The 144,179-nt window shown below is 37.1% G+C and overlaps 1 protein-coding gene and 1 pseudogene across 8 annotated transcripts; both read right to left on the bottom strand.

Moving 5' to 3' along the window:
- Positions 1-42,667: 42,667 nt before the first annotated feature.
- LOC114403231 lies at positions 42,668-43,652 on the bottom strand (annotated as a pseudogene).
- Positions 43,653-46,430: 2,778 nt separating this feature from the next.
- On the bottom strand, positions 46,431-119,115 carry LOC114403029 (ubiquitin carboxyl-terminal hydrolase 13-like). Of its 8 annotated transcripts, none has more exons than XM_028365737.1 (32): positions 118,902-119,114; positions 118,654-118,732; positions 117,324-117,483; positions 117,040-117,197; positions 98,899-99,161; positions 98,598-98,816; positions 98,373-98,481; positions 98,177-98,292; positions 97,916-98,014; positions 96,998-97,107; positions 95,909-95,983; positions 94,019-94,097; positions 93,739-93,885; positions 93,218-93,298; positions 92,973-93,092; positions 81,349-81,471; positions 79,790-79,867; positions 79,565-79,653; positions 79,379-79,487; positions 79,218-79,286; positions 75,162-75,272; positions 72,079-72,134; positions 71,809-71,986; positions 71,559-71,660; positions 71,402-71,473; positions 61,593-61,658; positions 60,216-60,281; positions 48,357-48,440; positions 48,117-48,236; positions 47,540-47,614; positions 47,315-47,401; positions 46,431-46,958 (listed from the first exon to the last, which is right to left on the bottom strand). In XM_028365737.1, the coding sequence occupies exons 1-32, from the start codon at positions 118,929-118,931 to the stop codon at positions 46,923-46,925; spliced, it is 3,366 nt and encodes a 1,121-aa protein (XP_028221538.1). In that variant the 5' UTR covers positions 118,932-119,114; the 3' UTR covers positions 46,431-46,922. The 8 variants fall into 8 exon arrangements, 7 of the variants coding, with proteins under 7 accessions (XP_028221538.1, XP_028221541.1, XP_028221540.1 ...); XM_028365740.1 differs by having other exon boundaries at positions 48,117-48,233; XM_028365739.1 differs by having other exon boundaries at positions 118,654-118,729.
- Between the last annotated feature and the right edge of the window lie 25,064 nt (positions 119,116-144,179).

Genomic DNA, 144,179 nt, shown 5'->3' with positions numbered 1-144,179 from the left:
TTAAAGCCTGTGATCTATTACACAAGTCTTGTAATCGATTACCAGAGGAGATTTTCAGAAAATAATTTCCAAGAGTCACATCTATTCAAATGGTTTATGAATGGCCATCAAAGGTGACTTGGAAACACGAATTTAAAGAGAGTTTTCATTGCCCACAAAGTTTATCCTCTCAAAAGATTAAGAGTTTTTCTGAACTGAACTGTCTTATCCTCTCAAAAAGATTCCTTGGTCAACCACTTGCATATTCAATAAGGAATTTTGATTGGTCTTCATTGTACAATCTATCCCTTTTAAGAGAGATTTCTTCTTCTCTTCTTCTTACTTCTGAAAAGGGATTAAGAGACTGAGAGTCTCTTATTGTAGAGGATTGTTGAACACAAGGGAATGGTTGTCCCTGTGTGCATTGTTAATCCGAAAAGAGAGAGTGAAAGTTTAATTGGGGAATAATCTTCGTATCTTAATTCAACCCCCCCTTTTCTTAAGGTAACTAAGGCCATTTATCCAACATCCTATTCTTGATAAACTCACTTCAAACTTTAAAAAGACAAACTTTCCGGAATGATATAATGAGGTCACATGAATGTCTTGAAAACACAGTCAATCAAATGATGATTTTTTTTCTTTTTGAACTCCCTTTTTTTATTTTTATTTTGAAACTTATTTGTTTTGAGCTTTATTTGTTGTTTTACGGCAGCCCCGCCAACGTGCAAGACGAGTAACCTCTGATTGAATGGTCACAGGTCGCTTGAGCAAATAGACCAATGGCTTGCACCCAATTCCGATGAAAGTTGAAAATCCTGGTGAGTTATTAGAGACATCTAACAACAGCTTTCAAAATTGCCCCATGTGTGGCATCTCTTGTCAATGTCAGGATTTACACGCAATTCTCCTCAAATTTCAGCCAGCCCGCATCAATTAGACCTTGCACCTTACGCTTCAGAGCCCTACAATGCTCAATGGAACGCCCCGGGGCTTCTCCGTGACAAGCACACGTTGCGTTCAAGTCGTATTCTCGGAGAAATGGAGGTTGATGAACCTTGGCTAGGGTTATGGCTACCATTGAATTATCAAGTAGATATGGGAGCAAGTCAGCATAGGACACTGGAATTGGGGTGAATTCTACAGGCTTTCTCGCTGCAAAATTCACTTCTTGGTTGGTGTTTTTGGTTTGTGCTAAAGGTGGTGTTCGTCATTGGAAGTGCGGTAGACAGACTTTGTGGTAGATTTAGGGATGGCCTTTGTGGATAACTGGGTGGTGGGTAAGGAGAAAGTTTGTTATTGGTTGAGTAAAGATATTGTTGGGTTGGTGGGAAACTTGGCCGTATAGGAATGGCAGTCACAGCATGGGTTTCTCCCTCTTTCTCACCCTCTTTATTTGCCCCAGTTTTCTCAGTCGTCCTAGTAGGATGATCAAATTTGCCTTTTTTCAGATCCACTTCGATCCTTTCACTGGCGAAGACCAAATCCGCAAAGCTTTGAGGGTGCGTAGCCCACCATCTTTTCATAGTAGAGTATCGATAATGTGTCTACCATCACGATTATCGTCTCCCTTTCCATCATTGGGGGTACCACTTGGGCCGCCAGATCCCTCCACCTTTTGGGCGTGTTCTTTGAAAGATCCGTCCCCCTTTTTGCAAATGTTCTGTAGTTGCATCCTATCCAGAACCATATCAAAATTGTACTAATACTGCCTAACAAAGGCAACCATTAGGTCCTTCCAAGAATGGACTCGGGAAGGTTCCAAGTTAGTGTACCAGGTAACAGCTACCCCAGTAAGACTTTCATGGAAGGAATGTATCAACAATTCCTCATCTTTTGCGTATTCCCCCATCTTCTGACAATACATCTTTAGATGGTTCTTGGGACAAGTAGTCCCCTTGTACTTGTCAAAGTCCAGCACCTTGAACTTGGGAGGGGTGATGATATTGGGTACTAGGAACAACTCTTTTAGGTTAGCAAAGGCATAATCTTCACCTCCTTCAATGGCCCTGAGCCTTTCCTCTAGATGATCCAACTTTCCCATTCCTGCCATAGTCATGAGGGTTTTTAACCGCTGTGGAACGTGAGGGTTGTGGTTGTGGATGATATTGAGGGCCCTCCAAAGTGTTTTGCAGGGGTATACCACCAACTGCTTGCCCTTCAGCAGCATATCCGAGGCAAGGCTCGAAGTTGGCTAGATCGTGGTGGGGAATTTCATGTGTCTCCTCCATGGGTCGAGAGACATGTGCATGATCAGATTGAGGTTGTTGGCTCTTAATGAGTATGGGAGTGGAGTTATTGACATCCTCATTGGGAATGTACACCACATTGGGTGGTGTATAGTTTGGGAGGCAAACCATATGGCGGGAAGGCGTGCTTGTTTTGAATTTGCACATCATGGGGTCATCCGTACTTCCCAAATCTTTGCCTACCATATTTGAGGTTGGATGATTCATTTGCTTGAGGCCAGATGGGAGCATCGGGTTCACCTTAGCGACAGCGCTAGTAGCGGCAACTATAACCGCATTGGCTTCCATTATCTTCTTCATGCTCATCATGGCCTCCATCATTGTGGCCATTTGCTCTTTCATGGCCTCCATGTCGGCCTTCATCTTCTCTTGCACCTCCTCTGCTTCACCCATTACTCTAGCTCTAGCACGAGTTCGGTAAGGGTGCCGTAAAGCGTGTCCTTTTCTTTTTGATAACAATGATTAAGTTCATTTTATTTTATTTTTCAACGAAAGAATGCAATGAGCAATGCAACCAATGAAAAGCATGGATGTATGCGAATGATGTACAGTTGAAGTATTGCGAATTTTTACGCAGGATATGGGGTTGAATCAATTTAGATTTTCAACATGGTCCATGACATCTTTGTCAAGGTGAAACTGGAAGTAACAAGGACATAAACAATCCTAAATATGTTTGGCAGTAGACGAAGCAGTGATGTGACTCGATTCATCTTTTGCCCCAATTTTGCAAGACGGTTACTTCCATATTTCAACTTGACTTGATGAACCTTTTTGTAAAAGCATGAGCTTGGTTCAACCCCGTAATCCAAGGAATGGCAATTCTGATCGCCAATACTTCAACAACATCTCATAGGGATGAATGACTCGGGCATACTTTAAGCTATGCATGGAAAATGTAATTATGAAATTGAGATGCCCGAAGAAACATCCTTTCTTAGTTAAACATGCATTAGGTACCATGTTCAATCATTTTGTTTTTAAGTGAAATGGGTTTATGATCCCAACATGGTTGGCTCATGGTACCGAATATATGCAACTAAGAATGCAGCGTGAATTTTCGTACTTCCCTTTTTTTTTGTTTTTGTTTTGTAGAGGAAAATACAAGGATCATGTATGAGCAAACAAAAAGTATGTTGAACACATATGATGATGCAATGACTCATGCAAAATGTGAGGCTGGAATATGATAACGGACAAATGCAGGAACGATATGTTCATTATGATATTATGAAGAGATGCTTATGCGATACATGATATGAATGCATTTTACGGACACGAGAGCCCGGAAAATTATCTCTTCTTACTTGCGCATTTGGGGGCGCAGTGCCCCATGTGTACAATTAAGAAGGTGATATGGACCTTCCGGCTTCCCGTGACAAAGGACGAGACCAACATACAATGCATGCTAGAGATAAAATGTGGGAGTGACTTGATTCGCACTGATTTTTGGAGTAAAAACGTGGGATAAACTCATTTTTTTCAAAAAGTTATAACTAGTCAAGATCTGAGCGACAATACAAACTTCCTAGCGGTTTCTAATCATATGGTCCATTAAGTCTATCATATGCTGACAATAGCTGAGAAGTCCGTGGATCTCCTCGGGGGCGGAGTAGGTGTCCGCCACTGCTTTGGCCTTGGCTAGCAATCGGGGAAGTTCTTGACTCCTGTTCAAAGTAAGAGCAAATCAGTCCGTCCACATTGTTGCCTCTTGGTGCAATGAATCAATTACCCTTTCCCTTTTCGACGCACGAGCGGTGACCTTGTAGCGGATAGACGGGCCTACCTTCTTGGAGAAAAAAGGTGTGAAACCAGCCACACATAGAGAGCCAGTGCACAACAAACAATTCTTGCGCTGCTCTTTTCACATCCCCGGTCGAACGTGTCATACATGGCCAAAATGGCGACGATCGGGCTTTCCTTGCCATGATGAAAGGCAAGGAAAGCGTCAATCGCTGCTAGGTCCACTAACCCTTCCATATTCGGAAAGAGGACAACTCCAAAGATAAAAAACGCCAAGATGTCAATAAAAGAAAGCCCATTCGCCTTGATTTTCCAAGGCCTTTGCCCTTTCCTCCAAACACTTCCTTGGTACTCCGACTACTCCATTTCTGTTTTGCTTTAGACGTTCCAACTCTTGTGCTGAGATTTTCACTACCTTGGCAACTCTTGTCGTGGAGGGATAGAACCCAAAGAAAAGATATGGCTTCCTTCCTCCCAGTTGGCATCCCAGGATTTCTTCCAACTCTTTCACAGTCGGCACTAGCTGGAAGTCCTCAAATGTGAAGCACCTTAGGGGCTGGTCATAATACTGGGAAAGGGATGCAATCGGTTCCATGGAGACTTCTACCCTAGCTAGGTCCCAAATCTTACCATAGGCTTTGCGGAAGGCTTACCGTTGAAGTTGACCCATTAATTGCCCCAACTCTCCTAAACTAGTGACCTCTAAGCTCTTGATTTTGACTTGATAGAACCTCTTTTTAAGCGAAGGCTTTTGACTTGATCCCATGTTTTACTAAAGTGAAATAAAATCTAGTGCGAATCAAAACTCTGACATCTATCATGGGTGGAATGGATGAATGCATGAAGAAATGCATATGACACAGATGCAATTTACGAATACGGGAGCCCGAGAAACTGTCTCCTTCTTAGATACAACGTCTAGGGGTAGCAAAGTGCCCCAACGTATGTATTTAAAACGGTGACACGGACCCTTCGTTGGTTTGTTTACAGAGGGGATCAAGACAGAACCCATGTGCGATGCATATGCGAAAGGCGCAACACGGGAATGTACATAGTATGACAATACTCACTGAATATAAGTAAAAGGGTATATGACACTTATGCATGGCAGTGTGAAAAATGGCACGCAGCGTGTTTGCTCCGTGCCCCTATTTAAGGGACCTATAAGGGAGAGAGCTAACTAGGCTTTTAGTAATAACCCCCAAGGTAGTCATATCTCTTTTGATAGTTTCTAGAGGTATCATTCTCTTCGAAAAACATATTGCAGCAGTAGGGACTACTAGCAACAATAACTTTTCAAAGAAAAAAGCTCTAGATGAGGGTTCACTGTAATCAAGCAAGTCGGAGACCTAGCATGACCACAGATTCACCTCCGCTCCTTATGTTCCCATGAACCCGGGTATAGGGCCCTTTTTCACTCACAGTGTGTGCAAATAGTGTTGGTGTTTGTGTGCATCAAATGAATAAATATTTACCCCATGCATACATTTTAAAACGCACTAAAAGCAACAAAGAGTTTATATACATAAGAACATAATGAAGGAAAACCAACAAAGGGATAAGTCACGGTAAAACATTGCACAAGATTAAATGGCCTAACTCTCTAAAAATAGTCCCCAGTGGAGTCGCCAACTGTCGCAACCTACCCTTCGGCGGGAGGGCGACGCGTGACTCGCGGGATGCGTGTTCCACGAAAGGAATACGCGCGGAGTCGCCACCAACGTTTATTTGAGGAAAACGTCGGAAAAACCGGAAAAGACGCGATCTACGAACTTTTAAGTGAAAGGTTCGGGAGTTGTATTTACGCACGGGGAAGGTATTAGCACCCCACACGTCCGTCCCAAGGGACGGCAGCCTTTAATCGAATGTGCAAACATGACTTTGATTTTTACGTTCCCTTTTATGTCCTTATATCCTTTATACCCTTTTTATATTTTTTCTTTTTTGTGGTCGACAAGGGTGTTTCCCTTTGCTCCTACGTATTCCTCAATTTGGGATGAGAAAATCAGACCTACGTAGTTCTTTCGGAACAAAGTGTTTGGTTTAAGTTTGTTTTTTGTCTTTTTTGCAAAATATGTTTTTTATTTGAACAAAAGGTCATTTAAGGTGTTGGACCATTAAACGGTCTTTTGATTTTGAAAGGAGAGAAACGTTAAGGCATTGGACCATTAACGATCTCTTGTTTTTGAAAGGAGAGAAACGTTAAGGCATTTGGACCATTAACGATCTCTTGGGGTGGTCGACAAAAGCGGGGCTTTTGCTCCTACGTATCCTCAATTGCGATGAGGAAATCAGACCTACGTAGTTCTTGCAAAAGCGGTAAAGTCACATGTTGATTTTATGCTTTTGAACGGTCCATGTTAACCGATAAAAGCAAAGAGGACCGTTTAAGGCGTTGGACCTTAAAACGGTTTTTAGTGATTTTCGGACAAAACTTGATTTGTGAGTCTATTTTAGTCTTAGTTTCACTTTGGTTATTAATCAATTCATTCAAGGAAACTTCCAAAGAAAAACGTCCGATTGATTTTCTTTATTATTTTATTCAAAGATATTTTGATTATTTTATTATTATTTTTCAAGATATTTTGATTATTTTATTATTATTTTACTTTTTTTTGGTTTAACCGAGGTTATAGCGTGAACGATCGGTTAGATTTCGTTTTAACAGTGATTAAACGAGATTACAACACAAATGATCGGTTGAAATTCATTTTATCATTTATTAGACGAGAAAACGGCTTAAATAAATGGTTAAAGCACGTTAAAAACGGAAGAAAAGAAAACTGAAAGTAAACGAAATTAAAGTGAAAGTACACAAAACAAGAAATGAATTGAAAGTCTCGGATTCGAAAACTTACCCGTTGAAGAACGAAGAACGAACGAAGAACGGATGAAGAACGGTGAAGAACGACGAAGAACGATGAAGAATTTCCACAGAATCGCTTACGGAAGCGTTACGGAAGTACTTCGACTTGATTTTTCTTCACGAAAACGTGTTTTTTGCCCAAAATAGCCGAAATGCATAGCCAAAGGGATCTTGAACATTTTGAAACAGCTCCCCCCTCCCCTATTTATAGAAAAAAAAGGAGGTGCTTGCCGTCCAAAGACTTAATGAAGAAGATTTCTAAGCGCACCCGAATTACTAAGTTCACCCCCCTTTTCGTATTTTACGGAAAAGTTACGGAAGCCTTACGGAACTGTTTTCGAATTTGATTTTCATCTTTTTTCTTTTCCCTTTTACCAATGTTAAGTGGAATATGCTTACCCAAGGTTTTCAGAAATTTTACGGAAGTATTACGGAAGCCGCGGAAGCCCCGAAAACCATTTTTCAAAAACGTGGAGGAGCTTGCCGCCCAGTTGCTTCCTCCTTAAGCAACCCAACTTCCAAAATGTTCTAGAAGGGCCTAGATTTGAATTGCTATTTACACCCCTATCTTGATAAGTTCACCCCTTACCTTTTTTTGGTGATTCTTTTTTCGTAAAGTTACGGAAACTTACGAATCTCGTAACGATACTTGTTTTCTTTCCGTAATGTTACGGAACCTTGCGGATTACATAATCATCCCCCTTTTGACTTACGGAATGTTACGGAACCTCACTTAATTATGCAACGATGCTTCCATTTGATTTCCGGTGTGGCACGGAAACTTACGGATTGTGCATCAATATATTTTTGGTTTTTCGGCATGTCCTGGAATTTCATAAATTGCCTAATGATGGGTGCCAAGCACCTCACGAGGACCAAAGAATGGTCGCATGTCATCAAGCAAAGGTCCCCGGACGAAATTAGGGTATGACACATGATGAACGTTGACATCGGTTTTGTAGTAAAACTAATGTTAATCTTATATATTGACATCGATTTTCTAGCAAAATCGATGTTAATGTAATATATTAACATTGGTTTCCTACCAAAACCGATGTTAATATATTACATTAACATCGGTTTCAGTAGAAAACCGATGTCAACGTTGATGATGCATACACTTATTTTGGTGTAGTTCTTTGTATATAACATCGATTATATATAGATAACTGATGTTAATTTATTTATAAATAACCGATGTTAATATACAAACGTTAACATCGGTTATTTACAATTAACGGATGTTAATATACAAACGTTAACATCGGTTATGTATAAATAACTGATGTTAATATGTAAATGTTGACATCGGTTTTCTAGTATAACCGATGTTAAGGTGCATGTTGACATCGGTTTTTGTAAATAACTGATGTTGTTTACTATATTAACATCGGTTTTTGTTAATAACCGATGTTGTTTTCAAGTTTTTTTTTATATAAACTTTCTGTTTTTACAATAAACCCAAAATTGTACCTGTAAAATGCAATTTCAGACCTAATTCACAGCAAATAAACATTTTATTCTGCTTTCAAGCAGTTTTAATCATAATAAACATTGAATAATTGATTTATCATAAAGAACAATCAACAAATGAATTCAATGTTCAAATTACATAGGAAATGTCAAAAATGTTAAACCAAAGTAAACTAAGCTAAAGTTAATGTCCCTAAATCCTAGGTCTGATCTCTAACTCGGAGATAATATTGTGCCCACTGGATTCGCTTTTAATCTCTCTGGCTCCAATGGTCTAGGATCATTAAAATACTGCATGATGAAATAAATCATAATAAGTTAATAATGTAATACAAATTATAAAAAAATCGAATTTGTTTGAAATAAACGTACCGCTTCCCAGTTATTCCTAAAAGTTCCTAAAATGATGGTAGACATCCAGTGCATGACATAGTAGCCGCACTCAGTACTTCCTTTTTGTCTATTACACTAAATACATAATGAAATTTGGATATTAATTAAACAACTAGTGTACAAACACATAAGAAATATATATATAAGTGGAAGTTTTATGTAAATGACGTACCTTGACGACAATCCACCTAGCAAGAGCCTTTGATTTAGGCTTTGGAGCATCATCAAGACCTTTTAAAGCACTGTTCCAGATGAGTAACAATTAAAAACTGGTGTTGTACGTTGAGGTATTTCAATGCAAATGTATTGAAAAGAACACTAACCTGTTAATAATCCCTTTAAGGTAGTTGTCTGGCCTGCTATGCAATGACTAAAACCAGACAACTAGGTGTTCCTTGGGCAGGATGACCACCATCTGTCAGTGTCCGCTGCAGTGGAGACTAATATGGGTTAGTATATCAGTAAACATTAATTAAATTCAGTTATTTTGTGTGACTTACCCATTTAGGTAGGCTCCAAGATAGACATCGCATTTTGAACTCTGCATCCAAGTCTTTATGTAACTTTCAGACTCAAACTGTGATTGCCCAGACCTTTGAATGGACTGTGGCTCGAGGAATCCATAGATATCATAATTCCCCGCTTGCATACTTATTTCAGTGAGATGTCTGTTTATGTTAAGTCAAAGTTAAATATTTATGAATTGAAAGCAATAACTTAGGTAATTAAAAGTAATATAAAATGACTTACAGAATCCACAACTGTAACACTGATATGCTGAGACATTGACCATCGTGTGCAATTTCGGAGAGGTCTTCATGCTTTATGTAGAGCAGGAAATCTAGATTAAAGACCCCGAACACGGTGGCATCCCATGTAACCTGATAAGGCCTCAAGAAAAGCTCTGGGATGGTCAATGTCATCAGATAAAGCGGATCATCGACCTGAAGATCGGGCTTTGGAGGTGGTTTTGCCGGAGACACAGCTACCTGTTCATCAAACAAAGTTAAATGGCCTAATTTGAGGCACGCTGAATGAATTAATTTAAAAAGAAGAAACATATAGTAAGAGTAAAGTACCTGCTGTGAAAAAGACTTGACCAGATGTGTCGGCCAAGCAAGGAAGGTGTGAAGTGCCTGCCCCACTAAGGAAACCTCATCAGTGGGTACAGGAACTGGAGCATCTGCATCTGTAACCTCCTCCACACCCACCATTACTTGGCCAGGCAACAAAGGAGTGTTATGAACAATAGTGGATCCCTCATAAACTCTCCCCAGGGCAACCAGGCTGGCAGGATCTGCTTCGATGTACAAGCCGCACCTATCTGAGTCACCTGTCTTAGGATCGTTTCCTGAGGGATCAAGACAACTCCCCTTTGTGCTTACTTGAGGACCGGAGGGACCAACCAAAGGCTCGAGAGGCAGTGCAAGTCCCTGAGATTGCATCTAGGACTGAATCTGGGATTGCATCTGGCTGAAGGATGCCATGAGCTGTCGCGTCACTTTTTCTGTGATGGACTCCTCTAGCTGGTCCCTGATTTGCTGGGTCAACTGCTGCAATTCTTCAGGAGGCAGGGAGGAAGAGCTGCGGGACATCCGTGGAGCCAATCCAAAGTATTGCTTGATGGTGACACCGACTCCAGCAGCACGGACACGTCCAGGGTGCTCTGGACATCCAATAGTAGCTGTGAGAACATCCTAACGTCCATGGGGGACGAAGGATCCTTATGTCGCCTGCTCCTCAAAGGAATCCTGCATAGAAAACACACAGTTGTACATGGAATTCACAAAATATTGAAATATAATTCTAATGGTTAGTTGAAAATGACTTACAATCTTCACAGCGATTTCCTTCGCGGCCTTAGTCGTCATCTCCCCTGTTTTCTTCGTGCGGGCCATCTTCCACTTCACGTGGTGTCTAACTAGGGATGGAGGGTCGATGACGCCATCAAGGCTTCCTGACTGTGCAGCTTCCTCCAGCTTCTTCTTCGTCTTCTCAGCTAGGAGCTTCTGCTCCAAATAGTCATAACCCCTACGAGACAAAACGTGGGGGGCAGTGTTCTGCTTCTAGATGGCCTGTGCCTTTTTGCGCACATCCTGCAAAAATAAAACAATAATCTTTCAAATTGCTAGAATGAAGTATAACAAGTTAATGCTTTTTGAAAAACAACTTAAATGGCAAGGAACATACCTCCCAAGAAGGGTCTCTGCGAGTCTAGCAAAACTGGGCCCATTTTTCCTTGCTTATGCCGTATTTCTCACAGACAGTGTCGTCCACACCGTCCTGATCGGTTGCAAGAGCCCATTTCCTCAAGAGGTCTGATTTAAACTGCCTTCATCTCTCACCCACAGTCTGAAGTAACTTCCTTTTCGTCCTACTGTCAGAAGCCTCTGGGATTTCAAATTCTGCCTGACAACATCAAATAAGGTTTATTTGTTACAATAATGTATTTTTTGGCTATTAATTAAACAACATCAAATAAGAAAATAAAAATACCTGAATATCCTCCCAAATCAAGTCCTTCTGAGCAGTAGGGACCTCCTTCTAGGTCTCGTAAGTGACGTCCACCTTATCACGCGCCACAATCCCCAAATATGTTCTTAATTTCTTCATGTGGGGACTGTCGACCTTGCCGGTAGCAGGATCAACATGGACCACTGGTCTCTTAGCACCAGGTGATCTAGTAGACAACGATCATAAACGTGAGGCTTTGCGTGTCCGCTTCACAGCAGACGGCGAAGCCGATGTGTCGGAAGGAGCAGGAGGAGGAGGGGAGGCAGGTGGAGAAGCCATAATCCTTTATACAATAACATACAACAACATACAAAATGTAAATTTCGATTACAGAATAATATCAACATCAAGAGTTCTTTATGTAAGTAATTTGGAATAGTGGGGTTTGGGGGTGCTCATGCTTTATTATTGTAGGTGTGTGTGTGTGTGTCTCTCTCTGTATTTGTGTGTCTCTTTCTCTCTCCGTGTGTGTGTGTGTGTGTGTGTGTGTGTGTGTGTGTGTGCACTTTCAAAAAAGGATCAATCAAAAGAGGATAAGTCATAAGTGATTTACTTGTGCTTTTTAATTGTGATTCAAAACAGGATAAGATGTAATAATAGTGAAAAAGTATGATAAATCAAAAGTCTGATAAATTGAGGTTGATGATGTCTTGTGATACTTGTGCTTTAAATTTGTTTCAAGACATGAAAGAAAATTATTGTGTAGCACAAATAACAATAATCGTAGAGAGGTGAAGATTACATAGTGTGCACTCAAAGCTACATTTCCATGGGATTTAAAGGATGTCAAAGTGGGATCAATCATTGTTTGCTAGTTTTTTTTGCCTTTCTTTCTAGAAGTACTCCAAAATGATAATGACATAATGAATTATTGTTAGTATTAATTAAAAAAAATCTTAATGTAAACATCACCAGATGCGCACAATCTCATATCTAAGAAAGTTGAAATTAATAAGCAATTAAGTATGATCGTTAGTTCTGGAAAGTTAATGAAAAATGATAAGTTGTATGCATGAAAACAATTTCACTTTTAACATTAGCAATCACATTAAAAGATGAGAACACAAGAGAAATCAAAGACGAAAACTTGAGTAATTATGCTATTTCGTAGTCTCAAACTCGATATAATAACCATTAAATTAATATCTATGGATGTGTTAGTTTCCACTCTACATCGATCTCATATTGGCTACTTTTAAGAAAGTGCCACAGCGTGGCTACAAAACCTCTCTAACATAGTTGTGGGACCAGCATTTTACTTGTAGAGCTTAAACTCTACTGCATCTGTAATCTAATTTTCCTTATTTGAAGCTTAGTCTAGACCTTCCATCTATAGACTACATATCTATGGTTTGTTTCTTATGGTATTTTAAAACATTACTGACATTTTGTTTTCATAGAAACAATTTTATAGAAGATAAAATCCAGAAATAACGTCTGAGGGACACGCCGCACAAACTACTATGTGCTGAGTTTTACTTTCTTGAGCTTTTCAGCTCGTTCAAAGAACATATCTACCCGCAAATATGGTTTGTGAAGAATTAGGGAACAGGAATTCTAATAACTCAATATGCCTCCTTTACCTCACTAGAAACAAGAAGATAATCATTATCAATATTTGTAACCTTAATTTAGTTTTGTGATGAACCAACTCTCAACCCAACCTAAATGTCTATTCAAGAGGAACAGAGTCTTGAAGTTGTTAATGCCCAACCCAAAATGTAGTCCGTACACTCTTCCTTCCCTGTTCATTACCACGATAGTCACACCAAAGCAACAGCCCCACAACTGGAATTTTTTTGACAAGCCACAGATGCCAGTAACAATCGTGCAACCTCTCCCATCCATAACCGCTATATCAATTGATAAATGAAAATTTTGGTTGTTTTTCTCCTCACCTAGGTTCCACATACAATAAGTTCAAACAGAGACAATAATAACCAATTCACAACAATTCAAACTAGAAAGAATAATAACCAATTCCATATCCAAACAGTTATCAATTCAAACTAGGAACAATAATAATCAAATTTCAGATTCAAAAGGTAATTACCAGAACACAGTCCATGAGATTTTCAGCATCAATATCCATAACCAAGCAAGAACAAGGAGCCAAATTTCCCGGCAAATTCCCAAACTTCAAACAACATTTAAATGCACAAAAGCTTCAATTGGGTGGTTTTTGGTTTGAAAAAGTGAAGAAAGATTTGAGAGAAAAGAAGACTATGGTTTCGGTGAACAAAGCGTGCAAAGAGAGCATGAATGTGAAGCAAGTGGGCAAAATATAGGTGCTCTCCACTTATCCTAGAAATTTCTAGGTAATGTGAGTCACAACAGGATCTTTCATAACAGCACTTACATGTCTTGAGTGAATGAATTTCCAGCCTGAGAGAGGTAGGCACCCAAAGTCTATATTTAATTTGTTAAAAATTCCTAAACCAAAATGAACCTTCTGTTTTAGAAAAGAGCGGCAGCAGAGCGAGCAACAACAGGGTTTGTTGATGTTGCTGAGCTAGTTGTTTTTTCAACTATGATTAACCAATTGAGGATGTTGCATGTATAAGAGCTAGAGGTACCAAACAAGTTACTGATATCATTTATCGACATTTTGTATACACAGGGGATGGTACTCTTCATTATGAATACCTGGAACTTCAAGACAATGAAGATGTAGCTTATATGTTTCATGTCTTCACCCAACAAAGCTAGAGACCAACTCTAGATGGCATCATTTTGTACATAGCAAATTTTACTATATCTTGAAACATACACATCTAGATGGCATCCTTAGGACTTCATACAACTCATGTTTGTCTCCAGTTTCATCATCCACCACCCTTACCTTCTTTGGCTTCTCACATTTATTGTTGTTAAACCCATATTTATGCTCTCCTCCCTTCATGTCTTGTTTTATCATAACTTTAGCCGAATCTCCTATCTTCTCTTGGCTTCGTGGCAAAAAAGAAACACTCCTCGCATTTGTTCCTTTGCCACAACAATGCTCTTCTCCTTCATGGTCTTCAAGAATCATGCAGTTGTCGACATCAGCATTATTATTTTTCTGACTCATCTTGACCATAGTTGAATCTCCTGTCTTATTCTCCAATGACACACTTTGATGGCCTCTATCTCTTTTCTTCATATGTTCTAGTGCTTCAGCTTCAGAATGCATAGAGCAATCTGAACTTTCTCGGTGATCACCAAAGGCTTCTGCATCAGCATTGACACTCTCCACCCTTTTTGCTTTATGCTTCTGTGCTGCTGCAACCTCTAATAAATCTGAGATTTATGCAGCACAGAAGCATAAAGCATGATGACGGTGAAGAGTGTCAATGTTGATGCAGAAGCCTTTGGTGATCACTGGGAAAGTTCAAATTGCTCTATGTCCAAGGTTAAGGAATTCTTGCACCCCGTATACAAAGGCTTCACCCATACCTAGCCTTCACATTAACCAGACTTAACACCGCAGACAACAGGGTTAAGGAATTCTTACACCCCGTATACAAAGGCTTCTTTGAATCACTCTGTAATCCTTCATACACAGGGGCGTGTGCTTGCTGGAAAGACTCTTGTCCAAGGTCACAAATCATGTCCTCCAAGCGATCTCCTATTTCTACATCAAATGGTTTAGATTGGGACCCACTTTGCATGTCTGTCACTTCACCATGCCATATCCATGTCGTGTAATTCTTCTTAATCCCATCACACAATAGATGGTCCCGTATGTCGTCCAGTAGTTGTCATCTTCCATTCAAACAGTTGATGCAAGGACAATAATATTTTCTTTCTTCATTTGGTCGACCTCTTTCTGAAGCAAATTGCAAGAACTGCTCGACGCCATCCTCATATTCTGGGCTCATGCGACTTTCATTCATCCAACTTCGATCCATCTAAGCAATTCCATGCATGAAAATATCACTTTTTTATTTATAGGTGTGGCCCTATCCCATTTAGGAAGACTGTCTTTTATGTTAGCTTCAAATGTCAGGGTTAGCATTATTTTGAAAATTTTGACTAAATTTCGGCAGAATTTCGCATTGGTCTCCAAGTACATGATATGACATCGGTGAAATTAATTTCCCGATAATCAAGTATGTACTCAGAGAACAACGTGTAATGCATTGTACCGAAATTTGATCAAATTAATCAAAATAATAATAACCTTAACAAATGAATCTAACATAAAAATACTAGTCTCCCTAAACTGTCCAAACGGACAATTCAAGACTAAATACAATGACTAATGCAAACTGTCCGCAAAAATCATTGCATTCAGTCTCAAACGGGAATCTAAGGTTCACTCAGCATGAACAACAGTTGTTAATATAGCAAATTACATTGATGACGTACAATAACATACTAATATCGACATCAACAGTTGTGAGACTAGTCATAAAAATACAAGCAAAAGCAAGATGCTAACCAACATGTAAATATCGTTATAAAGTTATAATAATACAAGCAAAAGCAACATGCTAACCAAGATCCAATGTTAGGATCCAACAGGGTATGACACTAGTCCTACATTAGAAGTATGGGATTCTAGTGTGGGTAGTAAAAGAGAAATCCTTCCCACTGGTAGTGAGAAGGTGGTCTCTGTATTCCCTTAAACCACAATGATAGTAATTAATCAAGGTTATACATGCTTTAGGGGTTACAACCTGTGATGCTAGTCAACTATCTTGTTCAACCACTATTTTTTCTCTGACACTTTTGAAGCCATATCAACAACAAACTAAAACAAAACACCAAAGTTGGACAACTTGTCGTTACTCACTCAAATGAGTTTCTCTATGCATGAACAGACTGTAATCATTTTTAACTTGGGCAACTAGCCCTCACCCCCATGATCAACAAACTCTATCAATTTAACAAACACTAAAATCATTACTGTGTTGCGCCACTTGCCCTCACTTCCTTGAACAAGCTCTGTGATTAAATCAAAGCCACAGCCAAGGGAATACTATGTGACATGATGATACAATCCTTTTCTTGTAATGATTTGAGGTGGATTATAGGCTTGTAGCATCATATTTTTAATTTCTGGTTTTTACTTCTATTTTATCTTTTAGTAGTTTATTCTTCTAACATTGATTAAAGGGATGATTGTGATTACTCATTTCTCAGCTTTTTTTTAATCTTTGTCTAGTGTCATCACTTCTTCCACACCTTGCATCTCTATGCATTTTCATATTATTCTAGTTTATATTGAATGAAAATTGCAAAATTATATTCTTGAAAATTTGCAGGAGCATGAGAAGAAGCAGGCTATTAGCAAAGTTATTCCACAATACGATATTGCTATTGTTGGAGGAGGCATGGTTGGCATGGCTTTATCTTGTTTCTTGGGTAGGTAATAATTATTTATGTCTGTACTTTGTATTCTGTAATTTGTCATGAAGCGGGCTAAGCATGATGTCTGGGAACACTTTTATCTGGAAAATCATTTTTTTCCTTTCCTTTTTTCAAAACAACTCCCTAGAAGCTGTCAACAAAAGTGATTATTTCCTTATAATAAGCTTTTATCCGAACATGCATTAAGACAAACATACAATGAACACAAATAATAACCTAATTTATGATGCTGCTGTTGTAGAGTAATGTTATAACCTCTTAATCTGGCTAATATTTTTTTATTCCAGCAAGTAATCCAATGACAAAGCAGTTGAGTGTTGCAATTATTGATAGCAATCCAGCTCTTGGTAGTAGCTTGCACATCAAGAAGGAAGATCCCCCTAATCCAAGAGTTAGTACAATAACTCCTGCTTCTATTTCTTTTCTCCAAGGTATCAAGTCCTTAAGGTTTGTTAGTCATTAATTACTATCATTGTGGTTTCAATTTCAAATTCTCTTTTTTTGGGTTGTATCTTTAGTAGAAAAGGCAAACTTTTACAAGAGAAAAGGAGGAAAGTCCTACTATGAAGGATGAGTTATTATCCAAAATAGAGTAAACAAGGTACAACAAGAATATATGTAAAATAAAGACCAAGAATATAACATGGCTGCTAAGTTCTTCTACATAGTAGAAATGGAAACTCCCCTAAAACAACAATAAACAGAATGGCAACGATAAGCCACAATCATTATCCTTTCCAATTAAAGTTTACAGGAATGGGGACATCCTCAAATGTGAGGGTGTTCCACTAGCCAAATATAAATACACAAAAGAGCTGTATAAACTGCACATTTCTAGAAGCAATTGGAAGGAATCAGAAGACTCTATAGTGTTACAAACTATAACAGAAGAATTGGAGGCAGCTAGGAAAGAATTAGCTTTGGTTAGAGAACAAGGTTTCCAGTTTATGGCCTCTTTGGATGTCATAAGAAATGAGTTGAAACATGTCATTGCTGAGACATATAGGTTGAAGAAGAAGAAAGGGAAAGTAGACTCAACAGTTCAAAATCTTAATTTCAAGATTTTGAGAGCAAAGTCTAAATTAGAACCTGTGTCTGCTGCTGAGGAAAAGGCCAGATCCATAGTCATGAGCAAAAACCGCATGAGAATCTTTTCTACATTCTTATTAGTTCTTGCAATGCTAAGAAATTCGATTTCAGCTTTCCATAATTTAGCATTATGAATAGAAATCATAACAGGTTTCATGTTCACTTGCAATTTCTTTTCCTTGAAGGGTGGTGGGCACCATCTTAGGTACATGGAAGGAATGTTCAGAGCCAATGGTGGTTGTGGTTATGTTAAGAAACCAGACATACTATTGAATGTTGGTCCCACCAACGAGGTTTTTGATCCAAGAAAAATTCGACCAGTCCAGAAAATTCTTCAGGTGATGCGAATGTGCATCTTAATTCACATTTAAGGAGAAAAAAAAGAACAAAAAAAAATCTTCAATCCTCATCTAATTTAAATATGAATAAAGCGGGTTTTGGTATACATGGGTGAGGGGTGGCATTCAGATTTTGGCCCAACACATTTCGATTTTTATTCTCCTCCTGACTTAGAGAAGCTGAAAACTCTTACTAAGAGTACCATGAGAGAAAGAGCTTTAACAGCACAACATAGTTCCATGATCACTATCTCAAAATTTGAGTATGAGTATCTAACAAATCATGCAGCCTCAGTAGAAGAAATTGCTGATAAAAAAGTAGCAGTAGCTGAGGCATGGATTGAAGCTCTCAAGGCCAGCGAGAAGGAAATACAGATGGAAACAAAAATAGCTCAAAGAGAACTCAAAGAATCAAAATTGGAGCAAGAGCTGGAGGTTAACACCAAAGAGAAAATGCTTTCAAGAAGAGTTAGTAGTAGTGAGCAGCTTGACAATTGGCCAAGAAAACGCGAGAAGAGATCATCCAAAAACTTCCATAGAGCCATGTCTAGAAAGAGCATAAAACTTAATGGCACTATAACTCCTACAAGGGGAGCAAAGTTTCAGAAGACTGCTTCACCTGCAGCTCGGCATATCAGTCCTTTTACTATTAAGAAGAGAAAGAAGGTAATACCAAATTTGACAAAGCTTTTTTGGGGTTGAACTAGACCCAAATCCAAATATCTAAGGACTAACACTGCAAAATTCTAGTGCAGATCCTGTGGCAACAACAGAACGAAAGTAATTGAAGTTTGTTTAACTTTTGAAGGGAAGAATTTGGAAAAGGAAGCAAGAGTTTTCAGAATTGCTTGGAGCAAAGTTTGCTTAAAGGGAAGAACTGGTTGAAACCTAAGTGCTAAGCATAATAATAAAGCTCCAAAAAGAGCTATTCTGAGGTGGAAATTGTAGTTGAGAAGGAGAAGGACAAAAATAGCCACATAGGGACAACAAAATAGGTGATTTGACAAATGGAACCACTTCATGTCCTGAAATCTTCTTCTTTTTTGGCATTTCATGTCCAATAACCAATTCTTTATTTGGAAAGGGCCAAAATCCTTAATGTAACATAATCAAACACACTTCAAAAACTATAACATGCCTAATTCAATCCACAACATTTATGGATAACAGCCCAGAAACAACAGCTAATGTAAATAACCAGTTACAACTTGCATTTGAAATTACCTAGATGACTGTCTTTGATACAACAAATGCTTCAATCTTTTTCCAGTCACTGTCAAATCTGATACAGAATGAAGAAACAAAAAAAAAACCAATATGAGATAATGCAAAAAGGATGGTACTAAGGCAATAAAAGGGAAAAACAAACAAATGACTTACATATCATAAAATATCAATTACATATCCTAAAGCTTCTTAGATATGGGCAAACATGGAATAAGCTTTACTTCTTGGATATGTTTTATGTTATTGTGAGATGTTCAAGCAGCTTAAATACAGCACATCCACAAAGTTGTTAATCTTGTGACCTGTTAAAGAGCCTGTACTTTGAGGATCATTATAGTTGTAGTTTATTTAGTTTGATAGCAACTATAAGATACTTGGGAATTGTTTAGTTGTGCTCATTTAGGTTGGGGGTGGTTCTTTTTAATTTATGGGATTTAAGTGTTTTTGATTTGCTTAACTTCGAGGTTGAAGCTATAGGATGTCCTTTTTGATTTTCTTAACCTCTCAAAGATGGAAAATTTGGTGGCTGGCTGCTACAAAGTCAACCTGGAAGCTTAGAAATTACCTGGTCTTTCATAATCAGCCTTTTGATATCTCTAAGCTGATAGACAGTACAATTTTCCTCACGTGGTCTTGGCTGAAAGGGTGGGAAAGGGATTTCAATGTTCCTTTTCACCAATGGTCCTCAGCAATGTCTATAGCTTTTATATAGAGTTTGCTTTGTAGGGTTGGGTTTGTGGTGGTTTTGTTGGGCTACTGTTCTTTTGTTATTTTACAGGAGAGCTACTATCATGTGTTGTTATATAGTACCCCTGGTACTCTTTATCTATCAATATAATATATCTTTCCAGTTCAAAAAAAATATAGGAGAATAAAATAAGAAGGAAAAAAGTTTCTTCAGAAAACTAAAGTTGCTTGAAGGGTTGTTCCTGGAGTAAAGGAGCTCTGTCCAAAATGGGTGACCTGATATTGAACTTGATTTGTTGCCTTGAACGAAATCTACGATCTATAAATTGTAAATAAACTATGTTTGTCATACAAATTTGGGCATAAAATGTTGGCCATAACAAGATAAGGAAGAAAATGTAGAGATTTTTTGACAAACATCTAGAGCTAATATTGATAACGTATGCAACACTAAAAATGTTAACACTACAATGAGAACTGACTGATGTTTGCACTTTCAGTTGTCCAGCCTTATAACAGAACTGGCATCAGCAGCAACAAGTGAAAAGGGGTTAACATTTGAATAAGCCATGGAAGAGCGCTTATGTGCATATTCTCGAGTTGTAGCCCACTTTCCCACGGCAGTTAAGGAGGTAAATGATAAGGTTAGTGGAATAAATATTGGATTCACTAGATATATAAGTTCTTATCTTGGTTATACTTGAACTTGCAGTTCAAATGGAGAAATGGTTGGTTTTGTTCTCTCTCTGAGAAGGCTACTGCCCAAGGCAAGCCAGACCCATGCCCTTTACATTCCCAATGGCTAAAAGAGTCGAGAATTGTATGGAGCTTGAACTCTAGTGTGTGTGTGTGTGTGATGTGTGCAGTAGGTTAACAGCTTCTAATAGTTATGTAGACTTAGGGGCAGGAGGTTAACATCTATAAAGGACAAGCCCTTCGTCCTCTCCTCTCCCCAATTTCATTCACTACTCTACCATTTGGGTGTTCCTACTACTACTGCTACTACCTTGATGATGGATACATAGACTTCTCTCTCTCTCTCTCTAATTGATTATGCTAGAGTGGACAACAAGTAAGAAAATAATGATCAAATTAGTTATTTTGGGAGCCTCGAGCAAATGCTTTACTTCCTTCATGCTTGGGTGGATATAAACATGATCAGAAGAACCAAAAATTACTGTGTCATATCTAGTCTTAAAAGTAAAAAATAAAAAAAAATATTGTTACACTACTTTACTGATAATTTATTCTATAAAATTATGAAAACAAAACAAATAAATATTATCGTCTCAAGCTACAAATCTTATCCATTTTCATTTAAAAGTTTTAGATTCTTTCAATTTGAACAAGAAAAAATAATGATACACAAATCAATTTTTATGTTAAACACTTCAATAAACACCCAAGATAAAGAGAAATGAAAAATATTTGTAGGATGTTTGAAATAAAAAAAAATTGTATATTATTACTCTTGAAAGAATTTCAAACATCAAAACAAAGAAAAGAAAACTTACCATTTAGGTCTGTTTGATTTTGTTAAACTATTTTTGTTAAACAAGTTTAAAGAATAATATAAACAAAATAATTTTTTTTTGGTAATACTAATTTCAAAATAGTTTTAAAAATGAGAAAAGAGTCTGAATCTAACAAATCATACACCACCCCCACCTACTAGTTCAGCAGACCCATGGACCTCGTCACTTCCAGCAAGAGACACTCAGAACCTTAAGACTAAAGAAAGAAGCCAAAACGAGACACTACACGAAAAGTCGAAGGATATATATTTCAAGTACATATGCATTCAAGTCATCACTTATCATACCTATATTTCAAGTAATTTTTTACTTGCTATATAAGACTAGATATGACACAGTACTTTGCTACCACTTACTTAATAAAGAAAATGACAGTGATATATCTTTGGGTACAATAGTTTATTAAACAATAATTAGTTATCAACATTTGTGGTTCTAAATAATAAGGAGTTAAACAGGTTTAAATTCAACATAAATAACACAAATATTGAGAAAATTTTAGGTCCATTATTTATTCAAGTTTTAGGTTAGTTAGAAGAAGTTGAGCAAAATAAAATTAATAAGGAGTTCAACATAGCCTTATATTATTAGGTTAGTTAGAAGAAGTTGAGCAAAATAAAATTAACAAGGAGTTCAACATAGCCTTATATTATTAGGTTAGTTAGAAGAAGTTGAGAAAAATAAAAATTAGGTTAATAAGAATATTAGCTGGGTTAATTTAATGACTCAATAATTACTTATTAATTTATTATCTTTTCCTAGTATGTAAGTCACTTATATACCTACCTTCTCTAGTCTTTGGCTTGTTTGCCAAATTTTATAAAGTTACACTTTTAATTAGTTTTTATAAAATGTAAATTTTATCAATTTAGTGATTAAAATAAATCAAGGTTTTTACCTCTTATGCACCAACGCTTGTTATGGACCAATTCTTAAGGTCTCACCTAGCCTATTTCAAAGCCCAGGCTGGTCTGATAAGCCAGAAATTAACTTTGTCACCTCATTCTCAGTCTCGCCAACGAACAAATAACAATCCCAAATTTTCCATCAATCTAATTCTATTTTAATTTATTTTTTATATTTCTAGCCATGATTGTTTCTGTTTGTTTGGATTCAACTCTAGTCTTTGGTGTTGGAAACAGTTTCTTGTTCCGATTCAGCTCTAGTTTTGTGTTTGACAGTAAATTAAAGAGACCAAAGAAATCACTTAGTGCATACAATGGGGGAACACATGAATGCATCATATAAAAAGTCATCAATGACATAAGAAGAAAAAGGGCTTTAGGCTAAGAAAGAGTAGAGTTGTTCCTTCTTTATCACATTGGACATTGGTGAAGGGTATGTTAGCTATTTTATAGTGTCATTTAAAGGACAGTGTTAAGTTTCTTTCTGGGGTTTGAGAATTGAATCTGGATTTAGACCATATAGTTCAATAAGCCAATGTTTTCCAACTTTCTTTGGCAATGGTATTAGTGTTATTGTGACTGGAGAACCTAATGTTGGACGATTAGTTTTGTTTGGTTTCGTTTTATTCTGGGTCTTTGCTACTTCTTTAATAACTTGTTTCTTTTTCTTCTTTATTTATCACCCTATCTCCGGGCTTAATTTGCTCACTGTAAGGCACTTCTATTTTACGAACATGCATGAGCAAGATGCTAGGAGCAATTAGCTCTTTACCACGCCGTTCGTAGGTACAACTAAAGGCTACTTCGTGGTTGAGCGATAAACACGAAGTTACCCTTCCTAAAGGGTGTTACTACTCTTTGCTATTCATCAATGGATTGGAACTTGAAACATGGAACATGCTTAAAATATGATGGGGTGAGTTACATGGTTAATAAAAAAAGAAGTTAACTGATGTATTTACAAAGGACAACCAAAAGAGTATCAACTAAAATCTCAAAGCTTTTAAGGAAAGGTGGAGATGGAGATGGAGGAGGAGAAACGTTAAACATCAATCAAAACAATGAATGTGGTGAATTTTTAAATTCTCATGCAATGGTGAAAGTAGCAGATTTTGAAAAAGATAATAATAAATGAGCGAGTTTGATATGGAACTCTTGAAAGGGATAGCAAGTTTCATGTAGCATGGGCCAGGCTCTGAAGCTAGCAATGTTGTTTCTGAGTACAAATGGCAGCCTAGTGGAAAGACTAGCCGATCTTCATGAAGCAAGGTTTGATCCTTCAGAGGAGTTGTTGTTAAGGATCCATCTGCTCCCCATGGAGTTCGACTTTTGATCGAGGACTATCCTTATGCTTCTGATGGGCTAGGGATATGGGATGCTATCAAGTCTAAAGGATATTGAACCTACAAACTAGTTAGTCAGCATGATGAGAAAGAGTCAAGCATTTTCTCTGCATTTCTTTAGTATTCATCAATTGCCTACAACTCTAATATACACAATTGACCAAAAGACTCAAGCAATTGACCAGAGGAACAAAAGCAGCAAAGTAGGTAGCCTTACCGGAGTTATTGCTATCCTAGCAATTACATCAAAACATTCAAACATTGTAGCAACACCAACAATCAATGCATTGCAATTCACACACGTAAACTAGTATCAAAGATTCAAAAATTGAAGAAATGGGATACCTGAAAATTGCCGAAGAAACTAGAAAAAGCAACGCAGACAATAGATGGACCAGCTTTCTGCTCAGACCCTGCCCAATCAATTTTCACTAACCCAATTAGTCACTTCATATCTAACCACTATTTACAACATTGAACAAAAAAGTACAGGACAAATTAGTAAACTATATTACTTTTACACATAGTGACAATGGCAGTGAAAAAGAGTAAACTATACTACAAATGAAAAAGAGACCAAGCTTACCTCGAACCCAAACAGTGACAATGGCAGTGAGATCTAACAAAATGGCACAAAACTTGAAGCTTTCCTCGTACCTTAATCAACAATACTGCAACTGAAGATGTATTATTATTATTATCATCAATAAAACATGAACACCCATGGAAACTTAGCATACACGAAGTTGACCTACGTACCTCGCGGAGAAAGCTTTGAGCTTTGAGCACCCACGAGTGTTTCAGCACCCTAGTACCAAGAGTGTATGTAGGGTTCTCTTCGAGCCACACTTCCAAGAGCAGTGTAGGGGGTTCTGTGGGTTCGAGCGAGGGGTTTCCGATAGTATTGAAAACAATGTGGGACAATGTGGGTGTCGAGGGAGCGATTTTTGGTAAATTTCAGGCGGGAGGAGAAAGAGAAGAGCGATTTCAGGAAGGAGGACAAAGAGAAGAAGGAGGGCAAGGTTTTCGAGCGCGCGGGTTGTGAAATGTCAAGTTTTAACTTATAAACATAACAACATCGGTTTTTTAAGGATAACCGATGTTAACTAAATATAGTTAACATCGGTTTTGGAAAAACCGATGTTAACATCAAATAGATTACATCGGTTTTTCAGAAAATCGATGTTAAGATCAACTCCTTAACATCGACTTTCTCCAAACCGATGTTAACTCTATGAAGTTAACATCAGTTTTGCCAAAACTGATGTTACCATATTCATCTTAACATCATGTTAACATCGGTTTTTTAAATAACCAATGTTAACATGAAGTAGTTAACATCGGTTTTGCTAAAACCGATGTTAAGTAACTCCATTTAATTACAAAAATGCCACCGTGCTTTCGTTAACATCAGTTTTTGAAATAACCGATGTTAATGGAGCGATGTAGAAAGCCTTTTTTTTTAGTAGTGACAGGTTAGTGTGCATGGCATAATGAAATGTAAGGACCACCATTCTAATCTCAAATTCTCAGCTCCAGCAAATGTTTTCTAAAACAAAATGGAAATATACACGTTTACAGGGTTTTTCTATGAGAAAAGTTTACTAAGCAATATATTCAGTTTCTTCTAGCACAATGGTAGACATTGAATTGAAGATATAGAGGAAGGAAAAATACAAACCTGTAAGGTTCTCCTAAAGCCATTTTGAATTCTTTGGGCTAATGTGGCTGTCCCACCACCAAGAGTATAAGCGCCTTGACTCCGAATGTAACAAGGTTGCCATAGCTCCAGCAAAGAACAATAGTAAAGCTGGATTGGATTTGCAAAATCTTGTTCTCAGGTTGGGGATTTTTTAAAGAATTCATGGCATGAAAGCATCAATACCTTGCTCAGCTTGGGGACCAAAGACAACATCAAACTTGAAAGTCCTCTTAGGAGCTCCATTTGACATTACAGTTAAATCACCATCTTTCACAGATTCAAAATCTAAGGCCACTATTGCTCCTGCAGATCTCAGCTTAAAAAATTTTGTTTCTATTTAGTTCAGTAACAGGCATTACCAATAAGTTTAACTATTTGCACAACCAAAAAAATTTATTATTATAGCCCAGCTGGTTAAAAATCGTCGTGAATAATAGAGATACCTTGTTTAGAAGCTTATGCACTTTCAAGCCTGGAAACATGCAAGCCAATACCTCGAATCTCCTTCACATCTATGTGAAATCAACAAAAGGAGAAGATGAAGATGTTATGATATCCAATTAAATCTGTACTAAACATATATGGATACCCTGCTACAAGTCAAGGATGAAACACTAAATAACGTGTTAAGGAAGAAAATACCATCATAAAATTAAAATATGAAGTCCCAAGGCATAAGCACTAAGCAGACTCTCTACCAGTACAGTATTAGTCATGTTGTAATCTGCATAATTACCTAGGTTGATAATCTTCTAATTTCTTGGTTCAGTATTATAGTGAACAAATGCAAATCTTCTTAACCACACCACAAGCCACAGACACAAAAGGGGAAGTGGTCAGAACCAAAAAAAAGCTCTCTCATAAACTCTGGCAAAGAATCAGAGAGAGAGACAGAGAGAAGGAAAAGAAGAATGGGATGGGAAACTTAAATTAGAGAGGCAGCACAACAAAGAAGGTCATGGTGGCGTTTGCAATGCTTTTGTGATTGAGGATTTTATTAATGCACATTGCCTTGGTGCCGCTAGCCGAGAGAGAATAAGGTGAAGGCTGCTTCCCCCGATACTGGTTCTCCTCTGTCCTCAACCACAACCCTTCTAATCAATTCCACTCTTTAACCAACCACCACACAACATCTTAAGCATACAAGGAGAGAGAACAAAAACAACACAACACACGCGCACACACAAAAACCAAAGAATTTAAGAGCAAAAAAGAAAAAAGAAACTATCCCTAGTTGTTGTGTGGTTCTCTCTCCCAAATTCCTCCTTCAGATACCTTATTCTGGTATAACAACAAAAATGACGATGTTTCCTCTGACCATCGAGGTGGTGGGTTTGAGTTATGGAACCAGCAACAACTCATAGGCCAGGGCCCTCCTCCTCAACCGCAACCTCTCTTTCACCAAGATCTCTACTCCGCACTGGGCGTTGGGCCCAGCAAGACCATCTCGGACGATCAGTCGTGGTCGAGATCCAGGTTCATGCTTGGTAGCGTAGCAGGAGGAGGGATTAGCTGTCAGGACTGCGGGAACCAAGCCAAGAAAGATTGCCCTCACATGCGGTGCAGGACGTGCTGCAAGAGCCGCGGCTTCGATTGCCAAACCCACATCAAGAGCACTTGGGTCCCCGCTTCACGCCGCCACGAACGACTACAATAACTCTTCGCTTTGCAACAAACCCTCAAACCACCTTCTTCTGGAGGAGGTGACCTTCCCAAAAGGCACAGAGAGAGACACCATCATTATCATTCTCCTCTCGCTTACACTCGTTTCCCATTCAATATTATAGTTATTAAATTAAATAATAAAAAAAGAGGCAAAATCCTAACCCGAAGAGGAAGGAGGGAAAAGGGATTACTAACATCTCTAAGGGCTAGGGCCACCATCGGTGGTTAGAGAGTCGAAGTCGGTGCCGGAGAGGCGAGTGTTGCAGTTGGCGTCAGTGTCCTGCCCGAACCCGCGGCCCTTGGTCTTCTTCAGTCACCGCAGTTTCATCGCTGCTTCTGCTCATTTTTCGAGGTTGAGGGGTTGTGCGTGTGGATAAGAAGACCGTGAATGCCAAGGGACACCACAGCATGTGGATAAGACCCCCTAAGATAACGATTGTTTTGATAAAACTCGTCGTAATTTTTATGACCAACACACATACTAAGGCAGTTTTCAATAATCGTCTTAGAATGTGTGTCGTACAAGCTTTTTTTAGTTCGATAATTACAAAAATGCCACCAGTTCATTTTTTAAGAAGTGCATCGTAAAAGAGTGTTTTTTTAGTAGTGTATCCTACGTTCAATTGCTACTACAAAATTCTGAGGGAGGAGGCAGATGTTCATCGAACAATTAATTGGCCTTACAAGATTCCACAAGAAAAATGGACTCTCACATTGGATGGTGGCCGAAAATACGTGCACATGACCACCAATTTTGTTGAGTTGATTAACTCGATACTCAAGAAATCAAGAAATCTGTTAATAAGTGTGCTTGTAAAATCAAAATTTCTAAAGTGTAATGCATGGTTCAACAATAGAGGGAGAGAAGCCATAGCAATGTTTGCATCTGGCCAAGTTTATACGCAAGTACTTAACAAAGCCATCGAAGTCGTACGAAGAAAGGCAAAGGCTCACATTGCTCTTGAGTTCCATTGACATGACACATAGTTCTTGGTCCAGTAGACAATAAACCCTAGAGAGGTTCAACCTATTGGAGATTTCACGATAAAGTTGGAAGAAACGTGGTGTGACTAGCAAATTCTAGAAATTATGCATGCCTTATTCTCATGTTGTTGATGGTTGTGAGCATGCTCACCATGAGTACAGGAACTACATACATCTTTGTATATACATTGGAAAGTGTCTCCAACATATACAAATGATTGTTTCTAGAATTGTGCAATTAAGTGTATTGACCATCAATGATTTGCCCCAATCCAAACAAGAAAAGAAATTTTAAGGGTCATTATGTGTCCTCTCTTATACACACCTAAATCGGTATTCGAGAATCAGGTCAACCAAAGCAATGTTCCGTGTGTCACGTCCCAGGTCATTCAAACAAAATATTCCTTCACCGTGTAGGCTCAAGCCAACAACATTAAATTTATGTCGTATTCTTTGTATTTTCAAATTTTTGTTTATTGTTTCAAATTTAAATATTTTATTCTATTGTTGGTGATTTTATATATATTTTATAATTTAAATATTTTAGTTCAATTCAACTTGTTGCTATATTTTTTTATCTTCTTTTGCTCATTTTTTAGATTCTTTTTTTCTTTTTATTACCATTTCTATTTTTTTACTTATTTTTAATAAGCTAAATGTTTATATTTAATTTAAAAATATAATAAATAAATATTTTTAATAAGTCATAATAAACAAACATATATTTAAATAAATAAATTATATTTTGATTTTATAATGAATAATTAAAATTTTTATATAAGTTTATTTTTAACTATAAAAATATTAAAATTTAATTTAAAGATGAAAATAAAAATAAACAAGTGATTTAAAAGAGATAGACACACAATAAAATTATGAATATGAAAGAAATTACTTTAAAAAGTTGTATTATATGCTATAGATTTTATTTTTAAGTTTCATTTAAGTTTAATTTAGTCTATTAACTTATTTATAGATCTATTTTATATTAAAGTTTTTATATAAGTTTATTTTTTTTGTATTGGACAATAGACTCATAAATCATTGAGAAAAATCTATGTAAAACATATTATAATCTACAAAAATAAAAAATATCATTACTCAAAACATTATGAATATGAAAATACATAGGAATAAGCAATGAAATAATTTAGTAGAAGTATTATCTTAAAATTATTTTTTAACAACACTTTCTTTTAAATCATTTTTATTTCATTTTAAACTATAAATAAAATTAAAAGAAATAACAAAAATAATACAAATTCTTCTCAAACTAAAAATTATTTTCAGTTTCAACAATTTAAAAGAAATAACTCATAATATATATATTTTTTAAAATCACGTTATGAAAAATATAAAAAAAAAATAGAAGTTATGAAATCGATTCCACATGAACCGATGTTAAAGAGATTGTCAGTTTGTAGAGGATCCCTGCTAAAGATGGTGGTGTCGCATGATGGATGACAAAGGTTAATATCTTTCTCCCTTTCACGTCTTTTTCCTCTTTGTCTTAATCTTCAACTTTCTCACCTCCCCTTCTTTTTGTAATTGTCTTCTTAATTCATCTCATTTTTTATTTTTGACAATCCCGATCGCTATTTAATGACTATCGCCAACCTATCCTACGCTGAGCAATTCCTCAGCAGTCAACCAAGTGATTGCTCCTTCTGAAATTTTCCTTGCCTCATTGACCCTGGTGTGTGGAAAGTGATCCTTCTTTAGCACTCTATATGGTTCCTGACAAAGCAACAATGAATTTTATTTTTTTGCTTAATGTGTTTTATTCGATAATGTTAATGTTATTCACTCTTCAAGGCTACACCGAATTTCATTTCCTGTTTCTGAAGTTTTTTTTTATTGTAGCTTATTTTCCACTTTTCTAAACATTGGAATATTTTATCTTGATATGGTTGATGGGATATGGAGATTGTGCTAACATATGATTTGTGTCTAATTTTCATTCTGCCATGTGAGTAATGGTTCCCAGGGGAACCAAATTTGCGATTTACCAATGTTGTTTGATCAAATGCGCCATTGAAATTATATTTTTGAATGGTTGGACCTTGACTTCGATAACCTTATCCCCTATCTATTCTTTTTTATTTCCTTTTATTTTCAAGGTAAGAATTATTTTCTATTGGTACAAACTTTAGTTCTTTCCTGATTCTAGCACAAAGCTCTCAACTTCTCCCATTCTCTGCTCTGGCGTTGATGTTTTTTCAACATCTTAAGGCAGCAAATAGGAAACCAAACCAATCAAAATGTGGTCTTTGCTTTATGCACCAGACAAATTTCTTCTATACTCAGTCTTTTTCATTAATTCCCAATTTACCTTTTCTTTCTTCTTATTGGTTCATTCCTGTTTCGTTTTGTTATTACACCATTCACGGGTTTGTTGGAGGTTGAGGTCATCGTTCCATTATGATCCATATAGATTGTCAATCCGTATTGTGCATACAGAGTCCAAAAAATAAAAACTCACCATCGACGATGCAACACTACTCACGGCAATAAAGGAGGGAGACTCGCGGAGGAGAAACTACGTATGCGGAGGAGCCACTGATTCAAAACACATCACGAGAGAACGAGAGCTTCGCAGAGGAGAAGGAGGAGAGGAACAAACGCGTGAAAAATGCACTTGGATGGTGTATTTAAGCTTTTAAGTAAAGGGCAAAAGAAGAATATCCTTCCTTTCCATCCCTTCTATTTTTTCCCTAAAGAAATTTTTGAAAAAATCCCACCCTGATCAAACCACTTCAATATTTTCTTTCCCCTCAACTTGCGCATCAAAACCATCATTTTCGGCCCTATACGTTGACAATACTATTTCATTTCCAAGTCAACTATATTTCTCAATTACTATATACTTTTAACATGATTATCTTAGTTTTAATTCAATATATAATATTCTTTATCTTAAACTTCCATTCTTAAATTTCCATCTTACACCCAGATGTTATATACTAAAAAAATCGTAAAAAAGTATAGCAAACCTAATATTTTGTAGTCGGGATATGGAAACATTATCATTAATTTTGTTTGATTTCCATCCTAAGTTCAAAAGAATACTAATTTTTTTCAAGATGAGTCATGTTGAATGCTTCCCTCTATCCTTTGTGCCACCAGTGTGATGAATCAAGATACACGACCACTTCTAATGGGTCGTCAATTATTAGGATGGTTCAACATAGAGCTTATGAAGCTGCGAATGTTGGAGTGCTGCTAGGTGCACCCAGCACTTGTAGTGAAAAGGCCATAATACCCCTCACTTATTTTTTTAAAAATTAACCCGAGACTCTCTCTCTCTCCCGCCCTGCCTGCGTTTCCTTTTCTTCTTCCTACGGTTTTCTTCTGTTCTTCCTCACAGGCTTTTTGCTTCTTCTTCCTGCATTAACGCGAGACTCTCTCACGTCACCGACCGTTTCCGTTTTCTTCTTCTTCATTGCCGTTAAGAGGAGGTTGCGGGAAGAGGTTCTTCTTCTTCTTCGTTGAGGATCTTGCCACCATTGTTGCCGTGAATAGGAGGTTGTCGTGGTGCATTGAGGAGGCTTCCGCGAAGAGCAACGCCGCTTTCCACTGTCGAGGGAGCTTCGTCATTGTCCACCGTCGAGGTATGCGTCGTGACCCTATCATTTCCACCATTGTTGCCAGCGATAGTGTAGAATGCTGATCTGAAAGTGGAGATGTGAGTGTTACGGATCAAGTTGATCCGTAAGCATGTTACGGATCAAGTTGATCCGAAAGATGCTTACGGATCAACTTAATCCGTAAACTACTCAAAGATAGTTTATGGATCAACTTGATCCGTAAGACTCACATCTTCATTTTAAAAATTTTCAAATATTTGATACATTGTGAGTTTTGTTTTTTAAATTAGGAATTTTGGTTATTAGGATCACCTCTGAATGTATGCTAAATATTTGATAAATAGTGTCATTTTGGAGAATATCAATTGTTTCAATTTGATTTAATGCAAATATGTAATTGCCTTTTTTGTAATTGCCACTTAGAACTGAATGTTGTATCGAAAAACTGATTCAAACACCCAGACAACCTCAGCAAATTAAGTTCAAAAGTAACATGATTAGGACAAACATGTCTGCATAAAACATTTTTAGTGAAATGTGGATAAATAGATATTTTTTTATATATAAAAAAAGCAAACAAAATATATATTATCATGGTACCATGGGTACCCAAAATCTGTTACAAATCCTTATCCATGTGAAATGCATTCCTGGTTAGATTTATTCATACCTGAAAACAGTATAAAGAAGCTAACCAAAGCTATAGTCACATGTAAGTATGCCTTCATATTTATCTGATTGCCCTCAATTATAGGTAAATAATATTAGAGGAAAAAAATTAGTTAAGAATATCGAAATATTTATTTAATCTAGGATAAAAAATCAGTCATTGTCCATGCTAAAAAAATACATTTTAAATCTGTAAAAAAAAAACCATATTTTAAAGAGTTTTAAATTTAGAGAGAAACTTAAAAAACCTTAACTTAAAAAACCTTGGTCAGTTTGGAAGCTACAAAAAGAAAGAAAGAAAACATGGGTTCTGCTTCAAAAGTTGAAAGTAGCAACTACGATTACTACTTTAAGGTTTTGTTGATTGGTGATTTTGGTGTTGGCAAGAGTAGTCTTCTTCTCAGCTTCATCTCCAACTCTAACTCCATCAATGACCTCTCCCCCACCATTGGTACTTTCTTTCTTTCTTGCTTAGGAAAATGGAACTAGGTGGCATAGGACCATATATACCACGTACTTGCAAACTCAAGAATTGTTCCTCTCAAAGGAAACCCTAGGAACTGAGCCACTACCAATTGTAAGAGGAATGGCATATATTCTGCTTGGTGAATATGGTGCATACCTCTAATACATGTAGTATTATAAATGTACGAGGAATGGCATATATTCTGGTTGGTTTGATAGATTTTTAATTGTCTAAAATTTCTAAAAAATACACATTTAAACTAAACTTTTCAAATACATAAATGTAATGCCGACAACTTTGCAAATAAATAATAGACTGAATGACAGCCCTACAGCCAATGAAATCCTGATAACTTGCATGTCTTTGAGTCGATGAAATTTGCGTTAGACCAATGAAATTTGAGTGAATGAAATCAGTGATGGAATTTGCAGTACTGATTTGCAGATCATGGTTAGGACCAGAGGATTAGGTTGTGCCTTAGGTCACATTACTGCTAGAGGATTAGATCGTGATGATTCTGATAAGGCTCCGCAGCGTCGACGGCCTACAACATCCGCACGGAGGCAGCGAGTACCTGTGACTGTGGCGCATGATGAGCCAGTGGTCCCTGCACCAGATGTAGAGGATGACTTATTTTCGGATGACCCGATGGCACCAGCTGATGTAGAGGACACTGGGGCAGACATTCCTGCAGACACAGGTGCAAGCTGATGAGGATGAGCATGAGGGATTTCCGGGTGGTCCGAGCAACCCATCCGTGCTGATCCAGTATGCGGATCACGTTGCTTGCAACATATGGACGGGAGAGGTATTTATAATATTTATTTTTAGTTACTTGTTAATTATACTTTATGATTGAAATTAGTTTTCCTTTAAATGATGATTTTAACGAATTTTGTGTTCCTTTATACTTCAATTCAGGAGCATCCTGAGTTGAAGTTGTAGAAGCAAAGCTTCATGGTGAATCAAGAGTGATTCAAAGATGTTTTGATGATAACAAAGATGACAACAAAAGATGATGACAAAGGTGATGACAAAAAGCTCAAAGGTCAATCAAAGAATAAGTTCAAGATGTTCAAGATAGAATCAAGAACACTTCAAGATTCAAGAGGAAAGTTGAATTCAAGAATCAAGAATCAAGAACACTTCAAGATTCAAGACTCAAGATTCAAGAATCAAGAGAAGGCTTAATCAAGATAAGTATGAAAAGGTTTTCTCAAAAATTGAGTAGCACATGGTTTTTCTCAAAACATGTTTACCAAAGAGTTTTTACTCTCTGGTAATTGATTACCAGATTGTTGTAATCGATTACCAGTAGCAAAATGGATTTGAAAAAGTTTTCAAACTGAATTTACAATGTTCCAATTAATTTCAAAAGGCTGTAATCGATTACAATTTTTTGGTAATCGATTACCAGTGCCTTTGAACGCTGAAATTCAAATTCAAATGTGAAGAGTCACATTCTTTCACATAAAAGAACGAAGGACTAACCGCCTGAATTCTTTTGTGTCTCCCTTCTCCCTTGTCAAAGAATTCAAAACGACACAGTCTGAGAATTCTTTTGATTCTTCCCTTTCCCTTATACAAAAGATTTCAAAGGACTAACCGCCTGAGAATTCTTTTGTATCCCCATTCACAAAGTTTCAAAGGTTTAACCGCCTGAGAACTTTGTCTTAACACATTGGAGGGTACATCCTTTGTGCTACAAGTAGAGGGTACATCTACTTGGGTTGTTGACTGAGAACAAGAGAGGGTACATCTCTTGTGGATCAGTTCTAGTGGAGGGTACATCCACTAGGTTCAAAGAGAACAAGGGAGGGTACATCCCTTGTGGATCTTTGCTTGTAAAAGGATTTTTACAAGGTTGAAAGAAATCTCAAGGACCGCAAGTCGCTTGGGGACTGGATGTAGACACGGGTTATTGGCGAACTAGTATAAAAACTCTTGTGTGTTTGTCTCTTTCTTCCCTACTCTTTTACTTTCCACTGTGCATTTAATTTCCGCTTTTACTTTCTGTTAAGCTTCTCTTCTACTCCTTATTCTCTTAACAACTTAGTAAAAGCCTTAGAAGAGTAATTTTTTAATTAGTAAAGGTTTAGGAATAATTAATTCAACCCCCCATTCTTAATTATTCTGAGGCTCATTGACACATGAGGATATCGAAGAATGCCTCAGGATGGCCAGGAGTATCACACAGGATCAGCTAGTATATGTTAGGTCTCGACGCAGGCGGCGCACGGATCAGACGTAATTTATTTACATATTTTATATTGATATTCGATGTATATACAGATATTGTACTTGAACCCATTTCATTAGTAATGTTTGTTTTATTTATTTCCATTAGTAATGTTAGTTTTATTTATTTCCATTGATTGTGTATTCCCTTTGCCTAATCTAGCTTATAAAATTTTATAATTTTATTCTATCAAATAAAAAACCTAGAATGTTATCTCATATTTTACATTTGTGTCTATATACACGCGTGTTATTAAAATGGTCTAGTTAACTTAGTTTACCAACTAATAAAAAGTAATTTTTAATATAACTTTAAATATAATTATTATAAAAATTAATAAATTTATTATATATATATATATATATATGAAGTTTCTGAATAAAATAACAATATAGGATATCTTTTACACTACATGTATTATTTTATTAGTAGTGTGTTGAAATAAAATTATTTTCTTTTTTGTGAAAGGGAGAGGCCTAAAATCCGTATTTATATTTTATAATTTTATAATTATGCGTAAGAGTAATTTGTTAAGAGTGGTAATTTGTTCAAGTTGTTAAGAGTAAAAATAATGATGGGTTGTAGTGAGATTTATTTAAGATGTTTAAAGAGTAAAAAGTAGATATTTCTAGTTAGAAAATGTTATAACACAACTTTTTCATTGGATTAAATTTATTAAGAACCACAAAATCTTGAGTCTTACAACTAATTTAATGAATCTAATTTTGAATTATTTGTGGAAAGGGTGTAGAAAAGAATAAATTAAACAAAAAATGGAAATTGAAATAAAGAAGTTGAAAACATGGACACACATGCTTAAAAAAATTCTAATTAAATTTTTTTTTATAATTTTATTCTGTCAAATTAAAAAAAATATTTTTTTTTTAATTTCTCTCCTCAGATAAAAATCCGTATTTATATTTTATAATTTTATAGTTAGGCGTAACATTTATATTTTATTTTAGGAGACTAAAAAATAAAGCCTTCTAATTTGAGAGACTAAAAAATAAAACCTTCTCATTTGAAGCATTATAAAGCATATTAAATTAATAATTGACTCATATAATTTAGTTATTTTCTTCATTTCCATATTTTGCATCACAGTTAAATGTACTTTGTTAAATATTTTTAATTAGTTCAATATTAAATTATTTTTAATTGATGACAAAATGTATTTTAATTAAATTTTAATTTTATAGTAGTTTCTGTAAAAAAAAATGAACTACTCGAGTTTAAATAATTAATTGTTATTTTTTCGGTTGTTGTAGTTATTTTTTTTATATTTAAAATAAAATCAAATTTAACAGAGAACGACAACTCATCTTCCATTTCCAAAAAAAAAAAAAAACAATTATGCGATACATGAATTCAAACAGTACATTAACTTCAACATAGTCGAACGAAATTAAATTTGCATCAAATACTACAACTAACTCATGCTAATTTTGCGACAAGGACAACTTGTCTTCCATTTCCGGTACAAGTTTACTGAAAATAGCTAAAATTTTTATTGGCCCAATCTTTTTCCAGTAGTTAGACTTAATCAACACCTTCATCACGTCATCATTGGTTTTGAGTTCAATTATTTCAAATTTTATAACTTTTTTCTGAATACTCATGGTGACTTGGTTTCCAAAAAAACAATCGTCTTACCATTTGTGTTTCATCAATACCATAAGGGGGAATCCCAGTAAGCGCAACTTGCTTGATCAAATCCTTCAGTTCATCCATGGTACATCCGATGGGAATGTCAAACTTTTTGGGATTTTTTCCTGTGAACGAGTAACCAACAAACTCATTTTGGTGTGACATGTTTCACCTCCCATTGTAATATAGCAGGGGAACAAAGAGCAATTCGGGGATACTTCTAAGAAATACATGAAGATTCAAGAAGATTTAAATAAGTTGGAAGAAGCCACAGAGGACAGGCAATTATCCCACTCGGAGTTGATGATAAGGAAGCAGCTTCAGGAGGATCTATGGGTGGCGGCTCAATCACATGAGTCGTTACTAAGGCAGAAGGCGAGGTCCAGATGGATGAAAGAAGGTGACTGTAACTCTAGATATTTCCACCTACTGATAAATGCCAGTCGAAGAAATAATTGCCTGAATGGGCTGATGATTGATGGGGTGTGGTCGGAGGAACTAGTGGTAGTCAAAGAGGTAGTCAGGTTGTTCTTTGAACGGCGGTTTCAAGAAACTGACATTAAAAGACCTACATTGGATGGGTTGCGCTTCCAGACTATTGTAGTCAGCAAAATGATACTCTGGTGGGGTGTTTTCTAGAGGAGGAGGTAAAAAGAGCTGTATGGGAGTGTGGGAGTGACAAGAGCCCGGGGCCGGATGGATTAAATTTCAAATTCATCAAGCAATTTTGGAATAGCATCAAGCCTGACATCCTTCGATTCTTGGATGAATTCCATGTCAACAGAATTTTTCCAAAAGGGTTGAATGCATCTTTCATAGCCCTGATCCCCAAGGTGCCGGACCCTCAAATGTTGAGTGATTACAGACCTATATCATTGATAGGATGCACATACAAGATAGTTGCGAAGATACTTGCAAACAGATTGAAGAAGGTTATGCCTTTTATCATACATGAAAGGCAATCAACATTCATAGAAGGCAGGCACATGCTACATAATGTGATGATTGCAAATGAAGTGGTTGACGAAGCCAAAAGATGCCAAAAACCATGTCTGGTGTTCAAAGTGGACTATGAGAAGGCATATGACTCATTGTGTTGGGGATTCCTAATTTATATGTTGAAAAGAATGGGCTTCTGTTCGAAATGGATCCAATGGATGGAGGGTTGTTTGACATCAACATCCATTTCAGTTTTGGTGAATGGTAGCCCTTCGGCACAGTTCTTACCTCAGAAAGGGCTTAGACAAGGAGATTCATTATCTCTTCTCCTCTTCAATATGGTGGCAGAGGCACTTAGTGGAATGATGTCCCAAGCTATTAAGAAGGGGCTGTTTAGGGGATTTCTATGTGGTAAAAACAAGGTGAAAATTAGCCTGCTTCAGTATGCGAATGACATAATCTTTTTTGGGGAGGCATCGATGGAAAATGTTAGAGCAATCAAAGCAATGTTGAGGGCTTTTGAACTTGTATCAGGCCTCAAAATCAACTTTGCTAAAAGTGGGTTTGGTGCTTTTGGAGTGTCAGATGGGTGGGAAAATGTTGCCGCTGAATACCTCAATTGTAGTTCATTGACATTCCCTTTCACATACCTTGGTGTTCCTATTGGAGCAAATCCGAGATCATCTCAGACATGGGACCCTATCATATCTAAGTGTGAGAGAAAGTTAGCAAAATGGAAGCAGAGACACTTGTCTTTTGGGGGGAGAGTGACTCTCATAAAGTCAATGCTAACGTCCATTCCTATTTACTTTTTATCTTTTTTCAGGGTGCCTAAGAAGGTGGTGGACAAGCTAGGGAGAATACAGAGAAGGCTCCTATGGGGTGGGGATCATGAGCAAAGTAAAATAGCTTGGGTAAAATGGGAAACAATGTGCTTGCCAAAAGAAGCTGAGGGGCTGGGAGTCAAAGACATTAATTCTTTTAACGTGTCACTATTGGGCAAATGGAGATGGAGTTTATTTCAGAGCCAGGAGGAGCTATGGGCTAATGTATTGGTCTCAAAATATGAGGGTTGAAGGGGTTTAAGTGAAGTAACTTCAGGAAGGGGTGAATCAGCATGGTGGAGGGATTTAAAGCTTATGTTTAATCACCCACAATACGAACACATAATGAATTCTACAACATCATGGAGGGTTGGAAGTGGGGACAAGTTTAAATTTTGGGAGGATAGATGGATGGGTGAAGAGGACACGTTACTTGCAAGATACCCTAGGCTGTTTAGTATCTCTACACAGCAAAACCAGAGTATTCAACACATGGGGGCCTTCAAAGACGTGGGGTGGGAATAGGATTTTAGGTGGAGAAGACCATTGTTTGATAATGAAATAGAGATGGCGGTTTCATTCCTATCGGAGGTTGCACATCACCCAATTCAGCCGCACATAGGTGATAAGTGGGAGTGGAAGGCAGAACCGAGTGGGCAATACACGGCAAAATCTGCTAATTATGTGTTAAGGGGGGAAATAGTTGAACACCAACAGGATGGAGCATTTAAGGAGCTATGGAAGCTTAAGCTGCCGCCTAAGATTGTTATATTTGTGTGGAGGTTAATTAGAGATAGACTACCAACTAGAGCAAACTTGCGAACGCGATAGATTCAGGTTGAAGATGCAACATGCCCATTCTGCAGCGAGGTGGAGGAAAGCGCAGGTCATCTATTTTTTCACTGTCACAAGATAATTCCAGTATGGTGGGAATCCTTGTCTTGGGTAGATCTGTCTAGTGCCTTCCCAAATCACCCAAGACAACATTTCCTCCAACACATACACGGAGTGACAGAGGGAATGAGGTCTACCAGATGGAAATGGTGGTGGTTGGCACTGACATGGACCATTTGGAAGCAAAGAAATGGCATTATCTTCTCCAATGGTTCACTCAATGCTAACAGAATCCTAGATGATGCAATTTTCTTATTATGGACATGGCTTACAAACTTGGAAAAGGATTTCAACACCCACTATAACTACTGGTCTTCCAATGTTAGAGCAGGGTTTCTCAATAGAGTAGGATAGAATATTACAGCATTTTTCTAGTACTAAGGATTTCTGTAATACTCTATATATAGTTCATATTCTTGGTCTAATGAATATGCCAATTGTCATGGGACCAAATTTGGACTGCAATATGTATTCCTAGTACCTCTGGTACTCAATTAATATACTTTATTATTTTTGCTGAGCAAAAAAAAAAATATAGCAGGGCATCATGAGTAGGGGTCATAGTAGCTTGAAGTAAGTTTAAAATACCATCTGGGGTTCTAGCAATGCTACATAATAACTCAAACGGACCAACAAACAAAAATTCATGATTACACATTAACATTATGTTAACATCAGCATCATCTTTTAGTTACATACATTGAAACCGAAATTGATTACCTGCATATGTGAAAGGCTACCGGTAGTAAATTTCATCCAAAAATTGCTTGTCGGTTAGCTTAAGGGTATTGTGTATTGTAGTTTTTAACGTTTCAAAATCACACCTGTTAGGTACTCGAATGGAAACTGGAGTGGAAGCTTGAAAGGAAACACCACTGTCGTTGTGAACAATAGATTCATTTGGAAAAATAAAACCTAATGTGGAGTTCACAACTGTCTGACTGATTGTCTCTCCCAAGAATGCCATAGTTTTTTTGTAAGAGTTGGGTTACGATTGAAACTTGTGGTTTTTTACAGTGTTAGGTTGTTTCATATATATAGATGAGTTTTAATATCAGTGTTGCATTTTATAAAGATTAAAAATACGCATGCACATGCTTTCTGTATGTGTTGTCAACTACACCAATGACGTGACATGCTTTAGCTTGCATCAGATCTGCATGGGTAGTCATGCTGTGCAAGGTCCTTTCACGCGCTTTATGTTAATGCAGACAAAAATTTATCATACACGTTGTTTCACAATGTGTTGTCAACTCAGACAACGATATATCATACATGTTTTTTTAGAATTAAGTAATAATTTTGTTGTGGACATAACAAATATACAAAGACACATAAATGTGAATATCCAATTCAAAACGATTAGTCATTATAAATTACATGTTCAATCATCATTTATGTCAACATAGTCTCTCTTGAACATCACGAAGCTCTTGTAATGCTGCATTCTGCAAATATATGGATTTGGCCACGACTTCGCCTGCGGATGACAATTGCTAGACCATAACAATGCTACAGACGGTAAGGGACAATGTTCTTTTAAATAAACCTGTTGTACATGCAAAAAAAGTGTTAACTCAATCCTACAAAACTTATTGCATAATTATAAAAAAAAACACTTAATATCTACAATGTACCTCAACAAAATGATTGTCATACACATGACCGATACAAATTATATGATGCAATAAAGAATTTACCAGCGGTTGACTTCTAAGAGGAAAGAATGTCGTGCTTTGTTTCTTAGACAAGGATACAACGATTACGTTATACCTTGATGCAATGACATGTCCCATGTTTGTTATATCCATCCACTTATCCATAGTCACCTGAATGAAACAAATATACACGTCAAACTTAATTTCAAAGTAAAGTCTTAAAAATCAAATACATAAATTACATACCTTGGTTAACCCATCAACAAGTAGTGACATCCTTAATTCCTCAAATCTCTCTGTGCCACCAAAGAGCTTGATATAGTCTAATGAGAATTTGGAAAGTTCTTTAAGGAGATGGTTGCGGACCACCGACCAAGAGTCTTGACCCATACCTAATAAACAGGCAACAGACCGATATCCACAGTTACCATCAGCTTTGACATCAACAATCTTATCAATGAAGTTGTGCATAAATGGCTGAAACTGGTCCAACATGGGCATCATCTTTCTTCGATTCGGTTGCTCAAAGGATGATGCAGTACGCCTCACCGATGAATTGCTATTTTGCATAGATTCAAAGGCATCTACATACTCCCAGTAAGATGGATCGCACTTTGTTGACCTTGGGTTCCTGCTCATAGCTTACTTTGGTGCTCCCTTTGTGTTAACCTTTGCTGGAGGAGGACACATCGAATTCTGATTAGGGTATGCAATTTCCCAAAGTTTAATCTTCAGAGTAAACTTGCCACAAACATCAAGTTCTTTGAATCTTTTGGATATTGTTTCCATTACTTCCTTGATGCTCACCTCGGGCTCAGATAACCCTTGGTCAGAAAAACTGAGTCTCCTCCAGAACATATGGATTGAATCTAGTGGGATGCAACCACTAACATATTTGGATAACTCACAAGCACAAGGAAGACCAAGCGTGGTTCTCACCACGCAACCACAACTTGAGGGATTCTTGCCAGCATAGTCAACATGCTCTAATTCAGCAGTAATATGATTTAAAGCATACCTTGAAACCATTCCAAGAAGCCTCCTGTATAAGGTTTTTTTGAACACATGTCCAACGACATGCGTACTTGTTTCAAATGATGTTTTAATCTCCGTGTGCTGCAACGTAATCATGTTGTTCATGGCATCCCTCACACTGCATAAGTCTCCAATGCTATTTTTGTAACAGTCTTTTTAAAGACGAGTGAGCATATTCAACCCTACATTTCAGATACACAAATAAAAATAAACATATACAATAATACAATTCCATAAATTTGTCAATATTAATAGAAATAATTGAACAGTTTCATACCTGTTTGTTGTTGTGTTTCCTAAGTGCATCACCTTATTAGTCCAGGCAAAAACAAATTTTTCCTTGTGTGGTATTATCCATGTTTCCTTGACATAGTCAACAAACATTGACCAAGGTGTGCAAGCCATTTCGAACTTCTTCAGGCATTCATCAAACTGTTGTTCTGAAGGACAATCAGTCAGACATCCCTAGCAATCATGACATAATCCCAAGCATTTTTTTGCGCAATTAGTGATTTACATTTGGCCTTCACATTCTTGTTTATGTGAAAGCTGCACAATAAATTTGTGCATTCAAGGAATACATCCTTCACTGCATTCATCAATGCTTGGTCTCTGTCAGTGACAATAACTCCAGGGAGGGCATCACGCTTTAAAAAAAAGCCTCAGAAGCGTTGTAAAGCCCATACCAAATTATTAATGCGTTCACCCTCCACATATGCAAAATCGGCAGAGAATGTCATCCCAGTCGGTGTGACCCCAACAAAATCGAGCAGTGGGAGTCTGTACCGGTTTGTTTTGTAGGTGTTGTCTATCAAAAACACCAAATTACATGTGTTGACAAACTTCACTGCATCAGGGTGACACCAAAAGATATCATGAACCACGTCTTCATCCTTTATTCTATGCCAATGAATATAATGATCATGTTCAAGAAGCTTCATCAGATGTTGCATTTCAAGATCACTTCCTCTTATGGAAGAACGGAATGCACTTTTTGCATTGTATATTTGTTTAATGGTCGTACAACTATTGGCATTGTGATCCTTCAGAGTTAGCAGAATGTTTATTGGCTTCACCATGGACTTCGTCATATCAGTAATAAGTGTTTTTTCAACTTTAGTCAATCGCCCTGCATATGGATGTCCAACTAATGACTTGGCCAATTCATGATTATGCACTCCATAAGTCAACTTCACCATCCAGCCTTCTCCTCCAACCACTGGCTTGCAACGAAGCTTGAAGGGACACCCACATTTCCTAGTCCGAGTGTCTCTTTTGATAAATTCTTTTTTCCTACACCTATACTCGCCACTCCTTTCACAGCCAATTAACACAAACGTAGTCCTTCCTCTACTACCTATGTTTATGTCCGACCTTAAAATCACCGCCACAAATCCGTTTTTCATGAGCAACGGATCGAGCCCAACGCAAAACATCTTCTCGGCACTCAAACACCTACAAAGCAATCCACATAATTTAAGTTTTCTACCAGTATTCATTTTATTAAATTTGTGACAAACATTAACATTATTGATGCAATCCTACCCCCCTAAGGGCATTGGATAGAAGACTCCAAGAAGATTCGGCCAGAGATTCAAGAGAAGGCCCTAAGGTTCTCATGAGCCTTAGGATGGATTTTGGGCCCATGGGCTAAGTATGAGCCCACTTATCTTTGTACATATTAGATTAGGATTTCATTATTTTTGGGCCTTGTATTTAGGGCTCCATAATGTAGGTAGGGTACCCTAGAAATATAGCATTTTTCAGCCTTTGTATTTTAGGGCACCTAAACTAGTTTTTGTATTAAGGGTAGTTTTGTAATTTCACATGCACTAAGTGAATATTTGATGTGTGTGTTGGGAAATAAATTTAATTGAATTGGTAGAAGCCCAATCCAATTAAATTTTAGAGGAGGGTGAGCATTTGCTTACTACACCCCATTGCCACATCATATAGTCACACTTTGTGCATGTCTTTCATGCTTTACACGCCTCATGACACCTAAGCACACTTAGTGGAGAATCTTGGAATTGACTTTGGATTAGTGGGTTGAACCATAACTGAAATTCACTAATCATAATTAGTGAAATTTTGGCTCCAAAATTTGGCTCCACAAATTCAATTTCAAATTCAAGTGAAATTTGAATTGAAATTCAAATTTTCCTCCAATTTTGTGTGACACTTAGGCTATAAATAGAGGTCATGTGTGTGCATTTTTTCAACTTTGATCATTTGAATATTAAACTTCAGATTTCAGAGCTCTTTTAGAGCACAAAATTTCGTGCTCTTCTCTTCGTCTCCCTTCATTCATCTCCTTCTTCCTCCAAGCTCCTAACCATGGCCTCCTATGGTGGTGAGCTTCTTCTAGACTCATCTTCTCCTTGAAGTGGCGTCTCCTCTCTCTCTTCCTTCTCCATTCCGCTACCATTCATCTTCCAAGAAGCAAAGGAATCCATTGATGAAGAAGATCCTAGGCCTACAAGCTCCAATGGAGCTTACATCAATTATAACCTGAGAAGTATTGAACGCATCCGAACAATCAACATGTGGTTCATTCACACCACATGCTTCTTCATTTTCATAATCCATATCCGTTTGTTCAAACATTATCTCATACATCCACTCATCATCGTCCATCTAACCAACGCAAACAAAAAATGGACACACAAACAAATTAATAATTTTTTTTTAAAAATGGAAACTGAATTCAAAAAACATCACACTTTAAAAATAGTTACTCTTCTTACGAATCAAGTTGATCCGTAAGTCACTGTTACGGATCAAGTTGATCCGTAAGTAATTCGTACATCCGCGACATAGCCACCACCTTCTGCATACCTCGTTTGCCGTCGTCGACCACCGCAACGCACCTTCACCTTCACCGCACCTAACCGTTCACAACGAACCAACGAACCCGAGACAATGCCACACGAGAACCACAAAAACAGAGAAAAATAACGAACAAAAATGGCAGCTGTGAAGCGCAGGAAAAAAAGAAGAAGCTTTTATAAGGAAAAAAAACCCAGGGGCATTTTTGGCATTTAAAAATTTTGCTGGGTGCACCAGCAAAAATGCTAGGTGCACCTAGCAGCACTCGAATGTTGCTAGTATGTGATTCCCTGTATTGGGCAATTACGCACAGTGCCATGCGCATCACCTAATAGGTAATGGGTGAAAGGAAACACTGATGGTTCAATGTTGTGTGGGTCAAAAGGAATTTGTGTAACATTCACAGCTTTTTTTTTAACAGTTGGATTCGTGCAACATTCCTTCATACTACTATGTAGCAACATTCCTTCATACTACTATGTAGCACCATTCTTTATACTGATTGAAAATGTAAAGTTGCCTACAATGTTTCTCGTCTTTCTAATATACAATCAATGACTTTAGTCCTAACCTCCTTTTCCAATTGGAAGAAGCTAACCTTCTTTCCTGATAGGAAGGGACAAGGTTAAAACTCATCATAATTATTGAATTCACTTATACTATCAGTGTTAGACAAGGATCGTCCTAGCCTCCTTTCATGATTGGAAGAAGCTAGGTTAGGACTGACCAAAAGTCAAAATTATGAATTCACTTCTATTAGTTAGTGTTAGGCTAGGACTGTCCTAACCTCCTTTCTTGATTGGAAGACATTAGGTTAGGACCAAAGTGAAAATTATTAGATTCTACTACTATTGGTTAGTGTTAGGGTAGGATCAAAGTAAAAATTATTAGGCTAGGTGAAAACCAAAGTCAAAATTATTTTATTCACTTCTACTAATTAGTTTGAAGAGCCTCCTTTCATGATTGATCTTCCTTCGTACTAAAGAAAAAAATATTTTATCTATTCAATTTAAAATATTTTTTTTTGTTTATGTTTATTATTGATTTATATTTATAAGTTATATAATAAAAATAGTCCGTGTGATAGTCCGTGTGGAGCTAAAGAAATAAGTTATATAATAAAAATAGTCCGTGTGATAGTCCGTGTGGAGCTAAAGAAATATTGTATGGATCAAATCCTAGTTTTACTCTTAACAAATCTATTAACATCCCCTTTCATAGATGAGTTACAAGATAACGTTTCTATATATATAAAAAAAGTTAAATAAATAAATAAGCACCCTACTCGCAAGTTGCCATTCATGAGAATAAAAATCAAGCGGAAAACATGAAAATATCACATTCGAGAATCAACAATGTTCATAAATATTTTTTAAAACTTGTGCCAAATTCGACAATGTCATTCTTTAGTTAATTTCTGAATAATAACTTCAAACCTTAAAACACTCCAACCAGACGTTTATTTCAAGCATATAACACAGGTGAGGTTGTTTGCAGCACAAGAGCAAATCAGCATGATCAAAGGTAATTGACGATACATACGGTAACAAAAATAAGGAAAGGTAATTGAGATAAGCTATTCTACGATGAGAAACATTAGGAAAAAATAATGTTTTCCTTTAACACCAATAAGTACGGTAAACAAAACCAAGGTTAAGAAAGGCACAAGGGAAATTTACATGTTAGCTCCTGTAGAAACATTACACATTTCCCCATCCTCGCGGAGCTTCACCAACTGAAGCAAATAAAGATCCCACTATGGTGAAATGGGCCATAGAAAAGAGTTTAACTATACCTACATTCCTATACCTTCTATACAAAACCCAACCCCAAAATGTTATGTACCAAATGACAAGGGAATTTCAAATTCAACCTCCTAACAACCAAAGATTTGTTTGCTCAAAAGACGAGTTTTAATCACTATTGAAGGCTATACACCACCCCCCACCATCTCAGCTAAGAAAATTATGGTTTTCAACAGACTACCCTTTAGAAGATTGGTAGCTTCTCCATTCTCTCCTTCAGAACGCTTCAAGTGCAGCTGGCATATGGTGCCATTAAAATGACTGGTCAAGATGAAACGTTTCTCTAATCATAGATTTTTACTGCCTTCTCGTGACGATTCTGCAAAATTAAGAAATAATCATTGTAGGCTTCTGAAACCCGCAATAAAATTAATTACAGTGACATTACAATCATCTACCTATTTTTGCCATTGCCATTTGGGGGGAGGGTAGTTAGGAGCAAAGATCTATCATGAAATAGGATTCACGTCAAGATCATGATTTCAGATGAGCTCTTCCTTTTCTATTAAGTACATATTTTTATTTTAAATTTTAAAATTTAAAGATTCTGTGATAAATTTCCTCCTCACTGACATCATCCACCATGTGAATATACCCATTTCATGATAGGGCAAACAAACCCACCCACCACCCATTCCTCAGAAATGAGGAGCTAGTTTCATGATAATATTATACCTGATTGGCAGCATTCGACCTTTTTGAAGCATTGTCAGTGTGTTCCAGTCCGAGATATTGCTCCCATGCACCGTAGATATCCCTCCTCTAAAAGATAAAACAATATAACTTAATTTCGCAAAAATGGTACTTTTTTTTTAAGTTACATTGACAGCCTCAAACTCAAACAATCAACCAATCACAACCAAAAGGTAAAATCACAGAGAAGACAGAAGATTGACAGACCTGAAACCGAGCTGAAACAATATCTGAATCTTGAAGGTACTCAGGACGACCAAATGACAAAAATGCAAACTTCCACTGATGAACCAAGCAAGAGAATATATTTTAGAAAAGCCATAAGATGTTTCCACCCAAAAGATTTGGTGAAATGCAGAAACACAATATCGGAACATTTACGAAGTATTTTAAAATTCAATAAGTAGAAAATATTTGTAATTATACAAACCTATGTATGTCTTACTTTGATTTGATGCACTATGAAGTATGTTCTAAAGTTATACACAATAATTTTTCAAAATACCACTATGTATTTATATTGCAATAACAATTTAATTATATTTATACCTATTTGGAAAGGCCACAATAATGTTTCAAAATATCACTATGTAACATGCTTCAATATCACAGAAAAATGACTATCTGCACTTAAAATTATATTGTTAAGTCAGAAGTGTTTCAAAAGTCAACTAGACAGAACTTCAAGAAATTATTAGTCTATTTGATATGACTAAAATGGGCATAACAGGAACAAAATGCCTAAAGCAGGAGCACATAATTCAATCACGTTAGTAATATTTACCTTTGAAAACTCCTCATTTGGAACTTGCAACTTTTTCTGTATTCGCAATTTGACTTCAGTTAATGTCTCACCCTCATGGATAACCAATAAAAAAGGATGTCCAAAGTTCTGAACTTGCTGCTGTTTTCAAAAAACACCAACACAAAAGAAAAGAAAGTACAAATGTTAGAAAAAATTTTAAGGTAGTAATTTTAGAAAGAAAAAAATATTAATATATTAGACAGATTTAGAGGAAAACACCTGATTTTGAGTTGTGTCTTTCAAGAAATGATAAACATGGATCAACCGATCATGCGGGCCAAGGTTTTTCTCTTCTTCAAGAACCTGCAGCAATAGGAAATTCAAAAATGAAGAATAATGTGCTAGGAAAAAGAGTCATAACACCATATTAAGACCGAAAATGACACTGAAGACAAAAATGGTTTGGAAATTTTGGAACTGCCAAAATTGAAATAGCTATATATAGCAGATTTCAATTCCTTAAATTCTATCTGGAAAAAAAACTGTCCTTTTTCACAAATCTATCATGGGAGTGGCAATTTTGCCATATTCCCTAACAAATATTCTGTACTAATGGTGGAGCCTAACCCTTCCATATGGCAAGCCCCAAATAGGGATGTTTGTAGTTGAAAGAAAAGGAATTTTGATACATTCGATACATTTTAATACAAGCACTAGGGTTAACATTGAGGCCATGAAGAGAAGTAAGGAAACAATATAAAAAAAGATAAATATCACGAAACAAAAGGATAATTTTTCATATCCTAAAATATCTACAATATTTAAAACACTCCCTCTCAAGTTGGTAAATGAATATCAATCATTCCAACTTTCCAATAAATAGATAAAATCTTGTTGTAGGGAGCTCCTTAGTAAATACATCTACTAATTGGAATCCTGTAGGAACATGTGTTGTGACTTATGACTATAAGACCACTTTTCTTTGATGAAGTGTTTGTCACTATACTTATTCATGTTATGTTGGACCGGATTATGAACAATTCTAATAGCTGAATTGTTATCGCAAATCAACCTTGCATGTCTTCATATTTTACTTCAAGGTTATCAAGAATAATCTTTATCCATAACCTCTCACGCATACCATGTGTCATAGCTCGAAATTCTGCTACTACTAGACTGAGCAGCCATTCAGTATTCAGAGTTGGATCTTTATCTACAACTGACCCAGCATAATTTGCATCTACATATACCTTCAAGGGTAATGTACCCTCACTCTTGAACAACAATCCTTTTCCTAGGCTTGTCTTCAAATATTGGAAGATTCTATCAACAGCCTGCAGGTACCTTTCACGAGAACCGTGCATAAATTGACTGACCACACTAACGGCATAAGCTATGTTTGGTCTAGTGTTGGACAAATAAATTAGCCTCCCCACTGATATTTGGTATTGGGACTATTCTCCTGGTGGACTTTCTTCACTTCCAATTTTGTGGTTCTATTCAATCGGTACTCTAGATGGCATACATCCCAATTTCCCTATTTCTTTAAGATTGAGTACATACTCCTCCATGAAGGAAAGACATAGAACCTATGGGATTCCATATAAACTTTTGTATTATTGTTATTATACTCCCTCCGGTCCTACAATTCTTCATTTTGTATCGCTGTAAACCAATAGACTGATCATGGAACAACCCTCATTAAATATAGTGGTGCGTCACCAGTAGTGAGAGAATGAGTAGAGAGAGAAACAGTGGGTGGGTTAGAGTTAGGAACAGAGGAAAGTTTATAGAGAGTGATACAGTGAGGTCGAGAGAGGATCCCCGACGGAACTATGCCGGGAACAGGGATGGACAACAACAATGCTCTAATAGGGCAAACTGAAGGGATCAGAATGACATCTCATCCTTCTACTTCACGCGATTCCCAGAAGATGCAACTGAGAAGGACCTGTGGTACAAGTTCAAAAAGTGGGGGGATGTAAAGGGGTGAATGATGTGCACAGTTTAGAATGGCAGCTAGACAATATCGTCATTGGTGGTTTAGAGTTGTACATCAACATCCCAAAATATGGGAGAGAGATGGCGAGAAAAGTAGCACCAGAAGACAAAGCAAAGGGGTTTGACGAGAGACACAATAATGAAGCAAATCGACGAAGACAACCTCAGCAAACAATGAATCCAGTCTCGTATGCAGCGGTGGTGGAGAGGAACAACAGGAACTTAGGGCAAAGGTGGACACCACACAACCAGCATTACAGTCGCGAAGGTTCACACTCATCGGTACACCTCGACATCCCAATGGATGAGAAGAAGTGGTTCAGCAATGCTTGGGTGGGGCGATTGAAAAACCTCACGCTGTTTGACAGAGTTGAAGATGACCTACTATGGGATATCGGTGCAGAAATAACACCGAAGTACATAGGGGATGATTTGGTTCTGCTACTTGACCTCACTAATGCCAGAGCAGAACAAATGATCCAGGAAGAAATCACGAGTGGAGCTTCCTTGTTTCATTCGCTAGAGAAATGGAGCCCGAGGTTGCGTACAAGATACAGGCTCACTTGGGTCCAGTGCTGGGGTATTCCGCTGCTAGCTTGGGATACGACGCAAATTCAGAAGATTGTGACTGCCATTGGGGATATGGTGGAGGTGGACGACGACGTTGAAGAAGTTCGGAGAATGGACAGGACAAGGGTACTCATCAAAACGCCGTGGAGGCCCGCAATCCAACACACGGTAAATGTACAAATAGGTGGGGAGGTTTACGGAGTACATGTAGTGGAGGAAAATGGGTATAGCACCGGAACATGTAACTTCCGACGAAGGAGTGTTTGGGGATCATCGGAGGAAATCGAGTCCGACGAAAGTGATAACGAAACTCCGGTACCGGAGATGCTATGCGCGTTGGAGAAAGAAGATGAGCTGCAAGACAAAGAGGTGTCGATAAATCACGCGCTACAAAGGACCACCTCCAATCTCAACGTCGGGTATGCAATCTAAGGGAACACGACATTACCCAGTGGTCTAAACGGAAACGAAAGACCACATGGTAAAAACAGTGGCTCGTGGGTACAACGTTTCAGTCAGAAAGGGAGCAGAGCAGATACCACAATGGGTAGCAATGAAGAACAGGTGGAGCGTAGGTGGATGGTGACAGCTGACAGCTTCCGAGATGAGGGAACACGCAACAATGGTGAGGCACAGCACGTTGGGAACATCAACTCGACAGAATGGGAGAAGGTTATACACGAAAACGGAAACCATGACTTGGGAAGGTGCTATGACGTGTCGGGGGCACATATTTTGAATGGGAAACAGCCACGTGACCCACGGGTGGCTGAGGGGGGTTTTAAAAATTGTTTGGGCTTTTCTATCCACACCCCCGAAGAAGCAACACAACAGTCCGGTCTCAGCCCACAAAATAATAAAAAGGAACCCATTCGTGCCTGGCAGGTATACTTGCGAAATAGGAGATGCCAAAAGCAAATGAAGATGGGTTCTGCAAATGATGAATATCCCGCCATACTTACAAAACCACCTATTAAGGGCTCACAGCAGCAGCACAACGTGGACAAAGACCAAGACAGAAGTGGTAACAGTGATACCAATGTTCACATGGAAGGACCATCAACACATAATGAAGCTGAGAATGCAAATTCAGGCAAAGACCAGTGGGAAGAGGCAACATCTCTATGGAATATGGCAAAAGAATTGGGGGCAACATGTGGGTCAGAGCAGGGAAAAATTATTGACAAGATAAGGGCAATGGGGGAAAGAGATAGGAAAGAGGCAGAGAGATCAGAAAATAGGAATACTACCCCATGAATGTTATAACATACAATGTTAGAGGGCTAGGAAGGGGGTGAAATAGGTAGCAATTAGGAGAATGGTCAAGAAAGAGTATATAGATATGATATGTATTCAGGAGACAAAAAAGAAGATAATTGAGAAGACGATGTGTCAAGCACTGTGGGGGGAACCTGAAGTAAGTTGGAAAGTGCAACCTGCATCTAATACAACAGGAGGGATTCTATGTATATGGAGTGAGAAAACTTTCAAATTGGAGAGGAAGGTCATTGGCAGTGGTTTCATACTGTTGGTAGGACAGTGGCTTAAGGAGGCACAACAAGTTCATATTGTCAGCATCTATTCACCATGTGATATTCAAAACAAGAGAACCTTATGGGATAGTGTCAAGCAGCTGAAAAACTTAAACTCCGATGGTCTATGGTGCATACTGGGAGATTTCAATAACATTAGAAATCCATTTGAAAGATTGGGTGCTTGTCAGAAGGGGGTGGAGGAAAGCAACATCAAGGAGTTCAACGAGTGGATTGAAGATTTGGAGGTAGAAGAGGTGCCATGGGTGGAGAGAAAATTTACATGGTTCAGACCGAATGGATCTGCCAAGAGCAAGCTGGACAGATTTCTGGTATCTCCTGAATGGTTTGCTAAATGACCTTGAAGTACAAAATAAACCTTGGATAGGGGATCATTGCCCAATTCTGCTCAGGTCTAAATATATAGACTGGGGTCCCAAACCTTTCAAGATCCTTGACTGTTGGTTCCATGACAGGTCATTCAAGACAATTGTTCAGGATTGTTGGGCCTCCAATCAGCAATGGGGATGGGGTGGTTTTGTGCTTAAAGAAAAAATAAAAGAAGTTAAAGAAGATTGAGGTTGATTTAAACAAGCTGGAAGCAGATACAATCGATAGACAATTATCTCCCCAAGAATTGCTGACTAGGAAGACACTACAAGAAGCAATATGGTTAGCTGTCCAATCACATGAGCCTCTACTGAGGCAGAAGGCGAGATCAAGATGGATTAAAGAAGGCGATTGCAACTCACGTTACTTCCATTTGATGATGAATGCGAATCGCAGGAATAACTCTTTGAAAGGACTAATGATTGATGGATCCTGGATTGATGAATCGGGAAGAGTGAAAGAGGCAGTAAAATTGTTCTTCTTGCAATGATTTCATGAATCTGAGCAAGGTAGACCTCGGCTGGATGGAACCCACTTTCAGACCATCGGACAACAACACAATGATATGTTGATGGGGCGTTTCCAAGAGGATGAAATAAAACAGGCTATATGGGATTGCGGGAGTGAGAAAATTCCAGGCCTAGATGGACTAAACTTCAAGTTTATTAAGAAGTTTTGGCAAGTAATCAAACCTGATGTTCTCTGGTTTCTGGATGAATTCTATGTTAAAGGAATTTTTCCAAAGGGATGCAATGCATCTTTTATAGCCCTAATTCCTAAAGTGGCTGATCCACAACTCCTGAATGATTACAGACCTATTTCACTATAGGCTACATGTACAAGATTGTGGCTAAGTTGTTAGCTAAAAGATTGAAGAAGGTACTATCACTCATAATAGATGAAAGACAATCTGCATTCATAGGAAGCAGACATTTGCTGCATAGCGTGATCATAGCAAATGAGGTGGTTGAAAAAGCTAAAAGAAGTCAAAAATCACGCCTGGTGTTCAAAGTAGACTACGAAAAGGCACATGATTCATTCTCATGAGAATTCTTGATACACATGTTGAGGAGGATGGACTTTTGTTCCAAATGGATTGAGGGATGCCTAAGATCTGCCCTTATTTCAGTATTGGTGAATGGAAGCCCCTCGGTTGAATTCATTCCACAAAGAGGACTTAGGCAGGGGGATTCATTAGCGCCTCTTTTGTTTAATATTGTTGTTGAAGCTCTAAATGGATTGATGAGAGAAGCAGTGGAGAAGAATCTATTCAGAGGATTCTCAATGGGCTCAAATAATGTGGAAATCAGCATCCTACAATATGCTGATGACACAACATTTTTCGATGAGGCATCAATGGAGAATGCTAAGGTAATCAAAGCCATTTTGAGGACCTTTGAACTTGTATCAGGCCTCAAACTTAATTTTACAAAAAACTGTTTTGAAGCAATTGGAATGCCAGATCAGTGGAAGCATGATGCTGCAAAACACATGAACTGCAGCTTGTTGTCCATACCATTCATTTACTTGGGCATACCTGTTGGGACAAACCCAAGGCGATGTCAGTTGTGGGATCCTATCATTAACAAGTGTGAGAGAAAATTAGCAAAGTGGAAGCAAAGACACATTTCCTTTGGGGGAGAGTGACCCTTACACAGTCGGTCTTAACATCTATTCATATCTATTTCTTTTCATTTTTCAAGGTTCCTAATAGAGTGATGAACAAGCTGGTGAGTATACAACACAAATTCCTATGGTGTGGCGGAATTGAGGAAAAGAAGATTGTGTGGATTAAGTGGGAGACCGTGTGCCTCCCAAAAGAAAAAGGGGAATTGGGCCTCAAGGACATTAACACCTTCAATCTTGCATTGCTTGGCAAATGAAAATGGAGTCTATTTCAGCACCAAGAAGAATTATGGACTAGGGTATTGGAGTCGAAATATGGTGGTTAGAGGAGCATGGATGAAGCAACAAGAGACACCAACGAATCCATATGGTGGAGGGACCTAAAAATGGCTCTCCATCAACCGCGGTAGGGTAATACTTTTCAAAGTGGAATAGTGTGGAGGGTTGGGTGTGGTGATAGGATCAAGTTTTGGGAGGATAGCTGAATTGCTGTTGAGGTATCACTAATAGCAAAATATCCCAGGCTATATCTTATATCTTGTCAGCAAAATCAGCTCATCCAACAAATGGGAGCTCACACGAATACAAGGTGGGAGAGGGATTTTATATGGAGGAGATCATTGTTTGATAATGAGATCGACATGGCTGATAGTTTCTTAAGAGATGTTGAAGGCAATCCAATCCAGTCACTTAGAAGAGATGATTGGATTTGGAAAGCAGACCCAAGTGGCCAATACCCGACACAAAGTGCTTACAATCTATTGATGGGGGAAACAATAGGGGAGACTCATGATGGAGCTTCTAAGGAATTATGGAAGCTAAAGATCCCAAGCAAAACTTCAATATTCGCATGGAGGTTAATTAGAGATCGATTGCCAACAAAATCAAATCTGCGAAGGAGACATGTAGAGATTAATTATATGTTATGCCTGTTCTGCAGGAACAAGGAGGAGGATGCAACTCATTTATTTTTCCACTGCAGCAAAATCCTTCCAATATGGTGGGAATCTTTGTCTTGGGTGAACATCTTAGGTGCTTTCCCACAAAAACCAAGGCAACACTTCCTTCAACATGTAAATGGTTTGAATGATGGCATAAGGATTAACAGGTGGAAGTGTTGGTGGATGGCTCTGACATGCACCATATGACAGCAGAGGAACAACATAGTGTTCTCCAACGACACCTTCAATGGCAGCAAACTGTTGGATGATGCAATATTCTTACTTTGGACATGGCTTAGAAATATCAAGAAAGATTTTGTAATCCATTTTAATCAATGGTCAAGTAACCTTAGAGAAGGTTTTGCTATCAGCGAAGGTAGTCTATAGATTCATTTATGTAGCCAGCTTTTGGTTCCTATCGAGATTGTATTAAGTCTGATATTTGGAACCAAAGGAATAGACTATCAAAACTATGTATCTTTTGTACCTCTGGTACCTCTTATATATATATATATATATATATATATATATATATTATCTTTGTTGATCAAAAAAAAAAAATTACTCCCTCCAGTCCTTTATATAAGAAACAAAAGGGTATTCTTTGTTTGTCCTCATTATAAGAAACATAGACCCACTTTAAGATGTATTAATTGTTAGTTTTCTTTTTTACCCTTCATGTTGTGAAATCCATTAATGAGGTAACTACTCATTTCTCATGCATTTATTGGTCTATTAAAAATATAAATTACACTGTTTCTCATGTCATTAAATGCAACTACTTCTCAAACAAAATACCTTAAAGGGTATGTTTTGAATAAAATTTAAATTTGACATTATTAATTAAAACTAACTAACTAAACTATTTTTATTGGTCTTGACGAACGAGTAACTTGTTTCTATATATAGGACAGCAGGGAGTATTAAATTTGTCATGATGTATTTAAATATACGATTTATTTTTCTTTTTAAATGTTAAGCCTCTTGACCTACATAAAGAGTCAAGTTGATAAAAGCTTATTGAAGGATAAATTTAGATCCTATAGAAGCTTTCCTGCAAAATTGGCTTTTAAGTTGTAATGAATGTCAAATTAGATCTCAATAGGCCAATTGACTAATTGGATATTTGTTATGAAGTTTTCAACTCTGCTAAAGACCAAAGTTTCAGTGATATAATTTACCATAAATTAAACCATACCATAAGATCCCTCTTGACAAATTCCTCCAATGTCCTTAACCTCCTTCTATTCCCAAAAATTAAACCTTGCAAACTACTCTTCTTGGTACATATGCTAACTACCTTAATTGTTTTTTGTCATCTTTTCCTCAATCGGTATTACACCAATCTCTCCTCATAAACAACCATTCTATATCTTGTCTTGTATGGCCACTCTTAGAATGTGAGTTTGGGCCTAACTCAACCCCAAAAGCCACACATACATATTACAGTATAATACAGACACACACACAATATGAAATAAGCTTTTAACTAGGCTAATAGGTCAAGACAGGCTTTTGAAAAGACATGGTTAGGCCTAAAAGAAAAAGTCTATGACAGGTAACAGACTAGGCTTAAGCCTTGAATTTTTAAATAAGATAGGCTTTCTAAGAAAAGCCTTGCTCACCTTAGCCTATTCCAACCTCTTCATGTTGCCTTAGTAGAGTCTTCACTCTTTTTTTCGTTCTCTACCTCTTCAACCTTTCCACAATCACCTTCAACGCCATGCTTTATAAAAACAGCATGTGGAACAGTTTGTTTTTTTACATATTTGGTGTTGGAAAGTCACCGTAATTGTTGTCACCCCTAGCCCTCCTTAATTGCAGTTTATCAAAGTAGGTCATCAACGTCTCGAAAAGGGCTATCAACAAAGAGGTTGATCAGAAAGGTTGAATGAAGAGTCGTGGGTCATCTCGAAAAGGCTACCAATTTTGTAGGGTTGAGTTAGGCCCAAAACCCATATTCTAAGATAGTATCAGAGTCTTAATTGTCACACTCCAAGATCATTGCCCTGGGCATAAAGGGGTGTGTTGGGAAATCGTCTTAATTGTGGTCACCTCTACCCTGCCTTAATTGCGGCCTATCAAAGTTGGTTTTGAATGTCTCGAAAAAGACTACCTATGAAGGGACTGACTAGAAAGGTGGAGTGAAGCATCGTAGTGTGCAACCATCAAAATGTGAACTCTTAAGAAGTTAAGATCCCACATCAACTAAAGATAAGGCTTAAGTAGTACATGTAAAGCTCAAGCAATCCCGACCATTCATGTCAATTTTGTGGGATTAGGTTAGACTCTATGCCCAAATTCTAAAATGTGGTATAGATTAAACTTCTCATTACAACAAAAACACATTCCTTTCTTGTACTTCTCCTACCACTCCTCATTGGTCAATCTTTTTGAACCCCTCATTTTGGTTCAAGTTTCCCATGCTATTGCCAATTCAGCCACTAGTGATTTTTCCCATTAGTTTCTCATTTTCCCTTGGCCTCCTCAATGAAGTTGCATCTACTATCACAATTCTAATGATGGATGTGCTTCTATAAGAACAACCTGATCTTGTTGGTTGATACACTTCTCAACCATTTGCACCATCCTAATCATTTCCAATAATGAGTTACGTTCGTAAAGGCTTGACTTCAGCCAAAATACCTTCACTATGAATTCATCACTCAAAGCACCATCCTAATCCATTTAAGAACATGCTTATCAAATTTTGTTCCACGCCACTCAAAGCTCTCGCATATCTCTCTATTAGAGATAAGTATGCAGTTTGTTCAACTGCTTCTTTTCTGTTAATTAGTTAGAGTTAGTTGAGATGTTAACATCTGTGTAACTGTCTATATAGAAACATGTGTACTATCTTGTTATGTAAGCTTATCATAATCAGATTACACTCAACCTATTGTTTCTTATCTTTTCTCTCAAACTATAATACTCTCAAACTTCACTATGAATTTATCAATTGAGTGAATTTGCTCCAATATTGATGGGTTCTGTATCATTGAAAGTTGAAATCTCCAAATTACAGTGCTCTTGGACCCTTGCCAAGATGGATTAGGATTTAGGATTCCCACTAGTATAACCAACCAACCGAGCATTTGTACTTCAAAAGCCACCACGATAACTATTGTCTGTCGAGGGATCCTCTCTTCATCAGTAATGCCTTTAACATGAAAGTATTTATCTAACTTGTTTATCCAGCCCAACTGTAAGCGTCTTCTCTATTAAAAATGGGTATCTTCAAATTCTGCCATTTCTCTCCAATGGTATTGCCGGGTACTTCGTCGTATCCAAATCAATTTTCCTCATTGGTAAGATTCCATAATTCTTCGTTTTGCACCAACCAGTCAACCATTTTTCCCATAATTTCCACTAATTTTTTATGATGGGTGTTTTGCAGGTTGAACCAAATCTCATGCGTGTCTTTGTCCACAGTCCAACCCTCCAACACTCTCCATTAGAGAAAGCACTTATACTAGTTTGATACAAACTGAATCAGAAAAGGAGAATAGAAGAAACTTACATAAATAGGAGTATCCTAACCAATTATGGAACCATTAAAGTGACCATAAATAAATATTTTAAATATTAACTAAAAAATAATGATAATATATGCAATTTTTCAAACTTATAAACCAAGAACCAACAAGGATGTCAATGCATACTACAAGTATCTTCTCCAATTTGGCAAAACACAGTTAACCGGTAATGAGTAGTATCATTGGTCCCCAACAAAAACAGAATGGTTGTCTGAAAAATGTCGCATCACTTTCCTGCTCTTCATTTTCCTTTATCTTTATAATATATTTGTCAAAAAACTTTATTATTTTTTTCCCTCGCTCCATGTCCTTATGTTTTTTTACCATGTAACTCCAGGTCCTAATCTCAAATATAACAAGTATATCAGATGGAGGATGGTCTTTCAAAAAATGCTTGTTGTTTGACAAGCCCAATGACGCCAATTGATCTAGTTTTTCATCTCCAGATTTGTAATTTTTGTCTGAAAATTCCCTCCCTTATACTACGTCCCTGATTTTCCTCCACCTTTATGCTTCCAGCTCCTTCTCTCAAGTAAGAAAAGTAGATCAAATGGAATATAGTCTATAAAAATGATAGCTTTGAACAGGCTCCATGAGCGGGCTATGTCATTTCAACATCTGTATTCAAATACGTCGTTAACCAAGCAAACTGATGTCTTACTGAAATTATTATAATATAGCAAAATCCCCTTCCTGCGACTAATATTTGGTGAACAATGGAAGAACTAGACCATACAAGGAATTGATAATGGAATAAAAAAGAAACGAAAATACAGGATAAGCAGCATTTCAAGGGACTGCAACCCCCTTTCCAACTAAAATACCTCTTTATCCCCCTTCCCTTAGCCTTCCCCTCTACATTTAACTAACTACCCAATAACAAACTCCCTTATCTTCTCAAACTATATTTTGTTTCGACTTGCCATACAGTATTTTAGTTTTTTTCATTAAGTATTTTTTATTATATTGTTGCCCCCACCCTATCCATTCCATTTAAATTTCTGCTTTCACTCTATTATTAATAGAAATGGAATTAAATTAATAATTTAATTCCATTGAAGCTTGGAGTAGATCCCTAGTTTCACTGCAAATTTTAATGAGGCCAAATTAACCCTTATTCTTTCCCTTTCCTAACTTGTTCTATTACAATTGTAAAAAAAGAAAAAGCAATAAACGAAGAAATAAATAAGAGGAGATTAATTTCATATATTTAATACTTAATTGGATCTATAAACTTTTTATCCCCACTCCCACTCATTCAGACTAATTCTGTTATAAAAGAACATAACCCTATCTTATTCTTGCATTCTGTTATACAACTGACAACAAACTATGATCCTATCTATTCTTGCTCATCATTATTTCTCATTATTCTGTTGTAACAATAATCCCCATTCCCACTCATTCAGACTTAAACCCATGCTTCTTCTTTCTAGCATATATGTGGATAGCTAGAGGTCCAACAAAATACTAATAGATAACAACTTATCCAAACTATTAAACATTATTTTAATATAAAACAGCATATATACAAATATTTACCTCCTCTGCTCGTAGAGCACAATATTGATCATTAATGTTCTCAATCTTTTCGCTGACACGGAAAATCTGCAAAAGATAGATCACAAGAGTATGAACAAAACTACCCAAAATTTGGAACATTTTCTCATAGTTAGAAAGAAAGCAAACAGCCGGACATAACTTGCTGGAAGTAGGTTAAGCAGGTTGAAATGCCTAAATTAAAAGGCTACCATTAGCAATGTAATATTTTGTCAATGCATTGAGATAAGAAAGATAAACTTTGAAAAATTCAATATTAAATTAGACAATTAGATCAAGCTAAGGATTATATTTGATGTACTCATTCAGAATTTCAGACAGCTCAAGCATATGGTCTACAAGGTTTCATAAGTCGAGGGTTTCATTATTTTCCCCAGGAGCAGATATGAGATAAAGAAAACAATATTATACTAATTACTCGGAACATTTCAATACATAACACTCAAAACTCCATTTATACTAGGACTCTAGACGAAGTACAAGTTGAATTCTAATTCAAGCCTCGCCCACTAATACATTCAGCATTTCGATGCAAGATTACACTCAAGCATATTACTTTGAAAAGACTATTCATATAAAATGACTTGTAAATTAACTACCAAAACTCGCAGACAAGGCACAGCTGTTTCATTGTGCCAGATGCGTTATCAACCAATAAGAGGGAAAGATATAAAAAATTCAACAGACAAATCAAGTAAGTATAAGCCAATCAATGTTGCTTCATTCTTTGTTCATGTGTTTGGGTAAAGTTTTAGAATAAAAGAGAAGTCATTTGTATACTTCTCTTGGGACTTTGCTTAATTTTGTTATTTTATGCATTAGAACTTTGTTTCTCATGACACCAAAATTCAATTTGCATTTTATTAACTGCACTTACTATAGAGAGAAAAACAGAGAAGAATGAGATTGATTAATGAGTTATTACAAAATGGAAGAGCTTCTGTTGACAACATCCATATATACTACAGAAGCTTGACTGATGTGACAGTTACAACTGTCTGAAAGTGACAGTTACAACTGAGTGAAAAGTACAACTAACAACCCAGTGGATACAGTTATTAAGAGTTATTCACTCACATATTTAATCATTATGTATGCTCTCTTTCAATCATTTTTAAAATATTGGCACTACTTTTAAAACCATGTTTGTGTTATTTGAATTATGTTTGCAATTTTCTTTTACGGACTAGCTGTATGGCTTCAATGATAAGCCTGAAACACCTGGGCACCTGATCACATTTTCAAGAATACCATATGAATTCACTTTTCACCTCATGAAGAGCAAGAGAAATCATTTTCACTACTAATACGATAATACTGGTATCTGAAAGTGAAATTAAAAAACTAAATTCTCCGCACCTTATAGATCTTGTGATAGAAAATTTCAAGCAATCTAAGTTCTGCATCAGGATGTGATAAATCTACCTGTCTCACAAAACAAAAAATGTTAGTTAAATTTAGCATAAAGCAGAAATCACAACTGTATGCATACATTACCCCACCAAAATGTGACCCAAAACCATATCATTTTTTACAAAGTCAAATTAGAATTTGAAAGAAAAGGTAGAGGTTAATGATTAAGGAATTCACAGACCAGAAAAAACCACAACAAATACAATAACAACAGCAGTGCTATAAAAGTAATCTGTAATCAGAGTAAAAGAACTCTCCAATCTCTTTGCACGTCCAAAATACTGATCCCCTGCGTTAGAGTATAAGTTGTAATAATAATAGCTTGTGTTTGTAATAGCTGCAAGTTATAGTCTCTGTCATGCTGAACGGGCATGAAAGATATTGATTTGTTTATGTTAGTTATGATTCCAACTAACTGTACACACACACGCATACACATGTATCAAAGTTTAAGAACAGGGAAAAGAATAAAAATACAGAATAGAAAACTGATCTTACTGATTCAGAAAAGTTAGTCTTAAATGCAGTTACAAAGGAGGTATCCTCTAGACCTTGAAGCTAATCACAAACTAACTAACAGAATTCTGTTAAACTAACTAACAACTAACAGAATTCTGTTATTGAAAGAAAAGTAGTTAGCTTATACTAAGTGTCCTGCAATAACTGTTTGTAACAGTTATTGTTATACATTCATTCTAATACCCCCCCCCCCCCCCCCAAACTCAAGGGGAAGGTTTTTCTAAAGAAAAATGCTTCACATTGAGTTTGTCCCGTAGTACTTCAAATCTTGTTGAGGAAAGTGGCTTGGTTAAGACATCTGCCCATTGATCTAAGGCAGGAAGATGCACAACAGAGAGTTGTTTGGCCAGAACTTGTTCTCTTACAAAAAAGACATCAATTTCCATATGCTTTGTTCTACTATGGAACACTGGATTGTGAGCTATGGACACTGCACTTTGATTATCACAGTAAATCACAGGAGTTTGAAAAGAAACATGTAATTTTGTGAGAAGGGTTCGAATCCAGGTTAATTCAGTAGATGTTTGGGCCAAGCTTCGATATTCAGCTTCAGTGCTCAACCTTGCCATGACTTTCTGCTTCCTGAACCACTAGGATATCAAGTTTGAGCCAAGAAAGATAGTTGTTCCTGATGTGGAATGTCTGTCATCAATATCTGATGCCCAATCAGCATCACAAAAAGCATAGAGTGCCATAGGTTTTGAAACAGAAGCAGGTTGAAGGAATAAACCATGAAATATAGTACCCTTGAGATATCTTAATATCATTTTGACCACAGCCCAATGAGAATCCAATTGATTAGCCATATACTGACAAACCTTATTAACAACATAACTAATCTCAGGTCTAATAAGGGTAGCATACTGCAGGACACCCACTACTGACCTATAGAGAGTTGGATCATGAAATAGATCAGCCCCATGTTTGGACAGTTTGCAGTTTGTAACCATAGGAGTAGAGATAGAGTGTGCCTGAGCCATTTGAGTTTTATGAAGTAGATCTCAGACATACTTGCTTTGAGACATCAAAATAGACCTGTTAGGGAGATACTTAATCTCTAGACCCAAGAAATAGTCTAAGTGACCTAGCTGTTTGAGAGAAAAGGTTGTATTCAATTTTGAAGTTAACTGTTGAATGAGAGAGTTAGAACTTCCTTTGATGATGATATCATGTACATAAACTAAAATGTAGACAGTGTGTTGTTGATGTGTATAAATGAACAAAGAGGGATCACACTTGCTTCCTACAAACCCAATCTGTATTAGTGTCGACCTTAACCTATCAAACCACTGCCTTGGAGCTTGCTTTAACCCATAGAGAGCCTTGTTAAGTTTACAAACCAAGGATTTTCCTTCAACTTCTAAACCTGCAGGTTGAGACATATAGACAGTCTCCTCAAGTAATCCATTTAGAAATGCATTGTTGACATCAAGCTGAAATAAGTCCCAGCCTTGTGAGAGAGCATGAGTTAAAACTACTCTAATTGTAACTGGTTTTACCACAGGAGAAAATGTTTCATGAAATTCAAAGCCATGAACTTGAAGAAATCCCTTAGCAACTAGTCTAGCTTTGTACCGATTGATTGAACCATCAGCATTTTCTTTTATTCTAAAGACCTACTTGCATCGAATAGCTTGTCTACCAGCTGATAATGGAACTAAATCCCAAGTTCTGTTTCTCATTAGAGCATTATACTCCTTTTGCATAGCTGCAAACCATTCTGAACTTTCCAGGGCCTGCTTTATACTTTTAGGTTCAGAATGAGTAAGAAATAATGAAGGATGCAGCCTAGGATTGTGTATTCCAGATTTAGACCTAGTTTGCATAGGATGAGTGTTAATGGGAATTAGAGTTGATGCAGACACAGATTCACTATGAGACATAGTATTTGATGATTGAGGATGAGTAGGAGAGGGTGCAGTTGATATAGATTCACTAGATGACACTGTATTGGATGATTGAGGGTGAGCGGAGGTGGATTCAGATGAGGTTTGATTTAAGGCAGTAGCAGAGAAACCAGGAGGAACAAAGGGAACTAAAAGGGAATTGGAGGAAGGTATTTGGGAAAGTGAAGGTGTAAAGGCTGAAACAGGAGATAGGTCAGGATTGAGGCTAAAATAGGAAGTAATATTTTGTGTTGAACTAGAGGGAGAGGAAAACAGATCTAAATATGGAAACTTAAACTCATTAAACAAAACATCCTTAGAAATATAAATTCTATCAGTTGAAGACTTTTCGATAAACTTAGTGAGAGTGGAAGAGAAAATGAAAAAGATAAAGCTGATATTATTGCTCAGAAAGAAAAACTCAATGAGTTCGATACAACAGAGGTATTTAAAGAATTCTGACTTGAGAAACTAACCACTACTAACTCTAACTACCTCTGACTAAATTCCAACTGAATGTAAACTAACTCTAACTACCTCTAACTAACTTCTAACAGAATGTAAGTACTCGGGTGCAATTTAGAGAAAACTAATAGCCTTTACAACATATGCACTGCTGTCACATTACTAATTGCATCACCTTACGAGAATGAGAGATGGAGAGAAAGAGTAGAGAGAGAAACAGTGGGTGGGAGAGAGTTAGGATTAGGAAAGAGAGGAGAGTTAGTGCCAGGTTACGAACGAGAGAGGGTTCCCGTCTGACTACTGAAAGGATAACAACAGGACAGCGTCAATCATACAGGCGAGCGAATTGGAGAGACCATAAGGACGTCATTTCTTTCTACTTTACGAGGATCCCTGAAGATGCAACAGCAGAAGAGTTGTGGAGCCATTTCAAACAGAAAGGAGATGTGAGAGAGGTCTTCATACCCCGGAAAAGAAACAACCAAGGAAGGAGATATGATTTCGTGAGGTATAAGGGGGTGAGAGACATGCACCAGCTTCAACAGCAATTGGACAATATGGTGTTTGGAGGATTGAAGATGAATGTTAACGTCCCCAAATATGGGAGAACAAAGAAGGGAGAACAACAAACAGTAGAGAGGGGAAGAGCAGAGACCAGACAAACTCAAAAAGGGAGCAGAGAAATGTACCTGGGCAGGATATCAGGAAGGAAGATGGGAGTCCAGCGACGGTCGTATGCGGAGGTACTCAATTGGAATATCCGAACACCAGCACAGACGAGAATACCAGACACACTCGAATACACAAGCTCCAAGTCCACTTCTGAAGTGAGTCTTGACATACCGATCACGGGCAAACAGTGGCTCAACGAGGCCTGGGTGGGTAGGTTGAAAAACCTAGCAGTTTTCGATAGTATAGAAGAAGACATATGGTGGGATAATGGACAGAACATATCACCAAAATACGTTGGTGATGATATGGTCTTATTACTGGGGCTCACAGAAGAGAAAGCAGAGAGAATGCTCAACGAAGAAGATGAAGGATGGGGAAACTTGTTCTACTCAATAGAGAAGTGGAATCCAAATCGTCGCCCTGGCTTTAGACTAACTTGGCTCCAATGTTGGGGAATACCTTTGGTGGCATGGGATATGAACCATATTAAGCAGATTGTCGCGGGTATAGGTGAGCTGGTGGATGTTGAAGAGAGTATAGAGGAACAAAGGAGGTTCGATGTTACGCGGTTACTAATCAAAACGACATGGAAATCGTTGATCCAACACACGGTAAATGTCCAGATACAGGGGGAGAAATTTTCGGTGCACATAGCGGAGGAGAGTGGGCCTATAGGAGCCAGGAGGCAGATAAGGAGAGAGTATGATCTCAACTCATCAGAGGAGATCAATTCCGATGAAGGCGATGACAAAGCAGGGTCTGCAGGCGAAATGCAAGGGTGGCGGCACAAATTTCAAGCAATGAACGTGATGGAGGACACAAGAGCACCAACGGGGGGAGTGACCTTGGAGGCAAAAGCTATGGAGGACACGGCGGTGGAAGGGATGTCGGGGTGTGACGACAAGACCCACAGAGGGAGAGGCGATAGTGCGCTGTCACAGACCCAAGGGAGAGCTCGAGTCCAAATGGATACTGTTGATGGTGCAGTTGACAGGGGTGGCAACGAGAAGAGGTTGCGATGCGCGGAGGACGGACGGCAACTCAATCAGCTGGCTCGGACAGAAGAACCGTCGCCGGGATCAGGCGGCGCGGGCAAAAACAGAGAGGAGACTTCGCAGAGTAGAGGACACGACCCACAGGATAAAGCTATTGTCCAATGGGTCGTCAAACAACAAAACAAAACGTTGACAGGTGCTCAGTGCATGCAGAGCAAGGAGGAAGAGGCACCAGTGTCGCAGGGAGAAAGGAGGAGCAACTTAGAGGATGAAGTTTACCTAGGGCGGAGTGTCAGCTCTATCGACAAGGACAGTTTGAACGAAAATGGAAATATAGGGGGGAGACAAGAAACGTTGGAGGAGACGCGTACGAGGAAGATAAAGGAAGTTTTGAATTACCCTCACCCAAGTCACGTGGAAAGGAGATGACGGGGCTGGTGGAGCTGGGCCATGCCATTGACACCCCCCTTAAAACATGCTCTAATCAAAACATAGGCCCAGTTTTAAAGACTGCACCGTTTTTAACCCCTATGTTAGTATATTCCCGTAAAGGGAACATCAAAAAAGCAAAAGCCCACATTGTTGATGTTGCTTCGAATCAAGATGACTCAAGCCCAGAGCGTATTCAAAATGGGCCATTTCAGCAGAATAATAACGGACATGGATCAGCTAACTACCAAATGCAAACAGCAATACCATCATCAGATAAAAAGCACGAAAATCAGCTCCAGGAGGAAAAATCTGATCCTCACGTAGAAAGTGTGTGGAGAATGATCAATGAACTGGGACTGACAACAGGTTCATCTCAAAGAGATTATATTCAACAGCTGTCAGACATGGAGGTTAGAGATGGTGTAGAGGTAGCTAGGTTGGGAGACAGGGGAATGATCTCATGAATATCATCTCTTATAATGTAAGAGGGCTTGGGAGGGGGGTTAAATGGCCAACAATCAAAAGAATGGTTAAAGAGCATCGTATTGACCTTTTATGTTTACAAGAAACAAAAAAGGAAAGTATTAATAAGATCATGTGCCAGGCGTTATGGGGGAATTCTGATTTCTCTTGGGAGGATGCTCCATCAGTAAATTCAGCTGGTGGCATTTTCTGCATATGGAATCAAAATTCTTTTAAGGTGGAGAGTAAAATAGTTGGAGCAGGATTCATTTTGCTGTCAGGGAAATGGGGCCAAGAATCGCAATCAGTGCATGTCATAAATATCTACTCCCCTTGTAATCTGCAAGATAAAAGGGTGCTGTGGGATAAAGTTTCTCAGCTGAAAAACCAGAATCCGAGTGGATATTGGTGTATCCTAGGGGACTTTAACAACATCAGGACTCGTGGAGAAAGATTGGGGTCCTCACAGAGGGGGCTGCTGGATGGGAGCATTGGGGAATTTAACAATTGGATAGAGGAGTTGGAGTTAGAAGAGGCGCCTTGGGTGGGAAAGAGATTTACTTGGTTTAGACCAAACGATATAGCTAAAAGCAAGCTGGACAGAGCCTTCGTTTCCCAAGAGAGGCTTTCAAAATGGCCTGGGTCAGTCCAAACACCGCTGGCCAGGAATTTCTCGGATCACTGCCCCGTATTGCTTAGATCCAAAAGTATTGATTGGGGCCCAAAACCCTTCAGACTATTGGACTGCTGGTTAGCTGATAACTCTTTCAAGAAGTTGGTGTCCGAAAGTTGGTCGTCCAACCCTCAGAGTGGATGGGGGGTCATGTATTAAAAAACAAAATCAAAGCTCTAAAACAAAAGATAAAAACTTGGAATAAAGATAAGTTCGGAGACACTTTCAGCCGTTTCAAGAAGATAGAGGAAGATCTAAATAAACTAGAAGAGGAATCAGCAGATAGGCAGTTGGACGATAACGAGCGGATACCTCGAAAGAAGCTTCAGCAAGAGTTATGGGAGGCAGTCCAAACTCATGAGTCGTTGTTACAACAGAAGGCAAGATCTAGGTGGATTCAGGAAGGAGATTGCATTTCGAGATACTTCCATTTGCTGATAAATTCCAGGAGGCAGTCCAATTGTTTAAATGGAGTGATGGTTGATGGAATATGGAAGGATGAGCCAACAGAAGTCAAAGAGGAAGTTAGGAGATTCTTTTCTCAGAGGTTCCAGGAAACAGATTTTGACAGACCAACATTGGATGGGATCAGTTTCAATACCATTGATTTTCAGCAGAATGCCATGCTAGTGGAGCACTTTCAGGAGGAGGAGATAAGAAGGGCGGTGTGGAGCTGTGGAAGTGATAAAAGCCCGGGCTCGAACAGGCTTAATTTCAAATTCATTAAGCAGTTTTGGGAAGTCATCAAACCAGATTTCCTTAGATTCTTTGACGAGTTCTATGTCAATGGAGTCTTCCCGAAGGGCTTGAATGCATCGTTCATAGCCTTAATCCCGAAGGTGGCGGACCCTCAAGGGTTTAATGAATACAGGCCTATCTCCCTCATAGGGTGTACATATAAGATTCTTGCTAAAGTGTTGGCTAATAGACTGAAGAGAGTTATGTCAGGCATCATTAGTGATTGTCAGTCAGCATTCATACAAGGTAGACATATGCTCCATAGTGTGCTGATTGCAAATGAGGCAGTTGAAGAGGCTAAAAGATGTCAAAAACCATGCATGGTTTTTAAGGTGGACTATGAGAAGGCGTATGATTCTGTGTCTTGGAAATTCTTGGCTTATATGATGAGGCGTTTGGGTTTCGGTCCGAAGTGGATTCAGTGGATTCAGGGATGTCTAAAATCAGCTTCCATCTCGGTCCTCGTTAATGGGAGCCCTTCCAAGGAGTTCTACCCGCAGAAAGGGCTCAGACAGGGAGATCCGCTATCACCCCTTTTATTTAATATTGCTGCAGAAGGTTTGAGTGGCCTAATGTCAAAGGCGATTGATGGAGGACTATATAAGGGATTCCTAGTGGGTTCAAAGAAGGTGGAGGTTAGCTTGCTTCAGTATGCAGATGATACTATATTTTTGGGAGAGGCGACTATGGAGAATGTAAGAGCCATCAAAGCAATACTTCGTGCTTTTGAGATGGCATCGGGGCTAAAGATAAATTTTGCCAAAAGTAGCTGTGGGGCTTTTGGGGTACCTCATCAGTGGACTTATGGTGCATCCAGTTATCTCAATTGTAGAGTGATGTCTTTTCCTGTTACTTACCTTGGCATCCCTATCGGTGCTAATCCTAGAAGATGTCAGACTTGGGAACCCGTAATCACTAAATGCGAGAGAAAAATGGCGAGATGGAAACAAAAGCATTTGTCCTTTGGGGGGAGAGTGACTCAAATTCCGTGCTAACATCTATTCCAATTTATTTTCTATCTTTTTTCAGGGTCCCTAGGCAGGTGGTAGGCAAGATAATTAGATTACAAAGGAACTTTCTATGGGGGGGTGCGTCTGATCAGCACAAAATTCCGTGGATCAGGTGGGAACCGGTGCATAATCCTAAGGTAAACCTTCAAAAATAGCATCAACATGCTCCTCATGGCGAACCGGAACTCCAACATCGACGAGCTCGTTTACATAGTTTTTGATTTTGTGAAGGTACTTGTCCATCATTTTCCCTTTGAGTGAGACAGCACGCATTGCCATTCACAATTGACGTGCCCTAGACTTGTTGTGAAGACTGAAATGCTCGTGAATCTTCTCCCATACTTGATAGGAGTGGTTCGTGCCTAGCATGCGAGAAAGGACAGACTTCGAGAGTGTTGACTGAAGCCAAACAAGCAACATTTGGTCCTGCACTTCCCAGGCTTCATATTCAGGATTAACGCGATCCATGATCCGATCATCCTCTGTGTGAAATTGAGGTGGAACAATCGAATTAACCACGAACCACTGCAGTTTATGCAATTTGATGACTGGCTCAACATATTGTCGCCAGTGTAGATAATTGGAATCATCCAATTTTTCTGCTATTGTTGTCGGAAATGAATGTGAATTAAAACTGAGATGCAGAAGCCATGATCGTGAAGATGAAGCTCAGTAAATTGAGGAAAGTGAATTTTATGTGAAAACGAGCTCTGATACCATATCATAGTTTAAGAGCAGGGAAAAAACAAAAACAGAGAATAGAAAACTGATCTTATTGATTCAGAAAAGTTAGCCATTAATGCAGTCACAAAGGAGGTATTTATAAACCTCTAGACCTTGAAGCTAATCACAAACTAACTAACAGAATTCTGTTAAACTAACTAACAACTAACTAACAGAATTCTGTTAGTGAAAGAAAAGTAGTTAGCTTATACTAACTGTCCTAACTGTTCTGCAATAACTGTTTGTAACAGTTATTTTTATACATTCATTCTAATAACATGCTTCATTCTAAGAAAATTTCAGTTTCATCATTAGATTTTCTCTTATCTTTGGACTTCTACACCCTGAAAGAAACTATGGGACATGTCGCAGCAGATGGCAATACTCTGTTATCAATGTTGCAGTTATGTGATTTTAGGTATGGGGAGGTAGAGGGATTAAAGAAAATGAAACACTAATTGATATTAATTGATATATAAAGACATAATGTTCATAAAACCTAAAACACGAAGCCTTATTATACTAATCATAATTCTAACTAATTAGCAGAACCCTTTGTAAAAACATTTAGATAAGATAAGGAGATATGATGACAATAACAATTAGAATAAATACGGATTAGTGCTCTACGTTTTATACACACATTAACAGATTGTAATACATTTGATTATATAATAGAATATTATACAGCGCCTTTCTCTGTTCTCTATCCGCTAATGCCTATAACTCCACAAATTCAACAATTTCCAATGCGCCTTTTCCTGTTCTTCCATTATTCCATATGGGATGGAGAAACAGAAAATCCTATAAATTTAGTGAGTTTCTGTATACAAAATTTAAGTGATGTGTTATGTGTGTTGCAGATGGGGAGGAGTCTTGGGCATTGACCCATCCCAAAACCATTCACATAGTAAAAGCTTTATAGCATTAGGCTTCCAGTTTTTGGTGTGTTGCATTAAAGTCACACTATAAGCATATGAAAAGTTCTAAAATTGAATTGCTTTCACACAAATTATTAATGGTAACTATCCGTCTTAAAACCTCTCTAGTACATAATAATAAAAAATAAATAGGCAGGCAAGCCAAAAGGTATGTTTCAATGTGTCTACAGTATGTGTCTATAAATCCATGTGCCTCAACAAAATTTATCAACTTTGATTATGTGGGTTTACCATCATACCTTTGATTTAAGATCATTAATTACATCAGACACAGTACTATGTCTCGGTAATCTAATAGTATGAATCACAACCTGAAAAAGGATAACTCGGTTAGAAGTATAAGACTGGTGGAAAATTATTGAGTAAAAATTGAAAGTGACGACTAACAGAGCTTACTTCATCGTTGGTATCATGATGGAAAGCAATTTTAAGAGTTTTTAGGCATTGCAATTCTGGCAGAGGGATATCCAATACTTCATAGTATAGAATATCAGAAGTCTAGAAACAAAACCAAAAGGCAACAATTTAGCATATTGGAAGCTTATGCATAAAAACCCAAACAACTTGAAGTCCGTGCAACATTATGCAAATATTTTAGAATGTAAAAAAATCAATTGCAAAAATTTTGCACTGTAAAACAACAGACCTGATTAGAGTGAATCAGCATGTCTGACAAATGTTCCATTCCTCGGTACTTGATAGACTGTGGTTTAGGTTGCTGGGAGTAGCAGTTATGAGATGTGAGTCTAATTTTAGAAGGATCACTCAAACCAATATGTTGAGCAACTTCTTCTACAACATTGTCATAAGTGTCAAGCTTTGTCCTAGATGATCAAAGAGCAAAATTGAACTATCAGATATACTTTAATCATAAGATTATAGTAGAAAGAGAATAATAGATTTAAAAGAAACTAACAGCTCCAGACTAAATTCATCCTCCTTTGGTTTCTCCAAAGTCCTAAAGCGAACAACCTGCATATCAAAGCAAGGTAAATAATTGAATAGATCAAAATAGTTTTTTTTTTTTTCAAGGCCAAAAAGGATAATATATTAACATAATAAAAGGGCAATAATTGAATCACAAGAATAGGTCAAATTACTTGACAATACAGAAATAATGTCCACAAAGCAGGACTCTTTAGTCGCAACTGAGACCGTGACACTATGTTGAATATTTTAATTTTTACACGTGGAAGTCTAATGAAATCAATTAAAGAATTTGTTTGCTTTTTATGTCTTTCATAATTGGAAAAAAAATGAGGAAAGATCAAAACAACTCATTTATTAGGAATTCAACACAACATCCAATGTGCACAGAAACAATCATCAGTGGCTTCCCCAAAATAAACCACAAGCTGAATATCAACAAAACATGTGATTTTATTAGGAAAACACAAACTTTAACTTGAACACCAAAAAGGCTTTTCCAGTATGGAGTCTAGACACCATCTTATCAGCGAGTGTTTAAGATATAAAACTACCATTAGCCTTCACCTTATAGCTTAATCTTTAAAGAGAATTCCTACACATGGTTCTAAAGTATTAAAGTTAGTTGTATAACATGTACCTTCTCTATTTTGTACTGAATACTGTTTGTTCTAGTAACAACTGTTTGAGCCTTGGGCCTAGTTAGTTAGCTGTCCTACATCATCTATATATGGATGATTCAACCTCCTGTAATGGTTCAATCAATTCATAATTAATTCAGTTAATATTCTGTTAGTTTAAGTTACAATTCTCTCTCTATACCTCTGAAATTCAACATGGTATCAGACCAGGGTACGAACCTTAATGCCCAGAAATTTTTCTCCATACTTTATTTAACATGTGGTACCTTGTTCCCTTACTTCCTGGCAGACAGCCCATTGGCAATAAATGGATATTTCAAATAAAAGAAAACCCTGATGGTACAGTAAATAGATACAAGGCCTAACTTTTGGCAAAAGGATTTCATCAACAGTTCGGCTATCACTACACCAAGACCTTTTCTCCAGCCATTAAACCAGTTACTGTTCACATCATTTTGACCCTAGCTCTCACTTATAAGTGATCACTCCATCTTGATGTCAACAATGCTTTCCTCAATTGGCTTCTTGAGGAAGAGGTTTACCCATCCATATATAAGTGATGACTCGACCTCTAATTAAAGAAGGTTTTCTTGGACACCTGTCAGCTACTCGGGAATATTACCCATCCATCTACAGTAACATTTTTTTCATGTTTCTTTTATTTTCATTACAATTCTTTTACTCTTGTAGCTATTTACATAAATTACAATTCTTTTTTTTTTTTTTGCTATTTACATAAACTAACATGATTATATACACAAATAAATATATCTAATCAAAATTAAAATAAACTTTAATGAATATAATTTATTGGGTTTATTGGGTTCTCTTGAATATAATTTAATGAATACGGCGGGTGATGGAGCAATATCGCATGGACCAACAAGACTTACACTTGATTTTTATTGACTTGGAGAAAGCGTATGATAGAGTGCCTAGAGAGATTTTGTGGAAAGCTCTAGAGAAGAAAGGGGTTAGGGTTGCATATATTCGAGCTATCCAAGATATGTATGATAGGGTATCGACTAGTGTTTGGACACAGGGTGGAGAGTCAGACGATTTTCCCATCACAATTGGTTTGCATCAAGGGTCAACCCTTAGCCCCTACCTTTTTACCTTAATTCTGGATGTCCTCACGGAACAAATCCAAGAGATAGCGCTGAGATGCATGCTTTTTGCAGATGACATAGTCCTCCTTGGAGAGTCGAGGGAGGAGTTGAATGAGAGGTTGGAAACTTGGAGACGAGCTCTAGAAACACATGATTTTCGCCTAAGCAGAAGCAAATCGGAGTATATGGAATGTAAGTTCAACAAAAGAAGGAGGGTTTCTAACTCAGAGGTGAAAAAAGGAGACCATATTATCCCTCAAGTCACACGGTTTAAATATCTTGGGTCTGTAATACAGGATGATGGAGAAATTGAAGGGGATGTGAATCATCGCATTCAAGCAGGATGGATGAAATGGAGAAAAGCATCGGGGGTGTTATGTGATGCAAAGGTACCGATCAAGCTAAAGGGAAAGTTTTATCGGACTGCGGTAAGACCGGCGATTTTGTACGGAACAGAATGTTGGGCGGTCAAGAGCCAACATGAGAATAAAGTAGGTGTAGCGGAGATGAGGATGTTGCGGTGGATGTGTGGTAAGACTCGACAGGATAAAATTAGAAACGAAACTATTAGAGAGAGGGTTGGAGTAGCGCCTATTGTAGAGAAGATGGTGGAAAATAGACTTAGGTAGTTTGGGCATGTAGAGAGAAGACCGGTAGACTCTGTAGTGAGGAGAGTAGACCAGATGGAGAGAAGGCAAACAATTCGAGGCAGAGGAAGACCCAAAAAGACTATAAGAGAGGTTATCAAAAAGGATCTCGAACTTAATGATTTGGATAGAAGTATGGTACTTGATAGAACATTATGACGGAAGTTGATCCATGTAGTCGACCCCACCTAGTGGGATAAGGCGTTGTTGTTGTTGTTGTTGAATATAATTTACAATTACATATTAACTTATCTAATAAATATAATTTTTTCAAAAAATTTATTTAATTAAAAGGGTGTCTTTACAAATTTTAAAACTTAATATCAATTTATCTTACCTGATAAAATATGCAGTCTCATAATTTATTAATTAATACAATTATATTTTATTGTTAGCATATTACTTATATTTTTATATTACATATTATAGTTACAGATGATTAAATTATATATGCAAAGGGGACTAATAACTTTATAACCACTTGGATGAGAAACTAACTTTTCAAGGAAAGTTAACACATCAAGAGAACCCAAGGATAAGAACTCATATTTCATAATTGATGCAGTATGATTCCTTCTTATAGCAGGAGATATTGAAATTAAGGACACAACAGTTCAAATTTACATAGAATTCAACACCCAACAAGAAATTATAAGCAATTTAAACAGTTCATACCAAACGGTTGTGCACATATTCCAAGAAAGAAGGAACATCTGGATAGCGATATCGCTCTCCACTTCCAGTTTGGACGGACTTTTGGAAGCAAATAATATCACCATCCTCAAGCTGCTCAAATTATAACGGTACAAGCAAAAGTCACAACCATAGGTGGGAATATTTATTAGTTATTATAAACTTAAAACAATGTAATATGTGCCTGAAGTCGGAATAAGAAATATAAAGTAAACATACTCGAAAGCAATGGAAACCCAATATAATGATAGTCACTATTATCTCTGGCCAACAAGATTGATGTTCTATGCATTCAAGAAACTAAGAAAGACTCCATTGATAAGAAGCTATGTCAATACCTGTGGGGGGATAGTAATGCTACTTGGGAATGTCTTCCTTCTACTAATTCTGCTGGTGGCCTGTTATGCATTTGGAACAATGATTCCTTTGTGGTGAATAGGAAGTCAGTGGGGAGTGGTTTTATTTTGCTGGAAGGATTGTGGGTAAAGGAAAACAAGAAAGTCATCATTATTAATGTTTATGCGCCTTGTGATATACAAGGGAAGAGAAATCAATGGGAAGAGATTCTGCTTCTGAAGTCCTCCTATCAAAATGAATTGTGGTGTATCTTAGGAGACTTCAATTCGATAAGAAATCATAATGAGAGATTGAGTTCATCTCAGAATCTGGCTAATGCATCCAGTATTGAGGAATTCAATTCCTGGATTTCTCTTATGGCTGTAGAAGAGGTTAGATCTATAGGTAGAAAATATACCTGGATCAGACCTAATGGAAGTGTTATGAGTAAGTTGGATAGGTTCTTCATTTCTGATAATTGGTTGACTCTTTGGCCTGATACAACACAGTTTGTACTAGACAGAGATTTTTCAGATCATTGCCCTATCCTTCTAAGATCCAAAAGTGTTGATTGGGGTCCTAAGCCTTTCAAGGTCATGGATTGGTGGCTGCAAGACAAGGGATTTCAGGAAATGGTGACCCTTAAATGGAGCAATTATCACCCTAATGGATGGGGAGGATACGCCCTCAAACAAAAATTGAAGTTCATTAAAGCCTGCATTAGACAGTGGAGTTCATCCAATGGAGTTATTAATGCTAAGAAAATTCAGGTTTTAAAGAAGGAGTTGAATACTTTGGAGGCTGGTATATCTGACAGAATTATGAATCAATCTGAAAGGGAGCTCAAGAAGTCTCTTCAGGAGCAATTATGGCAAGCTGCTAATGCCTATGAATCTATGCTGAGGCAAAAGGCTAGAGTGAAATGGTTAAAGGAAGGGGACAGAAATTCAGCTTACTTCCACAAGCTGATAAATCATAGAAGAAGACATAATGCTATTCAAGGATTGATCATTGATGGGGAATGGGTTCAGGACCCTAGTAGGGTTAAATCTGAGGCTTTCAATCATTTTAAAGAAAGATTTTCTGAGCAGAATTTTAATAGACCAACCATGGATGGTGTGCAGCTACCTTCCATTGGTCAAAGTGAGAATGAAGCCCTTGTGTCTAGATTTTCTGATGCTGAAATAACCTCAGCTGTGTGGGACTGTGATGGTGATAAAAGTCCGGGCCCGGACGGGCTTAATTTCAATTTTATCAAGAAGTTTTGGAAGACTTTGAAGCCTGACTTTATGCGTTTCATGGATGAGTTTTATTATAATGCTTCTTTCCCAAAAGGAAGCAATGCCTCATTCATAGCTCTTATTCCCAAGATCAAGGATCCCCAAGCTTTTAACGATTATAGGCCAATTTCTCTTATAGGCTGTGTCTACAAAGTTGTATCCAAGGTCTTGGCTAATAGATTAGCCCTTATTCTACCTCAGCTGATTGATGAAAGGCAAACAGCCTTTATGAAAGGAAGGCATATTTTGCATGGAGTGTTGATAGCTAATGAGGTTATAGCTGAAGCTAAATCAAAAAATAAACCTTGCATGTTCTTCAAGGTTGATTTTGAAAAAGCTTACGACTCGGTCTCTTGGGGCTTTCTTAATTACATGATGTTAAGGATGGGTTTTTGTGAAAGGTGGAGAAAGTGGATCCATGGTTGCCTTGCTACTGCATCAGTTTCCATTTTAATTAATGGAAGTCCCACCTCGGAGTTTGCACCCAAGAGAGGTTTAAGGCAGGGTGACCCCCTTGCCCCCCTCCTTTTTAATTTGGTGGCAGAAGGGCTTACAGGTTTAATGAGGACAGCTATATCCAAAAATCTGTACAGCAGTTATCAAGTTGGAAGTCTGAAGGAAGATATAAATATTCTGCAATATGCAGATGACACTCTATTCTTTGGTAATGCTCTTTCAGCCAATGTCAGAGTTCTAAAGTCTATCCTATCATGTTTTGAGTTGGCTTCTGGACTCAAGATTAATTATTCAAAAAGTCAGTTTGGATGCTTTGGAAAATCTGAGGAGTGGTGTAGAGATGCGGCTCTTTTTCTCAACTGCAGGCAGATGGATATTCCTTTCTTGTATCTAGGAATTCCAGTGGGGTCTAGTCCAAAAAGTGGGAGTGTTTGGCAGCCTATCATCAACAAATTTCAGACCAAGCTGGCATCTTGGAAGCACAGATGCCTTTCTATGGGGGGCAGAATTACCATTATCAACTCTGTTTTGACAGCAATGCCTATTTATTTGTTGTCTTTCTACAGAATTCCCAAAAAAGTTGCTCAAAAAATAGTAGCTATCCAAAGAAACTTCCTTTGGGGCGGCGACAATGACACTTCTAAGATCCCTTGGGTTAAATGGGATACAGTCTGTTTATCAAAAGCCAGAGGCGGATTGGGTATTAAAGATTTGAACAAGTTCAATGAAGCCTTACTAGGCAAATGGGGATGGCAGCTGGCAAATAATCCCCATCAGCTTTGGGCAAGAACTTTAGTGTCTATATATGGGGGATGGCAGGCCTTATTACATGGTAGAGGTAGTGTTGACAATTCTCCTTGGTGGAAGGATTTAAAATCGATCTTCCAGCAGCAACATCAGAATAGTTTGGCCACTAACTTGAGGTGGAAGGTGGGTAATGGGACCAGAATCCAGTTTTGGAAAGACAAATGGAGGGAAGATGATATAACCCTTAAAGACAAATACCCTGTTTTATATCAGGTGAGTCAGCAACAGGATCTCACTATCAATTTAATGGGTCAGAATATTGACAATGGGTGGGATTGGAAGTTTCAATGGAGGAGAAATTTCTTCGATCATGAAATTGATACGGTGGCAGCTTTCATGGATGAGATTGATGGGGCTCAGATTCACTCCTCTAGAATGGATTATCTCACTTGGAGGGCTGAACCTAGTGGATCCTATTCCACAAAGTCAGCATACAATTTCCTCATGGAAGACGGCGGATCAGATTATGAAGATAATGCTTCCAGGTTTATGTGGAATTTGAAAATTCCTCCAAGAGCAGCCGCTTTCTCTTGGAGAATCTTTAAAGATAGATTGCCTACTAAGGCTAATTTAAGAAGGAGGCAGGTGTGCCTTCCATCATATTCCTGTCCTTTATGTGATGGAGAGGAGGAAACTATTGGTCATGTCATGTTTGATTGCACAAGAACTAGATGCCTTTGGTGGGAGATTTTGAGATGGGCTGACAGAGTGGGTCCCTTCACCATTGATCCTAAAGATCACTTCACCCAATTCTCAAGATGGAGTAGCAAAAGATGTATAGACAATAGATGGGCAGTGATTTGGATAGCTCTATCCATGACTATTTGGAAACATAGAAATTCAATGGTTTTTAATAACCAGAATTTCAACTCCGAAAAAGTCATGGATGAAGCTTTATTCCATTCATGGGCCTGGTTAAAATGTATGGACAAAGATTTTCATATTCATTTTAATCAATGGTCCACTAGTTTGAGGGACGAGCTGTCTTAGGGATTGATTTTTTGTTTCAGATAACGTTATCTTGTTTTTTCAGATGGGTTAGGCAATTTTGCCTTGTACTCTTTTTCCTGTATGCAGTACATCTAGTACTACATTATTTATAAAATTATATATAGATTTTTGCTGTGCAAAAAAAATGATAGTCACTCATAATGTATACCTGACTCCCAAAGAATGTGGATTTCTTGTCAACCCGTTCACACATGACATTAGGCACAAATTTTATCTCCTGAGCATGCATAACAGAATGAAAGCATTATTGCACTTTATTGATACTGCAACAATGGAACATAATTGTACATGAGATGCAGATTGACTAACCTCGAACATGTCTATATCTTGATCAGGAGCATATCCAGCCATTTCATTTAGTTTTACCAATATATCTTCTGGCTTCCCACTACTCTTCACAAAAAGCCGCCCAACATACCTGATGAAACAGAGGAAAATACATTTTGTTAGTAAAATGCAGATTCACCTCTGATAAGTAATAGGCAGAGCAAGTACCGAAGCTTCTCATTTGAAGGTTCATAAAGTTTAAAGAAAAGCAAGAGATTCTCTTTTGACTTCTCAGGAGGAGGAATAGGGCGCAAATCCTGATTCATTGAGCAAGTTATAAGTAACAAATCCATGTCAGTTGTAGCTCACTTAGAAGGGTAGGGAAGAATATATATGTTTTAATGGTCACAACCATACTATCCAGGAAGACCAAATTACTGAGTAAATTATTACCTGCCCCATTTCTAGTTCCAAAAATAACTTCAGCTCTGCATTATTTGCTTTAGTGGAAACTTCTCTTAGCAGTCCAACCTACAATTGCCACAGCACAAACATATCACACAAATCATTATTAGAAAAATAATCACAAAATATACAGGATATAGGAGAAAGCACTTTAAAAAATGAAACTTCCAATCTCACTATCTTTCGTTCATTTCTTTATTAGTAGTAGACGTCATTTTTATCATCTACTGTTATTGACCACAATTATTATGTCATATTCAAATGAAATTTGGAAAGAAAGAATACAACTGGTTGGAACTTCAAAAAGATAGAAAAGCATCTGGCTTATATGATAAGTAGTTTACATTCATAATACTACATCCCAAGAATCATAGTCCAAAGCTCCATCATATTTATTTAAAAAATAATAATAAACTACAGAATAGGTCAAAACATAATAACACTGAATAGTTTTTCACAGAGCACTCTGGAGTGGCTGATTACAAAAAAGCTATTTTGGGATAGTGGATAGCACAATGGCCATTATCCTGAAGATTGTAGATACGAGATAATCAATTTATACTATGCATATATAAATGCTCAAAACAAATGACATTATCATAATTAATAGAATAAGAACACAGGAATGAAATCGAAAAATGGAATTAACAGGTAAAAAAACATTAGATTTTGTTTTTTTGGATGAGTAGACCACATTACATATGTTAACACTTAACAAAGACCAAAGCAGAAACTGGGAAAAGTTTTTAAAAAGTGCATAAATTATGAACAGTAAAGCATGAAGGACACAATAAAAAATAAATAAAACAGAGACTTGCAAGCAATGGATACAAACAGTCAGAAACCAAACGACATGGGTTGTGATGCATGGACAGAGACTAAATTAAGTGTGCTTTGATGCATGAACAGAGACCAAATGGAAAACAGAGATCTGAATGCCAGAGAGGCAGAGAGCAGTAGGTGTGTTGGAAAATGCCAGGGTTGGCCCAACAATGATGCGGGAAGCTGGGTCAATAGCCAAAAACGAAATAGAGGTCACATCGCATGTTTTGCATCATAACAAAAACCCTAAAAGTTTCTGATGCAAAAACAAGGAAAATCAAAAAATCATCAAAAAGAAAAACAAACAGGTGGGTAAAGATGGGATTTTTCTGATTAAGGTAACAGCTGTGATATTCAAAATTTGTCAAGATAACAGTTGCTACTGCCACAGCTGAAAAACATGACACAACAGAAGTCCAGCAGCAGTGGAAGGTCACTCCACAACTTTAGCACACTATTTATTGATAATGAAACTATCCTATTCTATATTATAAGATATCAGAAAAAATATTTTTGTTTCATGTTTGCGAACACAAGGCATGTTGGGGACATAGGTTCATTAAAATATGCAACCACAACATCGAAGAACACAGACCCATTGGTCTTCAAAATCACAAAAAAATTAAGGTTAATGAAGTTATTATACTTAATATCAAGCTTATTAAGACATGTCAACCCTGCTATTTATGAAAGACAGTGCATTGGAAGTTCTTTCATGTACTTACTGATTGTGCTTCTTCCTGAGGTGTCAGTGCTCTATTTGGCCTATATGTGTTGTTTTGGCGCTTTGCCCACAACCAAAAACGTTGATACTGGATGGGTATACCGAACTCTTTGGCAATTTCTTCCTGATAAAAGTTTTTTTGTCAGAAAAATGAGAGGTAAATTTAAAATACGTTTATAGCATATCAGAAGCTAAAATAGGTCAATCAACAATATCACTTAGATGAGAAAGTACACAATGAACATAGAAGAGATATATTTAAGAATCAAGTGTGGAGCCAACAGTATAGAACACATTCAATTATTATATATGTCACTCCTAAACTTTTGTCAAATGGGTCACAGTCACATGGTTAGCTGAGGCAGAAAGGGAAACAAAAATGTTAGAAAAAACAAGAGACGTGATGAAATCCATGTGGAATTTACCCAGTGGAAGCTCTTATTTTTAATGAGTCATAAATGCAATAAATAACATTACCCTAAGTTACATAATTGCATACAACTCATAAAATCTTTAATTACAATATTTATGTAATTTCTAACAATCCCTGTCAAGTTGGAGCATATAGATCACATTCCTCGAGCTTTTTATATATATAACAAATTTGAGAACCTACTGTGAGGACATCCACCAGTTGATCATTTGAATTGACGAATTTAGTGCTAATGTCTCTATTAAGATATTGGGTTTGAGAGAATACGGAGGGCTTCCAAATTTTTAACAAATGAGTGTCATCTATGCAACTTCCCTAAACCTTAGTTCTTTGAGCATGAGCAACTATTTGAACCAAATTAGTTTACAAGTGGCTAGGGGCCATAACTCAATGTTCTATATAAGCACTTGCAACAACTTGTTTTGCTAGGAAATCAGATTATCAGCAATAAATGCAGTATCTAGTGGGTGAAGATTGTAGCTGTTTTCAATTTTAGAAAAAGGTTTCAGTTGAAGGTCGAGCAGAGGGATAGTCTCTCAGTCCATGGTCATATTTTCTTATTTTCTAATTTCCCAATATCTTAAGGAGTAGTGCTCCATTTCCCATCTTTATTTTTCAGTCTCAGTAGTGTTGGGTCTGTTTCTTGCTGAGGAAACCCTCCCGTTTCAGAGATCATTCAGAAATAAAAATTTGTTTTCAAGTCTCATTGTTCTATGCTAACAATAGTACAAGGATTGATAGCTTGCAATAATGACTATTCAATTTTCTCATATTCTGGTCCAGTTTTATTATACCATTACCTTAATGCAAAACAAGCGTGCCAAATGAAAAGAATTGAAACGCATATAGTCAAACAAATTAAAGATAGTATGCCAATACAGTCAATGTCATGCAGATAGGAAATCAGATTTTGTATTCAAGAGAGATGAGTGAGAGAGAGAAGGAGAGTGGGAGAGACCGAGAGAGCGAGAGAGAAGGTGAGAATGGGTGGGTGAGAGTTAAGCATAGGAATCAAACCAAAGAGCGCGACAGTGAGAAGGTGAGAGAGGATCCTCATCGTAGACAAGCCGAGAATAGGCATGGGCAAGGACAGAGCTACAGTAGAGCTAATTGGAGGAGCAGAAAAAACATAACATCATTTTACTTTACCCGATTCCCTGATGACGCGACGGAGAAAGAATTATGGCATCATTTCAAAGCGTTCGGTGCCGTAAGGGAAATCTTCATTTCTAAGAATAGGAACAAGCATGGTAGGAGGTTCGGGTTTGTCAAATTTGAAGGTGTGGAGAACGCACAGAAGCTGGAGTGGAAACTAGACAATATCATTTTTGGCGGGCTCAAGATGCATGTTAATACCCCAAAATTCGGAAGGAACAAAGTCGCTAAGCCAATCTCAGAAGCGAACAAAGTGAGGCATGACGTGCATAAGGAAGAAGCAGTCTCGTTATGCACAGCCTACCTCGATTACGCACCATGGGTCGTATGCGGAGGTAGTAGCGAGAACTAACCAATGAGTCGTAGGCACTGCCAGCGGCAATAGTGGAAGATCATGGTCATCAGTGTACCTAGATATCCCGGAACTGCTGATGAAGAGGGCAAATGAGGCGTGGGTGGGAAGACTGAAAAATCTCGCCATGTTAGCCAGGGTCGAAGATGACTTATATTGGTGATGCAATCCTACCCCCCAAGGGCATTGGATAGAAGACTCCAAGAAGATTGGGCTAGAGATGCAAGAGAAGACCCTAAGGTTCTCATGAGCCTTAGGGTAGATTTTGGGCCCATGGGCTAAGTATGAGCCTACTTATCTTTGTACATATTAGATTAGGATTTCATTATTTTTGGGTTTTGTATTTAGGACTCCATAATGTAGGTAAGATATCCTAGAAATGTAGGATTTTTCAACCTTTGTATTTTAGGGCACCTAGACTAGTTTTTGTATTAGAGGTAGTTTTGTAATTTCATATGCATTAAGTGAATATTTGATGTGAGTGTTGAGAAATAAATTTAATTGAATTGGGAGAAGTCCAATCCAATTAAATTTTAGAGGGGGAGGTGAGCATTTGCCTTCTACACCCCATTGCCACATCATATAGTCACACTTTGTGCATGTCCTTCATGTTTTACATGCTTCATGACACCTAAGTACACTTAGTGAAGAATCTTGGACTTGATCTTGGATTAGTGGGTTGAACCATAGCTAAAATTCACTAATCATAATTAGTGAAATTTTGGCTCCAAAATTTGGCTCCACAAATTCAATTTCAAATTCAAGTGAAATTTGAATAGAAATTCAAATTTCTCTTCAATTTTGTGTGACACTTAGGCTATAAATAGAGGTCATGTGTGTGCACTTTTTTGAACTTTGATCATTTGAAAATTAAACTTCAGATTTCAGAGCTCTTTTAGAGCACAAAATTCCGTGCTCTTCTCTTCCTCTCCCTTCATTCATCTCCTTCCTCCAAGCTCTTATCCATGGCCTCCTGTGGTGGTGAGCTTCTTCTAGACTCATCTTCTCCTTGAAGTGGCATCTTCTCTCCCTCTTTCTTCTCCATTCCGCTGCCATTCATCTTCCAAAAAGCAAAGGAATTCATTGATGAAGATCCTAGGCCTACAAGCTCCAATGGAGCTTACATCAATTGGGATATCAGCGCCGACATATCGCTGAAGTATATGGGTGCTGACATGGTCTTGCTACATGGCCTCTCCGACAAAGGTGCAAAGCAGATGATGGAGGAGGAAAAAGAGGGAGGGGCTACTCCATTTCATTCCTTGGAGAAATGGAATCCTAAGTTGCGCATAGGATACAGACTGACATGGGTTTACTGCTGGGGTTTACCACTCACGGCATGGGACACGCACCAGATTAGAAAGGTAGTGGCCGCGATCGAAGACATGGTGGATGTGGATGACGCCATTGAGTTGGTTAGAAGGATGGATAAGGTACGGGTTCTCATTAAAACCCCGTGGCAGCTGTACATACAACACACAATCAACGTGCACATACACGGGGAGGTGTATATTGTGCACGTTGTAGAAGAAAATGGCAGCAACTCGGACACCTGCTATGGCCGGAAGGGGAGCGCATATGATTCATCTGAAGAATTAGAATCTGAAGACAGTGACGCCAGAACGCCAAAGGGGGTCAACAGTAGCGCGTGGATGACCGATGAGGAGGCGGAGTTCACGACAACTTTGCCAAACGCCATGGTGCAAAGCCCAAATAGCACCGTCTCGCCGGCGGGATCGAAGTCTCACATGCAAGCGCAGGAGTTCGACGACGACAAGACGGTCAGCGCACCCACCGTGACCGCAACGACGGCCGGAGCACAAGCTCCCCCATCCGGAACCCAGAATCCCGTTGAAGCCACTTTATCCAGCGGGCAAAGGGATAATGCTAGCCCAAAGGGTAAAGCCATTATCCACCGTGCAAAAAGTCCAACGGATAATGGACAGTCATCGAACATCGGTACATGCCCATTGGACATTGGCACCACCTACCCCGCATGTGAGCGACAAGGGAACTTTCACGGAATTGGCGTTGCAGGCACAATCGGGATTCCAATCCCTGATTCAAAGGAGGATTTGGAGTCTGAAAGAGGAAAGCCTGAAGGGGAAGCGCAGCATGAGACTGTGGGGACTCATTTTTCAAATTTAAATGGGTCACGTGATCATGAGGGGGACTCAGCTGATGTTTTGGGCCTCTCTATCCGCACCTCCCATATCACACACCCACAACAGATTTTAAGCCCATCAACAAGTAAGTGGCAAGTATACTCGCGAAAAAGGAGCTCCAAAAGGAAATTTACTCCGGGCCTTGTACATGGACCAGATTTAATTGCTGAATTGGATCCAGAGCCAATCACCCCAACTTTATCCCAGCCAACGGATGGTGCTGAAGACAAATATGGTTCGGAACAACTTGCAAACACAGTAAAAATCGAAGATAGACCAACACAATTCCAATATGAAGAGGCAGATTTTATTCACTCTAAGAAGCAGGAGGCAGCAGACATGTGGGAGCTGGTAAAATCATTGGGGGTCACTAGTGGGTCTTCGCAAGGGGATTTCGCAGGAAAAATATTGGACATGGAGACTAGAGATCAAGAAGAAGCGCACAGATTGGAATGTAAGAGGGGTTCACAATGAATATAATCACATACAATGTTAGAGGGTTGGGGAGGGGGATCAAGTGGCCAGCAATTAGAAGATTGGTCAACAAACAAAGCATAGACATGATATGTATACAAGAGACAGAAAAGGAGGTTATAGACAAATCCATGGGCCAAGCATTGTGGGGGGATTTTGAAGTCAGTTGGGAAGCACAAGAAGCATCGAATTCAGCAGGCAGAATTCTATGTCTGTGGAGCAAAAACAGCTTCAAGTTAGAAAGGAAGGTCATAGGACAAGGATTCATAATGTTGGTAGGGAAATGGCAGCAGGAGACACAACCAATTCATATCATCACATTATACTCACTGTGTGATATCCAGAACAAAAGAGTCCTATGGAAAAATGTTAAACAGCTGAAAATTCAGAATCAAGGGGGGCTTTGGTGTATCCAGGGTGACTTTAATAACATCAGATTGGAGTCAGAAAGAGTGGGCATCTGTATTAGGGGGTGGGGAGAAAGCCACATAAATGAGTTTAATGAATGGATTGGAGACTTGGAGGTTGAGGAAGTGCCATGAGTGGGTAGTCAGTTTACTTGGTTCAGGCCGAATGGTACCGCTAGGAGTAAGTTGGACAGATTCCTGGTGTCTCCTGAATGGCTAGCCAAATGGCCTGCAAGTACCTAGCACACCTTGAATAGAAACTTCTCTGATCACTGTCCAATTATGCTCACATCCAAATGTGTTGATTGGGGTCCTAAACCTTTTAGGATTCTAGATTGTTGGCTCTCGAACATATCAATCAGGAAAGTGGTAGAAGAGTCATGGAACGGTACTCAGCAAAGTGGATGGGAGGGTATGTGTTGAAAGAAAAAAATAAAAGATTGAAGCAAAGGCTGAAGGTATGGAATAAGGAACAGTTCGGGGACACCTTCAAGAAATTCAAGAAACTCGAGGAAGAGTTGAACAAGTTGGAGATTGATTCAGTAAACAGACATCTAACCCCTCTTGAAATGGAGACCAGGAACCATCTTCAAGAAGAACTGTGGAGAGCAGCTCAATCACATGAGTCTTTACTTAGGCAAAAGGCAAGGTCCAAATGGATCAGAGAAGGAGACTGTAACACAAGATATTTCCATCTGATAATGAATGCCAGATGTAGAAACAATTGCTTAAAAGAAGTGTTGGTTGATGAATCTTGGATTGAAGAGTCGGCAAGGGTCAAAGAGGAAGTAAGATCATTCTTCATGCGGTGATTTCAAGAACCAGAACAAGTCAAACCATGACTGGATGGTATACTCTTTCAGACCATAGAAAGTCATCAAAATGATATGTTGTTGGAACATTTCAAGGAAGAGGAGGTAAAGAGGGCGGTGTGGGAGTGTGGGGGCGAGAAAAGTCCAGGTCCAGATGGTCTTAATTTCAAATTCATCAAAAGATTCTGGTATCTAATCAGACTTGAGGTCCTCAGATTCCTGGATGAATTTTATGCCAAAGGATGTTTCCCAAGGGGTTGCAACACATCATTTATAGCCCTCATTCCTAAGGTGTCAAAGCCACAAATTCTGAACGATTACAGACCTATTTCACTCATAGGATGGATTTACAAGATAGTGGCAAAGCTACTGGCCAACCGCCTGAAGAAGGTCATGCCTTTAATCATTGACGAAAGGTAATCTACCTTCAATGAAGGCATTTACTACACAGCACGGTCATAGCAAATGAGGTGGTTGATGAAGCGAGGAAAGGCCAGAACCCATGCATCGTATTCAAAGTTGACTACGAGAAGGCTTACGACTCAGTGTCATGGGATTTCCTGTTATATATGCTGAGAAGAATGGGTTTCGGGTCCAAATGGATTAGGTGGATTGAGGGATGCTTAAAATCCGCCTCTACCTCAGTATTGGTGGATGGTAGTCCCTCGCATGAGTTCATCCCGCAAAAAGGCCTAAGGTAAGAGGACCTATTAGCACCCCTATTATTCAACATTGTGGCTGAAGCTTTAAATGGGCTATTAAAAGCAGCTGTGGGGAGAAACTTGTACAGGGGATTCAAAATGGGTTCAAATAATGTGGACATCAGTATCCTTCAATACGCAGATTATACAATATTCTTTGGGGAGGCTACCATGATGAACATAAAAGCAATCAAAGCAATATTGAGGGCTTTTGAACTTGTCTCGGGACTCAAAATTAATTTCGCAAAAAACAGTTTTGGTGCATTTGGCATGTCTGAGCAGTGGAAACTTGAAGCAGCAAATTATCTCAACTATAGCTTGTTGTCCTTTCCTTTTACCTACCTTGGCATTCCTATTGGTGCAAATCCAAGAAGGAGTCACATGTGGAATCCTCTACTTAACAAGTGTGAGAGAAAATTAGCGAGATAAAAGCAAAGACACATCTCTTTTGGGGGGAGAGTGACTCTCATAAAATTTATCTTAACATCCATTCCTATATATTTCTTTTCATTTTTCAAGGTTCCCAAAATGGTGATGGACAAGCTGGTTCGCTTACAGAGACAATTCCTATGGGGAGGATCTAAGGATCATAACAAGATAGCTTGGGTAAAATGGGACACAGTGTGCCGTCTGGGAATCAAGGATATAAACACTTTCAATATTGCATTGCTTGCAAAATGGAAGTGGAATTTATTTCAGCAGCAAGGCACACTATGGGCTAAAGTATTGGAGTCCAAGTATGGAGGATGGAGGAGTCTGCACGAGGCACCTAGAGACAACAAAGAATCCACTTGGTGGAGAGATTTAAAATTGGTCCTTCATCATCCGGATCATGGGGAGGCAATAGCGAGGAGCACAGTGTGGAGGGTGGGATGTGGTGGCAGTATTAAGTTTTGGGAGGATGAATGGATTGCTGGAGGAGGAGCATTAGCAACAAAATATCTCAGGTTGTATCTCATTTCTAATTAGCAAAATTACACCATTCAGCAGATGGGGGTTTGCAAGGATTTAGGGTGGGAATTTTTTTTTTGGTCAGCAAAGATAAGATATATTTATATATAAGAAATTAATCCAAGTACCAGAGGTACCATGATTACAATAAATCCAGTGAAATGGTTCCAGAGATCAAACTACACAGCAGACTCGATGGGAACCAAACTGGAAATCAGATAGTATAGCTACCACTAAGTATGACCTCTACCCTCAACTAAGAACAAAAGCATCCCTAAGGTTAGAAGACCAATGGTTGTAGGGGACTACAAAATCTTTCTCAGAATTTCTGAGTCATGACCAAAGTAAGAATATAGCATCCTCCATCAGTTTGTTGCCGTTGTAAGTGCCATTTGAAAATAAGATCTTGTTCCTCAGCTGCCACACAGTCCAAGTAAAAGCCACCCACCAAGCCCTCCATCTATTACCCCGAATTCCTTCCACCTTATCAGCCATATGTTGGGAGAAGTGTTGCCTTGGGAGCTGCTGGAATACACTGAGGATTCAGACCCAAGACAAAGCTTCCCACCAAAGGGGTGTAATCTTGCTGCAGTGGAAGAATAAATGTGTTGCATCCTCTTCCATTCTCCTGCAGAATGGACATTGTAAGTCATTAATTTCGACATGCCTCTTCCGCAGATTTACCTTAGTTGGCAATCTATCCCGAAGTAATCTCCAAACAAACACTCCAGCTTTAGACGGGATCCTCAACTTCCATAATTCTTCAAAATCTGCAACCTCTTCCCCTTCTGTTATGTGTCCCCTCAATGCATGATAGGCGCTTTTTGCTGAGTATTGACCACTTGAGTCTAGTTTCCAGACCCAATCATCCCTACTATGAGGATGGATGCGAATGTGTCCCACCTCATGTAGGAAAGTGTCAGCCATAGATACCTCGCTATCGAACAAGTGTCTCCTCCATTTGAGATCTCATTCCCATCCTGTGTCTTTATGATCTCCCATTTGCTGCATGAGTTGATTCTGTTGGCATGAGTTGAGATATAGCCTCGGGTACTTGGCTAGTAGTGTTGACTCACCATCGATCCACCTATCCTCCCAGAACTTAATTCGATCACCACACCCCACCTTCCACACCACTCCGCTGTGAAGAACCATCTCTTGTTGCAGGTGATGGAGAGCCAATTTCAGATCCCTCCACCATATAGAATCATTAGAATCCCGTAATGCTCCATCTAAACTCCTCCATCCACCATACTTCGACTCCAGCACTCTAGCCCATAGATCACTATGATTTTGAAACAAACTCCACTTCCATTTGCCAAGCAATGCTAGGTTGAAGCTGTTGATGTCCTTGATTCCCAGCCCCCCTTTCTCTTTTGGAAGACATACAGTCTCCCATTTGACCCAAGCAATTTTGTTTTGTTCGGGTCCACCTCCCCATAGGAATCGGCGCTGAATACCCTCCATTCTTTCTACCACCCTTCTAGGAACCCTGAAAAAAGAAAGAAAGAATATGGGAATAGAAGTTAGAACTGACTGTATAAGTGTAACTCTCCCCCCGAATGATATGTGCCTCTGCTTCCACTTTGCTAGTTTTCTCTCACTTTTTAAGGATAGGATCCCACAACTGACATCTTCTCGGGTTGTCCCCAATGGGGATCCCCAAGTAAACAAAAGGGATAGACAGCAAACTGCAATTCAAGAAATCAGCTGCACTTCGCTTCCACGATTCCGGCATGCCAATTGAACCAAAACTACTTTTTGCAAAGTTTATTTTAAGACCTGATGCAAGTTCAAAGGTCCTCAAGATTGATTTGATTGCCCTAGTGTTTTCCATTGCCGCCTCCCCAAAAAATATTGTATCATCCGCATATTGTAACAGGCTGATGTTCACTTTTTGGCTCCCCACTAGATATCCTGTAAAAATATTTTTCTCCACAGCTTGTCTCATCAAACCATTTAGTCCCTCCGCAACAATATTAAAGAGGAGTGGCACAAGTGGGTCACCTTGTCTAAGGCCTCTCTGAGGGATAAATTCAGCCGATGGACTCCCATTCACCAAAATTGAAACAGACGCAGATGATAGGCACCCATCAATCCACTGAATCCATTTGGGGTAAAACCCCATCCTTCTCATCATATATTTCAGAAATTCCCATGAAACCGAGTCATAGGCCTTCTCATAGTCAACTTTGAACACCAGGCAAGGTTTATGACTTATCTTAGCTTCCTCCACCACTTCATTTGCTATAATGACACTATGTAATAGGTGCCTACCTCCTATAAATGCTGATTGTCGTTCGTCTATAAGGAAAGACATCACCTTCTTCAATCTATTGGCCAGCAGCTTACTCACAATCTTATAGACACAACCTATTAGTGAAATAGGCCTATAATCATTCAGGACTAGTGGGTCCACCTTCTTAGGGATTAAAGCTATGAAAGATGCATTACATCCCTTGGGGAATCGGCCATTGACGTAGAATTCATCCAGGAAATGAAGGACGTCAGGCTTGATGGTGTGCCAGAAGCTCTTGATAAACTTAAAATTGAGACCATCTGGACCTGGACTTTTCTCACTCTCACAATCCCACACAGCCACTCTTACTTCCTCCTCTTGAAATCTCCCCAACAGCATTTCATTATGTTACTGATTGAGTGTCTGAAAGCTGATTCCATCTAATGTTGGTCAGTGAAAATCAGATTCCTGGAATCTCTGAAGCAAAAACAGTCTGACCTCCTCCTTCACCTTTTGAGGTTCATCAACCCAAGACCCATCAATCATGACACCTTTCAGTAAATTATTCCTACGAGTCGCATTCATCAGCAAATGAAAAAATCTTGAGTTACAATCACCTTCCTTAATCCACCTGGATCTAGCTTTTTGCCTGAGAAGAGACTCATGTGACTGGGCGGCTACCCACAAAGCTTCCTGTAGCTGCTTTCTAGACGAGACCTCCTCGGGGGATAGATGTCTATCAATTGTAGTCTCTTCCAACCTACTTAGGTCCTCCTGAATCTGCTTGAACTTCTTAAAGGTGTCCCCAAAATGCTCCTTGTTCCATTCCTTTAATCTTCTTTTGAGACGTTTTATCTTCTCTTTAAGCACGAATCCACCCCACCCTCCTAGCTAAGTGGATGTCCAGCAGTCATGAACAATTCTTTTGAAAGAGCTATCCTGAAACCAACAGTTCTTTTGGAGTGGATGTCCAACAGTCATGAGTTGGAATGGGAGTTCTTTTGGAGGAGACCGTTGTTCGATACTGAGGTAGGCATGGCAATCTCATTTCTAAATGACGTGGACAGTAAGCAAATTCATCCACAAAGAAGCGATGCGTGGGTGTGGGAGGCAGATTCTAGTGGTCATTATTCTGCAAGAAGCGCTTACAGCATGATGAGGGAGGTTCTGTATGAAGGGACAGAGGATTCAGCTTTTGAAGAATTGTGGAAGGTAAAGGCACCAAGTAAAGTATTAGCATTCGCCTGGAGGTTACTTAGGGATCGTCTACCCACAAGAGCAAACCTCCACAAACGCCAAGTGGAAGTAAATGATAGGAGGTGCCTGTTTTGTAACAGATTGGAGGAGGACGCAGGCCACTTGTTTTTTCACTACAGCAAAATCACCCCTTTATGGTGGGAATCGATGTCTTGGGTAAAAATTGTGGGCCCTTTCCCGCAAATCCCAAAGCATCATTTCCTCCAATTTATCTATGGATTGGCAGAGGGTGTGAGGGTCAATAGGTGGAAGAGTTGATGGTTAGCTTTGACATGGTCCATATGGCAACAGCGGAATAAGATACTCTTTTCCAATTACGCATTCAACGCCAACAAAATCATGGACGATGCAGCCTTTCTACTTTGGACATGGCTTCGCAACTTAGAGAAGGATTTTGGGACCAGCTATAATCATTGGTCGAGCAATCTCAGATTAGGTTTTATTTGTTAGTGGAGGGTTACACATTACAGTAATTACACAATATGTAATCCTGATTTCCAAACTCTAGTTCCTATCTAGACTACTTCAAGTCTGATATTGGAACCATGTGTTTGGCACCATTAATTGTAAAATTTTGTGCCTCTAGTACTCATCTAATACAAAGTATATATTTTTGCCGAGCAAAAAAAAAAAGATAGTATGCCAATTGGTAACTACAAGATAAAACCAAAGCTCTTACCTTGAAAACCATAAAAGGCATTTGTATTTGAACACGAAAACTTCGTACTTTATCATAATCCACAAGATCAAAGAGTATATTATTTCCAATCTGTTCACGTAGATCTTCATCACAAGCAACCTGGGACCAATGAATCAATAACTTAATATTGAATCTCAACTTATCAATTATGCATACCAATATCATACAAAGTATTTAACGGGGCCAAAAATAACAGAGAAGTAAAAGAAAGATAGAGTTGTAACCTTTATGGTGGTGTACAAGTGAGCCTCAGCCTTCTCCTTCCTCTTCAGCTCCTTTTCATCTTGTTCTTTCTTTAATCTCATCTAAAATGTACAGTTGAAATTTAAAGGGAAGCATTTTTACATTGAAAATATGTTTTAAAAAAATAGGCTTAATTGCACTTTGAGTCCCTCTACTATTGTCATTTCACAATCCATTCTCTTTTTTCGCAAATTTGATTCTCCCACAACTTTAATAGTGCAATTTTGGTTCATCCATTAACATGACACCCAATATTTAACAAAAATGCTTACATGACACTATTATGCTATCAAATCAGCACATACATGCTAACACAGCACTCTACTGCACTGTCACGTCAACAATTTTATTAAATATTGGATGTTAAATTAAAATAGTAAGGGATTAAACTAACAAAAAGGAAAAAAGATGAGGTGGCGGATTTATGAATTGTCAATATTAAGGGAACAAAAGTTCAATTAAGCCAAAAAAGAATATGACATCAATGAATCAAACATCTTACTCTAAGGTGTTCAGCAATGTCCTTCTCATCCACATTACAAATTATTTTATCCTTGTCACTCTCACGTACATAGACAAGCATATATGCATTCGAGTGTTTTGTAAATTTAAAAGGAGAGTGGTTGAAGCCAGGATTTATACGAGGTAACTGTTAACAAAATAAAAATAAAATGAAGCAAACAAAAAAGGGCATGATGATGTCAAAAAATTAAAGTTCCACCAAGTCAACTATCAAGAAAAAATATAAGAGACAAGCCCAACAAATGCTTACTGAGTATTACCTCTTCTTCACCACCATACTGTTCTTCTAAAGCCCTCTTTGGATCTTCTTTTGATACTCGTTCATCGTCAAATTTAAACCTGAAGCAAATGTTGCCTAACAGCTTAGACATTTTGGAATATTGGATCACCAAAACAAGCAAGTTGTGCTTTCCTTTTCAAATTTTAAATCAGCGACAATATGGGGATATTAAAATATAAGAACATAAATACATCAAAGTGTGTGGTCAGGATATACCGACACTTTCACACAGGCATCCCAAAACCATAAACACAGTTGACGAAACTTTTACCAACTAATCAAGGTACAAGGACAGTTTTACACAGCAATATATTGCCAAGCCATTAACACAGATGTTGGAACAGTGTGATCTTTAATTTGGTTCAGGAGAAAAAAATGTCATTACAAAAGAGAATATTTAAATAGAGCAGTATCCACAACTGTGACTGACATTCCAATATTAGCCAGAGATTAATTAAAACAGAAATAAAGAATGAACAAAATACAAGGGATAATCAAATAACAACAGTGTTGTTAATGGCGGATGGCGGTTCATGGCGGAAAGCCAAAAATCCGCCATAAAAATATGGCGGATGGCGTAGCGGAAAATGGCAGACGTCATGGCGGACAAAAAAAAAAAAAAAAATATATATATATATATATATATATATATATATAATTATATATACATATAAATATTAACAAAACAATAGATAAAAAATAAAAAAAAATAATGGATTGCATTCAAATAAACTAAAAAAGTTTCATGAGTTCTCATAATAACCAAATACCAACACCAAATAAACTCATTCAAGAGTTCAAAATAACAAAAGGATAAAAGCATAAAAACAGAAAAAGGGGTGTAAAACAGAAAAATATCATAAAAAAGGGCTGAATAGAAAAAAAAAGCAGAACAAAAAATAAAAGGGGTGCCAAACAGAAAAATATCATAAAAAAAGGGCTGAACAGAAAAAAGGGGGTGTCAAACAGAAAGAAAAAAAAAACAGAACAAAAACAACAACAGCAAAAAAAGGAAAACAAAAACAGGACCACGTTGCTGTCCGTCGCAGACTGTAGCACCGTTGCCGTCGCCGTCGCCGTTCGCCGTGGTCGTGCGGAGGGAACACAGGGTCGTCGCTGCTGGGCTGCTTTCTGCGTGCAGGGTTGCGGCTGGGTGCGGGGTCGCAGCTGGGTCGCATGGGAGGGGCTGCGTTCTGTGCTGTCCATTGTGGTAGGGCTGCGCTTTTGAACAAAATAGCGGGTAGGGTTGGGTCGGGTCAGCCCAACTCCTATCGCAAAAATAAAACCTAAAAATCCGCTATTTTCCGCCATGCCGCCATAACCGTCATGACCGCCATGGCGCCGCCATTCGCAACCCGCCATGCCACCGCTATTCGGTGGCGTTTTTTCAAAAATCCACCACGCCTTTCCGCCATGGCCGCCATTTGACAACACTGAATAACAATGCCCTCTGATACTACCATATCACAGATAAATAAAATATTGATTAATGATACCCAACAAATCATCTAAATAATCTTACAAAACCACTGTATCTCTGGAAATAGTTGTTTATCAATTTCAAAGCCTTATCCTCTGTACCTCCAAACCTTCTATCTATTAAATATAATAAATATGATAAAATTACAACAGAATAAATTTGATGGCAATGAAATTGATTGAGTCAGAGTGATTAACTAGTCATGTTTCTGTTCTAGCATCACTAGCACTGTAGCACATCAATAGATATTACTCTGATTTTTTCCTGTTTCATAGTGGCCAATATTGTCCTCAATAATCAATTTCATCACATTAATTGTTTCATGACAAATAATCAAGTGCACAATTAATAGTGATATGAACATTACTGAAAGATTTAAAAAGAGTGTACCATTGATTTGATAGTGTTGGTCTAATGTAAGCATAGTAGTGTCCGCCATGCACCCCACTACTGTGAACCAAAACACTGCAAACAAATAGAGCACACAAGGTACACATGGATATTAACAATTTGAGGCAAAACTTTTAGGAACAGCAAACAGCTGCACAGTTCATGGCTACCCCACCTCATGAAATAGTGCAATACTCATATAATATAACATGTAAATTTAATTTCAAATTTTCAATCTTATGCAAATAGATCAATTATAAATTTAGTCCATGTAATTGGTAGGTAGGTTGATAGATACAGGAAACAAAACACCCCACTTCACCAACACAAGATGGCATGCATCTTTAAATTTAATTCTCTCAACCCTTTTTCTTTAACACTGCTAAGTACAGACTTATGCTTTGTTTAGATGAGAAGAAAGAAGGAAACGAAAGAAAGAAAGTATAAGAAAAGAAGATAAAGAAAAAAATTATTTCCTCTTCTTTTGTGTGGGAGAACAGAAAAAAGAGAGGAAGTGATTATTTTTCTTCTTGTTTGGTTGGGAAGAAAAATGAGGAAATAAAATGTATAATGTTAAATGACTTTATATCCTTTTGATATAGTAGTCGGTAGGTAGGTTGATAGATATATATATCATCTCAACACATTTTCTTTCCCTCTCCCATTTCCCATTTCTCATTTCAACACATAATAGCTGCAGTCTTTTCAAGCCTAAAACAGAACTCGGCTACTAATGAATTATTTGATTTAGGCTATACTTGCTTAAATTGTTGGGAAATAAGCAAAATGGAAAGTATAGGACAAAAAGGTTTTGATTTTCACTCATTGAGTCATTGTTACACTGTCTTGTTTAGGATTTGGTAAAACCTTGTGGGGTAGAGTGAAAGTGAGTTGTGCTCCACTTTCAAACTAAATTTTTGTGGGAGTATGAAGCAGCTTTTCTTTCCAAATGTTCTACCTTCCCATTTTCACCAATTCAAGCAGAAGCATAACTGTAGATTTTCCTGATGCAGTATTGCATCATGCAGTTTCATATCAGGTATTGCATAGAAAAGGTTGGTGACACAGTAGATACATTATTTAAGATACCTGTGAAGTGTATAAAAATTGCGAATACTTCTGTCTGCTTCAGGAGATAGATATTTGCCATTATCCCTATCAAGATCTAGTTGCAAGGGGAACTCATAGCGGTCATTGATCTGATGCCAATCAAGTTAATGGCCATGCCAAAAAGAGGTGTCAAAAAGTAAAAGAAAATATTACGAACGGAATAATAAACCAAGAAAAAAATTATCATAAAAGTATCTGTCTAATGGCAAAAAAATAATCAATGCAAGACAGAAAAAATACACATATACTAAGACAGAAAACAACTATATCGTATGTTTCAAATTTCAAGTAAATCACCTCGCTTTTTAAGTTCTAAACAAGGTATACAACAGGATATATGAGAGAAAACAAGAAAGAAAATTTTCTGAATGTGATTCGGTGTATTCTCCACTCAGCAGATTAATTTATTTATAATATGAATGGTTACAAAGATAATAAATAACTACTAATATTTTCAAGAGAACAACTAAAACGTCACAACTTCCTAAGGTACAATGAACTAAGCTAAACACTAACTCAACTACTTGGAAACATTAAATGCTCCTATTTCAACAATATAGGACAAAAATTCCTGGATCAGAGCAAGAGACAACCCCCACAATAAGAATAGGGAGCAACAGATTACTTGATAAAAATCAAAGGGAACCCCAAAACGACATTTACTCTTACAAAATTTATAAAATTAGATTAAATGCAGTGTATCGTATGTTTAATAATAAGCAAAGTGTCTTTAACTGCATAGAAGAAAAAAGGATAAAGGCAACCAGCAAAAAAAAAAAAAAGAAAATCCTTCCTTTCTGATCTGAATAAAATATAATGTGGGAAAAAAATAGTTGAAATGCAAGAGAAATTCACAATGCAAAGGTTATTTTATTGGTTCTTGAATTTAATACTAACCTTTACCATAGTGTCTCGCGTAAAATCATACTCAAACCGTTTTAACTGAAGCTGAAGAACAGGAGGGAAATCAATGAACAACACACCCTTCCTAGCATCCTGAAAGTGTAATCATAATCACATTCAAGGAAAATAACCATTCTAAAATAATTAACAACAACAACAACCAACAAAAGGGATATCAAACAATTAACAAAAGTTAATGCACATACTGAAGTTTAGCCTGACAACAAAAAGCAAAAACACATGTTCAGGTTTTACCTGTAAACCATAGTTCTCAGCATGATACTTGTTATCACCCTCAAGTCGTTCCACTTCCACATACTTATCAAAAGAAGCATACACATCCTTACAGCCTTTGACATCAAGCTGAAGATCTATAACCAAATATCCAATATTCTTTAAGGTCCAAGATATGAAACGATGTAGTAAACAATCCTAAAGGCAAAAATCATACCATAAAATGATTCTTTTCTTGTTGATTTATAATCCACATTGATGCATTCAATATAGTTCATATGGTGTCCTTCAAACAATTGCTGTATAGTGCCTTCCACAATAGTTCCCTGGTCAAGATGAAACCCCAACAAATAATCTTCCAAGACATTATAAAAATACACAAGTATCTATAGTAAAAGCTATTTTAAGAAGACAATACGAAGATATCATGAAAAATCAGTACCTTCATTTTTCCTTCTAGCTTTTCACAAAGAACCCTATTAAGCTCTTGGACATCATGCTGCATGAACGAATCATATGTATCCCATCCAAAAGACTTTGTTAACTCTTTTGTTGCCACACTAGTGTCACTATACTGCAATTTGTAAAACAAACTTTGTAATGCCAGAGGGATGCTCCCTGATGGCATATCATTTTCAGTCGTGGGCATATGGTACACAGCCTGAACAAACAATTTTATACATGAGCTGTTACCTTTTTTAAAAAAAATAAGACCTTACAAAGTTTATATGCTACTGGCTAACCTTTCGGAAATAAGAAATGTGGTACAATGTTTGAAGCAGAGAATTCATATAACATGTAGCTCCTTGGTTTTTCAGTCCAACATAACCAGTTTCCTTTTTTGAATCATATGACCAATCCATATCTTTACGCACAGAAATGTCAGCCTCAACAACACATGTATCATTCACAAGATAACCTCTAGCAGGATCATACAATTCAGCAAGTGGCATGAAATTAATGAAACCCCAGTCACTCTCACGTGCATTGAACTGATGTTGTGAATCTGGAATAAGAAAAGGCAACCAAATTTATTTTTCTGAATAAAAAAGAAGAGAGGGAGGGAGCAAGAAAAAATGCACCAAGAGAGGATGATAAGATAATATCAAAAACAAAAACAAGTTAAAATTAAAGTAGAAAACCAAAGAGACAAAATCTAACATAAACTGACTAACTTTTGTGTATCACAGGGAAATCTGGTAAAGAAAAAATAAGTGTGTTTGGAAAATCGAAAAGATCCACTATATTGTATAGAAAATAGCATCACAGACAAATAGAGGAAGTTACACAGCAGTTAATATATGTGTGTGTGTGTGTAAGAGAATGAGAAAATTAGAGGAACAACAATTAGAGAAAAAAATACAAAAACATAGGAGAAATTTGTAAAGAGCAATTAATTATATAAAAAGGGAATGGGAAGAAAAAAATAAGAAAAACAAAACTTAAAATTTTGGAAGAAACAAAGGTAAAAAAAATAGAATTAGAAAGAGATTAGAGAAAAAGAAAGAACTAAAAAAAGTAATAGAACGTTATCTGAGCGACTAAGTTGTCAGACATGAAAGGAGGAATTGTAGAGGCGATGACTGAAAAGAATAGTTCAGTTTCTGTAATGGGTACAAGAAGAATAGTCATATGGTATGATAATGATGGAATTAAAATGTGGGCTTAACAAACTAGAACTCAGGTCCAGCACAACTTGCACAAGTGTTTACTGAAGTTTTAAAAGGTCCTCACAAAAAAGAAATTGAAAACCACAAGAGTAGGCATGTGAAATTTGAAGACACTAAAATGCTGCGGAGTCATGTACCTCTTCATTGTTAAGGGTCCAAATAGAAAAACCCAAGTGTTAATCACACCTATGATGTGAGCTCTAAAGCAACAGTGCAGGGCAGAGTAGAGGGTCTCCACGATTCTCCAGCCAGCACGTCAAAGATTGATGGTGCAGTGGTAACGACCGCAATCACACCTGACATGTGTTACAGCCCACACCAAGGGAGGTGGCCCCAAAAGCCCTAAAAAATTGCACATTGCAAAGGGCAGGCTAAGGGCTTTTTTGTTTTTTCACAGCCTATAGGGCTTTTTAGAAGAGAAAAGTCACCAATGCTCTCTTCTTTCTCTTACGTTTTCGTTCTTCTCTTCTTGAACAGCTGAACCCACTCTCCCCTTTCGCAGCCATCATTTTCGGCAACCCAGACTCTGGTTTCAAGCAAACTCACTCTCTTTCTCTTTTTCTTTGTTCTCCAGTGAAACCTTGTTCTGGTTCATCGGATCAGGTTATCTTGATAGCTATATGGTTATCAAAATCGCATGTCAACTCATACGAGTTGTTGTAATTATGTGTATCTCTTGATAGATTTTCTGTTTTAGCTTTCTTTGTTTTCCTGCTTATCTTGTTGTAGAAGACAGCAGTATGTCTTGTCTTGTCAAGCTGTCTCTCTCCTTTTTGGTGTATATACATGTGTTGTTTGAATGTAATAAAGTAAGCTAAGTGAGAAACAATTATCCTCACTCAATTTCAAGCTTCAACTTGGCATCAGAGCCAGGTTCGTCCGCGCCGCCGCCGTTTGTCGCCATTTTCTCCGGCAACAACAGGGTTTGGTGCGCCTCGAGAAGCGCAACCCAACCCCACAACTCGCGTGACTAACAGGTCACCCACGCGCCGTCACGCGCCTCCGCCGTCCGTCACCAACCTTGGCGCGTGGCCGCCACGCGCCGTCTTCCTGGCGCTGGAATCCGGCCAGACCAACGCCAGTCGTCTCGTCGGCGCGTCTTGAGTCCATTCCAACCTTCAGTTTTTGGTTTCGACACTCGAAACGTGTCGACCTTGCTTATATCTCCGTTTACTCTTAGGGTTTTGTGTTCTTGAGTAGAAATGGCTTCGGCTGGTCCAGTTCTCTCCTTCTCTGGAACTCCAACCATCACAACAGCAAAACTCAACTAGAAAAATTATTTATCTTGGTCTGCTTCAGTGGAGCTATGGTTTCTCGGCCAAGGTCACCACGACCACTTGGAGAAAGGTGTTGAGGCTGTTCCAATTGATAAAAGACCTGAATGGGAGAAGCTGGATTATCAGCTCTGTGCTGTTTTATGGCAATCGGCTGAGCCAGACGTTTTGGAGATCCTTAGATCATTCAAAACGTGTTGTTCTTTCTAGAAAAAGGCCCGAGAAATCTTTGTCAATGATATTCAGAGTTTGTTTGATGCAACCATGAAGGTTACAACACTCAAGCAAACCAGCCATGACATGATTGCTCATATAGGAAAAGTTCGGGCTGCAATAGAAGAGCTTAGAGGTTTCTAGTGGCTGACTCGTTAGAGGAAGTGAATAGAAAACTAGATAAGTTCTACATGGTTTTTATCTTGAGGAGTCTACATTCAAACTTTGATCATGTGCGCGATCAGTTTCTTGCTGGAGATCAAGTTCCATCGATGGATTCTCTTATCACTAGGTTGCTTCGTGTGCCTCATGCACTGAAAGAACAAAATCCAGTTGATACAGTGGAAACATCAGCCATGGTTGCACCTCGTGGGAGAGGGAGAGGTCGTAACAGCAGAAGAGGTCGTAGTGGAAGAGGTGGACGTCCTCAATGCACATATTGCAAGAGGATGGGCCACACTCAAGAGAATTGCTACTCCTTGCATGGCTTCCCTGACAAAGTAGCTCAGGTAGCTCAGACAGAAAAATCAAAGTCTAAGTTCTCTGAAAAAGAGTATCAAGAGTATTTGAAGCTGAAATTTGAGAAATCCAGCAGTCAGGCTTCATCTTCCTCTGTACCATGTTATTCGACAGCATGTATTTCTCAATCTATTGACGGTCCCAGTCCTTGGATACTTGATTCAGGTGTCTCTGATCATATTTCTGGTAACAAGTCCTCTGTTACATCCATTTCTTTTCCAAAAATTCCTCATCTTGTTACTGTAGCTAATGGTTCCAAAGTTACAACTCAAGGAAGTGGTCAAGTCTCTTTATCTACCACATTAAAGTTGGATTCTTTTTATTTATTCCTCAATGTCCTTATAATTTAATTTCATTGAGTCAGTTAACTCGTTCATTAAATTGCTCAGTAACCTTTACCGCTAATTCCTTTGTTATTCAGGAACATGGCCCGGGTCAACTGATTGGAGAAGGACGTGAATCACGAGGACTTTACTACTTGAAGTCCAACTTTTCTGTTTCTTGTTCTGCAACTTCAAATCCCAAACTTTTGCATGATCGTCTAGGTCACCCAAGTCTACCAAAGCTGAAAATGATGGTCCCTAGTCTAGAATCTTCGAGTCCTAGAATGTGAGTCTTGTCAACTAGGAAAACATGTTAGGTCATCATTTCCACAAACTGTTCAAAGATGTAATTCAACTTTCTCTACCATTCATTCTGACATTTGGGGACCAAGCCGTGTTACATCTTTTGGTTTTCGATATTTTGTAACCTTTATTGATGAATTTTCTAGATGTACTTGGGTCTATTTAATGAAAAACAGATCTGAACTTTTGTCTATCTTCATGTCCTTCCTCAATGAGATTGAAAACCAATTTGGAAAAACAATTAAGATTTTCAAAAGTGATAATGCCAAAGGGTATTTCTCTCATGATTTCTCTTTTTTTATCTTCAAAAGGCATTCTACATCAATCTACATGTCCCCATACACCACAACAAAATGGTATAGCAGAAAGGAAAAATCGTCATATTCTTGACACCGCACGATCACTAATGTTAGCCTCTCATGTTCCTACACACCATTGGGGGGATGTGGTGCTTCTACTTGTTTCTTAGTTAACAGAATGCCTTCCTCTTCCCTTGAAAATCAAATTCCTCACTCAATCATTTTTCCTCATGATCACTTATTCCATGTTCCACCTAAAGTGTTTGGTTGTACTTGTTTTGTCCATGATCTCTCTCCTGGTTTAGACAAACTTTCTGCCCGAGCAATCAAGTGTGTCTTTTTAGGTTATTCTCGTCTTCAAAAGGGTTACAAATGCTACTCTCCATCTACCAGGCGATATTATATGTCTGCAAATGTAACCTTCTTTGAAGACACACCCTTCTTCCCATCATCTATAGACCATTCTTCTTCCATCCAGATTGTTCTTCCAATTCCCTCTCTGTGTCCTCTAGGTACCTCAAACCAAGATGTCAGTGAAGTTCCATCTTCTCCACCACATCCGATTGAAGTTGCTCCTCCACCACTTCTTCCATCTCCGCCTGTTGGTTCTACAGTACCTGAAGCTTCTCCTCATGATTCTCATCCTTCTTCAATCAATCCTCAAGTCATGAATCCTGCTACCTCTAATTCAGACTGGCCCATTGCCATCCGAAAAGGTACTAGATCCTCTCGTAATCCTCATCCTATCTATAACTTTCTGAGTTATCATCGTTTGTCTCCTTCATATTCTTTCTTTGTTTTCTCTCTATCTTCACATTTTGTCCCTTTTAATATTCATGAGGCCCTTAGTCATCCTAGATGGCGACAGGCTATGATTGATGAAATGCAGGCTCTTGAACAAAGTGATACTTGGGAACTTGTTCCTCTTCCTCCTGACAAGAAGACTGAGGGTTGTAGATGGGTCTACGCAGTTAAAGTTGGACCTAATGGTGAGATTGATCGGCTTAAGGCTCGATTAGTAGCTAAAGGTTATACTTAGATATATGGCCTTGATTATTGTGACACTTTCTCTCCAGTAGCTAAGATCACTATTGTCCGTCTGTTTCTTGTTATGGCTGCCATGCGCCATTGGCCTCTCCATCAGCTTGATATTAAAAATGTATTCCTTCATGGTGACCTTGAGGAGGAGATTTATATGGAGCAACCTCCTGGGTTTATTGCTCAGGGGGAGTGTGGTCTTGTGGGTAAGCTGCGTCGATCTCTCTATGGGTTGAAGCAATCTCCTCAGGCCTGGTTTGGTAAATTCAGTCATATTGTTCAACTCTTTGAGTTGAAACGAAGTGAAGCTGATCATTCTGTTTTTTATTGTCATTCATCCCCTGGGAAATGTGTTTATTTGATAGTATATGTTGATGATATAGTGATTACAGGGAATGATGCTACTAAGATTGCCCAGCTAAAGGAGCACTTATTCAGTCATTTCCAGACCAAAGACCTAGGATATTTGAAGTACTTCCTTGGTATTGAGGTGGCTCAGTCAAGAGATGGTGTTGTGATCTCACAGAGGAAGTATGCTCTTGACATTTTGGAGGAGACAGGCATGCAGAATTGTAGACCTGTTGATAGCCCTATGGATCCGAATCTGAAGCTCATGGCAAATCAAAGTGAAATTTATCCTTACTCCGAGAGATATAGAAGACTTGTGGAAAAACTCATTTATCTCACCATTACAAGACTTGATATTTCCTTTAAGGTTGGAGTGGTGAGTCAATTTATGCAAAACCCCCATGCTGATCATTGGAATGCTGTTATACGTATTCTTAGATAATACATAAAGAGAGCTTCAGGACAAGGATTGCTTTATGAAGACAAAGGTAACACACAAATATCTGGGTATTGTGATGCAGACTGGGTTGGCTATCCCATGGATAGGAGATCCACATCAGGATATTGTGTCTGTCTCCATTCGAGGAAATATTATTTCTTGGAAAAGCAAGAAGCGAATTGTTGTTGCTCGATCTAGTGCAAAGGCTGAATACAGATCTATGGCTATGGTTACATGCGAACTTATGTGGGTAAACAAATTCTTGAAGAGTTGAAATTCTGCAAAGTGGTGCAAATGAAGTTATACTACGATAATCAGGCTGCTCTTCACATTGCTTCAAACCCAGTCTTCCATGAGAGGACCAAGCACATAGAGATTGACTGTCACTTTATTCGGGGGGAAGCTACTGTCCAAAGAAATTATCACTGAGTTCATTAATTCTAATGATTAGCCAGCAAATATTTTGACTAAGTCCTTAAGGGGGCCTAGGATTCAGTTTATATGTTCCAAGCTTGGTGCATACAATTTATATGCTCCAGCTTGAGGGGAAGTGTTGTAATCATGTGTATCTCTTGATAGATTTTCTGTTTTAGCTTTCTTAGTTTTCCTGCTTATCTTGTAGTAGAAGACAACAGAATGTCTTGTCTTGTCAAGTTGTCTTTCTCCTTTTTGGTGTATATTTTTTTTTTTTTTTATCAGCAAAAGTATTATATATTGATAGAAGTACCAGAGGTACTAAAACGTACAAAAGGTAGATCCATACTCATGGTTCCCACAATAAAACTACAGAAGTTTGAAGAGGAACCATAGTATGGCTACAATAAGTGAGAACTGCTACATCTCCTACTGTGAGATACTGAAAATTAAAACAAAAATCCCTCTCTAATATGAGTTGACCATTGGTTGAAGTGAAGTTTGAAATCTTTGTCCAGATTTATGAGCCATGTCCACACTAAATATACTGCATCGTCTACAAGCTTACTACCATTAAAAGAATCATTGGAAAAAATAATTTTGTTCCTCATCTCCCATATAGACCAGACCACAGCCATCCACCAACTTTGCCACCTACTTCTTCTTAACCCTTCCACTTGAGCAAAGGAGTGCTGAAGGAAATGCTGAGCTGGATTGGAAGGGAAGCCTGTAGTGATACTCAGCCATGATATAGTCTCCCACCAAATAGGCCAAATCTTTGTGCAGTGAAAAAATAGGTGAGACACCTCCTCATCCCTAACACCACAAAAAGGACATAAAGCATCCGAGATCTGAACTTGCCTTCTTCGCAGATTACATTTTGTTGGTAATCTGTCTTGAAGTAATCTCCACCCGAAAATAGCTATCTTGCTGGGAATCTTCAAGTTCCATAATTCTACAAAGGCTTGGTCCTTACTTGCCGCTGCTCCCACTTCCCTTAACATGAGATAAGCAGACTGAGATGAGTAGATACCTGAAGGGTGACCGGTCCAAACCCAACCATCTTCACCTTGATGCTGAATAATCTGCCCTTCTACCTCTCCAAGGAAGTTGACTGCCGAATCTACTTCGCTGTCAAACAGATTTCGCCTCCAAGAGAAGTGCCACTCCCACCCATGATCTTTATGTTGCCCCATCTGCCTTATAGTATGATGTTGCTGCATTGAAATAAGGTACATCCTAGGGTACTTTTCAGCCAAAGACACCTCCTGGTTTATCCATCTATCCTCCCAAAAGTTAATTCTATGACCAGCACCAACCTTCCATCTGAATCCTTCTTGAATGCTCCTTCCTTGATATGATTGACAAACAACCCTTTTTAAGTCCCTCCACCATAATGACTGGCAGGCAGCCCTATCCCCCTCCTCCAAACCCCTCCACCCTCCATATTTGGACTCCACTACTTTGACCCACAACTCCTGATGATGGTTTAAGAGATGCCACTTCCAATTGCCTAGCAAGGCAATATTAAAGGCTTTGACATCCTTAATACCAAGCCCTCCTCTTTCTTTTGGTAAGCAAACCTTCTCCCAACTTATCCAAGCTATCTTCTTTTGATCATGCTCCCCTCCCCAAAGGAATACACGCTGAATCTTTACTAATTTGGCTGCCACCGATTGAGGAATCCTGAAAAAAGAAAAGAAAAAGATAGGGATGGAAGTTAGAACAGATTGGATCAGTGTCACTCGTCCCCCGAATGAGATATGCCTTTTCTTCCAATTTGAGAGTTTTCTCTCACATTTGTGAATAATGGAATCCCACATTCTACCCCGCCTCGGATTGGCCCCAATGGGAATACCCAGGTACACAAAAGGAAAAGCCATCAAGCTGCAATTCAAATACTTGGCCGCGAGGTGCTTCCATTGAGCTGATACTCCAAAAGCACCAAAAGAACTCTTAGCAAAATTAATCTTCAGTCCTGATACCAGCTTAAAAGACCTTAGCATGACTTTTATAGCTTCGACATTCTCCATACAAGCTTCACCAAAAAAAATGGTGTCATCCGCATACTGCAAGATGCTGATAGGCACATAATTAGCACCAACCAAATAGCCTTTGAATAGATTCTCCTCCTCAGCCCTCCTCATCAACCCATTCAAACCTTCTGCGACAATATTAAAGAGAAAGGGAGCTAAAGGATCCCCTTGGCGAAGGCCCTTTTGAGGAAGAAATTCAGAAGTCGGACTTCCATTCACCAAAACAGAAATAGAGGCGGATTTGACACATCCTTCAATCCACTTAACCCAGTGCGGACTAAAACCTGTTCTCCCCAGCATATAAAACAAAAAACTCCAAGATACCGAATCATATGCCTTTTCAAAGTCAACCTTGAACACTAGGCATGATCGATTGCTTCTCTTAGCGTCATCAATAACCTTATTTGCTATGACTACACTATGAAGAAGCTGTCTTCCTTCAATGAAGGCAGATTGAGACTCATTAATGATAGACGACATCACCTTCTTCAATCTCTTAGCCAGCAATTTAGCAACTATCTTATACGTGCACCCAATAAGAGATATGGGCCTATAATCGTTTAAAAATTGGGGATCATGCACCTTTGGGATTAACGCTAGGAAAGACGCGTTAGAACCCTTAGGGAACACACCATTTAAATGAAACTCATCCAAAAAGCGAAGCACATCTGGCTTCAGCAGCTCCCAAAATTGCTTTATAAATTTGAAATTGAATCCATCTGGCCCTGGGCTTCTTTGGCTCCCACAGTCCCAAATAGCTTCCTTAACTTCCTCCTCCTGGAAAGGGGCCACCAAAAAAATAGTTTTGCTGCTGACTAATAGTCTTAAAAGCTATACCATCCAAAGCAGGTCTGCTGAAATCAGATTCAAGAAATCTTTAATGGAAAAAATTCCTAACTTCCTCCTTCACCTTCTGCGGCTCATCACACCAATCCCCATCAATTCTGACCCCTTTAATATAATTTTTTCAGCGATGAGCATTCATCATGAGATGAAAGTAACGAGAATTGCAATCGCCCTCCTTAATCCACCTAGCCCTTGCTTTTTGTCTCAGCAGCGATTCATGAGCAGTTGCTGCTACCCATAGAGCTTCTTGCAAGTTCTTTCTCTTGATACCCTCTTGAGATAGCTGCAATAATGTCCAGAAAAGTTGAAGCTACCCCCATCTCACTGTCAAACAAGTTACGCCTCCAAGAGAAGTTCCATTCCCACCCATAGTCAGAAAAGTGCCCCATGTCTTCCACAACATGAAATGTTTGGGAAGAAATTTGGTAAAGCTCTGGAAATGGCTCTTTAAGAGGAACCCCTCCATCAACCCAAGAATCTTCCCAGAAAAAAATTTGGTATCCCCTACCCACCTTCCAAGAGAAATGCTTGGAGACATCCTCCATGTCCGGGTGTTGATTAACAAGCCTTAAGTCAGACCACCACTGGGAAAAATATCTCTTTGATGGCCCCTGGTCTAAGCCTCTCCATCCCTTGTATTTGGAAGATAAAATCCTGCTCCAAAGCTGGTCTGATTGGTGAAACACATCAGCCATTTCCATTTAATTAGCAGAGCATTGTTAAGTGCCTTAATATCTTTAATTCCCAATCCTCCCATAGCTCTAGAGGCACAGACTTTACTCCAAGCTATCCAAGCTATCTTCTTCCCTTCACAGCTGCCACCCCAGAGAAAATTCCTTTGGATTGCAGTTAGCCTATTAATGACTGCTGTAGGGGCCCTGAAAAAGGACAAATAAAACAAAGGCAGCGCTGTTAGGACAGCATTAATTAGAGTAATTCTGCCAGCCATAGAGATGCTTCTCTGTTTCCATTTATTGAGCCAAGCCTCGAATTTTCTGATAATAGGTTCCCACACCACCAATCTTCTCGGATTAACTCCAATAGGAATCCCAAGATAGCAGAAAGGAAAGTTGAGCAGAGCACAATTTAAGAAGGCAGCAGCAGATAGGCACCAATCCTCAGATTTCCCTATAGCTCCAAATTGACTTTTAGCAAAGTTGAATCACAGGCCAGACACCATCTCAAAACATCTAAGCATTGCCTTCACAGATTTGACATTTTCCATAGAAGCTTCTCCAAAAAAAATAGTATCGTCTGCATATTGGAGAATGTTAACAGGCACTTTATTCTTCCCCACCAGAAAGCTTTGGAAGCAGATTTTGCTGATTGCTTCCCTCATCAAACCTATTAGTCCTTCAGCAACCAGGTCAAATAGAAGTGGGGCCAAAAGATCCCCTTTTCTCAAGCCTCTTTGAGGCTTAAACTCGGAGGTTGGGCTTCCATTTACAAGGATTGACACAGAAGCTAAGGTAATGCATCCCTTGATCCAGCTAATCCATCTCTCATGAAAACCCATTCTTCTCAACATATAGAAAAGGAACTGCCATGACACAGAATCATAGGCCTTTTCAAAGTCAACTTTAAAGACCATGCAAGACCTGTTGGTCCTCCTTGCCTCCTCCACTACCTCATTAGCAACCAAAACCCCATACAGCAGCTGTCTATCCTTTACAAAGGCTGATTGCCTTTCATCAATAAGGTGAGATAAGACCTCTCTCAGCCTATTAGCTAGCAGTTTAGCAATGACTTTATAAACACAACCTATGAGGGAAATAGGTCTAAAGTCACTAATAGACTGTGGGTCCTTTAGCTTAGGAATGAGAGCAATAAAAGAGGAATTACTGCCCTTGGGGAATGAAGCATTGACATAGAATTCTGCACTAAACCTTAAAAATTCAGGTTTTAGCTCCTTCCAAAAATGTTTGATGAATCTTAAGTTAAACCCATCTGGACCCGGGCTTTTGTCGCTTCAACCTACACAAGGAATATCTTCAACCTCCATAACAGCAAGCCAATCATTGAATTCAGACATAATGCTGGCCTCTGAATTACCACGATTGCTCCCCATTCTCTCTGAGGGATGCCTGATACAGTTAAAATCCCCAACAAGACACCAGCACAGGTCTTGGGAGTGCAACTTCCTTCTACTCAATTCCTGCCATAACTGCCTTTTGCCCCCCATGTCGCAGGGGGCATATATATTAACCACAACTACCCTTTGCATATCAGGCACCCATACCCCTCCTAACATAATAAAGCCCTTTTCAAAGACTCTAAAGTCAACCTGAAAATTATTGTTGTTCCAGACACACAGCAACCCCCCTGTAGCATTAACAGCAGGCTGCCACTCCCACACAAGGTCAGCATCACCCCACAAAGCCTGACAAGAAGCCTTATCAAAGGACTCCCTCTTTGTCTCTTGTAAGCAAAGAAGGTCAACCTTATACTTGCCCACCAGGTGCCTAATAGAGGCCCATTGATGCCCCTGCCCATCCCTCTAATATTATATGAGAGGATATTCATCTGTTAATTTTTTTATTTCCCAACTGCAGAGCTTCCTCCCTATCACGGATTTCCATGTTGGCAAAATTTTGGATATGGATAGATTGGTCTGTGGCACCCTCAAGGCCTAGGGCTTTCCCGAGATTCCACTGTTGTTGGGCTTCCTCCATCACTGTTGTGTTGCACTCAATTGTGCTTTTTAAGCCCCTCCCTGAATCACTTTCACTCTTGCACTGCTGTGAGCTTTTATCTTGAGATGCAGGCATGATTTCCACATCAATATCACTTTATGGTAACTGAGGTTCCTCTTCCACAGGTTCGAGAGCTTGGGCTTTGGCTTTGGTATGTTTTTGTCTAACATAGACTTTAGAATGCATTTCAGAATTTGTTTTAAAGGTATGGGCTATGGGTAAGAGACCAGCCTTATTACTCCCGTTCTTCTCCCGAAATGGGCCCAAGGTGCCAGTTGGCCCATTACAAATTTGGTTCTGCGGGGGAGGTGAATTTAGGGGAAGGGGTGCATGCCTTATATCTCCCAAGTTTTCCTTATAAGGACCCTGAGCCTCTGATTCTCTATCTTCACAATTCAAAATTTTTCCTGCAGGGTCGTGAACATGCTCCCGAGAAGCAGCTTTTTCTTTGTTTGAAATTACCCCTTTTGTGCAATAGCTTTCATGTGCCTTTTCATCCTTTCTGCTTGTATGATCGGCCTTTGCTGGTTTGGGGCTATACGAGCTATTGGGTTTGTCCTCTGGTCCATCTGTGCATGTGTCGTCAAGGTGGTTAATATCCAGCGGGCTGAGCTGAGGTCCGATTATGCTGTCATGACCACTGGTTTTGTCATCTGACCAGTGGTTCGAAGCCAGTGGTAGCTTCTTCGACGACAGCTCCAGCGAGAAGGAGAAGCTTGTGTCGCTATCTTCATCAGGGTGATCTTCCTCGCCGCCTTCCTCCGACGTTACCTCCTCCGACCATGCGTCGGACGGCAGGGTTCGTCTGGAGTTCGAATCCACATCGCCCCCAACCTCCTCCACCATCCACACCTTATACGTGATGCCATCAACGCACACGTGGACCTCCTTCGAAATCGCCGGCGGGAGGGGGTTCGAATCAACAAGCGAGCTCTGTCCAGACACCGGCGGTCTTCAGTGTCATCGTCAGGTTCAACGACGTCGCCGACCGTAGATACGACTGTCTTAAAGTGCTGCATGTCCCACACCTCAATCGGGAAGCCCCACAGTTGCATCCAAACAGTCCGGTTTTTGGTCCGACAGCCCGGTCTCCACTTCTCCAGGGCATAGAAGAGCGTGTTTCCGGTAGTGGTCTCCATGTTAATGATCTCCTGCACTTTTTCGTCCGACAGCCCAGAGAGGAGAATCATATCGTCTCCTAAAAATTTAACGCAAACGTTGTACCCTAGCTCCCAGGCTATTCGTTCCTCCATTGCCTCCACCGCCGTGACTTTCTTAAGCTTCCCAATCCAAGCTCCTTCGCACCAGTGCCTGCTACCATCTTTTGTTGTTATCGGGATGATGGGTGTTAGGGGCTCACCTATCAGCTTGTCCCCTTGAAGGTCACCCTTAATCATCACTTCCGCATAGGATCTCAAGGCTGGTCTGTTAGAATCTTTTCGAGGTCTACTAAACTCCTTGCCGGGCTCCCGTACGACAGTAGCTTTATGTTTTAATGCTGAGGTCCGAGGTGACCTTTCAAACCTAGGTAGGTTGACGAACAACTTGTGGTCTTTGATGAATATATTATCCAGCTTCACCTCCAATCTCTTAGCATCTGTGACTCCCTTGAAACGCACGAAGCCGTATCTTCTGCCTTCCCTGTTGCAGCGTTTAGCAATATAAACCTCTCGCACGTCACCCCATTGTTTAAACGTTTTCCAAAGCATCTCTTCATTGGCTTCTTCTGGGAAATGAGTGAAGTAGTAGGACATGATATCCTCCTTGTTCCTTTAGTTGAGATGGGTCTGTGTAGTCGTGCCCCGTGTCGCAAGGTTAAGTGATTGTCTTCCAGCTAGTGATGTCCTCTGTAGTTCCTTTTTTGTCCGCCTTGTAACCACCTTGGTCCAGTTTCCTTCATTGACATGGCTGTTATCCCGATCAGTGACGTGATGTCCTCGTCTGTCTCTGCTACTCATGCCATAGCTACTATACTCCACGTGTCTCTGGTTATGGTACTGGTAATCTCTCTCACATCCTCTGTCTCTCTCCCTTCCTCACTGTCTCTCTCTCCCTCTCCCCCTTTCTCCCTCACTTTCTCTCTCTCTCTCTCTAGACCGGACTCTCTCTCTCTCTCTCTCATACTCTCTCCCTATTGTTGTTTGAATGTAATAAAGTAAGCTAAGTGTGAAACAATTTTCCTCACTCAATTTCAAGCTTCAACTCGAGTTTACATTCCCACACCCCCAAACCTGGTTAACTCACACATAGACTCATGCAAACTCACTCAAACTCGTGTAAAATCATGAGTTTAGAGTCAATTCAGCGAGTTCAGTCAAAACATTAAAAATGCCCAAAACCATAGGGGTTAGAGTGGCCTCTATCATGATAGAGCTGGGCAGCGCGGGTAGAGAGGCACAACATAGACTCCATTGCATTGTGTTTTCAAATCGCAGTTGGAGTGGCAGTGAATGTGACTGCTTCTAGGGCGTTTTGGGGCTCCGACTCTACTTCCTCATGCCACCACCGTCACCCTGCTCTTCCATTTGTGTTCTGTCACAGCCTCACAAAGTATTAGAGTTTTATAAGGAGCTGCAGTTATTCAACTGCAGTCTCTTCTAGCTTCTAGTGGAAGCTAGTTAGTTACTTCTAGTAGAAGCTAGACAGTTGTAAGTAGTTAGTTAGTTGTTAGCCATGTTAGAGACTAACAGAATAGTCTATATATACTGTTTGTAAACCTGAAGTTCATTGAGTCAATAAAATGATATTCCCATCAAATCAAGGAAATACTCAGACTAACAATTTTAGTCAAAATCAGTATTCCGGTAAAGGAAATGGTTCTGGTCAATGATCCTTTGGTTGCTCCTGTTTCCTTTTCCTTAGACCTTACAATCGTCACAAGCTTGAATTTAGGTCTCATGAGTGTGTTTTTCTTGGGTATTCCACATCTCATAAGGGTTACAAATGTCTTTCTCCTACTGGAAAACTCTTTATCTCTAAGGATGTTGTTTTCAATGAAGTCAAATTTCCTTATTCAGATCTGTTTTTGTCTTCCTCTAAGTCTGATTCACATCCTAATAACCCCATCTCTTTCATTCCCTCTACCCGTATTGTTCCTCAACCTATTGCTTCTCTTTCCCCCTCTAGCATTTCTGTTGCTAGTCCTACTTCTATTAATCCTACTACAACTGATTCAAATTCCATCCCTAGTCCTTCTGTCCATGCTGAGTCCTACTATTGATGCTGGATCCACTTCTGTGCAAGACAATTCATCAGATTTGTCTCCCTCTGAAGTATCTAACAGTGCAGCATTGGAGATTGTTCCTACAGTTAATTCCCATCCTATGCAGACCAGATCAAAGTCTGGAATTCATTTACCAACTTAATCCAACCTTGTTACTTGCTCACAATGAACCCAAATCTGTGAAGCAGGCTTTGGCTGATTCAAAACGGTTTAATGCAATGAAACAAGAACATGAGGCATTGATGAATAACAAGACCTGGGATTTGGTTTCTCTTCCACCCAATAGGAAAGCAGTGGGCTGAAAATGGGTGTTCAGGGTCAAAGAAAATGCAGATGGGACTGTTAATAAATACAAAGCTAGACAGGTAGCAAAAGGATTTCATCAAGTAGCTGGTTCTGATTTCAGTGAAACCTTTTCCCCTGTTATCAAACCTGTTACAGTAAGGTTGATTCTCACCTTGGCCCTAACCAATAAGTGGGAACTTTTTCAACTTGATGTTAACAATGGCCTTCTTAAATGGCTTTCTAGAGGAAATCATCTATATGCAGCAGTCCCCTGGATTTGAAAATCCCAATCTTTCTCTTGTTTGTAAATTGAATAAGGCTCTATATGGGCTTAAACAAGCACCAAGACAGTGGTTTGATAGACTAAAATCTACACTCTTGCATCTTGGCTTTTCTGCAAGCAAGTGTGATCCATCTCTTTTTGTCTTCAAAGATACCTCTCATATCGTCTATCTTTTGGTGTATGTTGATGATATTATAATCACTGGCAGTTCTGTCAATTTAGTCCAGCAGTTCACTGTCAAAATTCACTCTAATTTTTCCCTTAAACAACTTGGGAAACTGGATTATTTTTTGGGAATTGAAGTCAAGACCTTAACTGATGGCTCTATTCTTCTAACTCAAGGCAAATATATAAGAGATCTCCTACAGAAAACTAAAATGGCTAAGGCTTAATCTATTGCTTCCCCAATGGTTTCTGGATGCAAGCTTACTAAAACAGGAGCAGACCTCTTCTCAGATCCTACTCTTTATAGATCAGTAGTTGGAGCTCTTCAATACTCCACTATAACCAGACCTGAACTAAGTTTTGCTGTAAACAAAGTCTGGCAATTCATGGCCAACCCTCTTGAATCTCACTGGACAGCAGTGAAAACAATTCTCAGGTATCTCAAAGGCTCTTTACACCATGGCCTACTTCTCAAAGCTGCCACTCCTCCCATTCCCATTAAGGGCCTTTGTGATGCAGACTGGGCGTCTGACCCTGATGATCACAGATCTACTTCAGGAGCTGCTATTTATTTTGGTCCTAATCTTATATCTTGGTGGTCTAAGAAACAACAGATTGTTGCAAGATCAAGTACTGAGGCTGAGTATCGAAGCCCAGCACAAGCCTTCTACCACTTTCCTTCCGTTAAGCTCTATCTCCAACCAGATTTCTTTTCTTGAGATCCAAACTCAATGTCCTTGAACCTCCTCCGAAGTCTCAACCTCATTGAGTTTGAGAGGTGGTATTAGAGTATTATAAGGAGCAGCAGTTATTCAACTGCAGTCTCCTCTAGCTCCTAGTGGAAGCTAGTTAGTTACTTCTAGTAGAAGCTAGTCAGTGGTAAGTAGTTAGTTAGTTGTTAGCCAATTCTGTTAGCTGTTAGCCAATTCTGTTAACAGAATTGTCTATATACACTGTTTGTAAATCTGAAGTTCATTGAATCAATAAAATGATATTTTACTTCTTCATTTTCTCTCTCTATCTCTCTCTCTCTCAATTCTCTTAGTCTAGAAACTCTGACAAAGTTACCTTCATTTTCACTTGGGCAGCACTAGCTAACTAAGGTGGTGTTGGGTCAGGTCTTTAGGGTTTAGGGTGTTTTTCTCTTTTCTAATTTGGTGGACCTTGGGCCTAAATCCAAAATATATACACAAGTTAACAAATAGCTTAAATAAGACATGCTCTGCCCATTATGCAAAAATATTGAAGAGGGGGCTGCACATTTATTCTTTAACTGTACCAAAACCCTCCCTCTATGGTGGGAGTCAATGTCTTGGGTTAACTTGAAGACAGCAATGCCACAAATTCCTAGACACCACTTCTTACAGTATGGAACTGACATAGCTGATGGGTTCAAATCTAAAAGGTGGAAATGCTGGTGGATTGCCTTAACATGGACAATTTGGCAACATAGAAACAAGGTGGTCTTCCAAAATGCAACCTTCCATGGAAGTAAGGTGCTGGAGGATGCATTACTCTTACTATGGTCGTGGTTCAAAGCTATGGAGAAGGATTTCACTCTACACTTTAACCAATGGTCTTCTAGCATGAGGGATACATTCTGTAACTGGGGGGGCTAGGTGATGGTAGAACTATGTAACACATTAGATTGTTCTAGCTTGTCCCATCATTGGATAAGCTGGTTCCTTTCTAATCATATGTAAACTTAGTACCACTGGTACTATTCTATATATATATAATACTCCTAATTTTGCTGAGCAAAAAAAAAACAAATAGCTTAAATGTAAGAACTAACTGGAAGTCTAGAAGTATAATTTTGATGTTATTCATAAGATATTTTAGCACTTATAATTTTTTATAGTCTTCTTGAAAAAACCTTGTAAACTCATTCACAAGATTGATACCAATGACCAATGTTTTCAAATTGTGACTGTCCAACATTTCATTGGCATATTTTTAAATGGGTGGGTTTTTAACTTGTTATAATAATAATAATTTATTATTATAATAACCTAGTAACCATGTACTAACAAACATAGTTATTTTGCTTTATAATGGAGTTGGAATGTTGAATTAAGAAATCACAGAAAGAGCAGAAGCTCTCAAGCATAGAGATGAGTCACTGGCCCCTAAAAATTCCATTAAACATTCCCAATACCCTTTTCCTCTCTCCTCTTTCCTATATAACAGATTACTCTTATTATTTTTCTGTAACTAACTCCCCACTCCCCACACTACCTTCTTGCATACAGTGAATTATGGGCCTAGTTATTCTTGGGCTTTCAGGAATAAACCTGAAGAGGTTTAGGAACCTTGAGGGTTGGGTTCCTATCATATCGGGTCATCAGTTCCTAGCTTAAATTATTTAATGTCCACAAACAGAACCATTATATTGGTTCTCTACTTCTCTCAAACATATAACAACCCATATAAAAAGAATATAATTCCTTTGTTACTTATTCAACTTAGTAAAGAGAAAAGCTTTCAATGAATAACAGCTGCAAAGAAATTACCTTTTCTTATTGAATATTTACTATGAATTTGATTAACAACAGTCAAGTTGAAATGGGCATATCTACTCCAACCATAGGGCAATGTAGCTGAATCTGCAACATCCACATACATTGACAGATGGTCACCACCGTTCCCCTTTGGAAATATAAGTATTCGCCTGATCATTTCAATTAATGTTAGTTAGAACCAACATTCGTAACAAGGATAACTACTTGGCAGTTGGCACCCATACACATAAGTAATTAACATAGGCATTGATGTATAGGGGTAGAAATGGACATACCACTTATAGCCCCCAACACAGAAAATGTCAGAAAATAATTTTTTGGGAATACTAGAAAAATTGTCAATGGTCCAAGTGAATCTTGCAGCTGGTGTATCATCCACTGTTGGAGCATCCACTGTTGGAGCATCCACTGTACTCATGTTTTCTGCTTGGTCTGCTGTTGAAATTGAAAGGGTAAAAAACCAAGAAGCAAAACAATAAAAATAAACCTAGCCATTACTCAGTTATGCCAAATATAAAAACTTCGTACCCCATTGCCCAGAGGCTCTTCGCTATGCCAAATATAAAAAAAAAAAAAATCAGAACAGAGTTAAATCATCTTCACCAAAAGAAATATTTTCGCTTTCACACACCACATGGAAAAACCAAAGAAAGAATCCCAAAATTCAAATTACCCATCTATCCCAATCAAAATGAAGCACCACTTTGTAAGTAGGGATCAATACATGTATACTTTGCTTTCCATATTTTGGTTCCCAATCAGACTTATGCTGTCTGGCTGTGGAACCATTTTATGGTGACTAACTTTGTAATCAGTACCTCTGGTACTTCTAGATTTTATATAAATATAATTTATCTTTGCTGATCAAAAAAAAAAAAATGAAGCACCACTTCAAATAAAGCTTCAACCCAAGCCCCAATAACCATAGAAACTCCAATGCTTCTTGACAATACACAACATTAATCCCAACAAAATGAACAAAAGACAAGAACATCACCATCCCCCCATTGCTTGCATTTCTATTACATTCACTCATTCAACACAACCAACCCTATAAACAGGTTAACAGAGATATTAATAATGTAATAGTTGTTAAATTAGTTAGTTTATTATTTAAGATGGGCTAATTAGTTGGCAATCAGTTGCCCACTCTAGTGTTTAACCATTCACTGTAAATAAGAGCAATGCTGTACTCATTCTTAATGTTTAATCAAATATGATATTCTGAGAATTCCTTTCTCACATGCTCTCTAGCTTTCAATCCCTTTCCCTCATGGCCTCTGATTCTTAACTGTCATACAACAAGCTTGTACCTCAATTGGTGCCAGGCACCAGCCCCACTATCTGAGGACCTACTCGGTTCAAAAACAAAATATAGTTTTGGTTTTCAATTATAATTACAAAATATTTCACTTTATTTTCAGTTTTTCATTCCAATTCCTATTTCCAAACATTCATGAAAAAAATTGCACCAGCCACCTCCGATAAACTTTAAACAAAAAAAAAAACTAAATTCGCGTATAATAATAAAATAAATTCAATAGAAGTTTACACGATCATTCACTGAGTCTCCGACAACAAGCATTACCGAAATTCAACAATTACCTTCCATAGGTTGAGGACCTTCTGGCAAGTCAGAGCGAGGAACCAGCATCTCATCGTGCTCCTGCTGCTGCTGTTGCTGCTGCACACAACACAACAAAATCGAACATCAAAAACCCTAGAAATCGCGCAATAGAAAAATCACAAAAAAAGAAAAAATGATCAAATGCAAGAACGGTGTACGGTGAATGCAATCGAATTGAATTGAAGCAGAAAAGAAAGGAAAGAAAGTAAAAGAAAGAATCGGTTACATCCATCGGTGGAGGAGTCATGAGAGTCATTGTTGTACTAAAAGGTAGGTAAAGACGCAGAAAAGAAAGAAATTCATAGACGAAGAAAGAATTAGTGTCTGTGAGTGTATATATAGTGAGAGTGAGGAATGTGAAGAACCGTGACTTTTTGAGTGAGAAGGGTTGCTCGCGCACGGAAGAGGACGTTTCAGGAATTTCGTAACAATAAACCCCAATGCTGTGTACGTACATGTGCTAAAAGGGTCTTTTTGGATAGTTTCTTTTTTTTAATCAAAACTAGTACGAAACCCCGATACGCACGCGTAACATAGCTGTCTATATATATACATTGTTAGTGATTACCTAACTACGTTTATTATAATAAATTAACAAATAATTATATTTAAATATTTTAATATAGATGTTACAAACCTTTTTAAAAAAAAAAGACTTATAATTTAAATTGACACAAGTTGGTCAATATATAATTTTTTTAGAGTCAAATTTGTAATATCTCAAATTTTAAATTAAAAATATTGCTTATAATTATATTTAAATATTTTAATATAGATGTTACAAACCTTTTTTAAAAAAAAACTTATAATTTAAATTGACAAAAGTTGGTCAATATATAATTTTTTTAGACTCAAATTTGTAATATCTCAAATTTTAAATTAAAAATATTGCTTGTAAATGTTTTAATTTAATTTATTTTAAAAATATGTGTCACTTCTTTTTTGACTGCTACTTGTAAATAATAAAAACATCCTATTATAATTTTTTTAAAATAAAATGTGATATAGTCCATAATAATGTGATGATAAACTTGTAGTGTCACAACGAAATATATAGATATAGTCCATAATAGTGTGATGATAAACAAAATACATTTTTCATCCCTGCTACAACAAAATACAAGTGTATGTGGAGAAAATATCTCTCAAAATATATCAAAACAGTAAACAAACTAGGACCAGAGCAAATCATTTATTACACTAGAAGTGTAAAACTAACTAAGACGTGTCCTTAGGAGAATCGTCACTCTCCTCCTTAGACGTAGATTCCAACTGCCTCAGTAATTTCCAATACTCCTCCGTCTCCTTGGACGATATGTCTGAATGGTCACCTCGGTCCTCTGTAATCGTCGCTTGGTGTACTCGATGCATATTGTATCTGATCTATCAGTTGGCACTATGTGGACTCGAGTATGGCAAGTGTAACATACTAACGTGTAATCCGTGTAATGATACAAGGTCTGCTCTCTTTGCGAGCTACATTGATCCTGCAAACGCCTTGGTGTACTCGCACCATGAGTACCTAAAAGTTATTGGTTGTAGGGGTGAGTTCTCCATTCTTTGAACGCCACAAACAATAGGAAATAGTAAAACAAAATGAAAACATACAATCTACGTAACCACTATGTGTGATTATATAAACAAACAACACTCTTGCATCCTTACTATCACTCTTAATTCACCATTGGGTCAAATCACTGTCATCAATCCTCTCAGGTCTTGATGGTCTTACAAAATCATGTGGATGACAGTCGAGAGCGATCGCTACATAAAGATACATTGTACATCGACCCCTCATCTCCCAACAAAAAGCATAGTTCGAAGCCAGTCAAGAGTAGCAAATTGAGGCCTGTGAGTTACCCGTGCTAAATGAGTGCACCAAATGTCAAGTAGTTACCACTCGCTAATTCCTCTAGGTTCTTTGAACCTTTCCGCCCACTACACCCCAATGTATCTCTGTACATCATCCACTTCCTCAGCACAACCTCACCTTCTCACAGAAGGAAATAGAACCAATGGTTCCTTAATCTCTATCCAATCCTCTTGATTGTTGTTGTTGCATCACATGCATAGCCCTCGTGCCACGTGCATCAACGGATGCGTACAAACAAACAAGAAAGAAAAACAGCGTTTAGGCCTACATACTAATTTTCTTTCAAACTTATAATTTCTATTTCTAGACCAAAATTCAATTATTAACATCTACGTCATTAATGAGTTGACCATTATTTGACTAGAGAATTTTCTCTGAATTACCCTTATTTTTTCTAGAATTTTTCTTAAAAACTTAAGAGTTTAACCATGTCTAGGTATTCTATGATAACATCTCATTTTTTACCATTTCAATAGTCTAAAAACACTACCCAGTCGCATAACAAAGCAATAACATTGTCTACCACTCACATGGAAAATTGGGATGTTACAGAATCTATTATGGTAAAGTGGTACCTAGTGACAAATTATATTAGCAAATTAGTGTTTTATGTAATCAGAAATTTGAATATTGACTAATTAGTGTCAACACAAATGTATATCTCTAACTATTTATCAGTAGAATTTGTAGTATAATAGTTGGTATTACCCACATTCATGGTGTCTTTAATGGATTTCCTTCTTTGTCATGTATTAGTATTTTTAATCATTTCTTACTCTAGACTCTTGAAAAGGCCACATAGAATTTGTCCATGACTAAATACATGTTTAGGCAAGTATAATATGATGTTTTTAAGTGATTGCCCTTAAGACTTGTTAATAGTCATAGCATATGAGACAATTAAAGGAATTTGTCTTTTGATAAGTTTGAAAGGTCGAGGTGATTGCGATAGAGACAAAGACATTCTTGGAATGTAAATTAGATTTCCTACATTTTTTCTAGAAATGATTTTTGCTTCAGTGACATGATCTACAAGTCTTGTTACTGTTAATCTTGTTCCATTGCATAGATCTTCATATTGATCCAGATTTCTGAGCAACATAATTGGATTACATGTCTTTAATTTGATGTTATGATTAGGAATACCATATGTCTTTAATATATTCAGAAATTCCAGAGTAATTGCCTCTAATGGAATGTTATCAATCGTATTAGACATGTCAATTGAGTTAGAGCTAAGATACTCTTTATGATCACTGGGAACCAAAGAAAGAATGAAATCATTAATTTGATCAACAATGTATTTTGTATGATGTCCAAGATAATTAAAAATACACAATAAATATATGATTTAAGATTTTGTATTTTGTAATTAAATACATATGTTATATCATTCAGTTCACCAAAAATTATTGGAAAAATTTCACCATTTTTCACATAGGAACTTTTCAAATGTTATTGTTGTTAGTAACCCAGTAGCATCTATAATGAATTTTAGAATGATTATTTGGATAGTAATGCAATAAATTTAAAATATTTAATGATGTTTATTTTTTACTAACAAATCAAACCTATTAGATGCTTTGCATTTGATGGTAACTTTAAAATATCTACAATTGGTAGTGGCGTAAGGCCAATTGTTGTTAGCTGCTCGGATGGAACATAAGTTACAACATAATACCTTGTCATAAGCAACCGATAATCTTGATTTGTTGCCCTAATGTTACCATCATTATTTGCAACCATTACATTCTAAAAGATATAAACTCTGTCCTCTTTGATATTTAACCCCAACAAATTATAGATGTCTTTTCTTATAGAGACTTGAATCTTACATTTATGGTACACAACATTTATTAGAAATGTCAGAGTCAAATAAATAATATTATTAAATATTATAATTTGTATTAATATCAATACTAAACTTATATTCGTAGAGTCTTTGATCATATGACAAAGTAAAAAACAAATATTGATGTTATAGCTGAAATATAAATAAAATACATTATACATTTATTGTTTGTGGTTATTACTACTAATTTTTCTTTAACATAATTAAATCTTATTCAGCCTAAAAAATATAATAGCCATGTACAAATTTTTGATATTATGCATGTTGAAATATGTGACAACATACCTGACATAGTTTGCATCTCCAATTCCCAGACACATCCAATCTTTAAAACAAGCATAACAGCTTAAAAAAGTAATCATCTTACATAGGAATCAACACATGGAGATGCAAAAGAGAAAATACAGCAAAAGTCACGATACTAATAAGAAAAACTAATAAAAATGAAGTAACAAAGAAGACATTAGAGTTATTAAGGACAACACCTGGAGATTGATGGAGCAGTGCTTTAGAATAATGAAAAGGTGGAGTAGAAAAAGAGCTTGATCTTCGTGATTTAGAACAAAGAGAGAGATGAAAGAGTAATGAAAAAGAAAAAGTGGAGTAGGAGAAAGAGGTTAGTTTTCATGAGGTAGTTTAGAGAGAGATGAAACGTATTTAGATTGTGAGAAACTTACTTGAGAAGCTAAAGTTACTCTCCGTGATCTAGTGTAGAGAAAAGCTAAAGTTGCTCTCCAAACCTGCTGCAGTGTCCTTAGTAAGTGGAGAAGATAATTCTACATTATTAAATCAATCACTTTGCTGCTACGTCTTTCATAATAATAATAGTACATAATAAATATATATAAAAATAATATACAACTATTTTATATTGGATATTATATATTATATCATATTATAGTTATAATAAACTATATTATAAATTTATAATTATAACTTCAAATATTATATTTAATCCTACTTAAATTTTTCTAGTTTGAAAAATTTAGCAAGTTTATGTAAATATAGAATTAAACTAAAATTGCTACATTATTTAGTTTCCCAAAACTTCTTTCAACATCCTGAAATTATAAGATTTTTAGTTTACTTTATGAAAATACTTTTATCTTCTAAAATATCAAAACCTCCCTTTAAGCTCTCAATACTACTCATTTTTATTTGGAGTCATTTTATATTTATTTAGATTCAAAGCTGTAAATCTATGTAACATATATTTCCGATTTTATTAACCATGTAATATACTTGGATATGATTTGATATTTCAAAACTAGATTTAATATGAAATCTGATATGGTGCAATCAGAAAAGCATAGCTAGTAACATTATATTCTGTCAGAGTAAGCATATCTTATCCCATATTACATACCTAATGACCAAAAAGTGAGACTTGTTAAACAAATCCAAAATAGATCTATATTGACATCTCCTAAAACAACAGTTCAAGCATTCAGATTCTTCTAACTTTGATAAGATGCTGACTACTTTTCACATCAAAACACCCAAAAAAAAGAAACTATACTTTTTATTTATTATTTTTTAATTGAGAGACTTTTTATTTATTATTTATTCTTCTATATATGAGTATCTCCTTATAATATTGTTGGAGACAAACCAAGTGATTAATGTGCTAAAGTTAAGATTGAATCGTTCATGTAGTATTCGAGTTTGAGTCTAGACAAAAATAATTCTTGGTTAGACTTTACTCCCATTTCTCAATCGAACTCTGAATTAATTAGGATCTCTTTTCCATAATGAACTAGAGGATTAAGACGGAAAAAAATTGTCATAAATTTTAGTTTGCACATTGCACAAGACAAATCCAATATATAAATTTCTTATTATAATTATTTATCATTAAGTGAAAGTTTTCCTTATTATATAATTAAAGAAAATATATACAAAATGATTCCTATAAATATTAATCAAAGGGATGTATTCGATTAGGATTTTAAAATATTTTTTTATCAAATAATGTTGTGAGATATTCAATCAAGACTTTTAAATGACATAAATAAATCTTGTGGTATTCAATTACGATTATTAAGATTTTTTAAGGAGTACAATGAAATCTAGTGAGATTCAATTAAGTTTTTTTTGCAACTTAAAAAAAATCTTCTAGTATTCAAAAATATAAAGATTTCAATTGATTCTTTTTTAATATGGATTTTGATAAATTTCATGTGATTTTTCAATATAAAATATATCAAACAATCATGCAAAAAACCTTAAGACTTTCATTACTAATAATTTCTTCTCTTTCTTCAAGGCAATATAGACATTCATGTATAACGCTTCATAACATTCAATACCTTGATAAACTTCAATAATTGGATGTTAATTTATCTCTTTCATGTACTTACTACTTCTCATTTCTGTTGTTTCTCCATAACAACTTTTCATTATTAAAATACAAATACAATCATTTGATATATATTGTGGGCACTAAACATGCTAGCCCATGGGGACACTATATATATTTGTGGTTATTTATGACACTTTTGGGGTATATTGAATTTTTTATTATTAATACAAATACAATCATTTGTTGTGAAAAACAACTTGCAGTAACAAAAACCTAATTTACTAGCTTCAATTGTTAATTGAATAGGGTTTGTTGTGTTTAAAAGTTGAATCGAATAGGATAGAAAAAAAAAGGGTTCGTGTAACTCATTTATTTTTCATGGAAAAATTAAGCATATTGAAGGTTCATTGGTTATGAGTGAAAGAAGATTTTGTACATTATCAATTATTGTATTCATAGACTCTTATTATTTTGAATGATTTCTAAAAAATTTTATGGATTCCTTTAAAATCTTGTAAGTGTATAAAGTCCTTCCAAATTTTATGAATTCATGTTTTATAAATCCATTAAAATCTAAACTACAAACTCCAAATAATAAAAAGTATTTTAAAAAATCTTAAAATTCATTGCATTCTCACAAAGTCTTTTAAAATCCACAAACTTTTTATGCTAAAAAAGTCTTTTAATATCTTCATCCAATCCACCCCCTAAATGAATGAAAATGATAGTGAAAGAAGAAAAGATAATGATAAATTATTATATCCAAGAAATGGAGGATATTTGTCCCTCACATAAAAAATAAGAGACAAGATAATTTAAATAAGGAAAAAGATAAAAGAATATGAGATAAAGGAATTTAAACTAGTATGCAGGTTAATTATATTAGATAAAAATAATTTATTTGTTTGAAAAATTAGAGAAAATCTCTATAAAATTCGATATGAGAGATAAAAAGAAATTAAGAAAGATATGAAAGAATCAAGTGAGAACTCAAGCAATTTAAATAAGAATATAAGAGAAGAATAAGAAACATAGTCTACAAATTTTTTTACTCTTATTTTTTATGGATTTAATGGTTATGCATGGTCGTGTAAAAAATTATACACTATCAATCAAGCAGGACTTGTCCACATATTGTAAGACTATAATATCAAACCTGTGATGTTACAAACTACAAAACAAAATGCAGGTCATTAACAAATGCGGAAAAACAAAAATTAAAGTATACCTCCAGCATTGGCATGAAAGAGTTGTCTTGTTTTGGTTCTTCCAAGCTCTCTCACTCTCTCTATAGATGGTGTATTAGATGAAAAATGAAAGATGTGAGCTTAGGGACCAAACACATGTGTTATATATAGACATTTTATCATCAAGAATGTATTTTGTAGCTATTACCACCCATTAGTAGTCATTACCACTCATTAGTAGTCATTATAACTCATTAGTAGTCATTCAATATTTGACTTTTCAACTCCAAAACTGATGGAGCACTCAACCTTCCGAAACGTAGAGACCAAATTTATTACATTATCCTACTTGGTCTAAACATTTTGACTCATTGATTAAAATATGTTAATACTCAATCTTCTTTAAGAAATGAACATACTAATCATAGAAATAGTTCCTTTTATAATAGTAATATCATCCATGTATTATAACATGCTCAATTTTCCAAGTAGTATACTTAAAGTGGTAATAAAACTTAATGAATAAACCCAATGTTTATTCTTGGTCCAAAACATATTTTTTCTCAAATAAATCAATGTGCACCTGAATATGAGAAAATATTACAATATAAAAGTTTCAACTCTAACCTGTATGTATACAATCATAAAGTGGAACCAAGTCCATTCTCTTTACATGATCCTTGAATTTAAACGGTGGCATGCCCTTAGTCAAAGGATCAACAATCATCAACTCAGTGCTTATATGCTCAATAACCACTTTCTTGTCTTTTACTCTTTTTCTGATGGCTAAGTACTTAATGTCGATGTGCTTACTTCGACTTCGACTTTTTTTATTCTTAGCCATAAAGAAAATGGCTAATTTATCACAGAAAATTCACAAAGGCCTTGAAATAGTATCAACTATCTTCAGCCCAGAAATGAAACTCTTAAGCCATACACCATGTGATGTAGCCTTAAAGCAAGAGACAAACTCAACTTACATGGTAGAAGTAGTAGTCAAAGTCCGCTTAACACTCCTCCACGAAATAGCTCCACTAGCCATCATGAAAATATATCCAAATGTTGATTTGCAAGAATCAACACAACCAACAAAGTTTGAGTCTGAATAACCAATCACATCTAGATTGTATGCCTGTCTATACATAAGCATATAATCTTTGGTTCCTTGAAGGTACCTCATCACTTTCTTTGTAACTCTCCATTGGTTAATACCTGGATTACTCTGATATCTTCCTAACATTGCAACTACAAAAGCAATGTCAGGCATTGCGCATACTTGAGCATACATGAGACTTCCAACAACTGAAGCATAAGAAATGTTTTTCATTTGTTCCCTTTCAAAGTCATTCTTTGGGCAATGGTTCAAATTAAACCTATCACCCTTTAGAATGGGAGCGACACTTGGTTAACAATCTTTCATCCAAAATCTCTCTAAAATTTTGTTAATTTAGGTTTCCTGTGATAGACCTAAAATACCTCGAGGTCTATCTCTATGAATCTTAATGCCAATCACATAAGATGCATCACCCATATCCTTCATGTCAAAATTCTTAGAGAGAAATTGTTTCACCTCATGTAGCAAACCCTGATTACTGGCTGCAAGTAAAAATATCATCTACATATAAAACAAGGAAACATATTTTACTCCTATTGACCTTGTGGTATATGCATTGATTCATGGGGTTTTCATCAAAACCAAATGAAGAAATTATCCCATGAAACTTAAGGTACCACTGACGGAAGGCTTATTTTAAACCATATATAGATTTATTGAGCTTGCAAACCAAAAGCTCACCACTGCTAGAGGAGAAGCCTTCAGGTTGTTTCATATAAACCTCATCCTCTAAATCACAATTAAGAAAGGTTGTAAAGAGAATATAAAGAGAATCCTTCTTAGATACAGGAGAAAAAGTATCTATATAATTGATTCCTTCTCTTTGAGTAAATCCCTTAGTAGCGAGTCTTGTCTCTTATCTCTCCATGCTGCCTAATGAATCCCTTTTGGTCTTAAAGACCCATTTACAGCCTATGACCTTTGCCCTATTAGGTGTGAATGTATGAATATAGAGTTTTGATGAAGTCCAAGTAGAATCAAACAAGGTTGCTTTAACAAACATTCAAAAGTTAAGCATTACTTCAAGATTAATACAAGGTTGCTTCAACAAACATTCAAAGGTTAAGCATTACTTCAAGATTAATTCAAGGTCAAGCAAACAAGATCAAGAAAAAGATAAGGCCTCAAACAATCTCACTGGTTAATTGGTTTTTGCCTCAAAAAAATTGTTTCCAAGAGATCAAAGGCACTGATAATCGATTATCAGTCAGTGTAATCGATTACAGAGACAAATTTGGAAATCAACTTTTCAAAAGGGTTTTGAAATTTGAATTTTGAATCTTGTAATCGATTATCAGATGTTTGTAATCGATTACCAGTAATGGAACTCCTGAAATTCAAATTGAAAAGTCATGACCCCTTCAAAATATAACTGTGTAATCGATTACTAGAAACCTATAATCGATTACTAATGAGAAAATTTCAAAAAAGTTTTTTAAAAAGACACATCTCTTCAAACCATTTTGAAAAGGCACGATGGGCCTATATATATATGTGTGTCTGACTTCAAAAAGTAAGAGAAAGATATTCTAAGATAACTTAATTGTGAAACTCTCTCTCAACAACTCTTGGCCAAACACTTGCAAATCTATTGAGAATCCTTCTAGGAAATTCAATTTGTATCATGTACTCTAAAGGAGAGAAATCTTTTTATTCATCTCATAAACTCAATTGTAATCAAGAGACTAGTTGTCTCTTGGATTATGAGAATTGTAATCAAGAGACTGGTTATCTCTTGGATTGTGAGAATTATAGTCAAGAGACTCGTTGTCTCTTGGAGAATCTTAAACACAAGGGTGAAGGATCCCAAGGTGTGTTCAAATTTTGTAAAGGATTTACAGAGATAGTGGAAAATCTCAAATGGGTTGCTTGAGGACTGGACGTAGGCACGAGAAGTGGCTGAATCAATATAAATCGAGTTTGCAATTCTCTCTTCCCTTATCTCATTTATTTTATTACAATCAATTTTGTCTTGCACGTTTAAAGAACATCAGTTAAATTGATTGTTGCTTCTTCTTTTGCATTCAGAGCCTATCATTTAAAAGGGGGTTAAAGTTTGTTAGTGGAAAAAAATTTGAAACTTAATTCACCCCCCTCTTAAGTTATTGAGGCCACTTGTCCAACATTAGGAAACTCTACAAGGTTCCAAACTCTGTTACTCTGCATGGAATTCATCCTATCCTTCATGGCATCATACCATAAATTTGACTCTTTGCCACTCATGGCTTGATAAAAAATTTTAGGATCATTTTCAGCGCAAATATCATAGTCAGATTCTTGCAAATATTATAATCACTAGGAATAACTGATTTTCTCACTCTAGTAGATCTCCTTAATGTTGCATCAACATTTTCTTGGGGATCATGTTGTTCAATTGGTTGTTCATCATTTTTAGGAATTTGATGATCAACTTGATCTACTAGATTATCAACAAAAGGTTGCGGAATGCTAGTCATTTGTTGTTCATCATCCCTTCGAACTTGAGGGATATGAATTACAACCAATCTGTCACTTGATGTGGAACGTTAAGACTCTATATTATCAATTTCAGAACCTAAGTCTCTCAATTGATCACTCCAACTAATCAAGTCATTTTCAAGAAACTTGACATCTCTTGATTCCATAATCCTAGTAATATGATATGGACAGTAAAACCTATAACCTTTAGACCTTTCGGCACTTCCAATGAAATACCCACTAATAGTCCTCGGGTCAAGTTTCTTCTCTTGTGGGCTATATATTCTCACCTCAAACGAACAACCTCAAACACGCATATGTTTCAAACACGGTTTTCAACCTTTAAACAACTCAAAAGGTGTCTTTGGGAGAACCTTGGTTGGAACACAGTTTAATATATACATTATCATCTTTAGTGCTTCAGCCCACAAGGATTTAGGAAGATTGGAGTTGCTAAGCATACTTCGTACGATGTCCAATAATGTTCGATTCCTTCTTTCTACCACACCATTCTGATTTGGAGAACCAGACATAGTGTATTGGGCAACAATCCTATGTTCTTGAAGAAACTTTGCAAAAGGACCAGGTGTTTTTCCATTCTCAATATATCTGTCATAATATTCTCCACCTTTATCTTATCTCACTATTTTTATTTGCTTGCCACATTGGTTCTCAACTTCAGCCTTAAAGACTTTGAAGGCATCCAATGCTTCATTTATGTTATGAAACAAATAAACATTTATATATCATGAATAATCATCTATAAAGGTGATAAAATGTTTCTAACCACGTGCATCCATATCTAGACAACAAATATCAGTATGAATTATTTCTAATATGCTTGAACTCCTGTTAGCACCTTTCTTAGACATGTTGATCTGCTTACCCTTAATGTAGTCCACACAAGTCTTAAAGTCATCAAAATCTATAGTATTGAGTACTCCATCTTTCACAAACCTTTTAATCCTCTCAATAGAGATATGTCCTAATCTTTGGTGCCATAACATAGAGGAATTTTCATTAATATTACACCTTTTAATACCAATTTGAACATGCATTGAACTATAAGTGGCATAATTTTGTAAACCAAGATAAAGATCATCAGACAAGATACCATTCTCAACACATTTAGAATTATAAAATAACTCAAACTATGTGTCTTTAAAATTAAGCGAATATCCAAAAGGTATAAGTCTAGAAACAGAAATCAAGTTTCAAGAAAAACTTGGCACATAAAAGATCCTTTCTAATTTCAAAATAAAGCCACCACTTAAAGTTAAAAGGCAATTTTCAATAGCCTCTACAGGAGAGCCTAGCTTATTTTCTAATAAAATGCTTTCCTCACTTCTTGTTGGTTTCCTTAGGGTTTGCATACCCTGTAAAAAAATTACAATATGGATTGTAGATCCAGAATCAATCCACCAGGTGTTAATATTAACACTAGCCATATTAGATCCATAACATACTAATGAGATTGATTTACCTTTCTTCCCAAGCCATTTCTGGATCCTGGGGCAATTCTTCTTCATTTGTCCCTTCTTCTTACAAAAGAAACACTTTGCCACCTTCTTAATATCAGCTTGAGGTGGTATTTTACCATTTCCCTTCTGATTAGCTTGAGACTTAATTGCTTTGTTCTTCCCATAAGTAGTTCTCAACAATGTACTCTCACCCATCTCCATTACAAGCCTTTCTTCTTCCTGAACACACATGGTCATTAATTCATTGATAGACCATTTGTCCTTATGTGTGTTGTAGGAAATCTTAAATGACCCATATTTCGACAGAAGGGTGTTTAGAATGAAGTGCACTAGGAATGACTCAGACTTATCAACCTCCAGTTTCCTAAGTTTAGCTGAAATATCTCGCATTTCCATTATGTACTCATGCACACCTTTCACACTAGTGAGCCGAAGAGAGGAGAACTTTATGATCAGGGTGCTTCCTAAAGCTTTATCTTAAGTGATGAACTGGTCATCAATAGCTCAAGCAAGTCTCAAACCTTTTCATGTTGGTCGACATAACCATGTATCCCAACCAACATTTTGGTCTTAATGAACATCATATTGAGCTGGTTGGATTGCTCTCACTGCTCATATAGCGTAACATCAGCTGAGCTACTTTCATTAGTGATTGCAGGTGGTTTGTCTTTCCTTATAGCATAGTCTATGTCCATCCACCCTAGTTGTTGAAGAATTCTCTCATTCCATATCTTATAGTTATATCTTTTGAGTTCGGAAGTATCACTTTGAATATAAAAAAAACTAACAGTTTGAGGAACTACAAAAATCCAAAGGCTTATGTCAAAATTTGAGGCATATTAATCTTAATTGTATGTTTTGCCAATGTAAACATACCAGAAAATTGAATCTTGTGACATAAAAATTACCTGTGGGCTAAATTTTTAATTCAATAAGAAAAAAAATTAAACTTTATGATAGAATAATCAAATTAGATAGTCGAATTCATGCTTTACGGGTACAACATGAAGATAATTCGATTTTCTATCGTAAATATTTACTTTATGATAAAACCGACAAATTATATATACCTCATGATCCTTATGCGTAAACCATGAAAAATAATGTCATTTTATCACAATTAATTATACAAATACAATATAAATTCTTGTGGGATAAAATTCATTATATAAAGTATAATTAATCACAATATTATGCCTAATTCCTTATATGATCTTTAAACAACTTAATATATAATTTTAATCAAATTATAGATGTTGTGGCTAATCCATAATTAATCAAAATTACAAAGATCACTTAGACATAAAACTTAATCATATGAGAATAAATCATATTATGCACTTCAAGATCAAGATATAATACAATGATGAATAAAATTCTCATATATAATTTCATATTTGAAACATAATATTAAGCATTTGATTTATATAAGAATAAATATTATGCAGACAATAAATATTTTTCAGAATACATTCATGCATAAATAAATCAAAACTCCATAAATTGCAAAAGTGAACAAATATAAGAATATAATGTTAAAAAAAATATTATAGAACCTTAAATGGCCTAGTAGCTCATGTGATTAACAAATGCGGAACAAGATGTGAGAGCTCAGGGACCAAACACATGTGCTATATATAGACATTCTATCATCAAGAATGCATTTAGTTGCCATTATCGCCAATTAGTAGTCATTACCACTCATTAGTAGTTATTTAATATTTGACTTTTCAACTCCGAAACCGATGGAACACTTGACCTTCCAAAACGTACAAACCAAATTTATTACACATATGACATATCCAATGTTTGCTCTAAGGGAAGAAATTACCAAACTACATTGAGGTTAATCAATACCTACTAAATTTGTTTCATTAGAATTTACAATGTCTCTTTCCTCTGTGATTCTGTTGTTGCAACAAAGAGAGCTTAAGAAAAATCTTTTGCGTAAAACTCTTAGTGCAACAACCCAAGTCACATCCCCCTCATTGTTAGAGAGGATTTCCAAGAAAAATCATTTATATTGGCCTTCAGAAAAATATTGAAATTAAAAAAAAAATAGTTTTTTCTCAATCTCCCTTAACACATGAATTTCATCATCTCCTTTATGAGGGTTGTTAGCCTTCAAAAGTAGCAAATATCTCCTTAATTATCCAATAAAAGTGCATATAACCCCCTTATTAAAATCATTAAAGTAATTATGTGACACAATCTGCCACATTGCATGCAAGCAACTAAATCCATACCATCTTCCTCCTCTTTGCATCTTGATGAGCACATAGGGGGGTTTTAGGGTTGTTCAAATGAGTTATTCAAATATGACTATTAGATTATTTTTCTTTCAATTAAGATTGATGATGCAATAAGAAAGACTTATTCTACATTGTAGAGGATATGAAGTCGGCAAAGAGATGAGTATATTGAATAAATATGGAATGTCAAAAAAATGGGTTTGATTTGATATATTGAAGAAAGGTTGTTTGATATTCTCGAATGTGACTATTCAAAAGAGAAATAATAAAAAAAACAATAAATTGAACGTTTAGAGTAGTAGTTACAAAATAGTTAATGATTATTCAAATTCAAAAGAGGCACAGAACAAGTGGCAATACCTAAAGAAGTTAATATGTATATGGGGACACATGCCATAATCTATTTCAAAGATTAGTTACTTGTATTTTTCTATAAATAGGCAAGAATGTACTCTGTTTATTTTGTTACAAATATTTACATACTTCCTGTATATCAACTGTATTGAAACTATGACTATTCAATGTAATGGAAACATGTATGTTCTTGCTCATTTCTTTTATTTTTTATTCTAACTTTTATCTCCATTCTAATTTTTATAACTCTTTCTCCTTACAATAATACCTTCTTCTGTCTATAATTCATTCATATGACTCATTCTTTATTATTTTTGAATGTTTACTTAGTCTTATGTTATCGTGATTATGTTTATGTGTTGATAAATATTGTCAGTTCAAGTATTATTTTATGTTTGTCTAAGAAAGTTTTTTACATTGGTATGAATTAACTATTTTAATCCAAATATTTGTTTCATACTTAATATTACATTTGTTCTTGTAATAAGTTTGTAAAAGGATACATTGTTTGTTAAATTGAAAATCTAAAGATTGCTAGTTTTAAAAACAAGGAACCCGCAAAGTGTTTTGGTTTAATATAGTTAGTTTGTCCTAAAATCAAACTCTTATTTGTTGATTTAAGGTAGTCAAAACTAATATCAAAATTCTTGATCAATAAAATTGGTGCGCCTAGTGGGACTATTGTTGCTAAACATAAAAACGAACTAGTTTTAACAACAAGTGTATGATTTTGAGAAATGGACGTCTAAAAATTCTGGTTCTAATGCAAATTCATCTCAAAATGAGGTTGTTAACAACCTTTGGTAATATAGGCAACAATTACTTAATTGCCACTCACCACTCAACATCCAGTCACACAACCAATGATTTTGGAAATTGCTGCGACCCAACCACATTATAGTCAAATAACTGATTTGCCAGGAGTAATTTCTAGTGTGTTATATTCTCCACAAACACAAACCCTATCGAGAACTTTGAGCATGTTTGGACAGGCTCCAACCCAAATTAATATGGAGATGCCTTTTGGACATATTCCTTTAGTTCAATAATCAATACCATTTATTCATGTTGATTGATCAGGTTCCTAGAAAAGGTTTAATTTAGAACAATTAAATCAAATGGGGAGCCAATAGAGATGGCCACTTGTATTTGAACAATGATCAAATTTTGATAATCCCTACTGGAATTTCGAATTGGACATTGTTTGCCTTTCGACAACAAATGGATCATTGTAATCATGAAATGGTTAATAGTTAGCCAGCCAACTCGTGACTATTTTTAATCTCATGATTCAAAACACAAATGATTCTTATCAACAATTACATGACACTTTGAACAGAGCTACTAAAGTAATGGTGAATCAACCTAGGCCATAAAATGAGAATAATGGTGAAAATAATTTAGGGGTAGATCAAAATTTAGTTGAAAATCCATTGGTTTTTAATCGAAATTAAAATGCAGATAATTTGTTGCAAATGTTACAAAATAATCGACCAAATAATCAAAATTTGGGACAAAATCAAACTCCATTATTCAACCAAAATGCCCAGAATAATAATTTTGGTTTAGGTCAAAATCCTTGTCACAACATTCAAAATCTTCAAGACCCTAAGCAAATCAATAACATCATCGAACATGTTTTAAATCGACATGGTTTTAAAGTAGGTTTTTACAGTCAACCTTATTTTGTATCCCTATTGTTGATTACATTTTACAAATTGAATTACCAAGGGGATATAAAATACTTCAATTCTATAAATTTTTCGGAAAAGTAGAGGAGTCAATTGTCTAGCATATGGCTCGTTATAAATTTAGTGTGGTGATATAACAACTAATGAGTACCTTCAAATGAAATATTTTCCAATTTCTTTAATGGAAAATGCTTTTACATGGTTTACAACTCTTCCACCTAACTCAATATTAAATTGGGCTCAACTTGAAAGAACTTTTCATGAACAGTTATTTAGAGGAGAAACTCATGTTAGTCTAATAGGTTTAATCAACATTCAAAGGTTTCCTGCAAAATTGATTGATGATTATTTGAATCGATTGAGGCAAATCAAGGTTAGGTATTATACACAAATCCCTGAACATAGTTATAATGACAACAACAAGTCTATTTTTTGATTTGAAAGAAATTAGTGAATGAACAATTAAGGGACATGTCATAATTGGTAGATAAGGTGAGATGAATCGAACAAATAAAATTTGAGAAAGAGTGTAATCTTAAGTTTGATAAGTTTGGCAAGAGTGGCCTATATGAAAACATCTAACTTTAAAAATGATTTGAAATTTAATCAACATTTTGTTATCGAATATGAGGGAGAAGTCAACATAGCAGAATTAACACTTGGTCTGCCTTATATTTGTCAAAATTTAAAACTTGAAGAGGATTGAAAAAGGTTTTTCAATGCTAAGTATAGTTTTGATGTTTCGAAATCAGATAAAATATTTGATAATTTAGTCAAGGATAGACAAATTGTTTTGTCAAAAGGGGATAAATTTCTTCCAATCAAACAAAGAAAATGTAAAAAATATTTTTAGTATCATAATGCTTTTGAACACTAGACTAACAATTGTATTCATTTCATGGATCTCATTCAAAAGGCTATTTCTAATGGACGATTGAAATTCGAAGAGAAACCAGTGACGGTTGATACTAACCCTTTCATTCCTCAAGCCAATTATGATGAACTTGTCTAGATCCTCATGCTCATTGTTGTTCCAAGGGATAATGTTTAGCATGTATCGATTCTCATGGTGGATGTTGAACAAGAGATTGATGAGCAAAAGTTTTTTGATTCCAATGATAGTCTTGATACATTGTTGGAGGAGTTCAAAAGGGAAAACACTAAAGTTTATCCCAATGTTGGAGATGGTTTGGTCGAGTTCCTAATTGGAAAGAAAAATGTTGGAAAAGAAGTTAGGTTATGTCCAAGGTGCAGTACTATGTTTGACAAAACAACAACCAAGTCTTTGGAGAAATCTGAATCTATAAAAAGGGCTTATGAAGATGCTGCTAGAAGGAAACTCAATAAAGGGAAACAAAAAATTATTTATGTTTGTTAACCAAGTTGAGAAGCCTAAACAAACTTTTATCAAGGAAAGTCAACCTTTGTGTCTCAGGCTCAAGTGCCTCTAGATAGATGGTTCAACTAGGGGCTGGTCGAAGTGGAAACATGGGTAGGTACTTTGGAGGAATGAATGTTGGTAGTTTGAGACAAGGAGGTATTTTCATGTTAAAGCCTTTTTAGATACCACCACCTCCTGGTTTTTCAAAGCCAATTCATGGCAATCCTTGAAGTAATAATTTCATGTCGAAAACACAATGGAGGCGTCATCGAAGGATGCACAAGGAGACTATCAAAAAAGGAAATAACTTTATTGGACAAAAATCAAATCAATTGGTGAAAATGGGTTAAAATTAGATTCAATCAATATCGCCAAATGAGGAGAATATGATTACTGATACATTCAAATCAAGCTTTCTAGATTTGATTAAAGACATGTGATCTTTATTTTACCTTTTGAATATGCTAACCAATATCATGCTTGTTAGGAAGTGGAGAATTTTTCAATTGATGAGTATTATGATAGAGGCATCAAACAATAGATCTTTTGGGTCACCTAAAAGTCTTCAATTACTCCTCAAAGAAACATTGTCATGTTTGTGAAACTGCAAGAAACACTCTAAAAAGGGGGGTTGAGTAGGGTGTGTATCAAATACAAAAACTTTTTGCAATATCAAGGATAAAATGGATAATACAGAGACAAACACCAATTGTCCACTGAGAATAAAAAGACTATGTAATGAAGAACAAGGTGATTGTCCAATAACAAATAAAAGATTCTTAAAATAGTTTTCCAAATAAGCATTTAGTGTAAAGTGATGTTAGAAAATGTAATAAGAATACTCGATAAAACAATATGGAGAGAAGTAGAAACATTTAGTTTATACTAGTTCTCTCAACCTAAGTTACGTTTAGTTCTCCTTTACTCACCAATAAAGGTTTCCACTGATCTAAAACTGATTACAAACAAGTATTCTAATCCGCCACTCCTGACTTTACAAGTATTCTTAACACCATTTCTGGTATCTTGTTAAACTCCCCCTGAATCTAAGAACCCAAGTATTTTTTAACGCTAAACCACCATTAGCTTTCACAAACAAATGTTTGATAGAATATAAGTATTCTTAACACTCAGAGGGGGTATAATTAAGCATGAATACAAACTACTTTGCTTTGTAAAGAATAATAACAATGTAGTGTTTATAGCAGAGTTTTACTTTCTCAATATTTGTTGTGCCTTGGTCTTTTTCTTTTCACGTTTTTCATCAGTTGCTTTATTGAGGGAGAATCCTTTTATAGACTTTAGTGAAGTATCCATTGTGGGATCTGTGCCATTATCTTGAATGGACCGCTGTCTCACATAGAAGAATTGGTCGACATGTCAAGCTCTAAATGTCGAGGATTTTATACGAAGTACAGACAACACCATGTGCTTTTTGACCTTTGTGAAAACGACTTTCTAGGGGACATTCCACGGAGGTCTTTTGGTCTCTTCTATGTTGTCATTTTCTTGAATTCAATTTTTAGTTATTCAAACATAATAGAGACAAATGGAATTTGAATAAAACAGTACACATGTACTTCCTTTTTCGTGATACTTAGTCCTTGAGACTAGACACACAAATTTACCTAATGACAGCGTGTTATAATTATGGACGATATTCCTTTAACATAATAATCTTGTCCACTTGTCAAAAACTCATTAGAATATCAATAATTTAAACTTATGTTATACATAAAAATTTAAGGTGGATAAGACACATGGTCGTTTAGACCTAACACGTTGATCCACTTACTAGTGAAATGAAGCCACATCTAAAGCCTTTGATAAAATACATGTTGATCAATGGTGGTGTTGCTATCAATATTCTACTAGTTACCATACTGAAAAGGTTCGAGAAAATAGTAGAAGATCTTATTCCTCACAACATTGTAGTGTCTGACTACAGTGGAAAAACATCGGGATCTCAAGGTAAGATAACACTAAACCTGATGGTTGATAGTAGGAGAATACCAACTATTTTTATTATAGTGTTATTTTAATCTAGTTTTAATATGTTGTTTGGTCAAGAATGGATTCATGGAGTGGGGACAATACCATCTACTGTTCATCAGAAATTGTTCTTTTGGAATGAAGAGGGTAGTTTTGTGGTGGTAAATGGTGATCGGATGAGTTATCATTCATACTACATTTCTATCATTGAGAAACATGAGTGAACAATGGCTTTAACATCACTATTCAAGATCTAGGATGCTTATTATGTTAATCAGAGGGATGGCAATCCATAGTTCTTTTGGTGGAATCCTGAGACAGGTTTCAGTTTGACTATATTTGAGCTTCTTAGCTTGAATTTTGGCCTATGTGTTTAAGGGATACATACAAATTACATACCGGGAGAATGTGTTTAAGGGAATTTTACAGCTTTATAACACTCATTGAGATGAATCTTCTTTGAAGCTCTAAGTTGTATGCACTCCTGTTGCAACCATTCTGAGATCAAAATGCATTTGGAGTAGGGAGAGGAGATGAATCTAGTTTCTACATAGTGTAGGTTGTCTCCTACCTTCTCTCTCATATTTTGTAGTTGTCTTTTGTCATTTTATAGGTCTCACATGTCAAAGTAGTTGTTATCTAGTTGTTATGATAGTTAAGTGACTTTTTTTGAAGTAGACAAATTGTTTTTTACTTTACAACTATCAATTTCTTTTTGATCAATCCATTCTAATGTTGTCATTTTGATGATCAATTTTTGAGCAGCTTTCTCATGGTCTTTAAAAATACATTCTAATGTTGTTGAGCAAGGACCTATTCTGATGTAGGTTCTTTCTTATGAAGATAACATGATATGATAATGTAGATAACTCAACTCCATCAATCCAAATACTTCATCACAACACAAATCATTCATGAGTAGCATACTTCAACATATGTAACATGTGAAGGTTGTTGTTGTCATGTTAGTGTTCCATCCTTGGTTCAAAGTTCACAAAGTCTCTTCAGTCTTCATTCTGATGTTGCATACTATATCTTCTCGAGGACAATCTCAGCTTTCAACTTGCGTGTCTTCAAATGCAATTAGTATTCACTTTCTGATGTGCCCTTACTGCGCATGGCAATATATAGAAACTGAGATGTTTTCTTCTAAGGTGCATTCTAAAACATTGTAAAGTTCATACTTTAGAGTTAAGTTGTTCATCATTATGATGTAGACTATGATGCAAATTCATTCTAATGCATAAATAATATAGGATCCTTATTCAATACATCATTTTGTTGTAGTTATCTCAAAATCTATCTCGTCTTGATTCTAGTCTATAATCAGAGTATCATTTTGATGTTCTTATTCTTATAGTCCTCAATTACATCATTCTGATGTTGACTTTGGTACAACTTCATTTTGATGTTATATGCTCAATGTAGCCTTTGATAGATCTTATGAGTAAGGACTTCTTGATGTCTTTGCAACATGATAAGATTGAGATCTTTAGAGGGAAGCATTGACTTCATCACACAAATGGGATTCATTCAAATCTTCTAAAGCTTCTCACTTGAAAGTAAAGTTAAGACATCCATTCTAAGCTTGTTCTGAACTCATCATAATACTTATTATGTTCTCCTCTTTGTATATGAATCATTTGATGATATATTGTCTTGCATAGCTTTCCTACATATGATGTTATTGAAATACCTACAACACACTAGAAGGGGGGTTGAATAGTGTGACGTATAAAACTTGGTCTTTCAAAACTATAAAAAGCTTTTCTTAAAGCAAATATCAATGGACAAAGGGTTTTGTCTAAAGGGTTCAAATTAGATTTGTGCTTGGAAAACCAGTTTGCAAAACTAGGATATGATAGTGTAGAAGTGACTTAAAGAAAAAAACTAGTTATATAGAAGCAGTAATGAAAACACAAAGGTTTTATACTGGTTCACCCCAACTCTTAGGCTACGTCTAGTTCTCTTTCAAACCTTGAAGGTTTTCACTAATTAAATCTTTGATTACAATCAAGTATTCTCTATACCACTTTTGGCTACAATGAGTACTCTCTAGGTCACTCATGGCACTATACTTAATCTCCCCCTGAGAATAACACTCAAGTATTCTTTATCACTAAGCCACTCTTGGCTTTCACAAACAATGTATGTTTGATAGAAAAAGTATTCTAATCACTTAATGAGTGTTTACACAATAAACTTAAATACAATGAAACTCATTAACATAGCAATGCTAAGATTCACTCAATTCACTCAAGTTTCCTTTGTCAAGTGGACTGACAACATTACAACACTTGTTCATTTTGTCTTAGAATATTCTCTTGTTTTTCTACTACCTTAACACGAACATCTTGAGGCTTCATATAGACTTTAGTGCTTTGATCTGTTGAGAGATCCTAGCTAGCCATTGTCAAATAGCTGTAACACTTGACACAAGGTCACTATTATGCAAAGAGACAGAGTGGAGACTATACATGCTTTTTGCAGTATATCTTCAGAGAATTGTAGATTGCCAGTGTTGCCTAATTCTCAGAGCTAACTTTCAACATACTGATCGAAAGAAGCATTAACAACATAAGACAAGGGATTAAGAATGTCAAGACAAGACATTTTAAATCTTCCCATTTGTGTGCTAAAGCACAAGTTTCTTATTGAGTATGTGGACACTACTTTCTTGTGATTGTTTTAAGTTCTTGAGGATTGAGTAATTGTTCCATTACTTTTGCATTGCGAGCCAAGTGTGAAAGCACTTGTCTTCTCAATACTGGATGCAGAAGCATTATCGTCCACTGACTAGTATTTTGCCTATCATCTAGAACCCTTCTGTTCATGCTTTTCTACTTGTATCTTATAAAGATAAAATAATCTGTAACTTAAGCATGAAAGATTAGTACATAAAATTTATACTTTATTAACATCAAAACCTTAGTGATATAATTGTTTGGTACAGTCCAATGTGACTTGGACTCAGCCAGACTCAACAATTATGCTTTGAGAGAGTTATTTGATGTCGATGGAAAGCCACTAAATATTTTTCTTATAGGAATACTTTGATAAGATGACATGACAAACTTATATTCCGAACATTATGGTTTGAGATTGTTGTAGCATGTTATGCTTGCTACTTTTTTTTTTATATCTTTGACCCTTTGAATGAACAAGCTGACATTTAGGCATTGATCTCATGTCATTTGGATCACTACAACATAAGAAATCTTCAAAGCGTTGTAGTTGTGTTGTATTGTGAGGACAAAATGACATATTTATCTTGATCATCAATTTCCTCCAAGATACAAGTCATATTAGCTCATGACTTATTTATGAAAGATAGATCTTTCTCTTATCTTTCCAATGACACTAATATAATCTCAAACTCACCTTTGTAGCTCATGTAGTCTTCAAATTATTGTGCAATATCAAGTTGTCCAAGCTGACTAACATCTACAATTCTAGGCACATTTTTGTCTATGATCCAGGTTGTATCAGACCATGACTTGTTCATAAAGGTTGAAGACATTTCTTCAAGCTTTCTATAGCCACCAAGAACAATTCGATTGCATTTGTGGAACTCCAAATACAATATCCAAAATGAACTCATCCTATTGATGAAATTTCATTCTGAGTGTGTTGTTGTAATATTGTTCTTCATCTCATGTTCATTTTGCAGATTTTCATGTCTACAACTTTCTTCTTGTCCTTTAGTTGCTAATTACTTCTCATGACTTGAAGTTTTTGTTTCATCTAGTGAGTATGTTGATTTCTTCATTGTAGTACACATCCAAGGATACTTTGAATCTTCTTTTGAGCTTTCAAGCCTATCATCATTTTTGAGTAACTCATGACAACCTTGAGTTTACCTTAATTGTTGCTCTCTACAAAACATGTCTTTTTTTATTACACTTAAGCAAATTCATTTGTAGGCACAAACTCAAAAGGCTTATAATTTGTGTTTAAAAGATTTGTCATAATTAAAACACATGATTTTGGACTCAACACAATCAACATCCTTGAACCTTTTTGTTGTTGTCATATGTTTTAGTTATTGTCTATGTTCTACCATTAAATGATGACATGATACTTACTTTTATTATTATTATTATTATTATTATTATTATTATTATTATTATTATTATTATTATTATTATTATTATTATTGTGATTCATTTTTTGGCAGCTAAAAATATTCACAACTTGTGCAATGAAAATACGTATTTTCATTGTTGTACAATGTACAATGAAATTGTATTTCTATTTTTTTCACTCTCAAGTGTGTAATAGAAATACGATAATTTTGTTTTTGTACAATGTACAATGAAATTATATTTTTGTTATTTTAATTTTATCACTCCATGTGTGTAATGAAAATACGATTTTATTATATTGTATAATAAAATTTTATTTACATTATTTTTATTTTTCATCCCATCTCTCTAATGGAAACACAATTTTATTATACAAATGTATAATAAAATCTTATTTCCGTGAAAAGAATAATTTTAAAATAACGTGAAAAATCTAGCCATATGGGTAATGCGAAAAGCCAATTTTGTTCGTAAACATACAAGAATTTTTTTTTATCAAAACATACTACTCTCCTCATTATTTACCTATACATAAATATTTACTATTTACAGTGTAAATTTAGGTTTGGGGGATCCGAATTTATAGTGTGTTGTTGAATTTTTTTTGCAAAACCTGTTAAGAATTTGAGTCCCTCCAACTGAATTCTCGACATGATTTTTATTCTTTTTTAGACAAATTATTTTTTAAAAAGATTTTTGTAAAAGTAAAAATAAAGAAAATTAATAAAATTAGAGAATAGTATAATATAATTTTTTAGATACCATGTAGGTACTTAAATAAATTTTATATTTAAGGTAGTTAAACATGTTGTGAATTATTCTAAAGTTAAATTTGTGTGTCGTTGGCGGTTTTGTTTCATTATGTACATTAATTAAAAAATGAGAAAATTAATTAGTAGTGTTAAAATAAATTAAAAACAAAGTGAATAAACAATTACTACATCTAAGTTATATAATGCATATAAATTAAAATAGTACAATGACTGAGATGAGAGACATAGAGACATACATAATAAACATAACATAATAAAATAAGAATAATGAAACATACTAAAAAAGACAATTGAAACGCAATAATTATGAAACTAACGATAGTTTGAAAGATGTTGTACAAGAGACATATCTTCTTCTATTTGGGTTATTGATTTGCCAAAAATAGCTAAAATTTCTATTGAACAAAATCATTTTTAGTAGTTGGATTCTGCTAATACCTTTAACAGGTCTTCATTGTTTTTCAACTCTGTAATTTAATATTCCATTAATTTTTCTGAATATTTAGCATGACCTAACTATCGAAAGAATAATCGTCTGACAACCTGTGATTCATGAATTCCATAAGGGGAACTCCTAGAGGTGTAACTTGCTTGATGACATCCTTGAGTTCCTCGATGCTACATCTTGAAGGAATGTCAAATCTTATTGAGTTTGTTCTAGTGAATGAGTAACCCAAAAATCTGCCTTGGCGAGGCGTGGTATGTTCCAC

This window comes from Glycine soja, chromosome 20 (genome assembly GCF_004193775.1).
Source record: "Glycine soja cultivar W05 chromosome 20, ASM419377v2, whole genome shotgun sequence".
Classification (NCBI taxonomy): Eukaryota; Viridiplantae; Streptophyta; class Magnoliopsida; order Fabales; family Fabaceae; genus Glycine; species Glycine soja.
The sequence above is the reverse complement of the archived record's forward strand: the minus strand, read 5'-3'. Positions and strand labels throughout refer to the sequence as shown.

Bases quoted from the DNA above. Each gene is read 5' to 3' on its own strand.
- LOC114403029 (XM_028365737.1), bottom strand. From the start codon at position 118,931: ATGACTCTCATGACTCCTCCACCGATGGAT. The intron at 95,984-96,997 runs GTATCTTAAATA...ATTTGTTTGCAG, and splicing joins AATTTTTATACACTTCACAG to TGTTTTGGTTCACAGTAGTG. The intron at 93,093-93,217 runs GTTACAACTCTA...CATTGGTCCCAG, and splicing joins ACTTGTACACCACCATAAAG to GTTGCTTGTGATGAAGATCT.